The 143,552-nt window shown below is 42.2% G+C and overlaps 4 protein-coding genes across 12 annotated transcripts; 2 read left to right on the top strand and 2 right to left on the bottom strand.

The window, feature by feature from the left end:
• Positions 1–24,887: 24,887 nt before the first annotated feature.
• Rap1al (RAS-related protein 1a like) lies at positions 24,888–58,639 on the bottom strand. Its single transcript, XM_039103941.1, has 3 exons — positions 58,609–58,639; positions 38,587–41,941; positions 24,888–26,590 (listed from the first exon to the last, which is right to left on the bottom strand). The coding sequence occupies exons 1-2, from the start codon at positions 58,637–58,639 to the stop codon at positions 41,166–41,168; spliced, it is 807 nt and encodes a 268-aa protein (XP_038959869.1). The 3' UTR covers positions 24,888–26,590; positions 38,587–41,165.
• Positions 41,299–119,183, top strand: Rap1a (RAP1A, member of RAS oncogene family). Of its 8 annotated transcripts, XM_063281648.1 has the most exons (9): positions 41,309–41,431; positions 48,619–48,701; positions 97,946–98,028; positions 102,255–102,323; positions 105,033–105,089; positions 106,835–106,975; positions 109,208–109,351; positions 114,333–114,448; positions 117,450–118,133. In XM_063281648.1, the coding sequence occupies exons 3-8, from the start codon at positions 97,972–97,974 to the stop codon at positions 114,417–114,419; spliced, it is 555 nt and encodes a 184-aa protein (XP_063137718.1). In that variant the 5' UTR covers positions 41,309–41,431; positions 48,619–48,701; positions 97,946–97,971; the 3' UTR covers positions 114,420–114,448; positions 117,450–118,133. The 8 variants fall into 8 exon arrangements, with proteins under 8 accessions (XP_038958003.1, XP_063137718.1, NP_001005765.1 ...); NM_001005765.1 differs by lacking the exon at positions 48,619–48,701 and having other exon boundaries at positions 41,342–41,431; positions 117,450–119,183; XM_063281651.1 differs by lacking the exons at positions 41,309–41,431; positions 48,619–48,701 and adding an exon at positions 41,736–41,870.
• On the top strand, positions 85,333–90,729 carry LOC108350082 (60S ribosomal protein L21 pseudogene). The gene has a single exon (XM_039103818.2). The coding sequence runs from the start codon at positions 87,265–87,267 to the stop codon at positions 87,745–87,747; it is 483 nt and encodes a 160-aa protein (XP_038959746.1). The 5' UTR covers positions 85,333–87,264; the 3' UTR covers positions 87,748–90,729.
• A 7,983-nt stretch (positions 119,184–127,166) lies between the features above and the next one.
• Positions 127,167–142,533, bottom strand: Inka2 (inka box actin regulator 2). Of its 2 annotated transcripts, XM_006233088.5 has the most exons (3): positions 142,305–142,491; positions 141,407–141,439; positions 127,167–130,318 (listed from the first exon to the last, which is right to left on the bottom strand). In XM_006233088.5, the coding sequence occupies exons 1-3, from the start codon at positions 142,359–142,361 to the stop codon at positions 129,476–129,478; spliced, it is 933 nt and encodes a 310-aa protein (XP_006233150.1). In that variant the 5' UTR covers positions 142,362–142,491; the 3' UTR covers positions 127,167–129,475. The 2 variants fall into 2 exon arrangements, with proteins under 2 accessions (XP_006233150.1, NP_001101183.1); NM_001107713.2 differs by lacking the exon at positions 141,407–141,439 and having other exon boundaries at positions 127,168–130,318; positions 142,305–142,533.
• Positions 142,534–143,552: the final 1,019 nt, after the last annotated feature.

The following is a 143,552-nucleotide window of genomic DNA, read 5'->3' as shown; positions in this document are numbered from 1 at the left end:
GCCCACCAAAACTAGACTGTAAGACCCTGCTACTGAAGACAACACTCCCTTTGGATACAGGACACAGAAAACTCAAGAACTGAGTGGGAGGCTTCCTCCTGGCTATTAGTGTTCATAGTGCTGGAAGGTGCTAAGCAGCTGGGGGAGAAAAGTCATCAGTAATGTAAGCCACCGTGGACCTTCCTGGAGCTATCCTGATTCACCCTCAGATCATGTCTGTCTCCTTTCTTCAATGACTCCACACCTCTTTGGGACCTGAACCCTGCTGTAGCTGGACTCCAGGATTCCTCGTACTATAAACCTGCTCAACTGCCTATGGATAGGGAAGAATCTATTACTGATGTTTTGCTAAGTGGACATGTACTTAAAAGTGCCTCTAAATACTTATGTTTATTCCTGCTGACTGGTACAGCCTCTTTTAGCACTGGGTGACAGGCAAAGCAGAGACGCCTACATCATCAAAATGCTGAGCATAAGGGACTGCTGGGTGCTCAGCACTAAAAGAGACATCTACATCATCCACTTTAAAGTCAGGGACACTATGGAAGGGAGGGTGGAAAGACTATAAGAACCAGAGAATGGGAGGAGTACTATAGCATGTTGTCTTCTAGATGCAGTTAGAATTGTGAACACATAGCATCTGTGACCACCTGCACACACACACACACACACACACACACAACACACTCACACACACACATACACTTACACAGACTGACTCACATACACACACATATACACACTCACACTCTTATTCACAAACACAGATTCTAACTCATACACTTACACATACACACTTACACATACTCTTACACATGCACACACATACATTCACATACACACAGACACACAGACACATACACACACTCATACACATATTCGCACACACCTATTCTCACATATATACTTATACACATTCTCTTACACAAACACATACATAAACACACATACATACACACATTCACACACACATACATATACATATTCACACACATTCCCACATATACATAATAACACACTCATACATACATATATACACTTACGCATTTACACATGCACACTCTCATACACACATGACATGAAAGTAGGAGAGAGACTAGTTAGAAACAAGGGGTCAGTGGGAGTGGGAGGGACACAAGAATATACAATCAGAATACATCTCATACAAGTAAGAAATGGTTGAAACTTTTAAACATTTCACAACTAGACTAAAGCCCAATCTTGAAGGATGTTGTAAGCCACGTTTAGAGGCTTAAACTTGACCAGGAAAGTTAACAGCCAGCCAGCAGAAGGGGAGTGGTGTTGTCAGGTGTATGTGTAAGACTATCTTAATAAAATGTTTTTCTGTAGTTGCATAGTTTCTTTCCCATGGAAAAAATGCAGAGAACACACACAAAATTGCTTATAATCTCACTACCAAAGCACAACTCTTAATGTTCTGGAGTATGTCTTTCAGAAAGTCTAACAGGGAGTGAAATAAAAAGGAAATCTTTATTTCCAGCTCTCAATGTGGCTGCAGTCTGTCCCATTGCTAACTGTTCCCAAGCAGATACCTGCTGGATACCCAGGAACTCAATTCTGACATTCTGCCATAGGTCAAGAGCTCAGTCCCACAAACTCCCTCCCTTAAGTTGCTGGTCCTAAGTCCAGGCCTTCCATATATCTGAAAATTGACCAAAAGCCAGGGGTCTCTTAATGCTCTTCTTAATTTAGTTAACTTGCAAGGTTGGCTCGTGGCTCGGGGGAACACCTCCTTGTCAGTTTATTATAAAGAGTATCAAGAAGTAAGACGATGAGCATCCAGGATGAGGTGTTGTTGGGGTGCACAGCTTCTCCTGGCACCTCAGAGCACTGGTTACTGTCAGCTGCTGGGAAGCTTCAGGCCCTACCCCATCACTTCATGGAGGGTGAACAGAGCTGAAAGTTCCAAGCCTCTAATCATCTACTCGCTCTGTCTTTCTAATGAGCAGCCCCCTCCTGAGCTATCTAGAGACCCACTTTAAACCATCCATTCACATATCATCAGGTGCTATTAAAGGGGCTGATTAGGAGTGTCAATGTGTCTATGTAAGTGTATTATATAGGTCTGTGACCTTTGTCACTTAGCAAATTCCAGAAGCTGTAGGAGCCCTGTGACAGGGACAGAGACAAAATCTACTTTACGTTATACTACACAGGGAAGGGAGCTTATGTGTGTTACTGAGTACCTACAGTGTGCAAGGTTTATTACGGATGTTTCTGTATACCCTACAACACCAAGTTATCTGGTTCATGTCTACCTACAGCTACAGGGTTTCACTTCTAAGTAACCTAAGGGGGACGTCTTTAGAGAAGTATCACGTATTTGAAACACCAGAGCTTTGACAGTCTTCTGTGAGACCACTGTGTAGCTGAGATGGGGCAGATGAGGCCTAGAAAGGTGGGCCTTCACAAAAGGAGCGGGTAGTAAGTTCTCTTTGAGAGTGTGCGAGACACACATGGAGAAGCTTAGGTTTAATACTCACGAAATAGATCTGGGCTTGAACAAGAAATTTGGGGATTGATATTTCCACTGGAACAAAAATACTGTGAATAGTGGTCATGTCCCAGGAAGAGAGAGATGATCCCCTTGGGAGATGGGTCATGTCAGAATGTAAGAAGCAGGACACAACATTACTAGAGACTCGCTCTGTGGGAGAGAGTCAAAGAACCACGAAGCCAAGACATCCTGGTGCAACACCAAGTGTTAGAAAGGCAAGTAAGCTCAGGTGAACATGCCGAGCATGGCAGAAAGGACAAAGACACAGCTTTTCTCTGGGTGAGGAACCCCGTCTGAAAAGGTGGACAGAAAGTGACAATCAATTCTGCCTGCAGTTATTTAGAAAACTTGACCAAGAAGAAAAGGGTTTTGTGGTTAATTGATTTGTTTTCTTTTTAAAAGACTGGAGAAAAGAGTCTATTTTTATGCAGGAAGGGACATGAATATGGAATGGCTGAATGTGGAGGTTGCAGAGGGAACAAGCAGAGGCAGGTCTCAGGATAGTTCTCGAGCAGGAGCAGTGTCAAGAAGCCCTCTGGTTGTCACAGTGAGGCAGGGGAGTAGCTATCGTTCGTCTAGTGAATAGTGAGCAGAGATTCTGATGAATGTCTCATGAACCACAGAGCAACCCGCCATATCCCTCCTCACATAAAAGTTAATGTGTGCCAGATGTTAAACGTTGTGTTCAAGACATCTTACTCTACAGGAAGAAAACATGTGAATGCTGACATAATCGGTGGAGAGTACAGAGTTGGAAGACATGTTGGCAGCCTGGGTGGTGTCTTCACCAGGTGAGCGTTGCTGGAAACTTCTCTGAGGGGTTCCTGGCTTGTACAGCCCAGTCGTCAGGGAGTCTATTGTAAGGATTTGGCTCACACCTCAGAGGGATGGAACAGCAATTACTCAGCATATCCAGTACTTGCGCCTGGTTCAGACCTCCTCTGGCCTCCTTGAGGGCCCCATGAGATTTCAAGAGGGCGGCTCTGAAAGTATGAGTTGTAGCTTGGGATGGACCAACGTTTGAGTCTGGGCTCTGCAACTTGGTTTCTCAGGCAAGATTCCCCCATCTATTAGAAATTCACCAGCATGATTCATACTACATAAAATGGCCAGAGTGCCTGTGTTAATGAGACTACAGCTGTCTCCTACCAGAACCTCTTTCCATAGGCTAATACATGATTAATTATCTTCGTACTTTTAATAATCATAGGTTAAAAAAATAACACTAGTAGATACAATTAATTTTCATAATGCATTAAACCTTATAGAATAAAAATGCTAATTTCAGATTGTAATCAGTATGAAAAAACTAATGAAATACCTTGCATCCCACTCAATAGGAAAGCTTTAAAAAGGGGGAAAGGTGAAGAGGCGACATTAGTTTGATAACATACTTAATCTAACCAAAATGCTAATTTCTCAACATTAAAAACCAATGGAGCCTAGCGTGGTGCAGACCTTCAATCCCAGTACTTGGGAAGTAGAGGCAAGATGATCAGCGGTTTAAGGTCATCTCGTGCTATTTGAGGTAAGCCACATGAGAGCCTGTCTCAAGAAGCCAATGAGGTAGTTAACTTACAGCCTTACTGGTGAGCACTGCCAATGAGGTAGCTAGCTTACAGCCTTACTGGTGAGCACTTTGGAGCTCTAGTGTGTGCTGTACATTTCTAGTATTTCCATCACTAGGCAGTTTATCCAATCTTTTAAGTCTTATAAAATTTACAGTTTAAAGTGTAAATTTGAGCTAGAAAGATGGCTCAGTGGGTAAAGTGTGGCACAATCGTGAAAAGGTGAGTTTGGCTCCTCAGGACCTATGTGAAAGTTAAGTGAGGCAGCAGATAAACGTAAACCCTAGACTGGGACTGAGGAGGATTCCAAAACAGCCATGCGCTTATTTAAGGCCAACCAATCTACCTAAAGCATAAGTTCCCAGTTCAGTGAGAGGAGAAGCCCTGTCTACAAAAAGTAAGGTGGAGAAGAGGTGAGGAGGACATCCTAATGTCAGCCAAAGATACACCCCATTGTGGGAAAAAAAACTGCTTCATACACATATTAGTACACAAACACACACACACACACATACACACATAAACACACACACACACACACACACACACACACGCACAAATGCAGGTTCATTCATATACCCCAGTTGTCCCGCACATACTAATAGGTCTTCCATAAAGTTAAATAAATAAAAACACTAAAGTCTTCAACGTGGCAAATTAGAACTAAGTATAATAAAACATTCTACTTCACCATCGCTCTTGATTAGAATCAAGTAAAACCAGAATTTCCATTATACAGTTGCCCTGGCCCCCAGCCAAATGCTTATGAGTGAGACTCTGTGACAAGTGGCTGCTGTACTGGACAAGTGAAGTTTTAAAACTGATCCCGTGACATAAAAAAATAAACAATTTTTTTCAAGGGTTCTGGCTGGCCTGGTATTTGATTTGTAGATCATGCTGGCCTTGAACTCAAAGAGATCCACCTGCCTCTGCCTCCTAAGTGCTGGGATTACAGGCACAGACCCCCATGCCTGGCACAGACATGTATGTATTTATTTATTCAGTGTTTACATGTGTGAGCAGGTCATAGGACAACCTTTGAAAGTCACTTCCCCCTTTCTACCATGTGGATCCAGGAGAGCGAATTCAGTACACTAGGCTAAGCATCAGGTAGCTTTACCCGCTGAGCTATCTCATCAGCCCTAATCGGGTTACTTCTAGACAAGGACATTAGCTTCACAGCACAGCCAACTTTGACTATTAACTACCTATCCCCAACTTCACCCAGTCATGATCAGGAATTGGCCAAACCAAGAGCAAGAAAAGGAGGAACTGGGCCATACCAGATGCCTGTAGAACTCTAGCAAAGACCTTGAGATGACAATCTGAGGAGACTGCAGGACTGACAAACGGTACATGCCCGTCGATGGCCCTCAAGTGAGGAGAAGTACTATGACCACATACAGTTAAATCTCCAACCCTGGCTGATGCTGTTCTACTGGTGGGAGCCTCCTCTGTTCTGTTTTACACGATATTCTTGTTTCCCAGTGTTTTGAGCACAGATGTTGTAATGGCCCCAGACTTTAGCACAACTGAGTCCATGACAGAAGTACCATTCGGCCATAAAACTCAGCATGTAGACTGAGACCACTTACCAAAACGAAAACAAAGACCGAGTCCATCAAAATCCATAGATCTGGGATAGTCCCTACCTGGGTCAAACGGCAGTCAAAGGGGCTCTGGAAGGGCCCTAGCTTTACTGTTTAGCTTCTGTAGTCTGCTTCTGGCTAACTGTTCTTGTTGAATGGTGTCAACTCAGAACAAGAATCTGTGCTTTAAGGGTTCACCCTGAGAAAGGTTCAGTACTATACTGGATCTCTAACACCCAAAGCAGTCACCGGCTGTCAAGTGACTTTCTATTGCTTAAGCACATGTCTGAGCAGCCTTCTCTGTGGAATACCGCACAACATGGTGTATAAATAATGCTTTGAGCCTTAGTAAATCTTTTCTTATTCAGTGGCACCAAAAAAAAAAAAAAAAAAAAAAAAAAAAAGAGCCCCGTGACTTACCAACTCCCTTGTCTGAGACACTCATATTTCAAGGTAAGATGAGTTATAGATTAATTCGGAGATATTTAAGCTCCTATTGAGCAGCAGTGGGCACACAATGGCCCAAAACATAAAAGCAGGGCCACTAGGGAAGAGCTCCAGCTTGTTAATGGTAACACCAGATAAATGTCACCCTGTGCTCAGACTTTTTAATAGATCTTTAAAAATAAAACTAACAAGTATTCGACTGTATTTCCTAAGACATTTCCTGTTTACGGGGTGCACATTCTAACTGCTGTATTAAAAGTTGTGACCTAAGAGCTTCAGGATCGATTTCTCTTTTGAAGTTTCTAGGTGCCACTCCCACAGAGGTTAAGGCCTGGTCACCCAGCTGTCCTGTGTTACACCCACAGCATCCTGAGATAACGCCAAGGAAAGCAGGCACACGAAGGCCCAGAGGCCAGTCTACCTCTATGGAGTATGTCATTGAATCAGCAAGGCTGGAAACAATGGCTTTCATGCAGTATTTTTTTAAAGGAAGTCCAGCATTCCACGGTACCTGAGCAGAGGTTACCAGGCACAGACCAGTGCTCAAACCTCTCAACAGTCCTGCTTTCTCCCACCCCCCAAAGTCTCCCTGCCCTGGAAAAGTACAAAATGGCAGGGTACTTCCCTGGCTGCTAGAGCTATGCCCAGTTACTCTCTGGGACAAGGAGTCCACCGTTGGTAGTAATGGGTAAATGGTTGTGCTTATTTTAAGACTTCTTCTTTATAAACCAGGCTTGGTGGTGCACACCTATGACTGCAGCACTCAGGAGGCTGAGGAAGACAGTGGCAATTCTGATGCCAGCCTGAGCTACATAGCAAGACTATCTCCTAAACCCAAATAGTTCATCAGTACGTTAAACTGAATTAGTGCCTCCCACGTGCTAGGCAAGTGCTTTATCAATGAGCTACACGCCCAGTCTTTTCAAATACAGCTACTCTAAGCAGTTTTACCATTTCCGAGCCACTAACCCCCATAGGCATACATATGAACATATCCCATACTAGTTTCACAATGGAACTATGAGTCTCATTTAGAGAAGAAAGATGCTCGTTGCAGTATTATTTATAGTATCAAAACATGCACAGCAAAATTTCCAAAACCAAATATTTGAATTTTAAAAGGAAGCAAAAATAAAAATGTATAATCACAGGTGAATGGGTTAAAAGAAAAGCTATGTTAAGAGTGAAATCTTTTGTGGGTTCTAATAAGTTATACTTAGGAGAGTGTTAGTGCAAAAGAAAACAGGGTCAGAGAGGGAGATGGCTCAGTGTGTAAAGATGCTTGTCACAGAAACCCAGTGACAGGAATTTGATTCCTGGAATCTATGAAGGTGGAGGGAAACAGCCAACTATACAGCTGTCATCTGATGTCTTCATGCAAGCTGTGACAAATATACCCACGCATATCAATCATACACATACATACACAGTAATAATTTAAAGAAACATTTACATAATAACATTGAGTAAGTAAAACAAAATACACACCTGAAACCATGTATAGAGGCTGAAGACACTAACTGTAACAGTGTACTTGCCAAGCATGCTCAGGGTACTGAATTTGAACAACAGAATTTAAAAAAATAGTAATCACACAGAAAAATACTAGATTTTTTTCCAGTATTTAGAATTGAATTAGTGCCTCACACATGCTACACAAGCACTGTATCAATGAGTTACACTCCATTCTAGTCTTTTACTAAAAAGATAGCAGTAGGCTGGTGATATCTTAGTTTGTAGGCGCTTGCCTAGAAGGCACAAAGGCCTTTGTTCTGTCTCCAGAGCCACATAAAACAGGCCTGGTGGACCTCAGGAGGTAGAGTCAGGGAGATGAGAGGCTCAAGATCATTCTCTGCTGTGTGAGTTTAAGGCCAGCCTAGGCTACAAAAGACATAGTCTTGAATTAGCAGTATCAACAAATAATTTACTTGATGTTCAACTGATACATTTTAGAAGGATAAAATATGGTCTCCTGTGGTGCTTTTCATATTCTTTAATGCCTTTAGGATAATACATATATAAATAGAGAAGCATTTACAACCCATTGCCGTGTGTGTGTGTGTGTGTGTGTGTGTGTGTGTGTGTGTGTGTGTGCATCACCAGAATGCCATCCTATCATAAAACTAGGAAAAGTAATATCTCATAACCGAAGGGGTTAATACCAAATTTGAGTCTCATTCAGTTCAAATACTGAAACTGAAAGGACGAGTTATATAATTGTTGACCATAAAAGTCTCCTTATAAAGGTCTCGAAAGATGGTTCAGCAGAGTGCTTGCTGGGTCAGAGGACTTGCACTCTGTTCTCAACATCCAATGGCCCCCGAAACCATCGGTAACTCTAGTTCCAGGGACTCTGACACTTCTCCCTGCAACACTCTCCAACCTCCCACTGGGAAAAAAAAAACCTAGAAAACCGGGCAACTAGTAGCCCTTCCACATCGTCACTAGATTTTCCTCCTAATATTGGAAGCAGTGGGTGGGAATTGAGATTGCTTCTGCGCTAGTGTGGACCAGAAGGAATGGGTAGGAAGAGATAAGCCTGTTCCTTGTTGCTCCATGCTGGCCTCATCAGTTGTGGGAGATGGATGTCATTTCTGGTCTCGGTTTAATCCTCCCCTTTCAAGTTTGGACACCTGCTTTCTTTACCTATCTGAGCTCTACGGGAGGACTGACAGTGGGACAGACAGTGAGGACATTTTTAGATATTGGGAAAAAATATCACATCAAATAAAGAAATTGCTATCTGTAGATATTTTAAAACTACATCATGTGATTTTTAAATGTCATGAGGAAAGTAGAAAGGGACACTGAGAGGGTATGCTCTATGAAATATTTAAACTATAAAGCCAGCAGGGCTGGTGATTACAGAGACTAACTAGATATAGATGACAGGCTTAAATCAGGAGCATGCTGTTAGGGCTCAGAAGTTGCAGATGCTCATGGAAGCTGTTTATCGTCTCCGTGATGGGGGCGAAGCAATCACGGAATTTTAAATGGAAGTATAGGCCACCAGGACGTTATATAATTTTTATCTATTTTTACCACAGGCAAGACAATTTTCTCTGTAGTAAATAAATCTCCTCTGGCTTTGAAAGGCTGTGGGCGTCATCAGGTGCCAGCCACCCACCTCTTGGCATTCGGTTTCCTCACTGTCTAAAGGGAGAACCTGGTTTTTGGAGCTCTGATCCTCTCTGTCTCTCCAGAAAGAAGATGTTTAGATAGTTGTAGGACATGTCACATTTGTTCTAAAGTTATTTTTAACTCTGGCGCACTCATGACTTTATGCCACCCCAACGGAGAAAAATCCCCACCAGCTAAAGTCTGACCCGATGCTTTACCTGTAATCTGAAGAGCCAGGAGTCTGTCACACCCACCGCCTCTGTGCTTTGGAATAGGAGATGACTCTTCCCCCTCACTTCCTTCTGAATTGCTTTGTGTATTTTAGGAGATTATTGTATCTGTGTACCTCAGGAATAAAGCACAGCACGATTTTACTTGTAGGTGTCTTTCTTTTTCAGTTCCCTCAAGACATTTAGCTCTTGTTAAAAAAAAAAAAACTAACAGCAATTTTAATCAGTCCTTTGGGGACTACTTGTTTATTAACATAAAATGTGTATGTCTTTATTCCCATGTCTTCTGCAAATACAGTGCCTTTATTTCCATGTCTTCTGCAAATACAGTGGCTTTGCCTCTTAATGCCAGCTCATAGTGCAATTTTTCGTAATTTATAATAGCAACTTAGCCCGACATAGTATTACCAACAGTGTACTTAACGCAACTGAAGTCATGCTAGCATGAAGAGCTATGATAAAGTTTAGGCCTGGGCAGACCATGACAATGATGTCATGACTGCAGTCTGACTGACATTGGTATAAGCAGTCTGACTTCAGAGATGCTACACCAATGGAAGAGAAAGTGTGGGAGGAGGCTTGGGAGTGTATTTTAAAACTGCTGAAAGAGAAGTCTTATTCACTACTAGTTGTGGTGTTTTGGCAAATAATAAGTCTTCAGCAAACTTTTTTTTTTTTTTACATCGTTGAAGGGCTGAATGAAAGGTTGGATAAACACACAAATGAGTAGTTGATTGGGAATTCTGAAAGGCACCTCTCTACTATGTTATTTAAGATTTTATTTGTGTTTTAAAATTATGTGTCTGTCTGTTTCTGTGGTGGTTGGAATGAAAACGGCCCCAATAGAATCTCAGGGAGTGACATTATTAGGAGGTGTGGCCTTGTTGGAGAGGTATGATGTTAGAGGAAATGGGTCACTGGGGATGGGCTCTGAGGTCTAAGATGCTCTTGTCTAAGATCCTTTCTTGCTGTCTACAGATACAGATGTTGAGCTCTCAGCTCCTTCTCCAGCACCACGTCTGCCAGCAGGCCACCATGCTTCCCATCATGATGATAATGGACTAAACCTCTGAACTGTAAGCCAGCCCCAATTAAATGTTTTTCTTAATAGGAATTGCCATGGTCATTGGTGTTGCTTCTCAACAATAAAACCCTGATTAAGATGTGTATGTTTATATGTGCCTGTGAGGGCAGTGCCCACGATCAGAAGAATGTTATAGATTCCCTGAGCTGGGTTTATAGGTAGTTGGAAACTACTGGAACATGAGAACCAAATTCGTTTCTTCTGGAAAAGCAGCAATCTTTATTGCCGAGCCATTTCTCCAGCTGACCTCCACCCCACTTTCAAGCAGAGTCTTAAGGCTGGTCTGGAACTTGCTATGTAGACAAGGTGGGCCTGGAACTCACAGAGATCCACTTCCCTCCGTCTTCCGAGTGCTGGAATCAAAGGCATGTGCCTCCAAGTCTCAATCTGTACCCAGCATTGGCCTGGATTCATGTTGGTCCTCCTTCATCAGTCTCCTGAGTTCTGGGGGTGTAGATACCTGAATAAAGAACTTTTTCAACGGGAAAAATGCCGTCCAGACTGTGAAACTCCAAGGTCACGTAGATTATCCAATGCTATCTTACATTACACGCTTACACAAGTAGCCTTGATTTATTCTGCTCTCAGACCGCTTCTTCCTTGATCTTTTCAACTTTTTACAGTGTTCCACCCTGGCTTACTGGGCTGCATGTGTCTGCATAGCCACCAGACATGCAGATTCACAAGCTCAGTCTTGAGGGGACCATTGAGCTGCTGCTAATCTGCGTTTCCTGCCTCTCTTCCCAGGTGCTCACGTATCCATCTCTGCTCTTGCCTCAAGCCCTCAACACAGCCACCTTCAGGTTCAGCAAATCGACTTACTTCCTGTTTCATAAGAAAATTACTGCTACTCAGTTAGCTCCCTGAACTACCTTGCCAGCTCCTACACATGCTGCAGAATTCTTTCCTTCCCTCTTTGTCTCTTGGACTATGCCTATGTCTAAGAAGGTCTCGTTCTATGAACTGATCCCTGGACTCTTTTCCTCCAACTTCTCCCATTGCTTGGTGTTTCCTGGCAATAAATATTCCAATCTCTACTCTCATTAAAATCCAGTTAGGCAAAATGGTGCATGCCTTTGAGCCTAGCACTCAGGAGACAGAGGCAGGTGGATCTCTGTGAGTTCTAACTCAGTCTGGTCTACAGAGAGAGCTCCAGAACAGTTGGAACTATGTAGAGAAACCCTGTCTCTTAAAAATAAAAGTAAATTGCTGGCCTCCACTCTCCTAGCTCTAGTTGCTTCTCCTTCAATGTCTCTGCCCCTTATAGCTGTCTGCATGCTCACCCCCAACCCACTCAAAAGGCTGCAACAATCTGTGAAATGTGCCCTTTTGCTGATAAAGTTGTTCTCCAAGTTCACTAATTACCTCTGCCTGACCTCATTCTCCCTGAATGACCTTTCATTTTCATTTTAGTTAGAACTTTAGAAACTTCCTCCTTGACATTTCTTTCCTTTTGGCTCTTTCTCCACTTTTCATGTATTTCTCTGTGTACATGTGAATGTGTGTATGTGTGTATGCATGCATTATGATGTGTGTACATATGGTATCTATGCTTCTTATGTGTGACTGTGTGCCCACCCTCAGGCGCAAATGCATGTGGAGGTCAGAGGTTAACCCTGGGTGTCTTTCCTTTATTTTTTGAGAAAAGACCTTTCACTTAGCCTGAAGCTCATTTATTAAGCTATGCTTGCTCACAAATGAACTTTGGGGTGTTGCCTGTCCATACCAGACCATGCTGGGCTGACAGGCTCCACACCCGAACACCAGCTTTTTGCATGTATTCTGAAGTTCCAAACTCAGGTCCTTGTGCTTGAGAGGTAGACGCATTACCAACTGAGCTGACTTGCTGGCCTCGCTTTATTCTTTGGCGAGATCCTTTGCTTTCAGCTTTTGGTGCTGCCTGGCCTGTTTACGGGCTTTCTTTTTTATTTATGGGCTTCCTTTGGTGACATCCTATCAAACAAACTAATTCTGCATATCACCTATACCTTCAGGTCATTGTGTCCAACCAAAAACTCTTTCTACATCAACGATAACAAGTATCAGGTTAAACAGATCATCTTTGCCCGTCACCCTGCTACTCTTTGTGCAAGGTTCTCAGCATCACTGTCCACACAAGCAGTAAGTTGGAAATGCATCCATTCCCTTGGATTCACCGCCCTCTCCCTGACAAATCTGATCGAATGAACACTCAGGTGTCAGACTCTGTGACCTATGATCTCTGGATCCATTCTCATTGCTCTAGAAATCACCTGGCCACTGGCAGAGTGTGTCAGGTGGGGTAGGGAAGAAGCAATTAGAAGAGCGCTTTGAGGCAAGTGACAGTGGATAAAGTCCTCAGTTAAGGAGCAGCAATGAGAAAAGCTAAGGATGTTTCTTCTATAAGTACAATGATAATATCCAATGTGAATTTAATTTCAGAAAATGTTTCTCTCCATACATTGAAATGACCAATATTTTTCCTTCTTCAAGGAAATTGTGAATTTGAGATAATTGTGTTGTGAGATAAGTTTGAAACAAATGTTAATTCTGATTCATTGCTAGATTTTATTTTCCCTAGTTTTATTTAGGACTTTAGCATCTGCATTAAATGAGAGATGGGTCTATAACTTTTCTTCTTTTTCCTTTGGTACCAAGAGTCTACCAGTATCATACGAAAAATTGTGGTCATTCTCTCTGCTTCTTTATGTGATGGAGTAAATTTATAAAACTGTGGGGAACTTTTTCCTAGGCATTCGGCTGCATTTAATTACAGATTTCTTAGGCCCTTGAATGCTTTGTTTTTATTTATTTTGTTTTGTAGTTAGATCTTAAGTTACCAGTACAACTGCTTAAAAATAGCCGTAGTTCTTAAATTAGATTTTCTATTTCTTCTTGAGTCCATTTTGGTAAGTTTCATTTTTCTAAGGAACTGGGTATTTCATGTAATTTACCTGTGTGAAGTTTATAACCTTCTTATTTTATAAATTCTATTATATATACGTGTGTGTATAATGCTTTTCCTTTTTAATTCATCTCAATTTTATTAGTCTTTTATGTGCCAACCTTTGTTTGCTTGACAGCTTCTATTATAACGTATTTTGATTTTATTTGAATTTGGACTTCTCTTGTTACTGCCTCCCTCTGCCTTCCTCTGTGCTCGCTGTTATCCCTTTATCTTGGGCTCAATACTTACCTCTTCAATCTCTGATTTTCTTTTATTTTCTAAAGAATCTTCTTCAGTAGAACCTGGAAACATATTTTTATTTGTTATTTGCCACTGTACACATTTTCTAATTTTAGTTATGATTTGTTTCTTCATTTGTCAATTATGATGATACCTGAAGCTACTTAGCATTGTGCTTTGTTGACAGAGACAGGTAGATCTCTGTGAGTTCAAGGCCAGTCTGGCTTATCCCTGGAAGGGATTCCAGGCCAGCCAAGGCTACAAAATGAGGCCCAGTGTAAAAATAAAATAAAACAAAATAAATCCAGGTATTTTGGTTTTGTGCTGAAGTTCTTTTGTTCCCCCTGAGTTTTGAACCTAGAGCTTTGTGATCTAAACACGCCCTCTACCACTGCGCTCTATTTCTAGCCCATGATTTACTCCTAAGGTTATTTGAAAGTGATCTTTTTTAATTTTTAAAGGCATGGTGTTATTATTTTTATCAATTAAAAGGATATGATCTGCCTGGTACTAATGTCTTGTTGCCTGGACTGTAAAGGCATGAGCCATCAAAAGCCTAGATCTTCCTTCTGGTCCACCAAATTCTTGGCTTCATTTGCACCCTGCTTTGTGTTTCACTTTCCAGTAAAGCGGTTCCTTTTAGCAGCTTTATGTACTCTCTACATCGTGAACATCCCAGCCTCATAAGAAGGAAGCAAGAGCCCCAAGTCAATAACCTCAAAATTCAGCATAAGCTGCCTCCAATAGCTCCTTCCTCTCGGAATTCAAGAGTTCAGCTGAATTCTGGAATCACTTCTCAGAAGCAGCCTCTAGCCCCATGCCCCAGCTTTGGACCTGACCAGAGCTCTAGCATTAGTATTTGGGAGAATATTTGTCTGATAGAAGAATGCATAATTAGAAAGGAATTGATATCCCCAGTGGGTTCGCATTCATTTTGCAAGCCTTAAACTGCCATCAGATGACAAATATCACAAATAATAATTCAATATTTGTTCCAAAGAGACTGGAGCTAGAACAAGGCAGGTTTGCAGCAGAAGCACCATGAATGGTCCATTCCTAAGGAGAGTGATTTTTACTATATATTCTGAAGCCTTTCAAATGTATACTCCAAATCCTTCTGGAGGACCTGACCTGTCGTTTCTAGGTTTTGTTTGCTTTGTGGTTGCTAGGAATTGGACCTAAGGCAAACTAGACAAGCACTCTACTATTGAGCTGTAAACTCCGGTCCCTACTGTTCAGGATGGAATCAGTATCTGCCTGTTCCAAACAGCAGCCACTCCATACCAGCGCCAGTCTACAGAACGCGTCTAGATGGATGAGCTAAAGGAACATACACATTTTGGAAGCAGGGGTCAGAGAGTAGGGCGAATGGTCAGATTGTGTGCTGTTAGGCAGTGCTTAACTGTCCTGTAATTGTGCCTTCCACCCTGTTCTTGGCCAAGTCAACACAGCTTGGGTGTGGTTACTTAAAAATATTCCCAAGGAGCAATGACGCTTCCCCTGGATTCCTGAACACATCATTTCTGTTGTTGAGAACTTGGGGCTGCGTGTCCAGGCCTCTCAATGAAGTTTTAATCAAAGCCCTGCTTCCTTTCCATTGTTGCTTTTGGAGTGGCCTTGCTCGGAGTGCTGGCATTGACAACAGCACCTCCGTTGACCTTTTCCACAGCAGTCCTTGAATTTCTGCCCCACCCCCTCCCATCTGCTGGCCCTACTTCCTCTCCTCTCTATTTTGGCACCATTGGGAGTGGCTCTTCTCAGTAAAGTGGCTGAAGAGTAATGAACCCAAAATACCTAAGTGGCAAATGAGTCACCGTGCTTCCACAGCTGGCTGTGTGGTGGGTAAATAGCAGAGAGGAGGTGACTGCAGGCAGGGGTGGGGGCGGTAGGGGTGACTGACAGCAGGCTGAGGGGGTGGAGGGGGCAAAGAACTGGGTTGGCCTGCATAGGTGAGATCAGCGCTGTGGCCTATCACACCCTGACTGACTCAAGCTAAGCCCAGGCCCCTTGGGAACTGCTAATACTGGGCTGTCTAGTAAATCTCAGCTGGACAAGGCATTCACTGATAACCTTCTTCTGCGTCCAACTTCTGAGTCTTGGAGTTTGGAATTCTCTAAGTTGCTACAAGGCTGCTAAGCCAAAATGGTATTTCTCCAGGCCAGCCCATTCTTAGATTTATGGTATCTTAGTATCAAGAATTGGGACCAAATTTAATTTCTTTTGCATTGTTTTGTTTGCTGAGCTTTTAAAAATGACTATCTTCCCCTCTCTCCCTCTCTCTCTCCCTCCTCTCCCTCCACGCCTGTGTGTGTGTGTGTGTGTGTGTGTGTGTGTGTGTGTGTGTCACATATGTGAAGGTCAGAGGAGAACTTCTGTAAGGTGAGCCTCTCCTTCTACCCTGTGGGTTCTGGGGACTAAAGTCAGGTAGAGAAGATAAGCAGGAAATGCCTTTACCTGCTGAGCCATCCCACAAGCCCTCGAGCCCTCGCTGAGCTTTCTAGAATGTAGCTTTTGCCTAAACCTTTAACTTGAAGTTAACGGTGCAGTTGAGATGCTACTGAGACATCTGCTGAGTGCTGCCTCATCAGGATCAGCTTCGCCTCTGAGAACCGCGTGCCTGTCCTGGTGACTCAGGAGATGATTCCTGTTTCTTGTGTTTCTAAACAGAAAAAGAGTGGAGTGGGGTAAGCCCTGAGTTCTTGTCTAATGGTCTGGTTTCGTGGAGACCAGCATACAGGGTCACTCTGCTTCTATAAGAGCTAAGACATCACAACAAGAGAAAAGGAAGGAGGGAGGGAGGGAGGGAGGGAGCAAAAAAGTACCTGTGCACGGAACTAGGGCTAAGAAGCATACGGGACTCTTATTGTGATATGACTACAAGAAGAATTTTGAAAACAAAAAGAAACTTTAGAATGTCCTCTGAGAAAGGTGATATTAGATCATGGGGAAGACAGGATCTGATCACCAGCTGTCTGCCTTCTCCTTTAGCGCAAAACCAGGAACTTCAGGGGCTAACTTTAAAACAGAGACAAAGTTAGGTGATTCAGTGCTGTTCTGCTTGACTTGCCCCTGCAGTGGGGGCTGGTGTCAGTCTAATGCTTATCTCCTGTCCCTCTCCCACCCCTATCCCGCATAAGTGGAAAACCAGATGCCACGACTTGGAAGGAGAAACCTTAATCTCACCTGAGAGTGGGAAGACATAAGGCCACATGATTTAACAACTAAAATGAAAGCAACTCCTCGAGATACACAAACAAACAAACAAACAAACAAACAAACAAACAAACAAACATAAAAGCAGACCCCAGATTTGATTGAGGCATAATTTCTGGTTCCTGTTTAGTTTCTGAAAACTGCTTCCTTTTGCACACCAACTAGAGACCAGTTGAAAATTCTCCTGGGAAATGAATGGTTCATTTGAATCATCTTGGGAAAGTCTATTTTTCCCATTGGAGATCTTCATTTAAAAATGCTTTTCCAAACTAAACAATTCACACTTGCAATGAAACTACAACAGGACCCTGCAATAGGACCCTTCCCAAAATTAACTATACTTTCAAGCCTCATGCATGACTTTTTTTTTCTTTTTTGAGACCAGGTTTTGCTACATATCCCGGGGTGTCTTGAAACTTGCTACCTCTGGTCTTGACCTCAATAATCCACCTGCCTCTGCTGAGACTAAAGACACTTGCCATCACACCTGGCCACACACTAACATTTTATGGATATTTCCTTCTGGTCTTTCCATGGGCACAGACTTAGTCATTTGACACAGTTAAACTCATTTCTAAATGCATGAAATTATATACCATTTTTCACTGTTATATTGAAAACATATTCAATCATGATTGTTTTATTATTTTTATTTACTATTGTTGTGTGTGGAGGTTATAGAACAACTTTGTGGAATCGGTTCTCTCCTGCTACCTTTAGCAGGTACTGGATTTGTGTGTCAACTTGACACCAGCTGGAGTTTTCACAGAGAAAGGAGCCTCAGTTGAGGAAATGCCTCCATGAGACCCAGTTGTAAGGCGTTTTCTCAATTAGTGATCAAGAGGGGAGGGCCCATTGTGGGTGGTACCATCCCTGGACTGGTGGTCTTGGGTTCTATAAGAAAGCAGGCTGAGCAAGCCAGGGGAAGCAAAGCAGTAAGAAACATCCCTCTGTGACCTCTGCATCAGCTCCTGCTTCCTGACCTGCTTGGGTTCCAGTCCTGACTTCCTTTGATGATGAACAATGTGGATGTGTAAGCTGAATAAACCCTTTCCTCTCCGATTTGCTTCTTGGTCATGATGTTTGTGCAGGAACAGAAACCCTGACTAAGACACATGGGTTCTGAGAATCAAACCTCACAGCACCAGGCTTATGTGACACCATCTTTACTGAGCCTCTTTGCTGACCTCACAACTGTGATTACCAATGGTTATCTAATAATCAACATTTAACTTAATCAGCTTTTGTGTTTTAGACACTAAATTTGTTTCCAGATTTTTTTTTAGGTATGTTATTTCATTGATGTTCAAACTTTGGAGACCTAAAAAAAAAAAATTCTCACATCAGCTTCACATTTCAACTGTTTGGTAAATCCCATTAACATTTGTTTCAATAACCCCAAAGTTGCAGATGACTCTTCAGGATAGACTCATGGGGGGAATCTAGCGACTCATGAGAACATAGCAGTTGCCTACCACAACAGCCCCAGTCATCCAGCTTGTGTTTGTGACCACAAATCTTATCTCTAGTGCAACATTCGCACTCTGTGAAAAGCACAGTACGGCAGAGGTAAAAGGCCACAGAAGACAGAGCTGAGGATGGCATCTTCTAAGTTTAAAGGGCCAGATCATCACTTGTTCTGATTTGGGTTTCCTGGTTGAGACACTGGCAGGTGAGTTCAGGATTTTGAATTCTAGGTAAAGTAGACTGAAGTATGTGGGATTTGGCACCGTAAGGATTGAGCAGAGTCAATGGATATAGCTTTTCATTGCCGTTTAACTCCTGGTTACATGGCTGTCATAAATCATTCCGTGCAAATGTTTTCTTTCAAAGATGGAGCCCTGAGCCATACAGAGCACAAGTCCGGAGTGTGTGCTTGTTAATTTTCTCATTCTCAAGGGCCTGATCAAAGAAAGGAAGGGTATATTTGGCGACAGGAGCCTGAGACAGAGGGCATTTTTTTTCTTTTATTGGATATTTTCTTTATTAACATTTCAAATGTTATCCCCTTTTCAGATTTTCCCTCCAGAAATCCCCATTCCCCCATCCCTGCCTCCATGAGGGTGCTCCCCATCCACCCACCCACTTCTTTCCGCCTCCCTGCCCTGGCATTCCCCACACTGGGGCATTGAACCTTCACAGGACCAAGGGCCTCTCCCATTGATGCCCAACAAGGCCCATTCTCTGCTACATATGCAGCTGGAGCCATGGACCGATCCATGTGTACTCTTTGGTTGGTAGTTTAGTCCCTGGAAGCTCTGGTGGCGGCGGGGGGTGGGGGAGGGTATCTGATTGGTTAATATTGTTGTTCTTCCTATGGGGTTGCAAACCCCCTCAGCTACCTCAGTCTTTTCTCTAACTCCTCCATTGGGGACCCCATTCTCAGTCCAATTGTTGGCTGTGAGCAGCCGCCTTTGTATTTGTCAGGCTCTAATAGAGCCTCTCAGGAGACATCTATATCAGGTTCCTGTCAGCATGCACATCTTAGCATCCCCAACAGTGACTGGGTTTGGTGACTATAGAGTTGTTTTAACTCCGTAGTCAGAAAGCAGAGAAAGACTGTCCTTGGTCCTAAGATCACTTCTTCCTTTTTTATTCAGCCAAGGATTCCAGCCCATAGAACAGTGCCACCAATGGCAGGGACTCAGCTTCCTGCCTCAATTGACCCTATCCAGAGGCTTCCTCACAGATGCGCCCAAAGGTTTGTCTCCTAGGTGATTCTAGATCTAATCAAGCTCACAATCAATGTTAGCTCTCAGGTTATTTCACATAAGAATTACTGAAACCCAGAGGTATTTTTCTCCCTGCTTTCCATGTGATCTGATTAAAGAGCAGAAAAGTAAAGTACAACTGGAAAGCACCTGGCTAAGAAACATTAGAGTTAGGATTAGGATCCAGGGCTGGCCTCAAAGCTTATGGTTTTCTATGACATAGTGCTACCTCACTCATGAAACCTTATAGATAAGTATCATCATAACTTTAAAAAACTGCATTAATACTTGTCCACCAAGGTAGGCATTTCCACAACGAATACAAATTGTAGGCTCTTGAGAGGACTTAAAAGATGCCTCATGAGGAAGTTAGTAACCAAGTCAACTATGACTGACGGACAAACTTTGTCCCGTGGAGGCTTTGACAACAAGGATGCCACAAGGTGGGGTTGGGGCTTTTGCTAGAGCACTTGCTTGCCAGGGTACATGCATTAAGCCCTGGGTTTCTTCCCAGCACCACAAAATTAAAAAATGGTCTGTCACTCATTTACTCCAAAGCCCATCCTTGGAACATACTATGGATGATGATGGTAATGGAAACTTTGCTTCTGATGCAGTTTTTAAATGAATCATTAGATCATAACATGACTGGCTATTTTCCCACTAGACCAGTTTTGTAACATTAGGGACTTCTCCATTGTTATGTTTTGACTCTTAGGACACTGTATGATCCCTAGGAGATTGTGTTAGTCCATTTGGATCGTTATAATATAGACTGGCTATCTCTAACAGACATTAATTTCTCAAAATTCTGGAAGTCAGGAAGTCCAAGATTAAGGTACCAAGAGACTCTGTCTCCTGCCAGCCTGTGTCTGGTTTATGGATAGCAGAATTCTCACTGTTCTCTTATGGTAGGTAGAACAGAGATGTTCTCTGGGTGTATCACTATTGATATATCTAGTTGATTTTGTCTGCATGGAGGCATGATGCATGCATGTGCCACAGTACGCACTTGTAGGTCTGGACAGCTTGCATGAGCTGCTTCTTTCCTTCAACCATGTTGGTCCCAGGATGAAATTCAGGTCATCAGATTTGGCAGCTGCAAGCCATCCTGCTGGCCATGCATTCTCTTTTATAAAGACATTAAACCCATTCGTTAGGATTCTAGCTCATGGTCTAATTACCTCAGTCCTCCCTCCAAACACCATCAACCATGGGGACTAGGTATCAACATATGAGTTAGGGGAGTGGATGGTATTACTAGTTAGTTTATAGCTTGCTTAGATGCTCCAGAATATTTATTGAACATATGACTGAAAATATTATCTGGCCCAAAGGCATAGGTTGGTGTTAAGAATGGCTTCATGGATAGAGGCATCTTCTAGGGTGTGTGGTTTAAACCAAAATGGCTCAAATCAAAAGAAGTGAGGGAGTATGTGTAATCAGGTTCCATGTTTAATATCCATTATAAACTCTAGATCATAAGCATGAAGCCATCTGAAACAGGAAACGGAGGCTTCTTTTTCACTTGCCCTTGCATGGAGTTACCATAAACTCTTCTTTCTTCTCCATGATTCCGGAGTCGAACTGAGTTTATGCTAGACTTAAGCAGGCAGCTCCCTCCTAGAGAGGGAGCTTCCGGCATCCTGCTGGTTTCTCCACGGGAAAAGCTAGGCTGAAAGTGTGGAGTAAGCCAGGTCTTTAAGCAATTAATATTGTGGCTGAGAAATCAAAAGCAAGAATATTATAAGTAGATTTTGTCATAATCCTACAGCTCCCAAATGTGGAAAGCCCAGGCAAGCCCAGGTCCCGGCAGAAGCCCATCTGCTATCTTTCTAGTGCAATACTTGTCTGTTTATATTTGCTCATTTCCCTCACAGAGTGCCAGGAAAGAAAAAGTGATATTTAAAAAATTCATCTGCTAGTATTTATGCAAACACTTTTCTCTCCAAACGTGGGTTGAGCAATGTGACTGAAGCAGACACAAATGCCTCCAACAGACCCCAGGGGAATTTTAATGAAGAAACAAGGTTGTAGGGGAGATGTGTCTAACATGACTGAAGTTGCTGGTGGAGGGGCATGAAATATCTGTCCTCAAACCAGCAGTGTTTAAAGGAGAAAAAGTTATAGCTTTGAGCCCTAGCATTGGAAGTTCATTTGGATCAGTTACACAAGCTTTACTGAGTTTCTGCCACACTATATTGTGCAGGTCATAAAAACTTAAGCTCTTGGGCTGATAACCCAGCAGTTATTAGTTCTGAGGCAGCATCCTGCTGACATAAGGAAACAGGAGAAGAGCCCAGAGCCTCAGTTAGGTGTCACTCTTTGCTACGTGGTTTATATGTAGTGCATAATTTAATTCTTACAACATACAAGTTACTTTTGCTGTGACAAATATCTATTGGAAGCAACTTGAGGAAGGGAGGAATGTTGGCTCACAGTTTGAAGGGAATAGTCCGTCCATCGTGGCGGGAAGGCCTGGTGACGGGAGTGAGTTACTTTGCATCCAGAGTTAAGGATCAGAGAGAGATGCAAGCGGAAGCTCAGCTCGTTCTCCTCTTACTTCCCTTCTTAGTCAGCCCAGGACTCTAGTCTGTGGGATGGCACAGTTAGGCCTCTCCTGAACTGCCCCTACAGGAAGTCCTACATGTGTCTCCTGGGTGATTCTGAATCCACTTAAGTGAACAAGGAGGAGTTACCATCACACCCACACGCCTAGCTTAGGATGAGGTTCTCTGTCTTTCTCAGAAAGGCTCACAGTGGACATGCAACTTGTTTGGGGTTTATGCAACTTTGGCTGATCTGAAAACCCACACTCTTCTGCATCGTACACAACACATTTCTGAGATTTGAAATATGTGGCATTCATTTTTAGGATCTAAATAGCTAATGTGTTGAATGCTTCCTTCAATAAAGGTAAAAGTCTTCGATTCTGGATATATGTTAACAGACTTAAACTTTGTTAACTGCACAGTGAAGTACACACCACTGTTATATCATTTTAAGGATAAGAAATTGTGTAAAACACAAAGAAATAGCAGAGGCCATCTCTTTATACCCTACACTTTGCTTTGAAGAGACTTTGGGAGCATTTTCTACTATAATACACACCACAAACACACACACAACACACACACCACACACACATACACCACACACACACCACACACACACACACACACCACACACACATACACCACACACACACCACACACACACACCACACACACACACACACACCACACACACACATACACCACACACACACCACACATACACACACCACACACACACACACCACACACACATACACCACACACACACCACACATACACACACACCACACACACACACACCACACACACACACACCACACACACACCACACACACACACACCACACACACACACACCACACACACACCACACACACACACACCACACACACCACACACACACACACACACACACACACACACACCACAGTCATGAGCGTGCACATGTAAGGGAGCCATTTAACCATCCCAAGTCTACCATGACATAATGGGGGACAATATTTAGTAAAAACAGTATTTTCATTCCTCTTTGAGTCCTTTTAGTAACCAACCCCCTTTCCCATGAAAGCCTCATCTGGAAGCTTAGCAACCTAGTGGGTTGGTCAACTACTGACGGAAAAAAAAAAAGGATCCTCCACACTCAAGTTCAAAAATGAGTCTCTTTTTGTTTCTCTGGTATCAAAAGAACATCCTCTGCCTGGGCTAGAAGCCAGTAGACCTCTTCTCCTGTTGCTGCTGGGAAAGGATGTAGGAGACAGCCAAATGCCAGGCAGGAAGTCTCTGTGTCCTCTGATGCTATCTATCCCCTTCAGGTTTCTACCCATAGGATGAAGTAAATCCACCCAGCTCATGAGGTCTTGTCCCACTGCCTTGATTCCTTTGCTGGGAGTCCACTGTGTCTCTGGCCTCACACTGCCATGTCTCTGAGGGCAGACTTGTGGAGGAGGTGTCCTGGTAGACAGAACCTCAGAACTGTGGGACCATTTAGGAAGAAGCGAGCAGGATGGCAGAATCAGAAGGACTTCACCTTATCTCCAAGACACACAGGTCAAAAGACATTGTTCAAATAGCTGAATCAGACTAGGATGGAGCTAAAATTAGCCTTTTCCTCTTGCTATTCATCAGGTGAGGGCTTATGAAGGACACCATAGTGGTTTAGAAGAAAAGGAAACCGTTTCTTTACACATCTGGGCGGAATGAGTAATTTTGCAAGTCTCCTCTGCAAACAAAAGTGGAGCAGATGCAAGTTTCAGCTGCTAAGATATAAAGGCCACTGCCCTTGTCCTTATCCAGCTTCATGATGGGGAGCAGGTGACAGCTCAGTCTCTTTCCAGTGAGGTCCACACACTTACTTTTAGACAACATAAGAACCCACTTGAGCCAGACAGTGGTGGCACCTGACTTTAATCCCAGCACTCAGGAGGCAAAGGTAGGCAGATTTTTGAGTTCAAGTTCTGTTTGTTCTACAGAACAAATCCAGGACAGCCAAGGCTACACACAGAAATCTTGTCTGGGGAGGGGGTGTAGAGGAGGAGTAGAGGAGGAGGAGGTTGTGTGTGTGGGGGGGGGACTCACTTATTACCCGTACAGTGTTCAGCAGTGTGGATAAGTTACTTCTCTCTCCCCAGTGAGGCCTATGGTGATAGTGGGGTCTTCTGTGTCTAGTGCCTGTGCTTGTGGGCATTCAGGCACTGACAACTGTACCTCTTGGGAAAGAGATCTTAGCCCACAGTCACGCCTCACTCCCAAGGGTAGAGGATGCTAGAGACATGCTGAGAAGGAACTCGAGAGAATGATATGTGGTGAAAGACTCAAGAGTGATAGTCGGTAGACCTGTCTTCCCGTTAATGAGGCTCAGCATTGCAAAAGGTTTCTGTCACTCAAGGAATAAAAAATAAAAAAGAATAACTTTTTCCAAATATAGACACAGGCCTTACTATCTCTGTCTGATGTTCCCTGTCTATTAGACAGGAGCAGAAGGAACAGTGTATGGCTGTCCAGATTTGGAAGATCAGGCTTCCCCTTTACCATTTCCATCCTTCGTATCCTTGGTTAAGTTTCTTAACCTTTCTGTGCTTTCCCCCTGAACTTTCAACTGTAATAAATAACTATATCTTCCAGATAGGATCATTGCAGAGTTAAACGACCCATATAAATATAAAAAATAATGCCTGGCAGACAATAAACCCTTTATAAATTCATCTGTTTTATTCCTTGTATGAAAAGAGTAAGAGTGGAATGATTTAAGGCATTCTTAAATTTACTGACAAGTCATTAATAATTCCATTTTCAACAAACAAGTCTTAGCACATTCCCTTCACAGAATCATCCATCTTTTTAATACCAGGGGCAGTCCTTCACATTTTGCAATTAGATGCATTCATTCAAACCACCAGCTCTTTAGCCAGCCGGAATTTTTAAATGACCATTCATTTCCCCCTGACATCAGGGATGGCATGAGGCACAGTGAACATGGAGGCTGCACTCACACACAGTCTTCTTCCTGTGGACATACTGCAGGACCCAGTTCTTCTTCATTCAGAGCAGGCACTTCAGCAAGGCAACTGGAAAGAAAGTGGACTTTGCAGCCAGGAAGCCTTGGGTTTTAGAGTTTGACCTCATCATTTCCTAACTACAAGAGCCCAATGGCGTTCTCTTTTAAAATGGGGATAACAACACAGACACAGTATGCCTCTGTATCCCAGTGTTCAGTGCAGTTATCTAGATAACATATAACGGTTTAAACAAGTAGAGTTAGCACTAGGTAAATGTCAGTTGCCGATTCCTCCTCCCCGATACCATGCTGATACGCCAAGTTAGAATGTGCTGGGGGAGAGGCACTCATTCTTAGTTTGTTTTCCTCCTTTTCTGGGGCAAGAGATCATAATAAAAATGGTGGAGAAACAAGGAACCTACAGGCCTCACCTTTATATCTAGCAAATATTCACTCTTCTATTTCAGGAAATCCTAGAACAGCTGCCTTGGAATTATTTTGCTACCTTGTCAACCTGTAATGTTCTCTCATTCTCTCTCTGCCTCTGTGTCTCTGTGTCTCTGTGTCTCTGTGTCTCTGTCTGTGTCTGTCTGTCTGTCTGTCTGTCTGTCTGTCTCTGTCTTTCTTCCTCTCCCTCTTCCTCTCTCACCCTGGAAGATGAGAACAAAGTTTCAAGAAGATCTACTCCAACACACCCTCTTCCAAAGTTGAAAGGGAGATTTCAATATGTATGGGGCAGGACACGTGAGTTGGGTCATGGCATGGTAATGCCCTTTATTAAGGGAGATTGTAGTGCAAGGTGCTGCCAGGTCTCTATCAAAGTTACGAGAATAAAGATAAGGTTCCAATCCAATTACCATTCATTCCTCAATTCTCAGAGTCTTCTCCTTCCTGTACTAGATTGCTGTTCAAGTACCCAACCATCTGCTTCGCTGAGGCTGCATCCTACCTCCCCACTGAGGCCCTGCTCGTTACACCAGAGAGTTTTCCCAAGATGGAGGATGGCTGAGGACAGGGGCCCCCTAGCGCAGAGTCTGAGCTGCTGACACAACACGCGTGCTGACACTGGGAAGTGCCACTGGTCAACCGAAAGCCACTTCCCACAGATGACAGCTAGGCTAGTGTTGGTTCAGACCCTGAAGCCTGCCCGTCTCACATGTCCTCCTCAGCCTTGCCTTCCCAGCATGTGGGAAGTGGAATGCAACAAAGGGAAATGGTGACCTACTGGCCAGCCAGCTGTCATCACGCTTGAGTGATGTCACCAACTTCACAATGTCGTCCACCTTCTAAACTTCCATCTTCGTCCAGGTAGAAGCATTAGAGTGATTAATTATATTACCTTCTCCTTTATAAAATAGATTCACTTGTCCTCCCCCAAATTTGAGACATGGGCACCTGCATTGGAACACAAACAATTGAAATGTTCAGGTTGGCGATTTAACAATCACAGTGTACAATGCCAAATACGGAGGCACTATCTAGTTGTTTCCTTGTTTGTTTTAAACAAAAGAAGCAGAACAACATGATCGTGTATAGAATCCTATGAACTTGAACCCTGGAACTTGCCTTTGCCTCCAGCTCATGTTCATGTGAGCTTCACTTCAGACTGGGTTACAGTGAACATAACACAGGCACCTGTTTGCTCTGGGCCCCATTCCTTATCTCTCTGATGAGACTTGAAAGCACAAAAGGAATACTTAGCAAGAATCACTCACACTGTACTATCCCTAAAGCCCCTGGAATGGGCTCAGGCCTCTCGGAAGTGAAGAGGTTTGAAAACGAGGAAGTGGGTATAGCAGGAGGGGCCTGGGGCCACTTGGTGACTACCCACCCACATCTATGCAGCCATGAAGGCAGCCCAGGATGTGTGCAGCACTCTGCAAGAAAGCTGCCCTACCTGTGACTATCAGGAGGGCTGACAGCCAAGCCTCAGGGCAGATCCTTAGTGCTGTCAGTCTCCTCACTGGCTTTGAAGTCTGGCAACTGTTCCTGGTCAGCCCAAAGCCTCTGCCTTGTTCACACCTTGTCACTGCTCAACCCTCCCCCATCCCCCACTTGCTGCCATCCTTCTGTCTAAATTCTTATGGGGTGGCCGTCATTAAGCTCTGCTTACATTGGAAGTTAATTTTCTTAGAATGTCCTGAGTCCAGATTACAGCCTTAGAAACAAACCCCAAACACTATCATCATCCAAACAAACCATGCAACACAAATGAGTTTGAATCTCTTGACATGTGGGGCTTGGAATTTTTGACAATGCTTGACCCATTTCACAACAACTGCAGCCTTCCTTGGTAGCCATTCTCCTTATTCTTCTAACTATGGACAGCTATGCCACCAAGTATTTAGAGGCAACTTCTCCACTTTATTAATTTATTTTCATGACTTAAGGCAGTTTCAGCCTAGGTGAGGTGGTGCACCCCCTAACCCCCACCAGAGTTAGAGAATCAGAAGCAGGAAGATTAGGAGTTTATCCCACATTTAAGACCAAAGCTGGGCTTCAGAAGACCCTATCTCAAAAAAACCAAACAGGGGCAAGAAGCCGTCTTAGGCTGTCATTTAAAGCGACATTCAAGGTATTTCAAAGGCATCTGGGCCTGTTGACTCTTTGGGGACCCTCAGGATGGCCTTCATCTCCATTTTGGTGGCTCCACTCTACCCCTCTGGCTTCTCTACTGCCTGACTGCTCTCAGGTCAGGTGGGTGGTGCGGATCTGCCGCCCAAAGTTCCCGTCAGCCCCATAACTCCTCTCTGACTCACATGAAAGAGCACGGAAATGGGCCACACAGTGATTACCTATCACAGAGGTGATGAAGTTAGCAGGGTACAGGGTTTGTCCAAATGGTCCTAATTGCTAGAAGCCAAGAAAGTGAGGTCCAAGCCCAGCTCATTCCGAGAGAACACAGTCTCCCAAGGACGGTGGCTTTTCTCAGTTTCATGTTTTGCCAATCGTATGAATGAGTTAAAAATCCCCAAAGCCAATTTACCTCACAGACTGCTACATGGAAATGCAAAACAAACCTCATGTCTGTCTCAGACAGGAAGCTCTATGATTCTGGTGATTAAACTCCAAGCCCTAGTTTGTGCCAGACGTGCAGTCTACCACTGACCTACATCCCCAGCCCTCTTACGTAGGTTTATTGTGTGAAGAAAGAAGGATCCAGAGTAGTTCTTAAAATGGCCAGAGATATAAACACATTGAAGGCCAACATCTTGGCCTATAAATGAGTTAGATTGTACTTTTTAAGGTGAAGTCGATGTATCTTGGCCCAGCTTCTGCATGTTCTGAATCTGTTTGTTTAGGCAGCCCAGCTGGGGCAGCAGAATCCAGATACAAGAGCTTTGGTTAGTGAGAGAGGGAATCAAAAATAATCGACATCACCTTCCCATTATCTTAAAAATTAGAAACTCAAATGAAAGGCTTCTAAAGTGAGCTGAGCAGCGGGAGGGCACATCTGATGGATGCTACCCTCTGTGAAGATGTCACTGTCACCACTGAAGAGGTCACCACGGGCAAGCTGAGTGCTTAGTGCCCACGCATTTGCCCTGGAAGCAGCCATGACTGATGCTACACTGCAGAGCTTGGTGAAAAGGCAGGGGAGCCACTCAGGTAGCAGGCTGCCATGAAAGGAGACCCTGTATCTTTGTTTTTAGCCAAGATTCTTTGCTAATTATTCTTCAATTTTTTTTTACTAGATTTAATTTCTATGGCTTTAGGTTATTTTTTGTTTCATGTTTTAAAAAAGATTTATTTATTTTTATTTATAGGAGTGTTTAACTGTCTTCAGACACACCAGAAGAGGGCATCAGATCCCATTACAGATGGTTATGAGCCACCATGTGTTTGCTGGGACTTGAACTCAAGACCTCTGGAAAAGCAGTCAGTGGTCCTAACTGCTGAGCCATCTCTCCAGCCCTCGTTTGTCTGTTTGTTTGTTTTTTAAAGATTTGTTTTATGTGTAGCCCAGGCTGGCCTGGAATTCACTTTGTAGGCAAGGATGACCTTGAATTTCTGGTTCCCCGGAATTACCGGTGCATGCCACCATATTGGTTTATGCACTGTTGGGAATTTAAACCAAGGGCTTTCTGCATCCTAGGCAAGCACTCTAGCAGCTAAACTACATTCCCAGGCCCAGACTCAGACTCTTTTAAGTGTGGTGCTGTCTGAAGACAGGACCAGGACTTCCCCAGTCAGGCATCGTTGGCCTATGCCTGGAATGCCAGCACTGAGCCAGCTTGGCTGTAGTGAAAACTGTCTCAAAACCAAAACACAGCACAACAACCAACCAAGAATAAACCTCCCTCTGCCTCTCTGACAAGGCTGAACTCTTGTCACATTCCAAGCTGAGGAACCTTTTAAAATGCTTATTTTCCCCTGGCAATAAGCAGCAATGAAACACTTTACTCACAGACCTGGGCAATGGCTTCTATCAGAGAATTACATCTTCCCAACTGCTTTGCAGTGCATCTTGCCCCTGCACAGCCTGGTTGCACCACCCCAACTCCAGGTCCATGCAAAGAATGTGCCTCCCAGCATGCATACAGTCTTCAGGGCCAGCCATGCTTTGTCCTTGACACTCTTCCAGGGCACAGGGGAGATTATCAGGTGACAACATTGTGTTGTTATTATTACCCTGATGTGTTAAAACTCTATGTGGTGTGATGAATAAAGACCAGGCCCCGTTTTCGGGTTCCCGACTGCCAATAGTTTTATTGTAACAGCTCAGAGCTGTGAGTTTCCTTCTCAGGCAGATTGGAGGAAGCTGTGAAACTCTGGGAAAGGACGACTACTCCTGGTGTCACTTACAATAACTGATATTTGCCTGAGCCAGCTCTTCAGTACACCTTAAACGCAAGAGGATTACAGAACTGAAGCTTTACAAGAACAGGGAGAATCCCTTTGAATTCATTTGCCTATCAATGCCTCACTGAGGCGCTGACCTCCCACACCATGCTGGCTTACAAACTTTCTGAACCTGAGCTGACAGTAAGATCAGTAAGGGGTTCTGGAAATCATTAAAGTCAGCAAATGAGCATTAGTGAGATAGTCACACAGGCTGAAATTGTGCTAATCTGTCTGTTTTGGCAATTACAGCTCTCGGGGTGAAAGGAGGAATCTGAGAAGCCCTGCAACCCGAGGGAGGACATGATCTGTTTCAGATGTCTGTGAGAGACATGCACACCCTTGCTTTTCCCCTGCACACCACACCCCAAGGATGCAGGAAGCAAGGGAAGGATTTGGGACACGCCCCATCTCTGCTTCTGACTATATTCAAACAACCAGAGTTTTAATTGCATCCTAGGTGTACCTGGACCATTATTATTATCATTAACACACCACCACCACCACCACCACCACCACCACCACCACCACCACCACCACCACCACCACCACCACCACCACCACGAAAACATCTTTCTCTTTGATAGTAAATTCAAATTCTAGTCTCTACTTGAGAATACATCTTTTATTCTTTTTTATTTTACTCAATTACTAATCACAGGCTGAGGAGATAGCACAGTGGGTAAAATGTCTGGGGCACAAAAGCAAGAACCTGTGTGATTCCCCAGAAGCTATGTAAAGCTGAGCTTTCATTCAAACCCGTGTGGCAGCACACGTCTGTAATCTCAGCGCTGAGAGATGGAGATAGGAAAATCCCCAGAAGCTTGTGCACCGCTAGTCTGGCATAGGCGATACAAACAACAAAGAGACTCTGTCTCAAACAGTTCAGACATTGAGGACTGACACCTGAGGTTAACCTCTGCATGCTCTAGCATGCGTGCACACATGGGCACACAAACGCACATGCACACACACATACGATTTCTTTTGGAAGATAGTTACTCAATATTTCCTAACCTTCTAGTCATCGAGCCTTTTTTTATTTCCTTTTCTTCCGTCTTTCTCCTGATCCCCAGGTCCCTTTCCTTCTTGGGGGCTGGCATGATGCTCTATGCAACATAGCATTCCCACGTCATACATGCACAGCTGATACACAATAAACAGACTTCAACTTTCAAAATTGCCTTCCAGTTCATTCCGCAGCCACCGTCTCTGTTCCCCTGGCTCTCCATCATCCTTGCACAGCCCAGAAATTCCAAGCAATGACTTCCCAGCTTAACATGACCAGCCACCTTGGCAAACCCCTCATGCTCTCCCTTCCTAGAAAATAACATACTCTGTTGTGTGAGCCTCATTTGCTAGCAGCAAACACAAACACAGGGCTCTTCGTTTCTTGGGTTTAAGTATTCTCATAAATTCTGTATTTTCCCTATTTCTTTTCCTAGTATATCTTACAAGTAATCAATAGGAACTATGAAAAATTCCTGAGGTCACAATTTCTGAATCTGGTTTGAATTTGTTTTTTTTTCCCCTCAAAATTAACACTATGAGTTTACTGGCAGTGTGTTTTCCACTTTTCAGATCCTATTTTGCAAGTCTGGTGTCTTGTTTAAAAAGTGATAAAAAAGAAATGGACAATTTTTCACTTTTTCTGATCTTAACTCTAGTCTACTACCTCCCCCAACTACTGCCCCAACACACATAAGTGTTTATATACCAGAGAGAATGAGAGAGAGAGAGAGAGAGAGAGAGAGAGAGAGAGCACTGATGATGAAGAATATGAAGTCCTTCCCTGCATTCCCCTTAGGTTGTATCATTGTTTAGAAGTTACTGGTTCTCATCCAGAATCAGACATGAACAGAGTAGAAAGTTTCAACTTAGCCATATAAAGTAGTAAGCCTCAGGCTTGACTTGTGCGTATGTGTGCGTGCGAGTGTGCATGTGTGTGCGCTTGCATGTGAGTGTGCATGTGTGTGTATGTGTGTGTGTATCTATTCCCGTATGTACACAATTACATGTGTACACTGGAGTTCATGTAGATGTCAGAAGTCAACCTTGGGTGTTACTCCTTAAGAACCATCTACCTTGTTTTCTTGAAATAGGGCTTCATACTGGGACCTGGAGCTCCTTGATTAGACCAGGCTGACTAGCTCCAGGAAGATACCTGTCTCCATATCCCCAGCCCTTAGGTTACCAGTATAGGCCACTGAGACAAGCTTTCTACATACATGCTGTGGATCAAACTGAGTCTCATGTTTGCACAGTAAGCATGTCACTCACTGAGCCATCTCCTAAACTCCTCAAATGTTCCTTTAAAGCTGGTCTGACATATGATCATCTTTTCAATGAATCAATGGGTTGATTAAGCATTTATTGAGTGTTTATTCTAAAGCCAATACTATAGTGTCTGACTCTCCACCTCATTTGAGGCAAGCTATTATTCTTACATACCTGGGGACAGATACGCAGAAGCATACAAGTGACTTACCCTGAGTGAGAAAAATAGACTTTTAGAGCCTAAACCTATTGCTATTTCTATTGAACTAGTGTGTGTGTGTGTGTGTGTGTGTGTGTGTGTGTGTGTGTTAATAGAATTCTATATGCAAGAATTGGAAGGTTCTATTCAAGTTGGTACTTCTTAATGATTTGAAGAGCACAAATCCCACTGCAATAAATCTCACCCAAGAGCTGTCTCTGGTATCTCCCTGTATTTTAACCAACCTTCCTTCCTTCCTTCCTTCCTTCCTTCCTTCCTTCCTTCCTTCCTTCCTCCCTCCCTCCTTCCCTCCCTCCCTCACTTACTTACTTTCTCTCTTTCTTTCTGTTCTAGGGATGAAATCTAAGGTCTTCATGAGCAAGCACTATCCTCCTGAGCTATGTTCCGAGCCCTCTGGCTTCAGACTTTCATCTAGTAAACACTTAGGGAATATTTTGCAAATATTTAACCCAATCTCTCACTGAAAACTTGAAGCTTAGAACACCTTTAAGACTGAGTTCAGTCACTAACTATCCTGGTGCTATCAGATAGTGGTTGTCTGCTCCTTCTGGATATTGAGAGTGAACTTAAAAAAATCATCTTGTTCAGTTGAAAATGTCATGTAAAAATTACAAGGGGGAAAAAGCCCCCTCATTCAGATCTCTTAAAAGGTATGCTGAGTACTAAGTTTTAAAAGGTAGTTCAATTACCAAAAATTTACATTTTCTATAAAAGAAGCTGCTCTCATTGGCATTTATATGTATCTGTTCCCGTTCTAATGTGGTTACTATTTAATCTTATTAACAATCTTGTAAGATAATTTTATCCACAATTTATACATCCTGAAGCTCAGAAAGCTTAAGTAACTTGTTCAAGGTCACACAGCTAATCCTAGAATTTGAACTCATAGTCCAGATGCTACATGGTTAACCACTCTTCAGATTGCCAGACAAAATACCCAGTTACAACTGAATTTCAGATTCTAAGAAAATCTTAAATAGTGCATGGAACATATTTGTATTAAAATGTATTCATTTCCTAGAAAGGCAAATTGAACCAGGCATCTTATACTTTTCATTATTAATCTAGCAAGCTTACTCACAGGCTTCTGCCTACAGCAAGTCCCTCCCATTGGACTATTTGTAGTTTAAATGTGCTTGAATTTTGCTACGGAATAAATAATGCTAGGTACCTCTCTGATGCTGGGCAAACGCTTTTGGATTCCCTTTCCCTCCACTTATGTGGGGATGGGTTGGCCTGGTAACTGTCTGTTCCCTGATAGTGCAAGCTTGTCTCTCCCGATAAGAAAGGCTTTGCTTCCTCCTGACACAGTCTGCTCCCCTCCCTACACTGGACTATCTCTGCAGAGGCCAGCTGTATCCTGCCTGCTGGGGCTCATCGATATCTAACCTGCTTGTGGCAGGAGTCCTTTTAGGGGCTCAGGTAGCTGCTCCTGCCAGGTAACCAGGCTCACTGGATGAGAGACAAAGGACAGGATAGACTGGAGCTCAGCAGGAAAGGGGTCATGTATATAAAAATCTGTTGTACAAAACATATCAATAGGCAAAACATATGCCACCGAATAAGCAACATGTATGTTTCAGGGCTGGGGATTGAACACAACAAGTTTTGTACAACCACTGAGCTATATTATACCGCAGTTCAACAAACATCTCTGGCTTGTCTATGCATACCTGTCATTCAACACACGTTGTGTACCTGCCTGCCTGCCTTCTGACATCACCCAGATAATGCAGCTGGAGAAACAGAGACCGTGATTATTTATTTGGAACTATGTCACGTAAGCGTGTACTTGACAAAGCTTCTGACTGTTGGGATAATGGCTTTATTTTATGTTGCATTATTCTGAGACAGAGTTTCATGCGGCGTGGACTGAGTGCAGACTCGCATGTAGCAATGCATGATCTAGAACTGCTTCTTCTCTTGTCTAATCTCAGTACTGAGATTAAAGGTGTGCGTCACCACACGCAGCTTCAGAACCTGCTCTTGACAGCCACCTAGAAGCCAAAGGCGTCGCCCTCTGACATCACACACGCAATATATTGAAAACAAACAAGCACAGAGGGCTGCAGAAGCAACTGACCTTTATTATCTTTGAATAACGTAGATACGAAGTCTGTACATCTCAACTCACACTTTGGTCTGGTTAGTTTTAGTGTGTGGGGTTTTTTTTTTCTTACAAGTTTTTATTTTTTAACATTAAAGCTTATGGGAAATGTAGTGTGGATAACTGAGAAGACTCTGTCTATACACAAGCATGGGTAGTTATAGAATTACCTCAATTGTAAGGATTTTAAAATCTTTTTTTTTCAAATGAATTTTTACAACATCCAAGTCACATAGCAATGGTAATGTATATTAGGACATAAGAACAGCATTTTGCCATTGTTTGTAATTTTCTGTGATCAGCCCTTCATATATTTCTTTCAGTTTTTTAAGTTGAACGTGATGACACGCACCTTTAGTCCCAGCACTCAGGTGTCTGAGGCCAGCCTGGCCTGTAGCAAGTTCTAGGACAGCCAGGATTGCATGTTAGAGAGACACTGTCTCAAAAAAATTGTAGTTTTTTGGGTTTTTTTTTTTTTAATCAGAAGAGTGCTTTGCATATCTCAGTTTTTACGGAAGCCCTGATGTTTTGTACTTTCCTTGTACGTGTTATAGGTAAGAAACTGAGGTTTTGTGAGGTTAAGCAGTGTGCCCAAGGCCACGCAGCTGCTAACTGACAGACACCGCACTGCCCTGGAACCTGCGTCAATTCACTCCAGGAACCACACACTTAATTACTGCTCAACGGTATAACTGCTCAGCATAAGGTCGGTAGCTGCAGCGTCTGCGGTGAAGAAGCAGGTTTTAAACTCCAGTCTGCTGCTGACTTTTACTTCAAAGGCGTGAACCAATCTCCAGGGGGAGGAGCAGGTGGGTGGCAAATGGCCTGGGTGGCATTAAATTCGATGCTTCGACGAGTACACAGCACACGCCACGTGTGACTCGCCACATGAGCTGGACAACACCTGCACTGCCTTGTGCCTAGGTTCAACCACAGAAGCCCACAGATGACTCGTCTGACTCTCACAGCAGTGCCACAGCTGGGAAAGAGTCTTACTCGTTCTTTCACACAACAGTGAATCAAGGTTCACTAGTAATAAATAGCTTGTGGATGAGCAACGATCAATAGAGCACACTTTAGGTACACTAGTAAGGGTAGGATTATTATTGTATACACTGTCGAAATGGACTCATGACCAGTGAACTGGCTGCCTTAGAGTCTCCTCCTTTTTTTTCCACATGTATTTACGATCTTCCATATGTATATATGATCTTGAATTTTTTAAATTAGATTATTTTATTCTATATGTATGAGGGTTTTGCCTGCATACCACTTGATCCCTAGTGGCCATGGAGAACAGAGGACAATGTCAGATCCCTTGGAGCTGGAGTTACAGATGGTCAGGAACTGCCATTTGGGGGCTGAGAATCAAACCCAGATTCTCTCCACAGCAGCGAGTGCTATAAAACTGGAGGAGGTAACCCTCACACTCCTTGAATGAAAATACAGATGAAGAAAATAGATCAAGCTGCCGCCATTGAGAAACTTAGATTTTTAGTCAACCAAGGTTTTGATGGCTTTGCTAAGAACTAATTCTGCATATTTTGGCAATTTATTCCATCCCTCTAAACAAATTTTCCCCTCTGCAAAATGAACCTACTACTATCTATTTAATATTGTTATTGATAGGATTAAATTAGTTATAAACTACTGATGCCAGGTCATAATTTTTTAGCGCAGGGACCATATCTTTGTATTCCTGGCAATGAGCATCAGTCCCCAGCAAGCAGCATGCCCCAGTTTAGGTGTGGTGAATGAATGTGTATAAGGTCCTATATGTGTAAACAACATTCTGCATATAAAATATTAACCTGGGGATGGGGGTAGATCAGGGGTATAGTAACTTCCCCACTATATGCCTAGCCATTAGTTTGATTAAGCCCAGAACTTAGTAAAGTAATATTACTACTTTTCAGTAGTTTAAACTCCAACACAGTACCAGAAAGAGTTGATGAGATACTGTTGAACATATGCAATAATACTCTTGGGTTATGTGTTTCTGAGAGTTCAAGCTACAAAAATACATCCTGTAAACACTCAAAAGATGAAAGTTTCTTTCTATTGATCTGTAGCACAGTCTCGATGTTTCTAAAAGGCCCTTTCCATAAATTGGCCCTGGACATAGCTTTGCTTGTCCTGCCAAGTCTCAGCATAATCACGCTCTCTGGGATTCCAAACTCTAAGTGCGCTGTGAACGTATGCTAGGTTTCTGAGGCGTTTGCAAGACCTTCTCGGCCAGCGATAATATGAAGAGAAATAATTTCACAGTGCCAAATTCTACAAGGCGCAAGGCTCGCACTGCCGTGAGCACTACTTCACTGAGAGGTGTGGTACTTAGTAGTAAGGAAAAAAAAAAAAGAAAAGAAAAGGAAAGGAAAATGTAAAATACATCCCAAGACATCTACATAGGCCATAGGTGACATACAAACAGACAATGTGGGGCGTCTAAGGAAAGAGAAGTTCTCTGGGTAGGAGCTGCAGTAGGAGACAGACGTGGAGCTGGGATGAGGGATGAAGGCACCTGTAGCCAGCAGAGAAGAAGAGTTAGGAGGAAGTGTAGCAAACAGTTCACAGCGCATGAGTAGTAAGGTGTTGGGGGTCAGGTGGGACTGGAGATACGTCACCAGCCAGGTATTAGGCTGAGCAGTTCATGCTTAACTCGCTCTTGAGCCAATGAAGGTCTAAAAGGGGATGGAGTTCACTATTGCTTAGAGGGTATTTCTGCAAGAACACAAGGCAGACTGACAGGAAAACAACTGAGCAGGAGACCAAGAGGAAAATTGGTATAGCAAGAGTCTAGACTAGAGGTGGTCAATAACCAATCAAGGGTGAGGGTGACAGAGCTAGAGAGAGCTGGCAGACAGGAGAGCTACAGGATAGGAAGTATCTATTCCTGGGCTGAGCTGTATAGAAGCCTCTAGCCATATGCAGCTATCTAAATATAAACCTAATTAAATTTAAATCAGATTTAAAATACAGCCCCTCAGTACATGGTCACATTTTACGTATTTAAGAGCCACCTGTGGATTGTGCAGATAGAGAACCTTGAAGTTCTTGGGGAGTGAAGACCCAAGCTTTAGGAGTAATCCTGGACAGTGAGGCAGGTGGTCTGCCTTAAGTTTGGGGCTAGCCTGGACTTCACAATGACCACCAAGCCTGCCAGAGCTATAAAACAAGACCTTGTCTCAGAACAAAACAAAACAGCCAATAATAAGTCAAAATAGACAGAAGAGTTATTTCATCTCAGCAGACTAGTCTATTGGACGGTACAGATTGCTTCGAGGGCAGCTGGCATAGAGATAGGGACAGGGGACTAAACGACACCAAGGCTTGGCAGGTTGGTGACTGAGAAAGGTGATGGTGTGCGTTGCAGATGGGAAGACAGAACGACCTAACAGATACTTCGCATCTATCAAACTCTAGGGACACAAGCACCTCCATGAATGATTACAAGCACATAGTGTAAGGACGGCAAAATGTCCAAGGGGTCTTCCAAAGCCTGGTAAGGAACGCAGTGTCCAGGGGGTGTCCCAAAGCTTTGCCCAGGGGCCCCAGTGTTACATAACTGACTTATTCCTTCCTGTGCTCACTTTCTTCCCAGACTGTGGCGCTCCAGATGGTCTGAGTGCGAGGTCTACTCCTCGGCCCTATGGCATCACTGGCTTACACACACTGTGACAAGGCTGGAGCCCCTAGTAGGGCTGTGTGCTCTTTCTGTAGCTCTTCTGGGCCAGTCTGAACCCTCGTATCTTCACAGATGCTGCACATTTCCTCTCCCCTGATAGCCTCACTTGCGTCTGCTTGATCCTTGGAAAGTCCCCTCGCCCTCACTCATTTGATTGCTTCCTCTGAAAATATTCCTTCCCACGGTGCCACTGCTTTTTAGTTGGACTCTTTTGTTTCACAAGTCAAGTTCCGGAGTCTATCAGCCACTCCCTTACCTACCTCTCTCACCCTTCTCGCATTGACTCTCATCAGCAACGGACCGTACCTTGCGGAGTGATCTCAGTGTAGATATATGACCACCATGTTAAGAGAGGCTAAAAGAAAGCACACAGGTCAGATCTGATCTCATCCATCCATCCGCAGGCAACACTTACAGCACTTAGTATAAACTGGAAAAAAAATATACACAAGGAATGGGAAGGGCATGGATGCAAGGGCGCGTGGGTGCGTGCATGTGTGTGTGGTGCGGGTGTGAGTGTGTGTGAAGATGGGGGCATGGAAAACTGACAAAAGGTGCCACTCCAAGGGAGAACAGTAGAAAAGTGCCCTTTCCACAAGGTCAAACTCAGCCCACTAGACTTGAGCTCTCACTCGTCTCCTCTGCTCCGCACCTCAAACACACGCCTATGCGCTCTTGTGTCTGTGCCTTTGCTACAAACCAGTCTGTGATTACTGTCCTTGTTCCTATTCAAGACCAACTGCTTCAGCACCAGGCTAGGACTCACTGCTTCTTACTTCCTATAGTTTCTCTAGGTGTCTCCTCTGGTCTCTGCTTGGTAACTTTATTTTTCACTCTAATGCCACAAGGAAGTAACTTGGCTTTAAACACTGTTCCTGGATCCCCACAGCCTTCCCACTACTACTACTACTAGGCTCAGGCAACTCCTTACCTCTCCTCCTCACTCTCTCTCATTCTTACCCTCTAACCAGACCTTTCCCCATATGGTAACACGGAAAGGGTTTTCATTAAGCTCCTCAGCAGTCTTCATCAGGCCAAAATTAGTGGTTAAATTCCCAACTCTGGACTGGGGGTGCAGCTCAGTGGCAGAGTTTGTCTAGCATGAACCAACCAGTGTGACGGGGATGGGGACTGTGAGGCGGGGGTGAGGCAGAGATTGAAACTCAACTGTCTTAGCTATTTCAGCAGTAGGCAAGGGGACTGTCACTGACTTTCCTAAAACAACTCCCTAACTACTTCCTTCCTTCCTGGACGTTCCTCTAACCTGACTGCCAACTCTGCTTATCTTTAACCTCTACTTCTCTTGGTCCTCTCTTCCAGCTACTCCCCATCCCGAGGGTCAAATCATCTAATCCTGATGGATCTCAAATTTATATCTCCAGATTCATACCTCGCATTGTTTATTCAATATCTCTATTTGGATGATAAACAGGAAAAATAGAAGTTTTGTTTTGAAAAAAACTTATTTTTTTTTCTTTTTTTTTTTCAGAGCTGGGGACCGAACCCAGGGCCTTGCACTTGCTAGGCAAGCGCTCTACCACTGAGCTAAATCCCCAACGTATTTTTATTCTACGTATATGAGTGTTTTGCACACACACACACACACACACACACACACACACACGTCTGTGTAACATGAGCATGTGGTACTCATGGAGGCCAGAAGAGAGCCTCAGCTCCCCTGGAATTAGAGCTGCAGCCTGTTGTTAGCTGCTGTGTAGGTGCAGGGAACCCAGCCAGGGTATTCTGCAAGAGAAGCAAATACTCATCGCTGCTGAGCTTTCTCCAGCCCCGCCAAAATTGAACTCTCCATTTCTTCGCTCCCAGCTTTGCTCTTACCCCATCTTCTCTCTCATTACGTGATATCAGCCAGCAGGTCCCCAATCTAAGAATCATTCCTAATTGTTTTGCTCTACCCTCTGCCTTCTCAAGTTCGAACCTATTAAAAGAGATGTAATAAAACTGAAAAAAACAAAATCGAAAATAAAATAACCACTTCTTACCTGGCATGCCGCTGTCACTCTTGGCCAATTGGACATGAGCAGCCACCTACTAGACTTCCTCTGTGGACATTCATGCTTCTGTTGGGTATTTTACACACACAGCAAGACTCACTCCAGCTCCGGATGAGCCTGAAACCCATTGTGCAGTCCTGGCTAACCTCAAACTTGTGGAAACTCATTGTGTAGTCCGGGCTAGCCTCAAACTTGTGACGATTCTCCTGTTCTTATTTTCAAAATGCTGGGATTACAGGAGTAAGAGAGCACACCCTAAGTAATATTAACCTTTAAAAAAAATGGACTAGATATAGTTATTTGTGGGCCCACCCTCTCCTCAGGGCTTCCTGTTGCCATTACAATGGCCTACAGGCTCCACAGGGTCGGGCCATTTGTCCAGATCTCGGCGCCTCACTACTCTGCTCTTTGGCCATAGACTCTGCTCATCCATCCTTTCTCTTGCCTTTTGCCATTCGTGAAATATGGCAGACACATCCCACCTCTGTGTTTGAGGCTGATATTCTCTCAGCCCAGGAGTATTCCTCTCATCCAGCCTCTGTTGTCTAGGCTTGTTTCTTCAGAGCATGAACAAAGGCGTGCAAAGACCTCCCTGGTGACCTGTGAATTTTTTTTTTTTTACTTGTTAATGTTCATGTTCCCTCTCTTAGGTCACGAGGACGAAAACTCTAGAAAGTGACTTTTCCTATATATGCCTAGAACAGCATGGAGCACCTATTAGGCACTCAACTAGTAACTGTCCCAGGATTGCATCCCTTCAAAATTCTTTCTTAATTTTTTTTTTTTTGTCCTTTTTCATCTCAATGTTGGCCTTAATCACTTTTTCAAAGGCAAGGCCCCAGTTCCTGTCTGCACACACTATTCCTCCTGACTCTTTGAAGTGCGGCTCCCTTAAATAGATTCCGGACACGACCGGGAAGGCGGAGCCCGGGGCGGGGGGCGGGACCTGCGTGCTGCGTGCGTGCGCGTTCCGGAGGCGCCGCCGCCGCTCCCGAGGCCGCTGCTACTGCCGCCGCCGTGCAGAGCCCGAGCCCGAGCCGCGGCCGAGAGGAGGGAGGAGGAGGAGGTGGAGGAGGCGCCGGGCCGCGGGGTGAGTACGGGGTGCGAGTGAGGGGCGCGGGCTGTCCGCACCTCGGTGCCCGCTTCTTAGCGGTTCGCGAGTCCCGGGCGGCGGCCGGGGGCCTGGCGGGCGGGAGGGGCCGCGGCTGGAGGCCGGAGCCAGCCACGCCCGCGGACCCAGGCCGCCCGGCGGGGCCTGCGGGACCGGCCGTGAGGGGCGGGCCGCGAGATGGGACGCGTGTCCGCGCCCGCTCCGCTGTCGTCCCCGCAGCCAGGGAGGTGCGGTGCCCTCGGCGCGGCCTTTGCCCCGGCCGCCGAGCGCTGACACCTCTGCGTCCCACTCCGCCGCCAGCCGGGTTCCCGCCCTCCCTGCCCTCTGTCTTCTGCGGCTTGCCATGTGTTCGCCTTTGCAGCGTTGCTCTCGACTCTGATCTCTGCTGCTTCTGAATTTTGTCAGGAAAGAGGCCACGGTGTGATTCTTGTCTTCCTTCCACCGAGGGCGTGTGAGGAGTGTCGAGGTGGTGGGTTTGTGGCTTGTCTCCTTACCCAGAAAGTTAAGAACAGTGTCTTCTGCTGAGTTGTGTAATTTGCTGTTGTAAGGAGAAGAGCAAGGAAGGACAGTTGTGTCCCCCGCGTCCTCCCCCCCTCCCATCTGAGATTTCCTCACAGGATAGAAAACTATCCTGCGTTTAGGGGACCTTTCATCCCTTGGGAAAAGAGCTAACCGGTCAGAAACAGTGAGTGTGTTGCTGTTGGGAAGGGAAAATCATTTTGTCACTGCTTTGAAGGAAGTACTGTGTAAGAAATGGTATAAAAGGGCAAGAGGTTAATGGGCCAAGCGTTACAGGCACCTGCCACTGTTTTCTGCTTCTTGGGTGGCTGAAAATACTGTTTTTATTAGAGTCAAAGTGTCGACTCTCAGAATTAACCAGGGTAGTTAGCCTTCAAAAGCAGGCAGTTATAAGAGATGATGCTGGAAACAGGATTTGGAAACTTTCTTTGAGTTTCCTGTCAGAATGTGTGGGGGTAGACACACCAATGAGTACTTTTTTTTCTTTTGATGTAATTGATTTCTGTAACACTTTGATATAATGAGTACTAGATTAGGTCCCAGACTCCTTCCTGTCTTTACGCTTTTCTGTAACACTTTGTTTCAAAATTAAACTTACATTTTCGGATATTCTTTCTTAGTATGGTGTTTCAGTGAATCTTGTTTAGTTTCTTGCTACTTCAGGTTCTGTTATGATTGTGTTCATTAGCAAGGATTTTATCTGTCCCAATATTTGTCGAATGAGTTGAGTGGTCCGTTTACACATCTCCTATCTTTTTGAGAGGAACCTTTATGTTAAATGTTGCAGTCCACTTGCATTATAAAAATGTCATTCTTGGGGTTGGGGATTTAGCTCAGTGGTAGAGAGCTTGCCAAGCAAGCACAAGGCCCTGGGTTCAGTCCCCAGCTCCGAAAAAAAGAAAAAAAAAATGTCATTCTTAACCATTTCTAGAATATGGTGAAATATATGGACTCACTCCTCCTATGTCCAGGAAAAACAAAACAGGCATTTATGCACAGAATTTTGTATTCAACTTCTGGACTCCTCTAAAGCCACCCATAGATAGTCAACTTAAAGTGAATTGAGATATCGATGTTACTCAGTTTTATATTAAAAGTTTTCAGAAGTGCACACTTTTTGTGGCCTCGGGTGTGATTGTGTCTTCACCTTAAACTCTGGGGATTTTGGAACAAAATTTAAATGGATTACAGTTTTATAAGGAAAAGTTCTCAGTATCCCACATCCTCCTCCACCCCCACCCCCAGTCTCATGTAGCTCAGTGGTGTAACTGAGGAGGACGTTGAACTACTAGTTCTCTTGCCTTTACCTCCAGGGTGCTTGGATAGGTGTGTGCTCCACTGCCTGGCTTATGTGGCGCTGGGGATGAATCGCAGCTTCATGCATGGTGGGTAACTTTTAGCAGTCATTTTGTTTGTAGTCTTTGGGATCTAACCCAGAGCCTCAAGCATGGTTGGCAAGCACTTTGCCACTTAGCTGTATTCCCAGTTCTAACCAGTAGCCATTTTAAAACCAAGACTCCCTAGTATCTTTTGGTCCCCTAAACCCATAATCAGACTAGGCAGGCTTTTATTTAGGTATTCTTTGTTTTAGTAATATGAGCATTTGAAAATCAAATAATTCTTCTTTTTCTCTTTCAAGCTTGTTCCTATGTGTGGTCTTTATGTAGTTAATTGTGAAAATATGCGATATTCAGTAAGTACTTAATTGAATGTTACTGTAAAAAAAGAGTTCTTGCTGTCCTCCTTTCAGTCAGGAAGGACAGACCATAACCAACTAAATGTGGAGTGTCGGGTGTAGAGCTGTGTGGAAGAGTGAAGAGTGGTGAGGGGTTAGAGAACAACACTGGCAGAGGATACTTGAGACTGGAGCAGAGACCTGAAGGAAGTCAGGAGGGATGTGTGCTTCCTCGTACGCAAGAAGATCACAGGGATGGCCTTCTAGGGCAGAGACCCTAGAGTACATGTGACCCTTTTGAGAGCAGCTAAGAGGACAGTGTGGTAAGAACAGTAAGTAGGGAGAGAGGAGGGCTTGAGATTAGAGAAGTAACTGGGGTCCTTATGCTCAACAGTAGTAGGACTTTTGGATTTTACTTTGAATGAGATGGGGGAACCCTTACTGTAGAAAAGAGACCTTATCTGACCTAAGCTTATGGACATCATTCTGACTACTGCTGTGGAAGTCAACTCAGGTGGGGAAGGAAGACTGGAGTAGGATTTAGACATTTTTTTTTGTTTTCCTCTTCAGTTTCTGGGGGTTGTACTCAGGTCCTTGCACTTGCTAGGCAAATGCCCAATAACCAAGTTACCTCCTGCCCAGTGTCTTCGTTTCTCTCCTTTCAGCCATGTTGAAGTCGTCCGTCTTCTTTCTGTTGGGCACGTAGGTGTCTTCCCTTCCCCAGTAAAATAACAATGGCATTTCACATAGTGTAGCCAACATTTTTTTCTTTTGGAGTATTTCCTTGTGATTTATTTCTAAAAGAATCACCATATGAATAGACTTAAATAGTTGGTCATCTTGTTTTAACATTAAGTGTCATGGCAATTTAGTTTTCATTGGGGGTTATCAACACAAAAGATTGTTATGGTCACAAATGAGATTCTTTTACACAGGTTATATTTAGCTCACCTCTGCTTTTCAGCATTAACCACAGAGTGCTACTTGTTGGGGAAAAGAGGGATGAATTCGAGGACCCTTGCTCTCAGGGGACTTTTACATTCGTCTGTGTTTTATAATCTAATAGTGAAATAACTGAGCCTTGGCAGTGTTTTTTACTACTGTGAACTTTGTGGGTGGTTGATGGTCTTATATAAAATAAATTTCTAGTTGTTCCTTCTGGCGGTTACTTTTTCTATAAGGAATTTTCTATAAGGAGTTTTTTATTGGCCTCTATAATTTGCTTATGTTCTGTATGATGTTTTTAGAATCTTATTTGTGACAGTAATTTATATCAAGTAGACCTTAGTTAAGAGCAGTTGAATTTGAAATTGTAGTGCCTGTTATTCAGAAAATAGACTGCTGTTGTGTTCTGCAAGGCCAGCTTTGAATCTTTGACATTTAGTTTTAAGAGGAGAATGATACCAGTTTGTTTTCATAGAAAATTATACCACCAAGGCTTTGTTCAGCATTCCTGGTTCTGGAATCTAGATGACTTGACTTGGTCTGAGCCAAAACTGTGCCATGTGTAGAGGGAGGGAGGACAGCTGAGTTCCCAGAAAGCACCTAACACTGTGAAGCATGTGCTAGAGGTCCAGGGAGTATTCACAGAGCTCAGTGCTCAAGGGTCTTGGCTCCAAACAGCTCTCATTTCAGACAGTCAATAGAAATGACTTGTACAGAGCATTTATATCTTCTTATTCTGGTACATTTAAAATAGCAAACTTAAACTTATTTCCCCTTAATGTTCTTTTACAAATCAAGCTAATCATTGGTGAGAGCATAGTTCAAGTATTTTATGCTTATTTCAATATTGTAGTGGAAATTACTGCATTATTTAATGTAGATTTTTATCATGTAGAAAATACTAGCATTAAATAGACATATGTAAGCTTTTATATGTTAATGAGAGGAAGTTGAAGAATCCTTTGTGTATGCCTGTGTGTGTACATATCACAAGTAATAATTTTTATGTGCCTTTTAGTATTTCGTATACTTAATTTACATTTTGAGTTTTTTGTAGTAGTGGTTATGGTTATGCAGTGAGCGATCTTGGCCTCCCTTCCTTGGGCATACAGTTTTGAGATGACTGGTGAATTTGTTTAAAAGTTAAATGATCCTGACGATCATTTAAAGTTAAACATATAAAGTTAGCTTTATTCATTATTATGTTCTGATTGGCAAAGCAGCTCAGCAAAGAACTGTGCCATGCTCTCATTTCTTCTTGAAAATAGGCCTTTCAGAGTGAGGGATACGACTGCACTCACACATGCACCAATATAAAAAGGGAAGTTGTGTGATTATTAAGGTAAAACTGAAATAAGAAATGGTGTACTTTCATAAGAGGAATAAAAATAGTCCTTTTAGTAGTATTTTCAGAAGCACCTGATGTACACCTGGGACATTAACTGCTTTGTGAAATAAACTTTAGTTATTATACAAGTGAATGACTTTTTTAAAAGAACACTTAGCTTACCTAGGGCATATCAATTTTCTGTAGATAAATCTGAAAGAATCTTTTTGTAAGTCACTCTAATTTTTGCCAGTTTTTTAAGCTTATTTAGCTCATAATTATAGGTTAAACAAAGCTTAAAATAAAGCATGTAAATCATGTTTGGTTTCAGAATATAATACAATTCAGTTATATTTCCTAAGAATATTAAAGTACCAGTAACAGATAAAACCACGTTTGAGTTAATTAACAATTTAAAGGGCCTCACTTTGAACTGAAAAGTCAGAACTGGAGTTATACCTGGCTGTGAGCCACCATGTAGTGCTAGGCATTGAAACTGGGGCCTCTGGGAGAGTAACCAGTGTTCTTAACCGCTGAGCCATTCTCCTGCCCCGTATTCATGTTTGTTTGTTTGTTTGTTTGTTTGTTTTTCCAGTGCTGCTTTATACTGACTTATTGTGTGTGTGAAAAATTTATTTTGCTCTGGATAAGATGGTGGTTTAGTTTTGTACAGAGGTAGAAAGAACCAGGTGCAGTGTTGGACAGAATCCTGATGGTGTTGATGGATCTCTTATTGCAGACTGCCAGACATGTTGACTAGAAAGCCCATTCATTCACTTTATTTTCAGTGACATTTTTAAATTCACTTATAAATAAAATCATTCTGTTCCAGATAGGTCGGTGATATAATACAACATTAAGACAACAGATTCTGTGTTGTCTTGTAGTAGTTGGCATTTAGCACTGATTTTAGAATTTTATGTAGTTTATAGTCTAGCACAAATCTATTGGATGTGTTTGAAACTGTCCTTTCGGTTCAAATGTAAAGTATTGTATACTTTCATTAACAGACCTAGTCAGCCATTGAACCAATATCTTAAGTATAAATTTATTTTATTTTACTTTACTTTATTTTCTGTGTATGGGTGTTTTGTCTGCATGTATGTCTGTGTACCAAATGAGTGCCAGGTTAAATAAGCCAGAAGAGGGTGACCCATACCCTGGAACTAGAGTTAAGATGGTTTTTAGCTAGTGCATGGGTGCTGGGAGCTGGGAACATGGGTGCTGGGTGCTCTAGTTCTCTGGAAGGGCACTAAGGGTTCTTAAACTCTGAGCCATCTCTCTAGCCCCTAAAAGATTTTTATTACCATACTTATGATCTGTTTTTATTATGCGTATGCCATGATGCATATGTGGATGTCAGAGGACAGCTAGTTCTCAGGGATCAATTCAGGGCAACTCAGGCCCCCTTATCTGCTGCACTGTCTCACCAGCTGAGGTGTTCGAATGACTCAAAATTAAACTCTCGTTGGACACATTTAAATGTGTAGTATTTCATGCTTGCTTGCTTGCTTGCTTTCTTTCTTTCTTTCTTTCTTTCTTTTTTTTTTTTTTTTTTGCCAGTAGTACTTTTTAGTACTTGGCTGTCTTTTAAATGGTAGACTTTCTGAAGCTTCATAAATACTAGTTGTCAAAAATATTGTAAAATAAAAATCGCAGATTGTTGTGGTGTAACTCAACGCACACGCACACGCGCGCGCGCACACACACACACACACACACACACACACCTGGAGTTGTTTCATTGTTAAGCTATCAGTTTTAATCTATGTTTAATGTCAAGGTTTGAGACTTCCTTTCTTTCTTTCTTTCTTTCTTTCTTTCTTTCTTTTGTAGAATAGATTTTTAATATTTTCTCCACATCAATTAAAATCATCTTCTGTCACTAAAATAATTTATTTAGGATGGATGTGCGGATACCAAATATATCAGTGTGCATTCTCAGTGAGCTTTTATTTTCAAATTTCTTCCTTCTGAGCCCTAACCGACATGCTTATAAGTAACAGTAGTATATTTAGTTTGCATGTGTGTTTGGATTAATTTGGCGTTCACTTTCAACAGTCATACATAGAAAATCTGCTTAACTGTGGTGCTTTCTTTTGGGATTTTGTCTGTCTGTTAAATGATAGGCCTTGTGTAGCATCATAGATACTACTGAGTTTCACATAACATCCTTTATACAATCTAAAAGTAACCATGGGCGTAATAGAACCAGGCAACAAAACGAGACTGAGAAATGTAGCTCCTATTCCAACTAATCTGACACCTCCTTCACTTCCCTCTGAGAGAGAGAGAGAGAGAGAGATAGAGAGAGAGAGAGAGAGAGAGAGAGAGAGAGAGAGAGAGACAGAGGTGTCAATATTACATACAGCAAGTTTTGAAAAGAAAATAAGGGTGAAAAAAGAAATTTAACATTTTTAATGGTCCCATTACACAGAGCAAACCGCAACCATCTTTCAGTGTGGATTTTCCCAGTTTTCCCTCTGTGTGTACAGACTTTTCTTTTTATAAAAGTTAGATTTGTGCCTTATACTATTTAGTTACTACTTTTTCTGTCTGTATGGGATGTTGGTCCTTTGGTTTAGAGCTCTAAGGTTGACTATTTATCAGACTAACTATTTTAAACAATGGAGAGACTTTTTTATACGTTTATCGTTGATTGCATTTGTTTTTGTTTTTTCCTTCCTTCCTTTGCTTTAGGCAAATTCCCAGAAGTGGGATCTCAGGCTCAGGGTAGTTGCCCTGTATGAGTGTCTTGCTGCACCTTCGGTGGCATTGAGCAGGTTAGTTTTTGCCAGTGGGGTAGATCCATGTTAGAGTCTTCATGGTTATATCTTCGACTTCATATTATTAAGAATGTGGAACACTGGGCTGGAGAGATGGCTCAGCGGTTAAGAGCCCTGACTACTCTTCCAGAGGTCATGAGTTCAATTCCCAGCAACCACATGGTGGCTCACAACCATCTGTAAAGAGATCTGATGCCCTCTTCTGGTGTATCTGAAGACAGCTACAGTGTACTTATATATAATAAATAAATAAATTTAAAAAAAAGAATGTGGAACACTATCATTTGTAAGAGTGGAAAGTTACAGTTCTTTTGAAAAAGTTGAAGTTTAATTTCTTTCTTTCTTTTTTTTTCAGGATTTATTTATTTTATTTATATGAGTACACTGTCGCTGTCTTCAGACACACCAGAAGAGGGCATCAGATCCCATTACAGATGGTTGTGAGCCACCATGTGGGTGCTGGGAATTGAACTCAGGACCTCTGGAAGAGCAGTCAGTGCTCTTAACCACTGAGCCATCTCTCCAGCCCTGAAGTTTAATTTCTTTAAAAATATTTTAGATGAAAGTGATCTGTGGCAAAATAGACAATGGAGTTGCAATCTGAGCATTGTACATGCTATTTGTTTTGTTTTTGAGAGTTTTTTTCCTAAAATGGTGAACAAACTCATTATTATTTTACAAAAATAATATTCATCGTTATTTTGCAAAAATAAGCTGGACTGGGGATGGAGAGGGACAGTGGGAGGGTGTGAGGGAGGGAAAGACAGACAGGCATACAGACAGACATATTGTTCTGACTTAGTAAACAGTATTTACTAGTGGCTCTGGAGTTAGGCAAGTCTGGTCCAGAACCTTGCTTCACCACTTATGAAATCCATGTTACTAACTTGATTTGGTATTTCTAAACCTTGGTTTCTTATTTTTAAAGGATCATGATAATAGTACTACCTATATCATAAGTTTGTTGAAAAGGTTTGAAATAATATGTAAGACTGCTTGGCTTATAATAGACATTTAATAAAAATTTAATAAAACTTAATAGGCAGCTAATTTATTAATTATTTTTGGCCAGTTTCAGAAGGGGAGGTACCTCACTTTTGTGATCTTGTTTATATGAACTAATAGAGGTATAAATGAACTATAGTATACAGTACTTAAGGAGAGAGAGAGAGAGAGAGAGAGAGAGAGAGAGAGAGAGAGAGAGAATGGTAGATACTCTTTGTGTCAGGAATGGCTTGTGAAAAGTCAGAAAGTTCAGAAGATGAAGGATGGGATATTAATTTAACAGAGGTAATGTAGGTTAGGGTTTTTTTTTTTAAAGGCACCAAGTATGGAGTTGAGAAGGGAAGACTTGATTCTGTATAGAAGTTTTAATGTGAAGACTATTACTGGATAAACACACTTATTGAAATGGAGGCCACAGAGATGCTTGGTGGCTAGGAACACTGGCTGCTTTTGTAGAGGACTTGGGTTTGGTCCCCAACACCCACATTGCTTGTAACTCTAGTTCGAAGGGACCCAGTACCCTATTCTGATCTCTGTGGGTACTGCAGGCATGTAGTACACTTACATATATGTGGGCAAACACTCATACACATAAAAAAATCTTCCCTGGGTGTAGTGACTCACACCTTTAAGCCAATCACATGAGAGGCAGAGGCAGGCACATCTCTATAAGACCAGCTTGGTCTAAATAGCTAGTTCTAGGCCAGCCAAATAATAATATTTTTGTTTTTCTAAAATGTGCAATTTAGTGTTGTGAAGTGTTTAGTTTAATTAGTTAAGAGGGAAGTCTCAGTTTATATTCGTATTCTGGAGATACCATAACTGTTGAGAACTGTTCACTGTATGGTGAAATGCTTTCTCATGGGTTAAATTTTTTCATTATTTTATTTTATATGTGTGGGTGTTTTGTCTTCATGTCTGTTGTGTCAGAAGAGGGCATTAGATCCTTTAGAAATGGAATTATGTATAGCTTTAAGCTGCTATGTGGGTGCTGGAACTTGAACTCACATCCTGTGGAAGAGCAGTCTGGGCTTTTAACTGCTGAGACAACTCTCAACTCACCCCACTCCACTTTTTAAAATTCCTTGTAAACGCTACAAGACTTGGAAAGCACCAGTTAAATGAGCAGAGGAAGTATAGCGCGCCAGCTTGGAAGTGGCAGGCAGTGAAGTAGAGAGCAGCTCCAACATGGGGAGCTGACCTGTAGAAGAAGTATTTAAGATTCCCAGTCTTCCTTTCTCAGGTTTTCTGTTTGTTTGTTTGTTTGTTTGTTTGTTTGTTTCTAAAATAAGCTTTCAGATCCAGTTTTTGTCATTCTAGTACTTGACTTTTCAGTATGCAAGATTGATCTGACTTGATATCAATCTCTCTGAAAATAAATTCATATAAACTGTGACTCAGATGTTCAGTATTATACAGTTGAAACTCAAGTAACTCTTGGGCAGTTTTAAGATGTTTATATTTTTAAACCAGTTCTCATTTCTTTCTTAGTGTTTTTTCCTCCAAATAATGTCTAAATTCAGAAATGAAATCTTTAAGATGCTGGGAATTAAAACCCTGGCGCACCTATAGCCAAGCAAATACTCCATCACCGAACTGTACTTAGTTCATTGTTAAGTTTTGTTCAGTTCTCTTCCTTTTAAAGGTATCTTTGAAAATACTTTAAATCCGTAAGTATAACAGTAGTGTTAGAAATTATGGCTGTTGCTTTTGACAAATACTTTTTGTCTGTGAAACTGCAAAACTTCAGATTTACTAAACTAGATGGTATTTCATTTACCAAAAGACCTCAGGTATTCATAGTTCTGTGTTACTGTCACAGCACTGACGATTGCAGTTGAGTCTGTTTTGAGTTGGTTTGGATTCTTTTTGCCTCTATGGATAAGTGTATGTAACACTTGGGCCTGAAGGCAGCTTACTAGGAATACTAGCTAAAAACAAATCTGCAGGGTAAACAGCAGTTTCTTGTCTGTTAATCTTCCCTCCTCCCCCTCTGCGTGCGTGCATGTGTGTGTGTTTGTGTGTGTGTGTGTGTGTGTGTGTGTGTGTGTGTTCCTATTACAAGCACTGGCACAAACCATGGCTGGTGTGTGGAGGTGGGAATGGTGTTGGGCCTCCCACTCCACCTTGTTTTGGGATGGTGTCTCTTGTTTGCAGTGTATGTTAAGATAGCTGGCCTGTGGTTTGAGTTTGAGTGTTCTCCTGTCTCCTCCATAGGTGGCCTGGGATTGATTACAGAGACACTTCGCCCAGTCCAGCTTTATGTGGGTTTTTGAGGTTCAACTTAGGTCCTTTCACCTGCCCAATTGAGCCCTCCCCCCAGGCCCTGTAAAATATATCACTTTTTAAAAATTTTTTAAAATACATCATTGTTTTCCTCAGAAATCTACAGAGATCAGAATAAATTACTTTTAGTATTGCAAAAACCGTAATAAAATTGTATATCAGTCATTAGTGAAGAAAATACATTATAGACTTACCTACAGGCAGTCCAAATGGAAGTATTATTCTCAATTAATGCTCCTCTTCCTAGATAACTGTAGCTTGTATCAGGTTGACAAAATAACAACAAACTACCCTCACTCAACAAGGGCACTTAATGTTATCACAGTATAAAACATTCCAATTTTTGAAAGCCTACAATCGTAAAGAATTCACACTAAAATTTCAGTCTCTTTAATATATTGTCTTTTAAAGTTCTAAACCTCTCTAAAATATCCAGAACTTCTCTAAAATATCCACTTTTTTTCTCACATTCCTAAGTCTGTCAGATTTCTGTCTCTAAAATTCTAAAGTCTTGTTATCTGTGGGCTCTCATAAAATCAAAAATGGGTTGCATATTTCTCTGTGGGGGAAGAACCAGGGCACTGTCACAATCAAATCAAGCAGTCCCAAAGTTCCACAGTAGAAGGAGTTCAGTAGTTGGACATCTGGGACCTACTTGTGTGCCTCTGGGCTTCAGAGGACTGGACCACTTCTCCGGTTCCACCTTCTGCAGCACACAAAGCTTGCTTCCTAGGATCACCGCCATCCACTCCGAGACTGCTGCTGTCCGTAGTAGTGCTGACAGGGTACTGGGCTCTCCCCTGTAACTGGGCTGCACCTTCATTAATATCCTCTCCTGGGATCTCTTCAGTACTCTAAGCCTGCTTCGTGGTACCAGACCTCAACTTCTCTCTATGGGGCTGTCTTCGTTTTGAGGCTTCTACTGCAGCTGAGGGTTCACCTTCACAAGTGACCTTTTTCATAGTGCCATGCTTTAGCTGCTCTCCAGAACCCTTGATGGTGCCTTCAAAACTCCTATATTAGCAATTTTGGTGGCCATCAGAACTAAAGCCTTACCCTACTCTATAGACTGTAGCTTCTGTGTGCTGAACGTGAGGAAACACTTTCCAGAAGATTTTGCCTCAGCTATTCTGTTATTTTATTAATTAAAGCTGATTTCCCAGCTTCAGCTAAATGACAACAATTGACCCAGAAAGCAAAAGTTTCACTTGTGGTGCTGGTCTCCAGTTAATCACAGCTCCAGCTGACCAGAGACTACAGATTTTTTTTTTTTGGTTTTTTTGTTTGTTTGTTTGTTTGTTTTGTTTGTTTGTTTTTCTTCTTCAAGACAGGATTTCTTTGTATAGCCCTGGCTGTCTTGGAACTAGCTCTGTAGACCAGGCTGGCCTCAAACTCACAGAGATCCACCTGCGTCTGCCTGGCATTAAAGGTGAATACCGCCACTATAGGAGACTACAGATTCTTTTTCTTAATTCTTTTATTTATTTACATTCCAAATTTTGTACCCCACCCAGTCCCCTTTGCAGAGTTCTTCCCCCATCCCCTTCACCTCTGAGATGGTTACCCCCCAAGCCTCCCCCCTCCCTGAGGCATTAAGTCTCTATGGGATTAGGCACATCCTCTCCCACTGAGGCCAGAAAAGGCAGTCCCCTGCAATATATGGGGTGTCGGGGGTGGTGGGGGTGGGGACGTGGGGGGATGGAGTTTGTTCAGACCAGCCCATGTATACTCTTTGGTTGGTGGTTTAGTCTCTGGGAGTTTCCAGGGCTCCAGGTTAGTTGATACTGTTGGTCTGCCTATGGGGTTGCAATTCCCTTCAGCTCCTTCAGTCCTAACTCTTCCATAGGGATCCCCAACCTCAGTCCAATGCTTGGCTATAAGTATCTGCATCTGTCCCAGTCAGCTGCTGGTAGAGCCTCTCAGAGGACAGCCATGCTAGGCTCCTGTCTGCAAGCACAATATATAGCATCAGTAATAGTGCCAGGGTTTGGTGCTCACCCATGGGATGGATCCCAGGTTGGGCTGGTCACTGGTCAGCCATTTGTTAAGTTTCTGCTCCATTGTTGTCCCTGCATTTCTTATAGATACAATTTTGAGTCAGAAAATTTGAAGGTGGATTGGTATCCCCATCCCTCCACTGGGGGCCCTGTCTAACTACTGGAAGTGGTCCCTTCAGGTTCCATATCCCCACTGTTGGGTATTTCAACTAAGTATTCAAAATATATAAAGAACTCAAGAAGTTAGACTCAATATATATCTCCCAATTAAAAAATGGGATACAGAGCTAAACAGAAGATTCTCAACAGAGAAATCTTGAATAGCTGAGAGGTACTTAAAAAATGTTCAGCATCCTCAGTCTTCAGGGAAATGCAAATCAAAATGACCCTGAGATTCCACCTTATACCAATCAGAATGGTTAAGACCACTGACTGCTTTCCCAGAGGTCCTGAATTCACTTCTCAGCCACCACATGGTGGCTCACAACCATCTGTAATGGGACCTGATGCCCTCTTTTGGTGTGTCTGAAGACAGTGACAATGTATTCACAAATATTAAATAAATAAATAAATGTAAAAACAAAAAGCTTAAGTGACAGCACATACTGGCAAGGATGTGGAGAAAGGAGAACAAACACTCTCCCATAGCTGGTCAGACTGCAAACTGGTACAGCCACTGTTGGATCAGTGCTTCCTGACAGTCCCTCAGAAAATAGTTTCTACCTGTACACCCAGCTATACTGCTCCTGGGCTCATACCCAAAAGATGCTCCACCATCCACAAGGACATGTGCTACACTATGCTCATAGCAGCCTTATTTGTAATAGCCAAAAACTGGAAGCAACCCATATGTCCTTCAAGTGAAGAATGGATACAGAAAATGTGATTCGTTTACACAGTGGAATACTATTCAGCTTTTAAAAACAAGGACATCATGAATTTTGCAGGATGAACGGTACTAGAAAATATTCTGAGTGAGTTAACCCAGACCCAAAATGACATGCAGGGTATATACTCACTGATAAGTAGATATTAGCCAATAAGTACAGAATTCCCAGGATACACCTCACAGACCCTAAGAAGCTAAAGAAGAAGGAAGGCCCAAGTGAGGATGCTTCAGTCCCACTTAGATTCTTAGCATAAAATACCATACAAATGGCCTCAGTAGCATCTTTCTTCCCTCTGAAATGTCAAGTCAGGCCTCCTTCATCTGCTTTGCTCTAGCATTATTCTCCAGATGAACAGTTCACCAAGTTTCAAACACTGAGTGGTTTTTCTAACCCAAACTTCTAAATTCTTTCTGCAATCCTCCCAAAAATACATGGTTATATCCACAGCAGTACCCAGTGATCTAATAGCAATTTCTGTCTTAGTTTTGTATTACTGTAAGAAAGCCCATGACCAAAAGTGATTTGGAGAGGAAAGGGTTCATTTCAGCTTACACTCTGAGCTCACACTCCATCACTGAGGGAAGTCGGGGCAGGAACCTGGAGCCAGACTTGAAGCCACTAAGAAATACTGCTTACTGGCTTGCTCCTCTTGGATGGCATAGCCCCCCTGTAGGCTGGAACCATTCACATTTATCATTAATCAAGAAAATGTCCTGTAGAATTGCCTATAGGCAGTCTGGATGGAGGTGTGTTCTCAGTTGAAGTTTCTCTTCATAGATAACTCTAGCTTGTGTCAAGTTGGAAAAAACAAAAACAACAATCAGCCAGAACACTGTTATTGTTCAGTTCTTTTTTCTTTCTTTCTTTCTTTTTTTAGATTTATTTATTTATTTATTTATTTATTATGAGTACACTATAGCTGTCTTCAGACATACCAGAAGAGGGCATCGGATCCCCATTACAGATGGCTGTGAGACACCATGAGATTGCTAGGAATTGAACTCAGGACCTCTGGAAGAACAGTCAGTTGCTCTTAACTCTGAGCCATCTCTCCAACCCTATTGTCCAGTTCTTGTAAGTGACTAAAATAAAGGTAATTGTGTGCTTTGTGAAAATTCACACAGCTCTAAGTATTATTATGCTAATACCAAGCTTCCCAAAAGATGAGTAGCATAAGGCAAAAAAAAAAAAAAAAATAGATGCTCAGTAATTATATATGTTCTGCTTAAAAACATGGAAGAAGGACTAAGTTACAAGGAACTATCTCTGTACCAATTATCTGTTCTTTAGTAAACAACACCATTTTCCTCTTAGGTAAGTCTAGAACATTTCTTCAGAAATGACTAAGTCAGGCCAGAGAGGTAGCTCAGCTCTTAAAAGCTTTGCTGCTCTTCCATAAGTCCTTCCTGGGTTCCATTCCCAGCATGTACATGCTGCCTGTCAACCAGCTGTTATTCCAGTTTCAGGGGCTCTGATGCCCTCTCCTGACCTTTGTAGGAACTGCATGCATGTGGTACTTGTACCTACATGCAGACAAAACACTTTAATACATAATATATGAAAAAAGAAAAAGGTTGCTTCAGCTTTTTTTTCTGTTACCCCTCTCCCTAGTGAGACTTACATTACTTATAATAAAATGTTCTTTAAAACTCCTGAGGGCAGTGAATCAGATACTTTCTTTTTATTTTTTATTTATTCTTCTCTCATACAATATATCTCTACTGAAGTTTCCCCCTCTTCTCCCAATCCACACCTCCCACCTATCTTCAGATACACTGCTCGTTCAGAAAAGAACAGGCCTCCCAGGAAAATCAACCCAATACCACATAACAAATTTATCATTATTTTCAATCTTAAGGAATGGATGTCCACCTAGAACTAAAGCAAGTTGATAGGGAAAGTTGGAGAAGTGAAGGGATATTAATAGAGGGTTTACTGTAGGAGAACACTTGGCATGGGAGAGAGTGGCTTTTCTAGATGTAGGTAAATCATTTATTTTCACAAAGCAGAAATGAGAGTGACGAAAGCCGGCCATGAGGAGGTAGGAGGATGTTGAAGGAGGTGCATGTGTTGTATGAGCTGCAGTAGCTCTCTGAGACCTGCAGGGAGATGAGGATCATCTGCCCTCGTTTGTAGCAATGCTAATGTTCACAGCTTCTTGGGGTGCACCATCTCTCTGGGAGCGCAGTAAGCCTAGACAGGGTGAGAAAGTTTGTTTGTGGAAAGAAAGAAAATATTTAAAGTTATTTATTTATTTGTTTGTTTGTTTGTTTGTTTATTTTGCCACGGACTAACATAGTGAGTGCCAGACAGGTTCTGTTTCAGAAAACAAACAAAACAAAAAATCCTTTGATTTTGTTTGTAATTTAAAAAAAAGCCAACTTTGTTATTTAGGCTATTGTATTCTAAAGCTTTTCACTCTACTCCTGTGGTTTAATAGTGGTATGTAGCTTTCTGATAGGAAGTTTTCATTCTTCAGAAAGTATTTCACATGTAAATTCAAGTATCATTTTCTATATAGCTATGTATCTGAATTTTAATGATACAACTTTCATAGTTTAAATGTAAGAATGTCATTAATTTATGGAAAATTGTGGGCAAGTAATGTGAGAAGAGGAATCTTAAAGTAATTAGATCTGCTTTTATCTGCGTGTTAGATGTATGCTTCTTCTTTGCATTCCTCTGATGAGAAGTCTGGGACTTAGAAGCTCAGAATTAATTGGTCAGTGCTGAGGAACAGATCCTCTTGTTCTTTCTGTTGCCAGGCAAGCACGATGATAGTGTGTGCTAAGTCCTCCTCTCAGATTAATCTTTTCAAACATTCCTATGACTTTTGATAGTTCCAAAACTTAGGACAGACTCCATTAGTAAAACATACCTTGACTTTTAGGTAAATGTTTAATAACCTCTGATTAGCCTTTTAGTCAATGTTACACTTTTTACACAGAATATCAGCATTATAATTCAGTAGCATTCTAACTCCAGCCCGCATTTGGGGCAGCAAATAAGCACAGTTTTAGCAGATGTGCTGTCCCATTGTTCCCATTGTGCTTTAGACTTGAATTGCTGTCACCAGTAGAACAAGCTTGAGCTCCTGTCACCACTCAGTACCATCTGCTTACGTGTGTATGTAAGGAATAGTAGGCCTTAGATATTGGCTACAAAGAGTCATTGCTTTATTGTCTTCTTAGCTGGCTCTGTTTAGGTTCATGTATGCTGGGCTGAGTTCTCACTCCTTGACCTTTAGTCATAATGCTGTCGTGACTATTGTTTAGTATCCCCTGTGTGCTGACATGCAGAAGATGGGAATGTGAATACTTTTTTAAAAGTGCCTAAGCTAGAAAAAGTTATTTAGAAATAAAAGCAAATAATTGTAAAAGAGTTGTCCTTACATGACGAACCATCATTCCCTCCTTCCTTGCATCCTGTGGTTAGTTTTCACAGTATATTAAGTCAGGTTTTTGGTCCTATAAGTTACAGTGTTTTGTACAGCACGCCATAAAGAGTCTCTGTTGTTAAGGGAGAGAGCAGATGATCAGCACTTGTGGGGTTTTCAGAGCCTTATGTGTGAAGTGTGTATTAGTGTAGCGCACAGCAGACAAATAAGAAAAGGTCTTAAATTACTACCTCCAAATCATGGGGTTATGGACAGTTATTTTAATACAAGGTCTCATCATGAAGCCCACAGTGGCCTGAATTGGAAGTCCTTATCCTTTATCCTCCTACCTGCTGACAGTCCAGTCATGCACTCCCCCATGCCTGGCTTATTACATTCCTTATCCTTTTATTTTAGGAGCTTTACACATTACACTGTTTATATATTTTATATTCAGAAAATAAAAGCTCTAATATAAATTTTATTAATGAAATTAGTTTTAAAGGTGAAAATTCTCAGATAGAATTAAACACTGTATAATATAATAAATATATCAGTTGAAGTAGAATTATGACAATTTTTATTTGGTTAGACTTTGTGGTAAAACTAAACAGAAGCAAAATTGACTTTCTAGTTTCTGATGTAGGGAATGAGAGATCCAGAAAAGTGAAGTGCTTAAGATAGCATGCCTTGGAAACTTTTATCATTGTGATTGATCAGTTACATTGATTTTTCACCACTTTATAGATAACTGTTAATAGCAGAACTTAATTTTATTCTTCTAAGTGGTATGCCAAGTCTCTGACCAACAGAAAGAACATTGGGCAAAAATTTGCATGTAATACATGGTAGGTGTTTTTACTCTCCTTTATTTTCAGTTTTCACTTCTGCAAAATAGAAAAATGCATGGTATCTAAACTTTAGGCATGTCTCAAAGTTAAATAAGTATACTGACCTACGAAAAGCACTTATAACTCTACACTGCTGTTCTTATTACCAAAAGTTGGCATTAATGCCTCTCAAACACTAGAATAGAAGTTCTCTAGAGACTGGAGTTGTATGTGTGTGTGAACATACAATGAAGCCAGAGGTCAGTATCAGGTGCCTCCCTCCCCCATTTATTTTCAGCAGTGTCTCTTTACTGAACCTAGAGTCACTGATAGAGCTAGCCTTTCAAGCCAGCTCATTTCCCGGATCTACCCTTCTCTCCTGCTCTCACAGCCGACTGCTGCTCACGTGTGGATCTGAGCTTCTGTCTCCATGCTGAGCACTTTACCAGCTTAGCTGTGTCCTCAGACATTCCCCATCGGCTGAGTAGGGCAGTTGGCGGTTACATTTAGGCAGGTTAAGTTTTTAAAGTTAATGTATAAAATATGTCTTTGACATTCGTATCTTAACATTTTAGGAGTAAAGTATTTAACATGGAAAATCTGTAACAGTGTAGGCAGAGCGCTGGATTTCTGTGCTTAAGTACTCATTCTCTGAATCTGATCTGGGGTAGAGCCAGGGAGCCAGCTGTACTTTATATTTCTGGTCTTCCTCGGGTGGTAGTGATGTGACACTCTTCCACTTTCTTTCTTTCCATGGTTTCCATTTTAGAATTAAATGTATGCATTGATGCTGGGGAGAGAGAGGTATTCATTGTTTCTTTGACTGGTCTGTAACTTGGGATTTTTCTGCCTCAGCCTCCAAGTCATCATGATTGTAGACACAAGCCACTATATTCCAGCAGGTTGTTTTATTTTTGAAGCTGTAGAAATAAAAGTGGACATTTTATATTCACAATAAGAATTAATGATGTCAACTTCTCATCGTATATTCATTTTGACCTTATAAATTCATTAAATGTGCATAGATTATGTGGCTCACACTCAGGTGTGACCAGAGTGATTTTGAGAAGTGAAGTGTTGTTGGAGATGGATCTCAGTGTAGGATACTTGTGGAGCGTGCACTATGTCCTGGGGGATCCATCCCTGTGTCATTAGGAAAAAAAAACAAAAGAACATACCAGTGAGACATATATATAGTGTATATTTGCTTTCTGTGTGTCTGTGGTTTATATAGGAAAAGTAGGACTTACTCTTTGCCCCAGAGAGCTAAATTATCTGCCATCAAGAATGGATTCAAAGAGCTAAAAGAAAACAAAGAAAATAAAAACCTTTAACTTTACCTTCTTGCCTATTAATATTTTGGTGAACAACATTATCCAAATTATTTAATGTAGTTCTTTTGTCTACAGAAGCCAAATCAGATACATAATTTTTCATGTTCCCCTTTTCATGGCAAATGAATATACTTTAACTTCCTATTTAACAGATAACATAAATGCATGACTGTTATTTAAATGATTCCCTATGGCATCACACTTTTTTAAAAATAAAAGTTGTTCAATGAATAATCTGGTTGATTTTTTTCCCTTTATGTATCTTTACTTACATCCTCAGGATAGTTTCAAAAATAAGAACTATTTATTGTATATATTTTAATATTTTTAGTACATATGACTTAGAAAGTCAAAGTTCCTGTCTCCAAAGACAAGCACCATTAGAGTGTTTGGTCAGACCTTCCTTGTGTGTTAAATACAGCTTTACACACTGTGTTCCTGAGACCAGAAAGTAGAGTGTAGCTTTGCTATAGGCGAGTGCTTGCTTGTTGAAGGTATGTTGGTCATGTTTTCATTCCATGTGCATAATATTTACTCTTTAAAGCAGTGTCTCTTCTTCTGCTAAAGGATCTTTTGTTTCCTGTCTCTTTGTTTCTGTCTGTGTCATAAATTCCTGATTGTAACAGAGTCTCTAGATCACTTAAGAAGTGAAAGTGCTTTATTTTTTTAAAAGATTTATTTATTTATTATATATAAGTACACTGTAGCTGCTTCAGACACACCAGAAGAGGCCATCAGATGGTTGTGAGCCACCATGTGGGTGTTGGTAATTGAACTCAGGACCTCTGGAAGAACAGTCGGGGCTCTTAACCGCTGAGCCATCTCTCCAGCCCTGAAAGTGCTTTATATACTCATTTTCCATTGTTTCATTCTTTTGGTATTGGCACCAGATTTTTATTGCAATATTTTTGTAGTCCTTAAGTAAAGAAATAGAAAATATTTTGTAAATGTGCAGATGTGTCTGTATAATTTTCATATACAGTTTAATTTTGGCTCTAATTTTAAAAATTACTTTTAAGCAGTATGTGTGCATGTGTATTATATACTAGACTAGAATAGTACATGTACTTAATAACTTTTCAGTGCCTGATCATAATTCAGAACTCTAGAGCTACCATTGAGTTTGTTATCTGTATTATAGTACTTATAAGCACAGTAAATAAAAGGGCTATGCGCTCTTGAGGATATCTGGAAGCAAAACATACTGTCTTCGTATATCTTTTAATCTTTAGTTTATTGATTGAAGAATTACGAACTTATATTGTCTTTGTTTTGGAATTTGTTTAGATTAAAAATAGATGTATCCTCCCCTCCCTTTTCTAGTGATGTGTTTATTTTAGGCATCTTGTATTGTATTGGTTTATTTATAGAGCTATAGATGTGTTGCCTATACTTTCTTAAGGTTTACACTCTCATAAATGAACCTATACCAGAATAGAATTATCTTAGGCGATACTTGTGACTCAGTATTTTTTAATACAATCTTAATGTAATTAATCCTTTGCTAGATTCAAGCAGGTTTCTTTATGGAAAATCAGTAAACATTTCAAAAAACTATATTTTAGTGTTTTAAACAAAAATGTTTTTAGCTTTTAAAAATATACTCATTTATGGGCTGGAGAGATGGCTCAACGGTTAAGAGCACCCGACTGCTCTTCCAGAGGTCATGAGTTCAATTCCCAGCAACCACATGGTGGCTCACAACCATCTGTAAAGAGATCCGATGTCCTCTTCTGGTGTATCTGAAGACAGCTACAGTGTACTTATATATAATAAATAAATAAATCTTTAAAAAAAATATATACTCATTTGTTTCAGATTAATTTCTCCTATATAAACAGCTACTTGTATCATTTTTAAATACTTTGAATGTTAGTTCGGATTCTTTTAGTAATTACATTAGCTATAATTTCCCTCCCTCCCTCCCTCCCTCCCTCCCTCCCTCCTTCCCTCCCTTCTTTCCTTCTTTCTTTTTTTGAGACAGTGTCTCTTTATGTAGATAAGGGTGGCCCTGAACTCACAAGAGATTTAGCTGACTCTGCTTCATGAGTGTTGGGACTAAAGATATGTGTCACTATGCCCCAGCCTGTGGAAGTCTTTTTTTAAAGAACACCTTCAAGCACATTTTCTTAGCTGATGTCAATGGCTGGCACACACACACACACACACACACACACACACACACACACACACACACCACACCCATAGCCAGATGTTACAGGGTGAGAGACCTTGAAACACTCAGCCCTAGATGAGATAACCCCATCAAATCCCTCTCCTTGGAGTTCAGGGGACCCTGCAGAAGAGAAGGAAGAGGGTAAGACCCAAAGGAATGAAGGACACCAGGCAAACAAGGTCCTCTCAATGGACATGAGCAAAAAGCTCATATGAACTCAAGAGACAGGTCCTCTGTATTATGGCTTCCAGTTTAGTGTTTTAATGAGATTACTGGGCTCTTTTTTCCTTTGCTGGTTTGTCTTGTCCAATTTCTTTTTTTTTTTTTTTGGTTCTTTTTTTCGGAGCTGGGGACCGAACCCAGGGCCTCGCGCTTCCTAGGTAAGCGCTCTACCACTGAGCTAAATCCCCAGCCCTGTCTTGTCCAATTTCAATGTGGTAGTTTTTGTTTTATCTTACTATAATTTATTTTGTTATATGTTTCTTAAAAGTAAATGAATAAAAGAAAGGGGAGAGAGAGGGGGGAGGGGGGAGGGAGGGGCAGGCAGCAGGCAGGCAGGAAACAGGCAGGCGGCAGGCAGGCAGGCAGGCAGGCAGGCAGGCAGGCAGGCAGGCAGGCAGGCAGGCAGGCATCCTGCTGAGAGAGGGAAAAATCAGTTTTCTCCAATGGAGTGATACTGGGTATATCAACCACTACAGGGCAGGCCTCATGTTCAGCATAGTTGAATACTTGATCAAAATATTACGGACTCTACAGTTGGGGTGTGTGTGTGTGTGTGTGTGTGTGTGTGTGTGTGTGTGTGTGTGTGTGTGTGTGTTTGTTTTGGGGTGGTGTTTTGTTTTCTTGGTTGTGTTGTTGTATTGGGTTAAAGTTGGGTGGATAGGAAAGGGGTGAGGATGTGGGGGGATTTGGGAGAGGGGAAGAATATGATCAAAATATATTTAAAGTTAACAATTGTTTTAAATAATAAAAAGTATAATAAAAAAATCTTTCAAATAAATTCACACACCATAGTGGAGGAGGGGCAAGAGGAATAAAAGTTTGAGGCTAGCCATTATATAATGACCTTGCTATATTTTATTTTAAAAGCGAGATTTTAATTACTCTTAGTGTTTTGGCATGTTCGCACCTTGAATAAAGGCTGGCTGTAGTAAATCTGCAATGCATAATGTACACCCTCTCCTCCACCGGTCAGACAGGATTGTTCCCAGCACTACCAGACTTTCTTGGAATTGAGTGGTTACTAGGTTAACTAGGTTCATTATAGAAAAACTGATCCTGGAGCTAGAGAGATGGCTCGTTGGTTAAAAGCAAGCAGTGCTCTTCCAGTGGACGTGGGTCTGGTTCCCAGCATTCACATTGGGCACCTGATACCTCTGGCCTCAGCAGGTACCTGTGTCAGGTGCACATAACCACACACATACATGTAGTTAAAACTAGTAAAAGAAAATCCCTCTTTTTTAAAAGAGCCCATCTTGATTTGTGTTAATGCTGATTAGCAAGTGAAACAGCCGCTTCCCTGATAGTAATTTGTTTTGTTTTGTCTGGTCTTGTTTTGCTTTTTAAGACCAGAGTCTCACTGTGTTGCCTTCAGCTCTCATCTTCTGCCATGCCCTACCAAGTCACTGGGGGCTTGCTGCTCTGTCCAGCTAGTAGTAGTAGTTTTTTAATAGAATGGTTATAGAAAATTGACGTCTTAATTGTGAATTTATGGGCTGCGGTTTACCATTTGACCAAGTTGAGGATTGCATGCTTTGGTACAAGATACGGCTTTCATGAGTTGTAAGTATTCCCACAAAGCTGCTTTTTATATTGGCATCACAGTCACAGATGACAGCTCTGCCTGAGAATTCTCTCATTATGACTTCAGACTCCCACCAAACCATGGGGAGCTCTTACCCCACCAACTGCCTACTTTGTTTCTTAAACACTGAGGGATAGTAAGATGGCAAACTAATTTAAATAGATAGTGCTTACAAAGAAGATATACAATTTTTAACTTAATTTTAAGCTAAAATATGTGAAATTATTTTAAAAATAATTACAAACATTAGAATGTATAATGGAAATTTGTATTTTATAAAACTTAAAATACTTCCATTTTCTTTTTTTCTTTTTCCTTTTTTCGGAGCTGGGGACCGAACCCAGGGCCTTGCGCTTGTTAGGCAAGCGCTCTACCACTGAGCTAAGTCCCCAACCCCTTACTTCCATTTTCTTATCCCTCTTCCATTTATTCTTGCCTTACTATTGTGTAATTATTGCCTTAGTGTTGTGGTAAGTCAATACCAATAGGACTTTAGTTAGTAATGGCCACATGATAGTAAGAATTATTTAATGAGTCCTTCAGAGAATACATTTCCACTGCTTGTAGAAATCGGGAGATCTCATTTTTTTATGTTTTGTACTCTAAGTAAAAGTGGGTTGTCTTTCAGAAAAGTATCAAGCACTAATAATATGCAGAAGCCCAATTTTACTCTCATTTTTGCTTGCCCTTTTAATAATAATTTCTCAGTTTAGCACTAAAGCAATATGAAAAATTTTAAATCCATTTAGAAAGGTTAATTTTTATGAAGTAATAAATTGCAAAAACAGTAAGTACAGATAATCAGAAAGTGTAGAAGATTACAAGTAAAATAAAATGGTTATCAATTTGTCATATGTCCTTAGAGAAACTTCTGTTAAAATATACATTTTAAAAAATGTTTAATTATTATTATTTATTATTATTACTATTACTATCTTGCCTACATGTATGTCCATGAACTACATGTGCTGTGCCCAGAAGAGGGCATCAGATCTCCTGGCACTGGAGCTACCAATGGTTGTGAACCACCATATGGGTTCTGAGAATCAAACCTGGTTACTCAGGAAGAACAGACAATGCTCTTAACCACTGAAACATCTCTCCCAAAATATGCATTTAAATTCTTTATAATTTTACTTTATTTTTTGAAAGTGTAGGACAGCAGATCAGGGTCTTGTGCATCCTAGGCAAGACCATGGCCTTTTGAGAGAGGGGTCCCCTGTGTAGCCCAAACTGATCTCAAACCCAAGATCCTTTCTTAGCCTCCACAATGCTGAGGATACGAGCATGTGCCATCCTCAGCTGTCAGCCTCTATTTTAGCTTTGCGTATTCATGAGCTCGTACAATCAAGTATGAGCTGGAAATCTAGTGTAATAGTACATGGCACGTGCCCATGGTCCCAGGATTTAGGAGGCAGGAAAAACACCTCAAATTATGGGATACATAGTGAGATCCTGTGTTTAAAAACAAAACAAAAATACAGATATAGTGAAACACCAAAAAGTATAAAACCTAAGGTAAGACAGTGATTAAGTCCATGGTGCCATGGTTTTCTTCAGCAAGTTGTATGTAGATATATAGATAGGCAGATGTTTTTATAATGTTTTTCATTCTCTTAAAAATGTACCATTGCAAACTTGATTATTTATTCCAGTATTGGCTCATCTACAGTTTGTGATTTAGTCAGGCACTATACTATGACTTTGTATTTAACAGTGGTCTCCTTGGATTATTATATAGAGTAATAAGTAACATAACCATGACATTGTAACTCTACTGTTTGCTCATATGTTTGTGGCACACACACAGAGGTGGGGTGCGTGGAAGAAGAGGAAAAAGAGAAATTTTGGGTTAACGTTTTATTTTTCTGAACTTCAAGGCTGGAAAGAGAGAAAGAGAGAGTGGGTGTGTGGACCACAGTTCAGCAGGAGATAGGAGGACTGGTGTCCCTGAACTCCTAGTAGATAAGACTTGTTAATGACAATAAGTGATTGTTACTGGTGTATGTTTCTTACTCTATACTCAGAGATTACATGAAAGGAGTAGAATGTTCTGCAATCAGCATTCTAGTTATACTTCCATTCAAAGACAAGTCGTCAAGTTTCCAGACACGATCTGTGCTCTTCCTACTTAAATTATGTGTGTTTACTATAAAAGAAGATGCTATCTTATGCTGGCTGCTGCCCCATGTATCTCATGCTCACCTTAATTCTTGATTAATCATTTATTTTTTGTTTGGTTTAATCTTTTATTTCATCCATCATAGTCCCAGAAACAATAAATAATCACACACACACACACACACACACACACACACACACACACACACACACACACAATTACTACCACCACCACCACTACCATCATTTAGCTAAAATGTGCAGTAGGTTATGCTATCTAGGGCATGTGCAAGCGCACTGTGATGTTTCACAGTGAAGTCTCTTAGTGACTTAATTTCTCATATCTCTGCCCTTAAATGATATATGACTATATATCATTTGATATATACTATATATCAATGATATATACTTTATTTCCAAAGAAAATCAACATTATTTGTGTAATGCAAATTATATAGACAAGTTGATCATTACTGATAAAACAGTATGATATTGAGATTAACCACACAGATGCCAGAACCGAACTGCGTGGATTATAATCGTGATCCTATGATTTATGTTTGTTCACCTTGGATATCAGTTTATTTCATTACCTGATATGAGGATAATAATCTCTGCTTCATAGGAATATTACAAGGATTGAAAACATAATACACAAACATTGTTCTAAACACAGTTTTGCACATAGTAAATTGGCAATAAATAATGGTTACAGTTAATTTCTTCCTTGGCAAGGGCTTACTGTATAACTCAGCTGGCCTTCAGTTTGTAATTCTCTGCCTCAGCCTTCCTCATACTGAAACTCTGTATCACAGCAATCACCCTTTGTTCATAACCTCTTTTCTTTCTATTCTAAATCATATTTTCTACTGTTTCTACCAGTTTCTTATCCATTTCCCCTGACAACATATTAATGCTTGCTTCAATAAATAAGACCAGGAAGTAGCAATTTTCCCCCCTAAAAGGTAGCAGATACTATATATTTTAGACTTTTAGGGCCATGGGGTCTCTTTAGTATAGTTGACTTTCCATATCTGTAGTTTCACCAACTGTGGATCCAACCAACAGTAGGTCAGAAACTTTAAGTAAGTTGTATCTTCTGAGAAACCTCAGGTTTGCTTCTTCAGGCTTTTATGCAGTTTAGATGTTGCCTACCCACATTATTGAGGATAGCATCTTAAAGTGAACTGCCTGTAACCACATTTACATAATTACTTGATAGCAATACCAAGATGAGATTCCTGTTTGAAAGACTGAGTATCGTGACCTAGCCAGTTTGGCACAACTGTCAAACAGTTCAGTAAATATTTATTGTTCACAAAGGTGAACAGCTATTGGAAATTATGAATAATGTAAGCAGAAAAATATGTTGGATATAAGGATAACAGAATAACAGATCTTAAGTGGAAATAAACAGGTAGCATCCCCAAGAGGAACTAGAACAGGAAGGTGTGGGTCCTTGACATCACTGTGCAAGTGGTTTTCTTCTCATTTTTTAAGGTGTTCCATAGTCAAAACTAATGGGCTTTAGCCATTTTTTAAAAAGATTTATTCATTTTATGTATACGAGTACACTGTAGCTGTCTTCAGACACACCAGAAGAGGGCACCAGATCCCATTACAGATGGTTGTGAGCCATCAGGTGGTTATTGGGATTTGAACTCAGGACCTCTGGAAGAGCAGTCAGTGCTCTTAACCGCTGAGCCATCTCTCCAGCCCTGGCTTTAGCCATTTTTAAGCTCTAATTTTTCTTAAGATTAAGCTTCCTGGGAAACTCATTGTAAGGGCCTTACTTTGAATTTAGGTCCTATTCCTTTGTTCAGTCCAGAGAAGGACACCTTGATTGACATTCACATCAAAATTGTATTTATGGAGATAAGGGTTGCTTTCCAATAGAACATGAGAATATTGTTATCAAGAAAGGGACAAGAGGGACAATAGACGTGCAAAAATAATGTAACTAAATTCTCCAGCTCTTGTCAACTGATAGAGACCCAAGCCAGGTCCCGAACATGTAAAATTATGAGCTGACATCTTCACAGATATCATTGAAACTTGAAACTTTTGGACCCTCTAATCTTTCCAGAAATTATTCCTGTGCTTTAAAAACAAAGGTTGTAAGCGGTTCTTGTATTTCCTAAAGTGCATACTTGACTACAAACAGAGAAAGAGAACGAGAGAGCAAGAGAGAGAGGGGGAGGGGGAGATAAAATATAGTGTGTGAGGAAGGCAGCTGAGGATTCACAGTGGCCAGCTACATTCTGAACACATGACTTTATATTAGAAGATAGTTTGAGAGATGTAAGTCTGTACACTGAAGAAGATCAAACATCTTATCACTTCTGTTAGTTTTCCAGCTTCCCTGTGCACTCTTAGTTCTCCCCCTCTGGGTTTTCTTTGGGGAATTTTGTTAAGAAATGGTGAGGTCCTTATGAACACTGTGGGAATAGAGACAACAAAGAGTAAACAATCGAAAGCAGTGTTTTAGAGTGAACTCTGTAGAAGTAGCTTAGCACCAGTCTCACATTGTTCTTCATTGAAAATAGCTGCTCTTCTTAGTGTCCAGTACTAAGTTCACATATCAATTCCTTTGTAATCCTTATTCTTTAAAATGTATATAATAACAATGTCACTACTCATTGGAGATTGTTTCCATTTAGTAGAGCTTATGCGTATATGCTTAAACTTTGTCATTTAATATGAAAATAATCTTGGCAATTTAGAGTGTATTCTCATATGCTACATTTTATTTTTATATGTTTTAAATATATCTTGAGTACTGTTTTTTTGTTGTTGTGCTTTTTTTGGAGCTGGGGACCGAACCTAGGGCCTTGCGCTTGCTAGGCAAGCGCTCTACCACTGAGCTAAATCCCCAACCCCTTGAGTACTTTTAAGCACAAATATTTGCTTTTCTCATAATTATGACTATAATTTTAATTACTTTTTTTTTTCTTGGAGCTGGGGACCGAACCCAGGGCCTTGCGCTTGCTAGGCAAGCTCTCTACCACTGAGCTAAATCCCCAACCCCGTTAATTACTTTTTATGAGATATTTTTTCACTTTCAGTGTCCTTCATTGATTAAATATTTTTTAAGAAAACATTAAGTTTATTTATTGTATATATGTATGTACATGCTGCGTGAATATCAGGACAACTCTGGAGTCAGTTCTCTTCTACTCTGTGGTCTCAGGATGGAATTCAGGTTGTTAGGCTCTGTGACAAGTGTCTTCTTCACCTGCGGAGCCGTCTCACTGCCCCGGTGTTTGCATGTCTATGACCCTCTGTCCTTGCTTTCCAGCACACTGCTATCAGATACAAGGTCTTGTGTTCATCAATCTAATTTTCTCCATCATTCTGGGAATTGGCTGTAGGGCCTCACACATGCTAGGTAAGCAAGCATTCTGTAACCAAGCTAAATTCCCAGACTGCTGTCTAGTATTCTTTTTAGTTGAAAGAAAGGTACAGTTCATTAAAATGGAACTTTTTAGAATTAGGATCTGGAGAGATGGTTAAGAGTATTGACTGCTCTTCCAGAGGACCCAGGTTCAGGTCACACACCCACATGACAGCTCACAATCACCCTTATCTCCATTCCTAGGGGATCTGATGCCCTCTTGTGGCCTCTGCATTCACTGCACAGAGTGCAGTCTAACAGGCCAACTCAATGTACTTAATATAAAAAAATAAACAACTTTTTAAGAACTAGAATTAGATACTGTGATTAAAGAGATATTTTCATCAAGCAGGTGTTTTCCAGGGTTCACATTTTATTTCTAATCATAAACACTTCCAACCAAAGTGTTCTACTCAGTAATTTTCATGGTTAAATGTCTTTTAAAAATGTGCTCAGAATCACATTTTCTAAGAGGCTGTTATTGATGCTTGCAAACAGTCTCTCATTTTCTAGACTCGATGTAACATAAACAGTCACGGTAATGAAAGTGGAGGTAGGGGAGTTGGTTATGTTGATGAAAATAGGTAGAGCTGAATACATACAAATTATCTCCTGGTGCTATTTCTACCAATAGACAATATTTCAAATATTTAATGTATTCTGTTTAGCAAGAATGGTAGCACATTTTCAACCACACTGAAAACAGATCTGAAGTCATTGGTTTGGGCTTTATTTAAAGAATTCAGTCATTGTGAACAAAGAAACCTACTGAAACAAGATCCAATTTTGAGCTTTAAGAGACCATAGAAGTGACAATGAGAGTGAATATGTGTAGGAAGAATTACCTCATAGATCAGCCTGTTCTGTTATGTGGGGTTCTGCTTATTAAGTACTGTTTTTATTAGCTTCTGGCCATTGGCTAAAGAATGAAAGCACACATACCTTGTTCTTGCATTATGTTTTGTCTTGCTCCTACTGTAGAAAATGATATGGTAGTGTTACACTATTTAACTTAAGTAGTCCATAGGAAAGATAGCATGTTAGATGCAGTTTAAGGCAAGCCTGCGCGTACCAGTTTTGTTGCTGGCTTCTGATCCCAGTTCCATAGATTATTGTGTGGGTGGTCTTTAGTAAGATACTTTTCTTTCCTGGCAGCCAGCCCAGCTTTCTTCTTTCCCTCCCTCCCTCGTTCCCTCCCTCCCTCCCTCGTTCCCTCGTTCCCTCCTTCCCTCCTTCCCTCCTTCCCTCCTTCCCTCCTTCCCTCCTTCCCTCCTTCCTTCCTTCCTTCCTTCCTTCCTTCCTTCCTTCCTTCCTTCCTTCCTTCCTTCCTTCCTTCCTTCCTTTCTTACTGGCTTTTGAGACAAGGTTTTACTCTGTAGCTAAAGCTGTAACCCAGGCTGGTCTCAAACTGTGACAATTCTCCTGCCTCGGTGTTTCAGTTGCTGGAATTATGAGAAGCTCCTCTGGGACTCTAAGCACTTCACACTGCTTCCTAGCGTCACGCTTTTTAGCTGTGAAATATGAGAACTGTCATTAAAAAGTGCAGTCTTGTTACTTGTGGATTGGGTATAAGTGGAGATTCTTTGGAGTGTGCCTGTCCGTGGAGACCAGAGGACTGACTACCTCTAGTGGTTTTCTTGGGCCGTGGTCCACTTTTTCCCTCCAGTCAGAGTTGTTTGCTGCCTGGAACTTATTTGCCTTAGCCCCAGGAATCTGTCTCCACTAACCTGCTGCAGGATCCATACATGTAGCCACCACGCATGCGCTCGTCCTCCCTCTCCCCTCTCCCTCTCCCTCTCCCTCTCCCTCTCCCTCTCCCCTCTCCCCTCTCCCCTCTCCCCTCTCCCCTCTCCCCTCTCCCACTCCCTCTCCCTCTCCCTCTCCCCCAACTCTCTCAGACACACACTGGTGGTTGGTTTTGTTGTTGTGGCAGATTTTGTTTTTCTGAAGCTTAAACTCAGGTCGTCATACTTGCAGATAAACTGTTTTATTAATTGGTCTCTGGACCAGCAATTCTTATGTAAAGAGAAATAAGTCATTCTTGGGGAGACAAGTACTGCATTTTCTTACCCACACATGAATATAGCCGTTAGTTTATTAGAGGCTGAGAGTATAATGGTGGTTTCCCAGAGACTGGAGGAGTCCAGCATGGAGAAGGACAGAGTGTGGTAAATTAATGGCACAACGTTATAGTTAAACAGGAAGCCCTAGTATACCAGACCGTAGATAATGATGATGTGTTTTAAAAAGCTAAAGAAAGAGATTTAAATGTTCTCACCACAGAGATAACAAACATTTGAAGGGATAGTACACATTGAAACATCACATGGCATCTCTCAAATCGGAACAGTTTTTATGAGTCAGTTAAAAACTTGATATAAATTAGGGTCATGTAGATAAATTATCATGGTCTATGTAAAGTTCCTTTATTTTGCTACTGGTGATCAATACTTTACCTCTGATTCTGATTTTGTATATGAAGTAATTGATTGCTTCTCATAAAAGTTTTAGTAGGCAGTTAACATTTAAAAAATATAGGAAATAATATTCCTTTTTTCCTAGAGTGAACTAAATATTTAAAAGAGTGATTATTGTCTTAGATTCCTATGAGCTGGAGCATTGGCTTGGATGCTTTTATGCACTTGATTAATCCTATGCCATTCAGAATATGAAACCAGTTTGCTGATTTTTAGAAGGTTTTTTTTTTTAATTGCTGTAATGTTCTTTGATTTCATTAGGACTCGGGAAAAATAATTGTTATGACTATGAAGACCCAGAGGACTCTTGTTTATACTAATTTTGTACTTACTTGAATTATACTTGCTTTATTTATACTTACTTTAATTATTAAAATGGTTTAATACTTACTTTATAATTTAATTATAAAAGTTTGTACTTTATACTTATTTTATATTTACTTTAATTATAAAAATTTGGTCTTGGTTTACAATTCTTCCTGCATTGTGTATGACAGTGCGTCTCACTTCGTCTTGAGTTCTGTGAAAGGCAAACCAGATAGCATCGCTGACAGGGAGCTTCTCTAGAGTAGGAAGCTAACTGCCGTTTCTTAGTTTTCACTCTGTTGTAGCACAGCTTCTGCGCATAGTTACTTCCTACAAAGATTTAATCTGAGGTTCACTGCAACACCGAGCATACAGTACAAAGCTTCTCCGTGCTGGCTGCACCTCTTCCTCCATTCTCAACAGTGCCCAGCCGAGCCCCTGGTCTGGTGGGTGAGCACATGGCACATCATTGTCACTGAGTGACACCGCACAAAGATCATCTTCTGTCCATGGGTTAACAAGTGTGTAAGCGACAATGCTGTGTACATGGTAGTATTGTATTGAGTAACGTCACTGCCCTAAAGTGTGCCAGAATCCCCTTTTTGTTTGTTTTGACTGTATATCAAGTAAGAAAGACAGTAAGTTCTGTCACATTATATTACTATAATTTTTACTTTATGGCTTTAAGATTCAGAAATACTTGATTTCAGCAGGTTTTCAAATTTTATGATGTTTAACAATCAATTGATTCTAAGTAAAATTATGAATCACAAAAGATGCTATATATATATATATGTATGTACATGTATGTGTGTGTGTGCGAGCGCACACCGCGCACACGTGTTTTGTGTCTGTGTATGTGCACACAGATGTGAAGGACAGAGACATCCTTGGACATCTTCCTCCTTTTCTTTTCTTTTCTTTTCTTTTCTTTTCTTTTCTTTTCTTTTCTTTTTTTGACATAGGGTCTCACTGGCCTGCAGCTTCTCCAAGTATACTAGACTAGGCTCAGCTCTCTCCACCTCCCGACTTGCTGTCACAAGAGTTAAGGTGTTCTCCACCATGTCATACTTTTGACTTACATGGTTCTAGGGATCCAAACTCAGGTCCTTGTACTTTTAAGGCAAGAGTTTTACTGATTCAGCAATCTCCTCAGCTATCTTAGAACACTCTTAGATAAGTAACTCAAGTTAGTTGCTTTCTGACTTCCCCCATCTCTTTTCTGTTATTTTGGGACAGGATCTTATTAGTATTATAGGTATATTCCACTGCCTGCTGAACTGTCCAGTTTGAAAAACAGAAATGACAGTTTTCAAAACTGTCATACACTATGTCATATAATTCCTGTAGTGAGCTGCATATGTATTTTTAAACACTTCTTAAAATATAGTTATATTACTTTCTTCCTGTTCCTCCCTCCAGCCTATCCCAAGTCTTCCCTTCCATGCCCTGACTCTCAAATTGATAGCCTCTTTTTTTTTTTTTGGTTCTTTTTTTCAGAGCTGGGGACCGAACCGAGGGCCTTGCGCTTCCTAGGCAAGCGCTCTACCACTGAGCTAAATCCCCAACCCCGCCTCTTTTTCTTTTATGTAGGAACAAATACATGTATTATATAAGTACAAATATATAAATACAACCTGCTGAGTCTGTTTTTGGTGTTTGTGTGTATATGGTTTCAGGGCCGACTACGTTGTATTTGGATAACCAATTAGGAAGCTCTCTTAGTTGCTATTCTACTGCTATGAACAGACACCATGACCAAGACAACTCTTAGAAAAGAAAATGTTTAACTGGGGGCTTGCTTACAGTTTTAGAGGGTTGGTGTTTTGCCTGTATGTCTGTCTGTGTAAGGATGGCAGATCCCCAGGGACTGGAGTTACAAACAGTTGTGAGGTGCCATGTGGGTGCTAGGATTGAACCTGAGTCCTCTGCAAGAACAGATGACTTGACTCGCTCTAGGAAGTTGCTAGGTTACTGGTGCAAGACATGGTTTTCCTCCTGTTGAATTGACCTTAAGTCCACTTAGCAGTTGGTTACTACCAAGATGTCAGTCCCTTTTATTGCACCTTTAGTGGATATCTTGCCATCTCAGTTGTTGTGGTGGTTCATAGGTACCTCAGCTTAGCAGGACTATTATTAATTGCTTTTCTTCCTTGACAGCTTGCATAGTATTTTCAGGTCTGGAAGCTAGACTGTAGGAAGGAGGCTTTCAGGTTCAATCCAGCTCAAATAATCCAAGTCCTGTGTCCAAAATATGCAGTGTGATATCAAGAATATGCAAAAAACTCAAAAAACAAAGAAGAAATAAAGATAGTTAAGAAGTTCCACAAAAATAAATGCTTCATTATCCTTAGCAGTTAGGGTAATGCAAATCAAAACAGATTTAAGATTTCATCTTACCCCACTCAGAGTGACTAGTTAGGTCAACAAAACAACTGACAGCAAATGCTGGTGAGGTTGTGGAGAAAAAGAAATCCTCATTCACAGTTGATGGGTATGCAAATTGGTATAGCCACTCTGGAAATCAGCGTGGAGAATCCTTAAAAAGCTAGAAATAAATCTACCCTGTGGCCCAGGTGTACCACTCTTTGGCCTGTGCTCAAGACCTGGACCTCGGGCTCCACAGCCTCGTGCTCAGCAGTGCTCATTCCTGCCCTGCTCAGAATGATTAGGAAGTGGAAGCAGTGTGAATGTCCCTCAGTAGATGAGCTTATAATGAAAATTCGGTATGTCCACACAATAGAATACTTACTATTCACTGTAAAGAAAAATGGAATCATGACATTTGCAGGTAAGTGGATGGACCTAGGAAAATTACATTGAGTAAAGTAACCCAGACCTGGAAAGAAATACTACATGTTTTCTCTCACCTGTAGTTCTTAGCTCCGAATCCAAATGTAAAACATGGAGTAATCACAGAAACCAGGAAAGTGGGGAGACCATGGCTGGAGTGTCTGGCAGGAAAATAGCAGGATTCAAGTGATACGGAACAGGAAACAACAATGGGAAGGGGGTCTAAGGACTGAACTCTGTCTTGGCGCCAAGAGAAACTTTACCCTCTGAGCCATCCAGAGACCCTGTTGGTGTGTGTTTGATACATAAAAGTTTTGAATTTTGATGTCCAGTTTTTTTCCTTTTAGTGGTTGTGTTCAAGTGTCATGCCTCCAGAGTTATTGCTAACCCATGTCATATTGTTTCTGTTCATGTTTTCTTCCATGGAACTTTAGTTAAGCTGTTTTGTTTGGATTGTGATCCCCATTTGGTCAACTTTAATATACAGAATAGGATCATTCTTTTTATGTGGACATCCAGTTTCCTAGAACTTTTTTTTTCTTCAAAGTGTGTTCTTTCCTGACTGTCTCCTGTAAAACATAATTTGGCTGTGTTTGTGAAGATTTATTTCTGAGGTCCCTATTCTGTAAGGTGTATTTGTATATTTATTTGTACACTGTTAAGAGCATAAAGTTCTGTGACAGATGTGGTGGTGCCTGCCTCCAGTCTCAGCACTTGGGAGGTACTGAGGCAGAAGGATGACTTCTAGTTTACACAGTGAGTTCTGTTCTAGCCAGAACTACATAAAACGACCTTGCCTCATATATTCATACAACAACAACAACAACTCCTAGCTTCTCTTTTGATTTATTTTTTAAAACTTATGATATTAGAAATATAGTTTCCAAATAATTGGAGATTCTTATGATATCTTTGCTACTGATTCTAAATTTGATTCTATCAGAATATATTTTGCTCCATGCTGTTACCTTTTTATTATATACATACTAGGTACACAGTTTCTTAAAAGAATAAAGATCATACCACTTAGTACTGAGAAAATAATAAATAAAGTTATATAAAATAACAAACATAAAGACTTGTTATTACAGTCAGTAAACTAAAATTTTTACAGTTCACTTATTTGAAAGTATAGAATTGATACAGGACGTAAGCCATTAACTATTGTTTCAGTGCCTTAAAAAACAATTTTACTAGTGCTGCTTATGTGATGAGAGAAGACTACTCTTTTATATTATGGAAAAGAAAACAAGTTTAAGTATTGATCATTGTAGAAATGCTGCCTAAATATTTAAATAGATACTCCTTCCCCCAGTCTATTCTAATACAGTTTATGAACCATCAAGTCAAGCTTCAGAAGTTAAACTTTTTAGCATTGACATAGTCAGGCTGTAAAGGGAACTGGGACTGGATTGTGACAGATTTCTTTCTTACATAGAGCACCATCTATTAGAAATGAGGATGTTAGATGTCTCACACTGAGATCAGTTACAAAGACGAGGCCAGAAAACCTGGAAATGAATCGAAAAGGGATGAAAAGGGATGGGGAAGAGGAGCAGGCTCACCACAGCAGAACACAGCAGTTTGGTGGAGAACAAAAGGCATTTTGTATGGTTTAAATTCCCTTACATTTATTGAGACTTGTGTTTATATATAGAGTATTTACTATGTTGGCAAATGTTCTATATCCCCTGAAAACTAATGTATATTCTATTGTTGGTGGAATAGTCGTTAAGTGTGAGTAAACTCTCTCCTTACTGGCTTTGCCTACTAGATCTGTCAGTTACTGACAGGTGCTGTTATCTGTCAGTACAGTACTATTATTATAAGCAAATGTGAGAGATTTGTTCCTGGTCTCCTTGTTCTATACATTTTGGTATGTTGTGTATTCATTTCCAGAAAATGCTATTTGTTAGATCAACAAAAGTAAAAATGAAGTTTATGATTTAAACCATTGTCATTTCTAAAGAATTCACAGTTCTTAGAAGGTAGACCTGTTGATGACAAATCCCTTCAATTTTTGTTTGTAGAAGTCTTTTCTCTCTCAATTTGAAGGATAATTGACCTAGATGCAGAATTGTGGCTTGGCAGATTTTTCCGAATGATTTAAACATTTCATTTTATATTCTTTTTTTGTGGTTGGAAGAGAATCCTGACGTAATTCTTACCCTAGCTCCTCCTCCCTCTGGCTTACTTGGCCATTTTTTCCTCTTTGTTTCATTTGCTTGCAGTTTGAGTATCTGCCCAAGTAGATGTTTTTATGTTCACCCTACTTGGTATCCTCTCCGTTTTCTGAATTTGTGGTTTAGTGTTTATCCTGTCTGTTTATTTTTTTAGTAGTCTCCCCCTCTTCCCAGATCCTATGCCTGGCTTCATTTTCAACTATATTTGGAAACTAACTAATTCTCGCCACCTCCACTGCAGCTGCTTTGGTCCATGTTGTCTTGGGTGCTTGCGGTTACCTTCATCCTTCTTCCTGCCTTGCCTTTTATCTGTGTCACAGCTAGAGGAGCTTGTCATCCTCTTTGCTCAGTCATCCAGTGGCTTCCTGTCTCAAACAGCCAAGTCCTTGCCATGGCCTGAAAGGCTGGATTTAGCTCTGTTTAGAGTCTCCTGATAATTAATCCCCAATTGCTCTTCAGTTTTAGGGCCCTCTCTCTCTTTCTTCCTTTCTCTCTCTCTCTCTCTCTCTCTCTCTCTCTCTCTCTCTTTCTTTCTTTTAATGAAAGTTGCCAGTCTTCTGGAGGCTTTGCTACCCTGCTCTTTTGCACAGCTCTGTTCTTTAATTTCCCCTAGCCCTTACACAATCAAATACTGCTTTTGAAAACTTAAACCACGTACTCCACAAACTCCTTTTCCCATTTTGCTGCTTCATTATTCTCCAGAGTGTTTGTATTACTGGGGATTCAAATCCAGGCCCTGAGCATGCATACCCCCATGTCCTCACTAAAGCACTTTACCTGCAGAGGAGTCTATGGCAGAGGAGAATATGGTACATTGAAGAAAATGAAAGAAAGCCAATTATGCTGCTGGACTGTTGAGAACAGAGGGGGCACATTGTAAGGTAAATCAGGGTAGGATTTAGAGTCAAATTATAATACTCCCTTTTTGGCCTTATTAGCATTTCCATCCTTACATTTAAAGGTAACGGTGCTCACTAATAAATCATATTACTTGCTTGGAGGGTTATAAGGAGATAGTTGCTAAAGTGGCTGATTTGTTATCTTATGAAAATCATCCTAGCTACTTTATGGGGAATAGACTGAAGGGGGTGTATTCATTACTTTTTTTCTTTCTTTTTTTTTTTTTTTTTTTTTTTTGCTATGATAAAGTACTGTGACCAACGCAACTTAAAAGAGAAAGTATTTAATTGGGCTTATAGTTTCGGAGGGCTAAAGTCCACCATGACAGAACTGTGTGGTAGCAAGCACCAGGCGTGTTGGCTAGAGCAGCACTGAGAGCTCACATCTCAAGCATAAAGAGTGCACTATGGATAATGAGAGGTTTTTGAAGCCTCAAATTTTGACCCTGTAACATACTGGCCTCCAACAGGGGCACACCTAATCCTTCCCAAACTGGGTCTACCACCTGGGGACACTTTATTCAAACATATGAGCCTACAGTGGCCATTCTAAATACAACTGTCTCAGGGAAAGGTGGAGTTTGCTGCAATCAGATGACAGTTGGTTCCAGATTTAGGTGTCAGTTTTTGGCAGGTTGTTAATGACCATGTAAAAAGAATGTTGGAGCAGTAAACCTTCAATGAAATGTTTATAAACATCCTTAATTAGCAATTTTTATCTTCTAATCATCAGACTGAGCTTTCTGATTGTATACAATCTTTTGATTCTACTTTGAGAATATAGAATGTCTGATGTAATGTAGATCTTTAATATACATCCTAGAAAGCTCTGTGTCCTTTTATGTTTCTGAGCATGTAGCGTAAAATCAAGCATCTCTAATTATTCTTATTTAACTTTCATTTATATTAGAGCTAGACTTTGGTTTTGTTTTCACCCTTTATTTTGGAGTCCAAGGCAACATTACAGTTTCAGATTGTTAAATAAACCATATGTAATAAAGTGCTGACAGGAAGTATGACCTGAGTTCTGGAAGAGTGGCTGTTCTCCAGTTGAGTGTGTAGGAGAGAGAACAGGTGTGAGGTCATTTCCAAAGGAGAAGAGAACACATACTCGGTGGCTGCGATTCAGTGGGGGCCAGGAGAGCAGTCCTGCCCAACCACCATGATCTTCAGCACAGCAAACCAGAATCTTGAGTTATTCCAAGTACTTGTAGGTACAAGGGAGAAAGCAGCTTCCAGCTGACTTATTAATTAGTCTGGATGGCTACTGAAGTGCTCCATCTGTGATCTTCAGAGTGACTGTTGGTGTGGAGAACATTTCTTGTGTTCCTTATTGTTACACAGTACACTGAGGCTGGTGAGTGTTGTTCTTACCCACGACCTTGTGCTACCCCTAGAAGCCTATCTGTACTTTTATACAAGTCTGTTCTGTTTCTAATTGCTACCAGGTTGAGGTCAACTTCTGTACCACATGTTTTCTCAACACCACCACCAAATAGTTGAGGATAATCAGAGAACCTAGAATATACCCTAAAGTGCCACTTGCCTAGTTGTCTTAACATGTTGTATAACCAGGACTGTTTGGGGGTTTCTTTCCACCCAAAATGAAGACCATTCATTTTCTCCAGTGTAGCCCTTGCAATCTGCCCTGGGTTTTATTAGCTCCAGTTGGCAAAATAAACTTTCCCATATCCTGAAGATGTTTTAGATCCACATACACATGCAGAGACAGGGGATTATGTCAGTCAGCTGAGTGCCAGCCAAATCAGCCTGCAAGCAATCTGTTTTTTGTTTGTTTGTTTTGCTTTTCTAGTTTCAAAAAAGCCAACTAGCCATGTCCCCTGGTTTTGTTGCCACTTCCTTTGCCACCCTCTATGCTGTGGCAGCAAAGTGCCTTCCACTTCCCAACATCACCTCAGGCCAGGGCCACTTCAATTCAGACCAGTTCAGTACCTTTCAGTTTAAAGAGTCAGTGTGTATCCTAGAGCTGCCTTGTAATTTAGGGTTCCCGCATTGATAGTGTTGCCGAATGTTATGTGTATATTATCTTATTTGTTGTTCACACCAGTGTTGCTGAACTGGTGAAGATTAACCATTATCTCATTTTCCAGCCTCGGTTTCATTCAATTCTAAAGGTTTCCTAGGTTATTGAGCTAGGAACTCATTAGGAAGGTCATAGGCATTAATGTTTGATAAAATCTAGCTTTGAATTCAGCCTTCATTATTTCATGCAGTAAAGTTTTATTGAACATCTACCATTCCCAAGTATTGTTTGGGGTGCTAGGATGGTGTCTTTCTTTACATTTTAGGGAGTAGATATTAACCTTGAAGCTGTTAAAAACAAATATATTATTAGTGGGCAGCTTGAAAAATAGTTTCCTTAATTTCCTGTGGTCTCCCTCCTCCAGTTTATTTCCTGATTGCATTCTACATGGTGCTTATACGGCTCTTCCTCGGGTTCCTGCTATAAAGCTGTGCCCTGGTGATGAGATGTTCTGGGCTCTTAGGATATTGTAGGCGACCACAGTACCCTGATAGCCTGCCGTTAAAGCCATCCTTCCGGGGCAGGAGGGTTGGCCTAGTTGCCAGTCATGCTTGCTATCTCTGCAGAGAACCAGAGTTCGTTCCCAGCACCCACATCAGGTAGCTTATAAGTACCTGTAGCTCTGGCTCCAGAGGCTTTAGCACTCCCTCTTGGCTTCTGTGTATCAGTGCACACATGCCGTATATTCATACACACGCACAAATACCATGTGCTTGTTCCTCCCCTCACGTGACTTGTCATAGTAAAAGTTCACTAGCTTACTCCAGGTCTCTTGAATCTGCTTTTTATCCCCCTTGGAATTCTACATCTGCTATACTCTACTCCTACTTTCTTCCTCTCCTGGCCTTCAAATAATACATATAAAACACAGTGATATATATTCTTTTCTCTCCCCCATCTCCTTCCAAAGGTGAACCTATGCATAAATACAAATTTATGTGTGTGCATATATATGGGTAGAGACAAGTTGGCATGTTAGCCAGTGAACTCTGAAATCAAATTGCTTGAGTTTGAATCATGCCTTTTCTTTCTAGATATGGACTCTTTAACATTTTATATGTTAATTAGTTCCTGCCTCCTAAGCTTAGTATGACTTCCTCCTTCCTAGCTGATACTGGGGGTTGAGCCAGTGGCTTTGTCTACACCAAGCAGATCTATTGCTACTAAGCTATGCCTTCAGCCCTCTTACTATGAGCTATCTACTAAGCATTCAGGAAATGTAGGCTGGCATTATTTGTTGTTGTTATGTAACAAAACCAAATATATCGGAAAGCTAATGTCATTTAAACACTAGAGGCAGGTTGGGTTATGGCTTCTAGTTACTTTATGCTTAAATCATATAACCCAAGTAAAACCCTTTTGTGGTCCCCCTTTATAATGGGGACAATAATATGTTTTAAAATTTTTGATTACTTAAAAGCTTTGTAAATGACAGAATGCTTTATAAAATTTAGTCTGCTGGGCACATGGTTTCACTTTTTAAGGGCACAACATTTTAGCTGAATAGAAGAACTGAGGTCTATTAAAAATATATTTCTGGGTGTAGTAGTTCATGCCTGCATCTCTAGCACTCAGGACGCCAGAGCTCAGTTTAGGATCAAGCTGTACCTGCACCAAAAAACAGTAAATAGACAAATCTCTCAGAAACTTTGCAATAGCGATCTTTCTGTTTTCCCCCAAATGACTCTAAACTCAAGCTTCCTTATTTAAGATTATACATATGTAGTTTATTTCGCAGTACTGCCAAGGGACAAAATTAGAGCAAATAAACTCCCATTTATAGAAGTATATCTGCTAGTGGATTCCAGAATTGGACACATTTAGCTGTGCTTTGCAGAATTTAGTTAACCTGGTCAAGTGTGTCTTTTAAAATGTAAAAGAAAAAAATGTTTTGGTCAACCTAGAAAGTATTAATCTTAAATTTTTTGGACTAAGGACTTGAGAGGTGACTCAGTAAAGTACCTACCCTGTAGCCATGAGGGCCTGAATTGGATCCCCAGTGCCCAGGACACCTTTAGTCCAATTGGGGAATCCTAAATAGGATCCCAAGAGTTCATTAGCCAGCTGGTCCTGCCTCACCAGTAAGCCCCAAGTTCAGGGAGAGCCTGTCTCAGAACATGTGGTAGCAGTGATAGAAGACACCCAGCACTAACCTGTTGTTTACATGTGCATGTGCTCTCACACACTAAGCACACAAGGGTTTTTTAGCCTGGTTAATAATGTCATATTTGACAGTACCCCATCTCCATGTCCATCACTCAGCCGTACACTTTGTGATGATTTCCTGTGTTGCTAAACAGGATACAGGCATTTACTAGGCTTTGATAGCTCATGGATCCAAGAGCACATGTTGTCCCCAAAGGCAGAGTACAGGATATTTTTGGATATGGTACTGTTCTCCCTTCTGTTAGAGGCATTGCTAGTACTAGACATTTAGAAGGAAAAGTTAAAGTCATAGAAACTTTAACAAAGATCATCCCTTCAGGATGAATGTTAAATCATTTAAATATGAGAAGTTAAGTTTTACTTCAGAATAGTAATTTGATTTAATGTAAAAAGTACATTTGAGATTTTCATTTTGAAAGTATTTTGTTTTTAGAAGACAGCGCAGTCTAGTGATTTAATTATGCAATATGAAACCTTGATCACCTACTGTATTGTGAACAACTGCATTAATAGGTGATACTTTTTAACATACGAAAATAAAGCATAAGAGAAATAATATAGTTTCTTTCCATTCTCCTGCTGGAGTTCAAATCTAAACTTTGGCATGAAGCTGTGTCCCCAGCCCTTCTTTTTTTCTTCTTTTTCTATTTTTCAAGTTATTAAATCCATCTCAGTGTTATTTGATGTTGCCAGCTTGTCTGCAGGTTTAGTGATGCACACTGTTGAGCCCCATCATCTGGAGGCTGAAGAAGGACCTGGAGTTTGAAGCCAGCCAAGGATATGTTGCAAGTCATTTCAGACAAGCAGACAAACCAACACTGGCAAGACCAGTCTTGCCAACTTACTTGCTTCATAGCATGAAAATTCATAGTAGGGAAAACATGCTTGTTTAAAGTTGTTTCATAAAAATGTTTTCTTAGTTGTCTTTCAGGGATAAAAAAAATCCAGAATGATGAATTTCTCACTAAATTAAAATTTATATTACTTGATTAAAAAAAGCTATTGTTTTAGGTCTGGATATGATATGGTACAACATTCAGCCATGCAGCACGTCTTTGCATTCAAATCTAGAATTAGTTATTAAAAACAACGCCATAGGATTGCTTTATTTAAGAATGAGATTAAAAGTTTTGCTTTCCTCTCTGAGACAGGGTCTCACTGTGTGACACAGGTGGAGGTATTAGCTCTCACTTTGTTCCCTGCTTGAAGCAAGATCTCATCGTTGTCTCTGAGCAGGCTACACCAGGTCAGATGGCTCACTGTCTTCAGGATTCTCCTCGTTCTGTCCTCTGTCCTACTATAGAAGTACTGGGATTATAGATGGATGCAGTATGTGGATCCTGGGAATTGAGATGCACAGCAAGCTCTTTGCCCTCAGCCCTAGAATGTGTATCTTATAGAAGAGGTATGCTGGGATCTAAGGATAACAGTTAGTGTTAACTGAGAGGGAAGATCAAAGGCATTTCAGGGAGAACAAATAGTTGTGCTTTTGTAAAATCCCTTGGTAAAGGCAAGCATGTCAGATTATTGGAACTGAAGAGAGACCCAGGGCGCCTGGCAACAAGTAAGAGTGCAGAGCAAGATAGGGTACAAAGGGCTCAGTTATTAAGAGCTTCAAAAGAAGCCATTTGACTCCCTGAGAAGGGTGGTAACTGTCATAGTTTCTTCTCTTGCTGTGTGATAAAACAGTGACCAAAAGCAGCATGGAGGAAAGGGTTCGTTTTGTTTTTTACTTTCAGGTCACGGTCTAGCATTGAGGGAAACCATGGCAGGAGTCAGGGTGGGAACCTGGAGGCAGGACACCTTACTACTTATGGCATCATTGCCTTCAACCAGAAAACTCACAGCCGAGTGACTTACTGCAGAGAAATGCTGCTGGATTGCTCACGGGGGCATGCTTAGCTACTTGTCCAGGAATAGTGCTACTCACAATGGGCTGGGCATTGATTAATAAAACACTACAGCACAGGCATGGCCACAGGCCAGACAATATAGGTCATTCCTCAATAGAGGCTTTCCGCTGAAATGCTCTAAGCTATGTCAAGTTGACAATCTTAAAACAATGACCATGGTAAGATGCATGCACACACACATATATCCTGAAAAGATCATTCTGGTTTCAGTGTAGAGCCAATATGCTGTGGAGACTAAGCAACAATGACCTAGTTATGAGGCAGTTTCAGAAGTCCTAAAAGAACAATAATGGTTGTTTAAGACTATGTCTTAGAAGAAAAATTAAGTAGATAGGTTCTATAACTGGAGGGTAACCAATTCTTGACCCAGGTAATTCTAACATTGCTGTCTTTTTCCCTTATTCTACCTTATAAAGGGAGTGGCACAGCAGAAGAGGGAGGGAGCAGGAAGAATGTAAGAGTCAGTTCTTCTGGACATGACTTGGTCACTGTATCCATTACCTCATTGCAGTGTCATCACCTGGACTCTGGATGGTCGGCTGCCAGAGTCGGCTCATCACTACTTCTCATGTATGCAGGAAGGGCTCTTTGGACCACCTCTCACTGAGGGCCTATGGATGGTTGACAGGTACTGAAGGAAGGGCTGTCTTTTTCCTCAGTAGGAGTGGGTAGTTGCTCCTGTCTCAGTAAATAACTGCTTTTTGTGTAAGCAATCCTAATTAAATTCTGGCTTACCCCCCACCCCCAATAAAGGCATTAACATAGGAAGAAGAGTTATTGGGAAGAAGGGCATCAGCAGGAGAGAGGGTGACAGGGGATGAAAATGCCCCAAACTCCACGGTGTTAGGTGTGAATTGACAAAAGTTTTTTTGTTTTTGGTTTTTTTTTTTTAAAGTGACACAAAATGCAAAAGCACTGCTTCGTGATGAAATTATCACTTTAGGATGGTATTTCATAGTATCAACTATGCATAGTTTCATCTTCAGAATATTACAAAGGAATTTTCATTAGATATAGATTCTTGTATGTTGACCACATAGAATTTGTAAGCAAAGATAGATTTTTATAACTGTAATCCTAAACAAACTACTTAGAACTGAAATTAGACATCTACGACATATTCTTTGCAAAGGGATGCAATTCTTCTAGTTGTATATTCCTCACCAAGAAAACTTACCATTCTCATTTTAGGTTTGAGAAGTCCCAGAGGGTCTCGTTGCAGCGTTTGCCAACAGGAAGCAAGTGTGCATGCTTTTAGTTGTCTACCACCTAGAGATACTTAAAGAGGTTCTGAGGGGAAAGTTTAGGGACTCATGTTTAAATGATAAGCTACGTTCCCTTATTCCCCCAGATGAAAATAACTTTAAAAGGCAGAAAATACTGTAGTTTTCATGAATCTAAGGGCTGGAACTGTTTTAAATTTTATTATTACCTTTTGTTTGTTTGTTTTTGTGGTGGTATGGATTGATCTAGGCACATGCTACATAAGCATTCTACCTTTGAGCTAAAGCCCCAGCCCCAGCCTCATCCTCAGCCCCAGAGTGGGTGTTTTAGCGGACATGGCTCTGTACAGGCTTAGGAAGTGAAAGCTAGAACAACTACCACAACCTATTTCTGTCATGAGGTCCATTACTAAACTCTTGGGGTTGGCTACATTGTCTTGGAGACATACAGGTAGAACACTAACTCAGCCTGTTAGGAAAAATAGCTCATCATGTGTGTCTATGTGGCCCCCCCAACCCTAGACAACTACAAGGAAAATGAAATGAGTTGAAGTGGTGGGGGAGGTTGGGAGGGGAGCAGTTACTCCCTGATATTTTATAGTTATAACCTTATCTCTGTGAGATTTACATCTCTAAGTCAGTTTGTGAATAGTTGTAAGATAAAAATGAAATATGGTTTACAGTAACTCCAGCCAGAGATAGCCCTTGACAGAAGCAAATGCATGTCATAGTTTTAAAAAAAAAATTCCTCAGTTCAAAAAGAAAAAAGATACTGAAAACAAGGACCAACCACAACAACAGATGGCTCAATTGGATCCTCCCACTGACTTTATACCTTATCATTTTTATATGTAGACCAGCATGTTTAGGAAATTTTAAATTAAAATATCAGAATGGCAGCATTATGATACTTAGTATTGTAGAACTTTCTATGAATCTCTCAATATTCTAATCCTTAATACATATTAATTCAGTCAGTTCTCACAACTGTGAAACAGTGGCCACTTATTATAGGTGAATAACTGAAGCACAAAATGAGGAAGTAACATGGGCAAGGTTAGTAGATGAGACAGTGTTTCTAGCTGTTTTTAACTGTTTCACTGTGCTATGTAAGAACAAGAAAATGAGATGATGAAGTATTGCTATTAGCGTTGAAGGGAAAACAATTTAGAAACTAAATATGTGTTTATAAATATATACATTTGTTATATAAAAATATATTTGTATAAATAAAATTAAGTTTAAACGGACAATTTACACTCAAACTAGTGAGCAAGAAACTGATCTGAAAAATAGGTTAACTGCTTTCCACCGGGGAAGCCATCTTCCAGTAACTCACCAAAATGATGAATACTAAAGGAAAGAGGAAAGGTACTCAGTATATGTTCTGTAGACCTTTTAGGAAACATGGAGTTGTTCCTTTGGTCACATACATGCGAATCTACAAGAAGGGTGATATTGTAGACATCAAGGGAATGAGCACTGTTCAAAAAGGAATGCCCCCTAAGTGTTACCAAGACAAAACCGGCAGAGTCTACAATGTCACCCAGCATGCCGTGGGCATCATTGTAAACAAGCAAGTTAAAGGCAAGATTCTGGCCAAGAGGATCAATGTGTGGATTGAGCACATCAAGCACTCAAAGAGCAGAGACAGCTTCCTGAAGCGGGTGAAGGAGAACGATCAGAAGAAAAAGGAAGCCAAAGAGAAGGGCACCTGGGTTCAGCTGAAGCACCAGCCTGCGCCACCCAGAGAAGCCCCCTTTGTGAGGAGTAACGGGAAGGAGCCTGAGCTGCTGGAGCCCATTCCATACGGACTCATGGCCTAATGTATACAAAGGAAATGAAGGACCTGGACTGCAAAAAAAAAAAAAAAAAAAAAGTAAAGAAAAGAAAGAAAGAAAAAAAATAGGTTAACTGAAAAAGACAAGGATAGAAAAATGTAAGAAAATATTTGAAATTATGGCAGAAAAAAATGCTTTTCCTGATGCTTGTCCCTCTAGTAGTGAGTGGTGGGTGTGCTGACTGAACGCTTTGCTGTCTAGCCAGCACTTCCATGCCATTGCCTTCTAACAAGTGAATTCTGTCCGTATGATAAGCTCTGAGCAATTGGGGATACTAGTGCAAAACTGCAACTTCTAGGTCATGAATAAGGAGAAAACGTATTACTTTTTTTTCTTGTCTTCCATCCCGTGGACGAAAAGAATGTAATGTGGTTGGTGAGCTATTGTGGGGGGTTAAGGGTTGTATGAAAGTAGTGCTTTAAGGATGACACAGTAAGATATAAAAGTTCGGCTCGCATATTTCTAACCTGCTAAAGAAGCCCTAGACTATATGAGTGGGGGTGGGAGGCTTGAGTCGTCCCTTAGATGATAGATGCTCTCATTAGAGCAGCTTAGTCTCCATCCTAATACAGGAAGAGGTTTAGCAGTTGTCTGATCAGAATTCCAGGTAAGAGGAAAATCAAATAGAGATAATATTTAAGGAGATTAAGATTTCATATTTCCAAAGTACTAAATAGACACCAGTTGAAGACATTAGATCCTAAGCAAGCTAAATAGAGATCTAAGCCTAAGCACTCAGTTAAAACCACAGTCAGAATAGCCAGAGGGGGAAACTTTCCAAAGAGCTGCCATTACAGCAGCTGACTTAGTGAAAGGAAAATAGAAACCCAGGCAATAGGCAGTGTACTGAGGGCTCATCTACTAAAGCTGAAGTGTCTTCCAACAGTAGTGGTAATGAAGAGCAGCAAAGCCTTTAAAACAAAAACTGAATATCCTAAGAAAAGATCACAGAAGGTAAGATGCAGAGATAAATACTCCTCGATGCTTGATGAGGAGTGCATTATTAGAGAAGGGGCCAAACATGGTGGCATATCCTATAACCTCAGCATTTGGGTACTGGAGGAGAAGAATTGCTATGAATAGGTCAGCCTACACTACAGAGCAAAACAATCATGAACACTCTAGCAGTTCATGTTTGCTGAGGAAGGGGAGACTTTCTTCAGTGGTGTAGCCTTCTCCTGTACCCCTATAACCAGTCCTAACTACAGTCAGTGGGTTGAAAAGAATAAATACATCAATAAAAAAAATGTGGTGGACAAAAATATGAGAGAAAGAGATTGAAATTGTATTAGGAGTCTTTAGAGGAATAAAACTAATAGAAGAATATATACTATAAAAGAGACTGACTAGATTGGTTTGTATGATACATGGTATGCAGTCCAGCTATGTCTGTTTAGGTATTGGAGAGGGCGAGAGCCTTATAGCTGATCAATCTAGAAGGGTTGACCCAACTTGTCACTGAAGGCCTAGAAGATTCCTGAAGAGCCCCTGGTCTTCAGTCCATGTAGAAGTCCAAGAGGCTGAGTTCCAATGCCATGTCCAAGGATGACAGTGGCAGTCTGTGTATCGGCTAGCGAGGGGCAAAGGCGAGCAGGTAAGAAGCAACCGTTTTGAACCTCTGTACATCTGAGCCCCTGCTGGCAGGTACTGTCCACTTCAAGGGAAGGAGGATTCCTCCCTTGCTTAATCCTTCTAGGAAATTACCCTTAACCTACCCAGTGGTATGTCTCTTAGTTGATTACGAACCCAATCAAATTGACAACCAAGATTAACTATCACAATTCCATTTTGTTGGTTAGTGAATAAATTCAATGATAAATTATTTTATTGTCACAATAATATATTAAAGCTTTCAAGACCACTTGTCAAACTCAACGGAAATTTTACTGTTACCTTTGGAAATCTGTAACTTGAATATTTAGAAAATTCTAAGGATTTAAACAATGAATTAACCACCATCAAATGGTGTTTGTCTGTTTGGCAGGATCTCACCTTGGCTGACCTGCAACTGGCTATGTAGACCAAGTGGCTTCTAATCCAAATTACTCTGCCTCTAATTGTTGGGACTAAAGATATATGCCGCCACACCCAGTCTCTTATTAAAGTTTTTGACAAAGATTTATTTAGATTATATAGATGGATAAATTTCTTTAAAACAGTGTAATTTGTGTTTCTAGCTAATATGTATGTAAGGAAAATGCAGAGAAAAGCTTTGAATCCAAGAATTGTTGGAAACTGCTAAGAGTTCTATACCTGGACCAAAGTGATGACAGTAGGAATGAGTCGTAATGTAGTGCTTTTTCCCTTAAAAACCACAACAAAAATCTAATAGCAACAGTAAAACAAAAACCTAGGCACAGTCACTGTCCTTATAGTACAGACTCTACTCTCAACCTAACAGCTTGCAGAAGACAGGCACTGATGTCCTCCTGGGCCAGTTTTGTTAGGAGGACTGAGTAGCAGAGCTCCAGAGTCCACAGATGCAGACCCACAGTCCAGAGTCTGAAGCACCACTGTGCCCAGATACTTTGGAGGAGGGACTCTTAACCTGTAGCACTTTTATCATACGGGTATCATATGGGTACTTTTAACATAATATCTAAAACCAAAAATGAAGACACAGTCTCCAATATAGAGGAAAATACTAAAGTGACTTAATTATGCATTGAGGTAATAGTGATCTCCTTTTTTGGTAAAGCTGGTAACTTCCAATAGTATCAAGCAACCATGGAATAGTTTTGTGGTGGCTTGGTTTTTGTTTGTATAGTGCCTCCAGGTATTGAACCCAGTATTTTGTGAATAGTATGCAAATTACCCTGCCATCAAGCCATATCCTAGGCACAAAGTGTGTAAAAGGAGTGAGAGAGACAGAAGCCTTTACAGAAGAAACCAGAGCAGCAACAGAAACGTGTTTTAAAAGAAAACTGCTGAGTGCAGATGATTACATATAGAGGTTGAGAGAGAAAAGAAAGAAAGAAAAAAGATCCCTGTTCAAATGCTTGAAGTCTAGAAATGGAGGAGGAATTCTCTTTGTTGTATTTATAGCAGTGAACAGAACTGAAGCCAGCTAGTGGCCACCACAAGACCCAGAGCAATGGAGAAAGAACTTGTAACAGCTCAGTTGCCCAGAAGTAGAGTGGAAATTTGCGTGCAGTAGTGTTTGAAGGAGGCTTGTGATTAAAGAAGTTCTATGTTTTAATATTTAAGCAGGAAAATACAAAAAACAAAAAACCCAACCCAAACCAGTTCTTTATTCACCACATCTAAGTTAAGTGTATTATTTCCTAGGTTTTGTATTTGTCAGCGTTGGCTGGGGTCATGGTTTCTTTTCATTGTGTTGTGTGTGATAACTGACATTTTTTTCACTGTTCTTAATATTTTTGCTTACCACTCTCTTATTGTTTGTGAGGGTGCAGTAAAATCACCGAACTGGACTACTAGGTAGGTAGAAAGAAAGGTTTAATTGGGGAGCAAACTGCCAGTCTGCCTCTGAGAATAATGGTTTGCTGGAAAGCAAGTGGGTTTTTATGGTAGTTAGCAGGGTGTGGGGGGGATCTTTGAGCTGATGAATAATATTGTCTGAAGTAGTTGACCATTGTGGGCAGATAAAGGAGGTCATGGTTTTCCTAGCAAATAGAAAGCTGCCTTACAGAGATTTCTGAGGAAAGCTTCTGTTTACCCAGTATAACAATCCTGCTTACCTGTCAGAGAATCCTTTCATTCAGGACACTGTCACTAGCGTTGTCATTTTGGGGGCCTGATTTGGACCTAACACTGTTGAATTTTCAGTTACTGAGTCTTGTTTAATGATGTGTGTGTGTGCATGCGTCTCTCCCTCCCTCCCTCCCCCCTCCCTCCCCCCTCCCTCCCTCCCTCCCTCCCTCTTTCTCCCTCTCCTTCTCCCTCTCCTTCTCCCTCTCCCTCACCACCGTGTGTGTGTGTGTGTGTGTGTGTGTGTGTGTGTGTGTGTGTGTGTGTGTGTGTGTGTTAATTTATGGGGTAGATGTGGGTGTGTGTAGGGTGCAAGTGTGCCTATATATGTTAAAGTTAAAAGTTGATGTCAGATGTCTGTTTATTGTTCTTCACCTTATATAGAGGGGACTCGGAATTCACTGTTTTTGTAGAACTGGTTGGCCAAGTAGCCCTTAGAATTTGCCACTTATCCCCCACCACAACTCCCCTTCCACCTGTCCCTGCCTCACCAGTCCTGGAGTTACAGGTATGCACCACCAGACCCTCACCATTGTATTTGGCTTTTTACTTGTGTGCTCTGGGAATCTAAGCTCAGGTCCTTTTGCTTGTGCAGCACCTACTTTCTATTAAGCCTTGGTACCTTTCCTAGTGATTTCAAAAGTATATCCATCTAGTTGGTTGACATTTTATTTTCCATAGTTATTTAAACTTGAAATTTTTCCATGTATATAGAGAAATACTCATTATTACTTTTTTTCCCAAGCAAAAGGAAAACCTTTATATAACAAAGCCAGTCCTCAGACAATCAGTGATTCTTTGTTAATGATCAAAGCCTTCATGATTCAGTCCCACTTCTCAAATATTATACTCTTAAGATACAACTTTGGGGATTACGTTTCCAACAATGAGATCGGCAGACACTCAAATCACAGAACTCCCTCAATGTATGTTCCCTGTCTCTGCTTTTCTTCTTCACTCTGGTCTCGGTTATAGACTGAGCAGCTTGCTTTTATTTTAAACCATGCCTTTGTCTTCATCCTATCTACCACCTTTTTATAGAGATAATCATGTGTTTGTAAATCTCTAATAGATCTTTTTATAAACAGTATAACCCCAAAACGTCTTTAAATATCCTCACAGGGTCTATCAAGTGTTTCTTTAGGTTTTGTTATTCTCTTAAACGTTTTTGTCTCTGAAATAGTTCTCTCAGATCTGTGGTTATCTTTTCTCACCTAAATGAAATCACCCTCCACCTGTTGTGACCTTGCTTAACGTTAGCGTCTCTGACTCATCTCTAAAACTAAAGATAATACACTTGCTTATAACCCCTGCTCCAGGGATCTACTCCCCTCTTCTGGTTTCCTTGGATACTGCATGCATATAGTGCTCAGACACACAGGAAGGCAAAACATCCTTACACAGAAAATAAAATTAAATCTGTTTTAAAAAACGAGGATAATTGGGATAAAATTGGAGATACTAAGAATGTTGTGTGGATTAAAAGTATTAACAGATATAAGTGTTTAACAGTAGTCAGTTGCAGTTAATTTTTCTCTTATGTTCTACTCTAACATTTCTACCCTTTTTGTTTAGTCCTCCAGATATATTAGTATTTCTTCTGATAAACTGGAGCAGGGTTGTTTGTTTGTTTGTTTGTTTAGGATATATAGTTTGATGAAATACATTTGACATGGTATACTCTTAGGTTTTGTACTCAGGGCTTCAATCAGCTTTGAATAAAAAAGAAATCTAGAAATGATTTAAAGTATATAGGAGGGTATATGTAGTTTACGTGCAGATATTGTATTATGTAAGGGACTTGAGGATCTGGATTTTGGTACATGGTGAGCATGAGAACAGTTCTGAGACCCACTCCTCCTCTTCCACCACATGGCTCTGTATGTGCACTCCCTTCCCCTGGTGTACTAGTCTGGAGAGTATTAGAAATTACAGTGTAGAGAGGAGGGCTTCAAGATGAATGCTTTCAATGAGGTAATAGTTACCACACAGTTTCATATCAGAAACCTGCAGTGTTAAGATGGTTGTTTGTTTTAGAAAGTTAAATCTTGTCATGATTTTTGTTTCCATTTCCTCCTCCCTAAAACATGTTGTGGCCACTTGCCAGAGTTTCGTTCTGTCTGTTTTACAGTGCTGAAAAGCCAACAAAGAGCTGCGTGTCACATGTTCAACCAGTAAGCTCCAGTCTTTGCTTTAAAATAATGGCTTGGACATGGTAGCGCACACCTTTAATCACAGCAGCTGGAAGACTGAAGCAGATGGATCTCTGAGTTTGAGAACAATTGATCTACATAATGAGTTTCAGGGCAGCCAGGGCTACATAATGGAGAAACCATGTCTCAAAAATGAATAAATAAATGATATTGTTGCTATCAGGAAATATTTAAGCATGTGGTGGAATATGGTGGCACACATTTTTAATCTCAGGAATCCAGAGGCAGAAGCAGGCAGATCTCTGTGTTGAAGGCTAACCTTGTCTACATAACTTGGACCATGTCTGCCAAGACTGCATAGTTGAGACTGTCCATGAATGAGTGAGTGAATTAGGTTACAGATAAAGGCCGTTGCTAGGACAGCACCTTTGGGGTTCCTACTGTTACAGTTTAGTTCAAATGTCTAATTTCTCATCCTAATCAAATACTTAGTTTCCTTTATATATTTTTAAATATATATGTATTTATTTATTTATTATATATAAGTTCACGTAGCTGTCTCCAGACACACCAGAAACGGATATCAGATCTCATTAAAGATGGTTGTGAGCCACCATGTAGTTGCTGGGATTTGAACTCAGAACATCTGGAAGAGCAGTCAGTGGTCTTAACCACTGAGCCATCTCTCCAACCCATGAATTTTAGGTTCAATTTGCAGGGAAAACTTTTGTCTATAGTTCTTTAGTTTATGCATTTTTAAAACACAGGAAACTAATTTAGGATTTATTTGCTTTGTAGAGACAAGCAAATTATGCTACTTTTAAAACTAATTTTGTGGAACTTGAATCATAACATTAAGAAGTCAAAGTTGGGGCTGGAGAGATGGCTTAGCAGTTAAGAGCATTGACTGGGGGCTGGAGAGATGGCTCAGAGGTTAAGAGCACTGTCTGCTCTTCCAGAGGTCCTGAGTTCAATTCCCAGCAACCACATGGTGGATCATAACCATCTGTAATCAGATCTGGTGCCCTCTTTTGGCCTGCAGGAATACATGCAAGCAGAAAGCTGTATGATGTATACATAATAAATAAATAAATGTTTAGAAAAAAAAAAAGAGCACTGACTGCTCTTCCAGAGGTCCAGCAAACACATGGTGGCTCACAACCATCTGTAATGGGATCTGATGCCTAATTCTGGTATGTCTGAAGATAGCTACAGTGTGTGTGTGTGTGTGTGTGTGTGTGTGTGTGTGTGTGTGTGTGTGTGTGTGTATTCTTTAAAAAAAAAAAAGTCAAGGTTGACTTAAAACTTTTATTAGAGTGCTGTGTCTGTCACTTGTCAGCCAGCAGTCTCAGCCAAAGTCAGGTGCTTTCTGCTGTTTGTTGGGAGCTCAGGACACAGGAGGTCTCCACAAAGACAGTTGCTTGGAAGATAGATTATTTCCTTACTTGGCAATGATGTGTTAGCAGTAACTCCCTTAAGGAGGGAAAGATGAACTCCAGTTACTCCTACTGATATTTCTATGTATGTGCTTGCTGTACAAGCTATTTATTTTTATAGATGTGCTTCTATGTGTGTATATTCACAATCCATGTTATGTACATACAGTATGTGAAAAGGGACTTTGAAAGTTGGATATAGTAACCATTTTGTTAAGGAACAGAGACTAAATATTCTGTTATTGGAAAATTGACCCAGGTAAATTGATCATCTCTGAATTCTTTCCCTAATTCCTGTTCCCCTAGAAAATTTGGAAGCATTTGGGGAATATAAACAAGCTACTGTTTGCTGTATTGTGACTACTTCATGAGAGATGCATACTTGAACTAGAGTACTGATTAGAGTTCACATAATGGTTGCAGTCCCTGAGAGGCCTGGGTAAGGACGGAACAGTCTGTGCAGGAAGCAGTATGATGCTCTTGTATGCCAGCATCAGCATTATTCTCATGTAAGTGAGAGAACCACCTAATACATAGGTAGGACACCTACACAAGTTTGTCAAGCAAAAGCTTACCAGACCCCACCTGATTCTCATGTCTCTGATAACATGTAGTTACTTTCAAGTCCTCCTCCTAGCTTTCCTCTCTTTCACTGAATGTTCCTCAGTCGATTTCGAATACTGCTGTGCTTTGAATTGCTACCATTTTCTGAGCCCTTTCAAACTTGAGTTTTAAAAATAGCTATCAAATTCTGTTATGTGCTTTTCCCACAGAAATTTCAAATTTCCTCAAGCAACGAACCTGCTTCATTTGCAGGTGCCCTAACAGCCACTTTTTTGCTCAAACTAGATACCTAGGAATTACGTTTGTCTTTCTTCTTTCTCCTTATCAATCACCTCTCATCAGTTAGAGTCCTGAACCTTCAAAAGAGCACAGTCCCCTTCTCAGTCTAAGGCCACCGTAGAGGTCTTCATCAGGTCTCACTGAACTACTCATGTTCGTCAGCCCATGTTATGTAAATATAAATGTAACCATAATAACATGAAGAAAAATCACTGTGTCAGGGCTGGAGAGATGCTCAGAGGTTAAAAGCACTGGCTGCTCTTGAAGATGACGCAGATTTGATTCAAATATCTATAACTCCAGTTTCAGGGGATCTGGTGCTTCTAGCCTCTGTGAGCACAAGACACACATTTGGTGCACAGGCATGCAAGCTAGCAGAACACCCATGAGTTTAAAACAAACAAACAAACAAACAACTCTTTTCTATTTGGGTATCTAGGTAAAAGGTAAACTCTAATAGGACAGGTGCCTTTGCAAGCACAAGTCTATGCCCAGCTTCACATTCCATAACTTTTTTCTTTGTGTGGCAGGCTTTTACTATGTAACCCTGGCTGATATCAAGTTCACTTTGTAGATCAGGCTGGCCTCAAACTCACAAAGATCTGCACTTGACACTTGAGTGCTGGGATTAAAGGTGTAAACTATCTCACCAGCCATAGTGTGGTGGTGGTGGTGGTGGTGGTGGTGGTGGTGGTGGTGGTGGTGGTGGTGGTGGTGGTGGTGGTGGTTATGTTTTTGGTTTGGTTTCTTTTGATTTTGGTTTTCAGCCCTATATTGAAAAACATGTAGACTATCACTAAGGAGGTTGTTAGGTTTTTCTGCCAATGTATAAAATTTTTGAGGTGTCTAGTGGATGCCTGCTGTTTCACTAAGAAGCAATGCTATTTCTTATCACCATGTAAACCCTGAGACTGCAGCAACATATTTTCTTTTCTCTCATACTATGTTCTTTGTCTTATCTCATATAGTTCAGTCTCCATGCGTGGTAGTCCTTTTGGTACATTTCTAAGAAGTATATTTTCAAGTGAATTGCTCTTGATAGTACATGGAATTTAGTCGTGCTGAAAAAACAGTGTCTGTATAGAACATGCATCTAGACCAGAGGACTGGGTATATTGACAAGTACATATCCACTCCCTGGTTAGTCACTGAGTGAGAGCTTGACTTTCTATTGGTCCCAAACTCAAGTGATTCCTCTGGAGATTCCTGGATAGTCAGAGCCTAGCTCCCTTTCCTTTGGTGTATTTTCAAAGCTGCCTGAACTCTTTCTCCCTGTAGCACAGCCTGAAAAGAAACTTCGGATAGAAAGCCAAGGAGTTGTGAGCATGTTACGTCTTTCTTATCTACACATTTCCATCCTCGCTGTTTATTTTCTACTGTCTAAAATAATTATCTCGTTTTCCCCAGTGTTCTAGCAGTTTTCTATAGAGTAGAAAGTCTTAACCTTTTTTGCTCCATTGTTACCATTGGAAATTATTTTCTGGCTTTTACTTTGTAAGATAAGCTTATAATCTGTTTATTCTTTGCAGCTCTTTGGACCGTGGGTAGTGCTTACTAATCCCTGCTGATACATGTTAACAACGTCTTTTCACCTACTATTTATATCCTAAGAATTTTCAAGCTGACATTTTATACCATTCAGCTATAATAAAACATTACAGAAGTACTATATGCTTTGGACAAGTAAAGTAACATGTTGACTATGTTAAAGCTCATGTGCTTCTCCAGATTATAGCTTTGCAAATAAGTAGGGTCATGGTTATAGTTGATTTTAATTCCCTGTTTTCTGAACACTTTTCAAAGTAATATGAACAGGCTTAATGACTGATACCTAGTCAGAGATCATCTTCAGTAAATAAGAGTCTGGGACTGGTCCTATAAAGTCGTTATTGAAAACTGTGTCATTTTTGCACAGTTGCCTCTGTTTTAACTAGATAATGTTAATGGAAAAAATTAAAAAGCAAAACCCTGTGTTTGATGCTACATTTTTAAGTTGTTTTGTAAGTTTGTGAGTTTTTATTTTTATTTTTTGTTTTTCAGTTGTCAATATTTAAACAGACCACATCATGCGTGAGTACAAGCTAGTGGTCCTTGGTTCAGGAGGCGTGGGAAAGTCTGCTCTGGTAAGTTAACCACCCAGCTATAGCTCATCAATATTAACTAATATATAGAATGTGGACTTTGGCTTGCTTTCATGCTTCTAGTGAGTAAGGAAAAAAGAGACTTTGTTCTTTATAAACCTGCTATTTGTAGCCAAAGATGTATATAGCTTTTGACTGGCAGGTCACTTACACTTTTCTATGCCAGCTACTTATTGGCCACCAGTATCTGTGACTCAAAGTGGAACATAATTTTTATTGTCAGGAAAATTTATATTCCATTGGGGAAAAGTGTTATAGATTGTCTCAGAGTAGATTCTCCTTTGCCTGACTCCAAGCTTGCATGGTCTGAGAGTTACTTTTTGCATATATGAGGTAATATGCCAGCCTCTGGGGTCACAACAGCAGATAAAAGTCCTTCATGGAGCTCACAATATAGCAGAAAAGCAGATGTAATCACACACAATTAAAGAATTACTTGATGCTCTGAAAGAAAAATTCGGACTTTTAAGGGAGAGACTGGCAAATGGCCCTTAGCTTTGAGAGCTGCAGGAAAGGCCAGATTAGCTAGGCATTAGTAAGTGGGAGAAAATGAGGTAACAGGAAGGTGGGAGCTCACAGGACTGAAACAGGGTAGGGTTTCTTGAGGGCGCTAGGAAGCAGATGAGTTGGCCGAGTGTTTTACTTAACAAGTGGACTTTACACTCTGTCCTTTAGAAGAGTGGAGAAAGGTGGGGACTAGTTAAGTACACTAGGTTGGGGACTAGTTAAATTGGGGACTAGTTAAGTACACTAGGTTGCTTAGGCTCTTGATTAAGGCCATGGCAGTGAAGAAGAGACATGTGGATGCTTGAAAATTAAATAGGAGGAGGTAGACCTGAGACTCACGGCTGGAATAGAAGTGCAAAGTCTGATACTTACAAGATCCTTGATTGCTCAAGTACACAAATGTATCCTTAGGAGTTTAAAGGGGGATTGCGATACAACATTAATTACCATGAATGTATCAGTCATATTCAGTTTCATGAGAATTCCATTACTGTTAGCCTTTTAGGAATATAAATTAACACCTCTATGGAAATGAGTTTTCAAATGCATGTAATTTGGGGCAGGGGAGAAAAGGATCTCAGTGCTAGCCCAGGCTGGCTTTGAACTTAGTAATCCTCCTGCCTCAGTTCCCCAAATGCTAGAATTAATGTGTACCATCACACTTGGCTTTACATGTAACTTTCAGTCTAGCAATTTCTTTCTGGACTTTTTTAAAAAGATAGATGTATGTATGTATGTATATGTATGTATGTATGTACGTATGTATGTATGTGGTGTTTTGTATGTACTAACTGTGATATCTAAGATGGAGCATGTATAGGGAAGAAAGGTGCTAGTTGGACTACCATTTATGATTGATTTTTCTAAAAGCTATAGGTATCAAGGCTTGAGAGATGACTGGACACTTAAGAGAAAATCCTGTTCTTGAAGAGAACTTAAGTTCAGTTATCAGTCCCCGACTGACTGGCTCTCAACACTTTTAAGTCCAGCCCTGCAGGAACCTGTGCCCTCTTCTGGCTTCTGTGGGCTCACACACATTAACATAAACACATGTAAATAAGATTGAAATGACTTTTAAAAAGTTAGAAATGCTGAGAGGAGGGACTTATGAAATACATGGACTGTTGCTGTAAACAGATTGGGTGGGTGGAAACAAGGGTGGTAATCGGATAAAGAAGTAAATTGAATTCCATAGGTGCAAACAAAATTGTCCAGGGAGAGAATAGGCGAGAGCAGCTCAGGACTGAGTTCTGAATTGGTATCACCTGTTTGAGGATGGCTAGGATTGAAATATCTAGCATAGAAGATAGTCTCTGTACTGTGTTTGAATACATAGATGTGTCTGCTTGACTGCTCAGAAGTCAAGGGAGGAAGAAGAATGGTGTGTGGAGATGGTTGCACATCATAAAAGGAGCAGCTTTGGTCTGGAGATGTTGCCACAACCATGCTGGGTAGAGCTGAAGAGGAAATGAGAGCACCATGTGGACAGTTACAGTCTGAGTATGAGAGCGAACAGAGAAAGGAGGAGAAGCTTCAGTGGATACAGGGTTAGAAGGAGTTCTCTGTTTGGTTTGGGGATTGGAAGTAGTAGAGAACGTTCGTATCTTGGAGACGGTGATCAGTAGAAAAGAAGATAGGGCATGAGGGAGAAGGAGGAGCAGAACCAATATGGGCGTCATAGGAATAAAATGAAAACAGACAAAGGAGTGAGATATCCTTGAGGAATGAGAAGCCAGATTGAGAGAAACAATGAAAGCTTGCACATCATAAAACAGAGGTGCCGAGTGTCATCTACACTTCAGTTATTTAAACCAGTAAATTTGGTTGTTAGTGTTCACAGGTGCCAGTAATGTCCAGCTTGGGGGCTGTGCTTAGGCCTCCATGCCACCTGCCCCTGAGCATTCCTAACAGTGCAGGACAAGTAAAGAGCAAGGTACTGCATCTTAGCGTTGGGACCTCATGCACCTCAAGAATGTCGTACCCTGGACCATATTTTGAGAATCTCTCCTCTAGGCTAAGCTTGTTTGAAAGCCATATTAGACCTTTTCCTATCTAAGTTATGTCATAATAAAAAGTGATTAAACCCTTGATAAAAATGAGGATTAAAAGACTGCACCTGAGGAGATGGCTTAGTGGGGAAGAGCTCTTGCTGTGTACATATGAAGACCTATGTTTAAATAAATTCCCCAGCACTCATACCTGGGTGTGGGCATCTGTAACCCCAATGGTGAGCATGTACGTGTGTGTGTGTGTGTCTGTGTGTGTGTGTGTGTGTGTGTGTGCGTGCGCACGCGCACGCCTTAGCTGTATGTTGAAATAAGGCTAGGAGTGATAGAGTAGGATATCCAGTGCCCTCTTGTCTCTACACACACAGTAAAGACGCAGTACCATGGTAGAATGTTTGCCTAGCATGTCTGGGGTCCTGGGTTATATCCTCAAAACAGAGGAATCAAAAGAGGGAGAGAATGATTAAATATTTTACTGTGATTATATACTGACGCCCCTTTAATAATTTATGTTGTAGATGACCTTAATCTGCATATTTGCCTTTGTTTATAGGCCTTTAAAACAGCCTAGGCTATCTCAGGATTACCATCTGTACTTGCCATTTAGTGGGTGACAAATGTTCTTTCTAATATACATTCAGATACGTTCATTCAGTATACTGCAGACGAACCTATATCATTCTTCCTAATCTGGATGTTCCAAGGGGCAGTTGATTCCTTGAAGCCATGAGTTGTTCTGAATTCAAATTCTAAATATTGTGTACACTCAAATATATACACCACCTAGTCACTTTTTTCTCTGGTGTTACTTAGATAGCCCTTGTTTTCTGTGACTAGGTAATACTTTCCACTGGAAAAAGTAAGACTTAAGAATAAAAAGGTAGGGCAGGAGAGATGGCTCAGCGGTTAAGAGCACTGGCTGCGTTCCAGAGGTCCTGAGTTCAGTTCCTGGCATGCAGGTGTACATGCAGATAAAACACTTATATACATACAATAAATAAATAAACCTTTAAGAATCAGAAAGATGATGTAAGTTCAGCTGGCAAATCAGAAGTATTTCTAGGTACAAGTGAAACCTAAATATAATCTAGATTAGATTGTAATCTAAAATTGAGGCAAACAGATAATTCAGTAACATTAAATTTCCTTAATTCTTCCTTACAGTTTAAAAGATATAAACAGTTAGAACCTTTGTTTCTTTCCTTTTGGACAGGAAGTTACATTTTTTTTTTCGGAGCTGGGGACCGAACCCAGGGCCTTGTGCTTGCTAGGCAAGTGCTCTACCACTGAGCTAAATCCCCAACCCCAGTTACATATTTTTTTTTTTTTTTTTGGTTCTTTTTTTTCGGAGCTGGGGACCGAACCCAGGGCCTTGTGTCAGTTACATATTTTTTAATGAGTTATGTAATATTGTCTGTATCCCTGTCTTTTAAGATGTAATGTGATCACGGCTATGCAGTGTAGTAGCACTATTGACAAGTTTTTACCATGACCATTTCTTTCTGTAACAGATGTGTTCTTAGTTTATATGTGCGTTCTTACTAGATATAATCCTGATGATTTGCGTTTGTGTTTATCCAGAATTTCAACACAATTCCATTTATTCTTTACAATTTTTAGTGTTAAATAATTCTTAGGAACATTTGGGTTTTCTTTCAAGTCTTTGACTCTGGTTTGTTTGTTTTCTCCTCTCAGACAGTTCAGTTTGTTCAGGGAATTTTTGTTGAAAAATATGACCCAACGATAGAAGATTCCTACAGAAAGGTAAAATGCAAAACTGTGTGCGCATGTGGGAGTAATGCTTACAACTTTCAAACTTGGTCATGGAATTGCTTTTTTAAATAGTTCTGAGAAATAATAGAAATATGCCTGTGCTGTTTTTAGAAGTTTAGCCAGGCTGAAACAAGCCTCACTGGATCCTGCTTAGGAGAGCACTCGCGTGTGCTGCCGCTGCCCGGCTGCGCTGTCACTCTCTGCTGTGTACATTTTCCCAGTGGGACGTTTAAGTAGAAAAATATTACAAATGAGTAATAGGCATATTTTTCACTACTGCTTATTAACAAAACCTACTATTGGATTGGAGTCATTGATTAACTTTTCTTACTTGGCTTATAGAAAATTTAGATACTTACTTTTAGTCTATCAAAAGTATTAAAAAACTGTATGGAAGCACCTGTCATGTTTCTCAGAGTCTGTGGAGCATACAATATTAAAAGCAACTGTAATACAAACTGTGTGTCATTGTAGCTTCATTGATTGTGACAAATTTCCACTCTGCTGCAGGGAATTGATAAGAGAGACGAGGAAGCTGTATATAGTATAGGCGTGGATAATGTGGGAAATCTCTATTTTCCCCTAATTTTGTGGTGAACCCAAAATTCTCTAAAAAAAGTGAAGTTGGAGCAGGCATGGTGGTACATACATTTAATCCCAACATCTAGGAAGCAGACAGAGAGAGCTCTATAAGTTCAAGGGCAACCTAGTGTACAGAGACACTATCTTTGTTAGGGGGACAGGTAGGTGGGGGTAGAGAGGGAAGGAGGAATTAATTAATGAGTTAATTTAGGGAAAGACTAAAATTATTTTGAAAAGAAGCAAAATAGTTGGTCTTGACAAAAATACGTTCTAAGACTAGGTAGAGCTATGAAAAGCTTAGGTGTCCAGTGTTAGGGTCATGTAACAAAGTACTGTAAAAGAGCCAGTTACCCCTCCTTCCAGAGATTAAACCTACATCTCACCAGAGAGGTGTAGCTGGTCTTTGCTACTTTGTGGGTGGTTTTGTCTGCCACCCTTTATTTTATCCCCCCAGTTTTACCCCTTAACACTGAATAGGAGAGAAACAAAGAGGAAAACGAAAAGGGGAGGGGGTGTTCCCTGATTTTAATTTTTTTTTCTTTTGTTTCTTCTTTGACCACAGTTACTAACAAACTGCAACCAGCCTCCCTAAACAACCGCCAACCAACACCACTTCTTGGGGACCTAGCATTTATGTATCCTCTGAAAAGTTCCCAGAATTCCAAACATCACACACTTGAAGAAACTCTGTGCACTGACAAAACCATGCCTCTGCTAGAGCATGAGGCAGATCCTGGTCAGCTGCTGTGGACAATCCAAAGCAGCCCCACATTCCTGCACCTGGGATTAAAATTGAACACCCATTCTTATAATATTGTTGTGTTTTTTTGAAGAAACACAGTTCTAGAATTGTCACTACAGAGGAAAGGATTGCTTTGTTGGTTATCTGTTTTGAGAATCGTTTCTTTGATAGCACTGTAATTTTCACTGAATTAAGCTTTTTAGGATGTACTGGCAGAATGATCTCATTCTCTTCCAAATTAACACAATTGAGCTCTAAATACCTATGAAACTGCAGGCCTGTTAACTGTTTGCCCCACTGTGGGTGGGATGATGAGTTTGTGCAGCCCACCCCTGGCACTCCCTCTTGATACTGACAGGGAGGCAAGGGTCAAAAGAACCTGGAGGGTGCTATATTTATTCTTAGGAGACAGTGTTGCTCTACTGAAGTTTCTTCCAAATAAATTGCTGGTTAAGTCTCTAACTGTAAAGCAAGAGCTGTCCCTAAGCTGGAAGACTAATTTCCTCAATCCCGTCTATAAAAAGTTTCTACAGAGTTGATAATTGATACTTTCTTTAGGCCAGTCTTCTTTTAGAGACTGGGAATATTCTATTCACCTTCTTCCCAGTTTTTTTCCCCAAAGAACCCCTTAAAGTTTTAAGAAATGTGTATATTCTTAAGGAATAAATAGCTCATTGCTATTTAACATTTCTGAGTCCTTTTTTGCAAATTTCGTGAATATTTTAGCAAAATTTTAACAACTTATATATGGTAAATTGCAAACGTTTCCATTCCTCAAAATCTTTTTGCATACAGTTTGATCCATTTAAGGTGGTAGAGTGAAGCCCAACCTTTTGTTGGAAATAGTGTCTTTCAATGTCACCCCATAGATCCATAAAAATCTCTTCTGCCTCAGCCTCCCCAGTGCTGAGAGTATAGGTAAATCTACACGGAGCTTGGGCTCTTTAATTCTTTGTTTTCCATGATGATTGTGTGTGTGTGTGTGTGTGTGTGTGTGTGTGTGTGTGTGTGTGAGAGAGAGAGAGAGAGAGAGAGAGAGAGAGAGAGAGAGAGAGAGAGAGATCTTCCTCAAAAATACGATCTTCATGTTTTTCTGTCAGTTTTTTTTCCTGTTAGAACTGTATGTACCATTTTTCTTAACTTACAAAGCCTGTTCTTTTGCCTTCCAATAAGGACATCATTACGGCAGGGAATAGCCACACTCAGGTTTAACCACCTTAGCCTTTGGATTACTGCTAGTGTGATTGAAGACCCCTGTTCTTTATTGTGGTACCAAGTAGAAAAACACTCAGTAGTTGTCAGTAAGTGCTTTGAAGGGGTAAAGGGAAAACATGTTGATTTTGCTCTTTCACTTTGTCTTCTTTGCTCTGTCACAGCAAGTCGAAGTAGATTGCCAACAGTGTATGCTGGAAATCCTGGACACCGCAGGGACAGTAAGCATTCCTTTTTTCTTTCAACAGGTTTTAGTCTGTGAGAATGATTTCTTACCTAAATAATTCTCTATGTAAAGTGATTACTCTGAATCTTTTTAATTCTCTAAGTGTAATCTTTTATTCATTTTCCTTATGCAATTGTTTTGTGGTATGCTTTGATGCCCACATATTATAGCTAAATTGTGTATTTTATTCACCTGAAGAATCTAAAGGGTTTTTGGAGGGAGCGGGTGACAGTCTTATATTGAAGTTAGATATATGCTATAAGTACTCTTTTTTTTTTTTTTTAAGGTATTTAAGTTCAGAATTTTAGTTAAGATAGGAATCCCCTGCCTAGTCCCCTCTGCTTAGCCCTCTAGTTAACTGGTTGCTGCAGCTTCTCCAACACTGGTTCTCCTTGGGCCCTGTGTATTTGTTGGTTTCTGCCTGGGACATATTATAAGAGCACATACTAACCTCCTCCTCCTTGCTCTCCTGTTCCCTCTAAGTGCCTTCCCCTTTAACATGTAGACTTCTATTCCACACTCCAGCCCATAACCCTGAAAAACGGACAAAGAAAAATTCTTTTTCTCTGTAGCGTTAGACTTTACTTTTGTTTATCTCTGTGTACATTCCTTGAGAGACTTGTGCCTCTTGTGTTGATCAGTATATTGGCCCTGCTGAACAGCGTTGATGAGTCTTGTGGAATACCCTTAGGCAGGAGGCTGGGATCCTCAGTAAGAGCCAGCACTGTCTGTAGCAATACAGTATTTACAGTATTTACAGTATTAATAAATAACTAGCAGAGACCAAATCCCCAAAGAACAGGGAAGGTACACTAGTGCTAGAATTTCTAATAAAGTCTGTAATTGAAAAATCCAGAAAAATGTATGAAAGACAGAACTTGAAGTTTGGGAGGTAGAGAAGGTTAGCTCAGCTGACATCTGTAGTAGCAGATGGAGAGGGGCAGCCAGGTGGGAACATGGAGAACTATTGGGTATAGTAAACAGAATGGAGGTGGCAACAGTGGGAAAGGACAAGTCAAAGAAACAAAGTTTATAAAGCTTTGTGGGTTTGTATGATTAATAATAAAGAGGTCACCAAAAGAATGCATTTTTAACATTCTGCTATATGTGCCTTCTTAATATATATACCAAGTTCAAGAACTCTTTAGACATTCTGTATTGTTATCTATGGGTATAACATGCAATAATGATTTCTCCAAAGAAGAGAAAGTGAGTTTCAAGCAAACAGAAAACATTTAATCTGGTACTACTATGACCAAGTTAATGGTTAGTGACTCTTAAAATAATAGTCAGTGTATCTAGTGCGACTGTGGCTGGTGTTGATGGTCAGTGACTCTGAAGTAAACAGTCACTGTGCTGTTCTCAGGTCCTTTCTAAGAATTTGAAATCCAGGGAGCAGGAAAAAGTATGCACAAGCTCCTTTCAAACGAGTATAGTCTAGGGTTGGTAATGTACCAGTCTGGCCGTGCTGGATGACCAACTCACCTAGGTTTGCATCTTGGGTTGTTTCTACTTGGGTGCTGATTATATATAAACCTTCCAAACAAAATAAACTCAGGTTTGTATATTAAAGGAATTGTGTCAGTAAACATAGACATTCACCTCAGTTTCCAGAAACTAGCAAGAAGTCTTATGACAATATGTAATTTAAATGTAGGTTCTTATTTAAGATTTTTTTTAAATTATTGCAGCATACATTCAAAATGAATTAATATTTATAATTGGATTTTTTTATTATAGGAGCAATTTACAGCAATGAGGGATTTGTATATGAAGAATGGCCAAGGGTTTGCACTAGTTTATTCAATTACAGCTCAGTCTACGTTTAATGACTTACAAGACTTGAGAGAACAGATTTTACGGGTTAAAGACACAGAAGATGTGAGTATTTTCCTCTCTATAAAACATATCGCTATTTCTCCATAGCCGAATAAGAGTGTCTGCTTTCTCATCGTTAGAAGGGTTAGAAGGAAAGAGCCCCTGAAAGTACAGTTCAGCTTTCGAGAGGGAAGGTGTGGGACTCACACTGTGAGCGTGAGACATTCAAAGAGCCATGAGTGTTAACTCTTTCTAAAATTCTTTCCGTACATGTTCTTTGTGTTGCTTTGCTGTTTTACCACAGTATCTTGCTATATAGCCTAGGGCTAGCCTTGGGTACTTAACTTTTCTGTCTCTACCTTCTGAGTACTGGGATTATAGGCATATACTACCTTTGTTAGTAACATATACTTTTTTCTTATCTTTTGTAAAAAAATAAAATATATTTTACATGATTACATGAACTTGAGGTTGTGGGAAAATTCCTTTTCGATGATATAAATTAAGGTAGAAATTTTCAGTTACACCTTCCTGGTTTTGGTGTGTTTTTCTAATGGGAGCATATTCAACTGCTCAGGCCCTTAACCTTGTCAACACTGTTGGTAAGAGGTGTTTGTGCCATATGACTCCATGACTGCCTTTAATGGATAATTGTCTTCCTTTCTATGGCTGATTTCTTCAAAGAGTTCTGTTTTCACAGTTAGAGATCGGGGAGTTAGATAGAGATCGATGAGTTCTGATCCTGCTGTGTCCTTATTCCATCAGTAAGAGGAGAAAGATGGAGTTGAAGATGGTTTAATGTAACCTGTTTGGGTAAAAGATGTCACCACATCCCTACATTCTTTCTTTTGTGTAGTACCATTGCCTTACAACCTCCTGGCTTTGTTCTCTGAACTTTTAGCTGAGGAACACAGCTAAAAGTTGCGTGTTTTATTGGAAGTAGGATGTTGTGTTTAAGATAGTCAAACATCTCTGGTGTGGAGTAAAAGGAAAGACACAGCTGCTTGATGGCATTTTTTTTAAAGTGTGTGTGTGTGTGTGTGTGTGTGTGTGTCTGTGTCTGTGTGTGTGTATGTGTGTGTGTGTGTCTGTGTCTGTGTGTGTGTGTCTGTGTGTGTGTGTGTCTGTGTCTGTGTGTGTGTGTCTGTGTGTGTGTCTGTGTCTGTGTGTGTGTGTGTCTGTGTCTGTGTGTCTGTGTGTGTGTCTGTGTGTGTGTGTGTGTCTGTGTGTGTGTGTCTGTGTCTGTGTGTGTCTGTGTCTGTGTGTGTGTCTGTGTCTGTGTGTGTGTGTCTGTGTCTGTGTCTGTGTCTGTGTCTGTGTCTGTGTCTGTGTGTCTGTGTGTATTCCATGTGTTGAGGGGCTCCCAGGAAGACTACAAGAGGACATAGGTTAGGTTCCCTGGAGCCGGAGTTACAGGTGATTGTGAGCCATCTGATGGGAGCGTTGGGAACTAAACTCAGGTCCTCTGAAAGAGCAGCAAGTGCTCTTGACCACTGAGCTATCTTTCCAATTCCTACTTTTATTCTTACTTCTCCTTAACATCTCACCTACACAGCCTTCAAGTCTAATGCTAAACATAGTAGAAGCTGCTGATTATCTTTTGTCTTATCACCATTTTTGGTATTTATAGTCCTATGAGATGAAGCATTTAAACCACTTAGGACAGAGGAGTGTACTGCTTGCTGTATAGCAGGGAGTACCATTTCCTTCAGTTTCCTACTTAAATTAAGCTATTTGTAGTGATCACATGAGAATTTTAGGATCATTAAGGGATGGAGAGATGGCTCAGTAGTCAGCACTTGCTGCTTTCCCAAAGGACCAGGGTTCAATCCTCAGCACCCACATGGCACCTCACAATGCACTGCAGCTCCTTTGGCCTCCCCAGGCACGACACATGAACATAGTGCCTAACATTCATATACTGCGTTAAGAAAAAATGGAATTCTATTCTTTAAAATAATTTGTTGGGCTGGGGATTTAGCTCAGTGGTAGAGCGCTTACCTAGGAAGCGCAAGGCCCTGGGTTCGGTCCCCAGCTCCGAAAAAAAAGAACCAAAAAAAATAATAATAATAATTTGTTGTATGAATCTAGTGGGAGTTCTTCGCTATTTTTGGCTCTCTCATCCCCTTCTATTCCCCCTCAGTCCTAGGCAGCCATACACACAGCATGCTTTAATCACTTCGTGATGCATGCTGTTGCAAACTGCTGTGTTCCCCTTAGTAGCAGGTAATTGCTCATTTGTCATGAGAGGGAAGTCATGCATGTCTTTCATTTGGTGGTTTTTCCTTCCTGCAGGTTCCAATGATTTTGGTTGGCAATAAATGTGATCTGGAAGATGAGCGGGTAGTTGGCAAAGAACAAGGCCAGAATTTAGCAAGACAGTGGTGTAACTGTGCCTTTTTAGAATCTTCTGCAAAGTCAAAGATCAACGTTAATGAGGTAACCTGCAACTGTTGGACAGTACAAACAAGTGCCTTTTTATTTTCATAGCCAGAATTTTTCAGAAAAAAAATGATAGCAATCTCAATTTTATCATCTTGTAAAAAATAGTAATTGCTAGACTCTGTGTTCCTTGGCTTCCATGATGTCATTCTCTTATAGTTGCAATGCAAACACCTAATGTCACCTTATGGCCACAGGCTGTATATAAAATCCTGCTAAGACTTTTCAGTGATATGCCAGAACTAGCATGTGAAACTTGACACAACACCTTTTATTATAAGTTACCTATCCAGACAAATATAAATAAGTAGTAAAGTCCAATAGAAAAGTACAAAAATTTAACTTTGCTGTTATAATCCATCCTTTAGGCTGGTAGTCTGGATGCACATGGCCAATGAAGCTCTTCACTATCTTAAGGTCTTAACTGTGGTCCAGAAGACCTTTGCAAATAGGCTATGTGCCTCATTTTAAAGAGACAGTAGTTGACCGAGCCCCTAAAAAATTAGTTCATTTCTCAATTTGCTACCACCCATCAGGCAAACCCATGCGAGTCCTTTTGCTTTTGGAACTTTACCAAAAGCATTTGAAATAAATGGGGCAGAAAGGCAAAGTAAGCCTCCGGTCCCCTTCTCTGGCCAATGCACTTGCCATTGTAGCATCGCAGATGCTTGAACACAGGCGAGAATAAGAGAAGGTTGCACTTCCGTTCCTCTCTGGCCTCTGGTTCTGTAAGTGCTTTTCAGGACTGTGCTTGCAGAATATTATTCTCAACACCTGGTAAGGGAAAAAAAATCAGCTTACTACACATTCTGTTTCTTATACATAATTAAGAATGCTAAAGCTTGCTCTTTTAGGTGAAGCCACTTTTAACAATACAAAAATCTTTTAACTCCATTTATCTGGGAAACACATTGAGTGCCTGTCATGTGCCTGCACTTTACTCTGCACCCAAGTGGCAGTCACTCAGACAGAACTAATTCAGCCCTTAAGAGGTTTACATCCTATATGGGCAACCAGCCCTACTGAACGCTGCCATATAGCTATTTGTTACTTATGCTAGGTCAGTGAAAAGAAATTGACAGCTGTCACTCATCCTCCTTTGTTATAGAATTAGAATTTCCTAAAGGTTGTTTTTTTTTAAAATATGGCTATAATAAAATTTTAATGTTTAGAGTAGTATTTTTTGAAAGGAATGAAAGGACCCAGATATGGTGGCACACACTTGTAGTCCCAGCAGCCTGGAGGCCAAGGCAGGACAGTGAGTTCTAAGCCAGCCTGGGCTATATATTACAAGACCCTAACTAAAGTGAACTAACAATATTTTAATGAAGAATACATTACAGTTGGTGAATGCCCCTGAGTCTCAGAATTGTAGTGCAGTGTCACCTTATGAAAGATGGTTGACCTTTGGAATCTGGTTCCTTACGGTGTCTGTCAGCCTCACTGCTGTCCATCTTCCAAGTTCATCAAGGGTGCAGGGCTGAGTTGGACCAAAGTCCATCACACAAGACCCCTCCTATAGGAGCCAGAGTTTAGTAGGGAGAAAGTAAGTATTTCTCTTCTTCTGTCTTTACATGAATGTGGAACCTATACAGGCTATTAAACTTCCTGGGTTGTAGTTTCTAATGCAGCAGAATTGACTTTCCTAGCGGTCTTGTTCAAGCTTTACATAGGGGTGTAAAAAACAATAAAATGCCATAGTCACCATAATAGTCTCTACTTGTTTGAGAAACCACACAGACTACATGCTAGAAATGAGAATATAATTTGAGGTGTTTTTTTTAAGATCTCGCTTTTTATAGCCTAAGAATTAAGCTGCAGAATTCCTTGGATTGTCTGTGGTTTTTCAGACCGCTTAAGCCGCTGTATAAATGCTTGTATAGTTTCTGGATGCATGAAGATAGCGGAATAATAATTTCACAAGATTCAGCTCTTGACTTTAAATTTGAAAACAGACAAGGGCACAGTGCTTGACCAGAGCCCTCTAGTTCTCTTTGTCCTACAAGTAGTAATCAGTGCACTGGAGGTACCGCAATCTTAGCCCCAGATTCTTGTTCTTTGCTGAGGCTGGAGTAATGATTGGAATAAAGACATCCCAATTAGGAATGGGAGAGGGGTTGAGAAACTCTATTCTGTGTTCCCTCTAGATTTTTCTATAGTTCAGAGAGATGAGGACGAACCTAGGCTGGGAACTTTCAGCATTTCTAAGCAAATATTATAGTTCGAACTTGCCCTCATCACTGAACCACCCGCTGCTGTGAGGTAGGCCATGTTTTCCAAAGACGTAAAAACATCAGTTGATCTGTCTCTGTGTGTACCAAAGACGTAATACTGCAAAACATCGTTAATCTGTCTCTGTGTACCAGAAACTGCAAGTTGGCTGGTAGGAAGAAACTGAAATAGGAACTGGGTGTGTGTTTCATTAATTTACTGTTCTGATTTATCTTTTTGTTACTTTGCATTATAGCTTGCATGTTAAGCCTTGCACAACAATAAAAACTTTTTCATGACTCATATACTTAAGTTCTCAAAGGTTTTAGAGTTGTGAAAACAACTATCAATTTGCTTATAAATGTTGTAGTTTTTTAACATTTAGAAATAAAATTGTAGAAAGTGGAATGATTTTAGAAAATGGGAATTGGATGGATGGAAGGAAGAAAAGAATATATTTATAACTTTGTAATGGGTCTGTTCTTTTTTATTTTCAGCAGTTTAGCCTTATAATCCCTGAGCCATTTGAAAAAGTAACAGTTTAAAGAAATGTATAGTCCGTTTCTCAGCTTTAAAACAATGTGCAAACTAGAATATAGTTCAGTAGTGGGGGATGCTCCCAGCATGCACAGGCTGTGGGTTTAATTCCCCTCTACTATAAACTAATAAAAGAAATGAATGTAAATCAATGATGCTAAAGTGTCTTTCTTCTGAAATTTATTTAAAAGAACAAGAGAAATATTGTTTAGTCTTTATTTAGATTCATTAGTTGTTAATATTTTGCCATGCACTTATGGAAACCATATTTCTTTGCTCTGCTCTATTTTAGTATGTCTATCCTTGGATCAAAGGCATGCTTGGGCTGGAGAGATGGCTCTGGTTAAGAGCTCATAAGCTTTGTGAAAGGCCATGAGCTCAGGTCCAACACTCTGGACTCCAGGCACCCACACAGACAGATACATGGAAAATAACTGTTAGGGTCATTCTCTAATAAAACCACAATTATTAAAATCATTCAGCTAAAGATATAACTCAGCGGCTGAGTATTTGCCTACATGAGCAAGGCCTGAGTTTGGTCCCCAACACTGCAAAATAAAAGCAAACTAAGGAAAGTAGCCCTCAGCACAGTTTGTTTGGCATGCATTGAAAATGTTGCCAGTTCATCCCTACTGCATTCCTTAAAGCCAGTTCTGCAGAACAGGTAGGCGTTCAGGTGAGGATGCTGAGGCCTTTGCTTTCATCCCAAGCCATTAGTGCCGCACTCTTAGCTAAGGACCAGACTTGTTTTAGCACACGGGGATACTTAACACGGCAGAACTACATATAAACACGACAGGTAACGGATCCGCTCTCATGAAACAGGAAGTACTGTATTTTTGTCTTTGATGTTTTTACTCTTCCAAAGGTGAATCTTCACAGTTATTACTGTATTCTCTGTCACTTCAAGTCAAGGATTAGTGGATTATTCCTGTCTGTTGTTGTGTTGTTTGCTTTGACTATGCACTAGGGAAGTAGACAAGTGGACCTCTTAAAATCAAACCAGCCTTGTCTACAAAGTGAGTTTTAGGTCAGCCAGCGCTGCATAGTGAGACCCTGCCTTAAACAAAAAACAAGAACAAAAAATTCCATAGGTGGACATCATGGACTTGATGTTGGGTTCCAGAAGAGAGACACTTTTACCTGTCCCAGCCTAAAATCTGCATCAATGTCAAATAAAGATTAAGGTAAATTCCATATACATTTATTAGACTTATTTTTAGAAATAAGAAAACAAAAACCCCGAAAGACAAAGACCAAAGAACTATTCCCAGTTTACAAGGCTGAAAGCAGTTTATGAGGGAGTATATGCATCTATAATCCCAACACTTGGGAGATGGAGGCAAGACAGTCAGGGGTCAAGGCCAGCCTTGACTAACAGTAAGTCTGAAGTGGCTTGAGCTGGAAATGAGGCCCCACCTCAAACAGATAAGCAAATACTAGGAGACAGATGAATAGGTGCTGCAGCATCAAGAAACGGAATCCAGCGTGGGTCCTCATAGATTCTGCCCATGTTAGGGTTTATGCTCAAAACAATACAAAGAAAGGTATCGATGCTCAAATATCTTACTGTGATCAGCTTTTTATTTATCATTTTATGGATGTGAGTACACTGTCACTGTCTTCACACACCAGAAGAGGGCATCGGACCCCATTACAGATGGTCGTGAGCCACCATGTGGTTGCTAAGAATTGAACTCAGGACCTCTTGAAGGGCAGTCAGTGCTCTTAACCACTGAGCCATCTCTCCAACCCTATGGACTAGCACTGTATTTAGGTTACCACAAGAGTATATTCTTGTTCTGGGAGAAACACATTTAGCCCTTTAAGGATCCATGTCACTATCTCATGGTTCAAAAGTAAATGTATTTGGAGAGAAAGAGAAGAACCAGTAAAGTAGAAGCAGCAAAATGCCATTACTTGGATCCAGGAAAAATGAGGTGAAGAGGGCGCTTTGCTGTTAGTGCTGTAATTTTGGTGCTATAATTTTAATTATAACTTTAAGTGCTCACTATTGTTTTTTTAACTGACTGCTGACTGTAAGAGTAGGTACATGTCCTTAATCATGAATAAGTAAGTCCTTCTTTCCTCTGAGTTAGCTTGGGGAGCCAAGAAACTTGACTTGAGAAGAGAATGGTAAAGCAGATCTAATGGCAGAATAATGCTTAGTACTTTCAAAGTCATTCTGTGCACCAATCAATCAGTATTTTGTATTGCTGTTTTTACCTAGATATTTTATGACCTGGTCAGACAGATAAATAGAAAAACACCAGTGGAAAAGAAGAAGCCTAAAAAGAAATCATGTCTGCTGCTCTAGACCTGAAGTCAGCAGCAGCTCTGAGCCAGGTAAGGTGCTTAAACAGAGCAGACACTTCCTCCTCTCTCCTGTACTCACTCTCTGTATTTCTGAGCTGCTGTAGCTGTGCATGAGGACTTGGAGAGGTCCCTGGGTCTGTTGAGTAATTTATTTCCTCCCAGGAGACTCTAAGATCAGAGTGAGGACCATGTGTGATTCGCTCACCACCATGTTGCCAACACCTGCCAAAGAGTGGATATTTGAGAAATAGTGCTAAAAGCTGGGAAGAGCATTTAACCAGTATTACCCTGTCTGCTTGTTTCTCTGTGAACTTAGCATAAGCAAAAAACATATACTGCCATCCCTCAACCCAGAGCTGTGGTTTTTGTTTTTTTAGAAGTGTCCATGTTTGTGTGTGTGTATACACACACACACACACACACACACACACACACACACACACACATATATCAGTAGTATGGTTTTAGTTTATTTATTTTTATTTTATGAGCATTGATTGTTTTTTGGGTTTTTTTTTTCCCGCTTATTTGTCTGTGTGAGGGCGTCAGGACCCCTGGAATTGGAGCTACAGATAGCTGTGAGCCGCCATGTGGGTACTGGGAATTGAGCCCAGGTCCTCTGGCAGAGTAGCCAGTGTTCTTAACAGCTGAGCTATCTCTCCAGCCCCAGCTTATTTTATGACAATAGTTTATTATTTGACTAGGGTATTTTGCTGTTGAGGTACTTTTGAGGAATTAGCATGGACAATACAGCTCACACCTGTTATCCCAGACAGAATGAAGTGGGAAGATTAGAAGTTCAAAGCCAGCCTCCCTTACATAGCAGAGTCAGACCAATCAGGGCTATATAAGACCCTGACTTAAAACTAAAGCCAGCAAAATATATGGATAGTTTGCAGCTGTGTGCATAATTTATGCACATGTATGTGTCTAGAAACATAATGGCCAGCTCATATGCTATACATATGGGTTCCAAATATTTGTACCAGGGTATATGCACCAGCAATTCATGAGTTCCACATCCTCCCCAAGATTGGTATTTTCAGGGTTTTTAAACCTGAGCCATTCTGTATGGTGTGTGGTGGCATATCTTTGTAGTTCTGAATGTCAGTTCTTCTCAAGAGTAACTTCTTCAACAAACACTTTGCCAGTCTGCATCAAGTAGTAGTTGACGTGAGGTAGCATTCACTTCAGCTTTCATTAAGAAATTCATGTCAGCATTTGTACTGCCAGTTAGGTAAGAAGCCAGGCCCTGTGAACCAGTTACTTGTTTTCCTTTAATTACGTATTTAAATCCACTGATGTTCCTTCTTTGTCAGCTATTAAACCCAAACAAAATGCTTTCATCGGTCAATTGTATGGTTGGTTTGAGGCTTGGTGGAGTCAGAAGAACAAACTCTCCTAACTTAAGTTGTTGACTCTTAATGACTGTTGACCTCTGGGGCCTGATTAGTAGATTGCTGCTTTCCCACTCCTGATGGGCTAATTTGTACTCCTTAGAGATAGGGATGAATAGCTGTCTCTCTTAGAAAACAGTTGAGTAACTGCAACCCTTTTTTAAAGGAAAACTAGAAAGGAGGAAAAGATAGAGATTGTCTAAGGTGATCAAATTCGGAAGGTCAGCTCCTGCCTAAATGGCTGCTGCTGCTGAAGAGCTGAGCGGCCTTTGGCTAAAACGGATCGATTAAAATATTTTGTCATTAGTTTCCTGGAAATAATTCTTGTTAAGATGTCTGTGTGTGTGTCTGTCTGTCTGTCTGTGTCTGTGTGTGTCTGTGTATCTGTGTGTTTAAGGAATGGTACAAAGACAAAACTGAGGGCTCCAGTTGGTAGTGTATTGTTACACTCTTTTAGAGTTGAATGGCTTATTGACATTACTTTGGCAAACATGAGTTTTAACTTTGTATTCTCAAAAAACGTTCTCTCAGTTTATATTAAAGGAAAAGATACCACTTTGCCTATTGTGATTTTAAAATTTATTCATGCATAAAGTTTACCTTAGATAAAAGAAATCTTGCCTAGGAAGAAATAAGCCATTCATATTTGTTGCATCAGTCTTTAGACGTGTACACAGTTCAGTTGACAGTGTAGTTTCCCGAGATCCTTATAGGTGTGTGGTAACGCCCAGTAATAGAAGCCTGAGCAACCAAAATACTTTGCAGTTGGAGCTGAAGCTTGGCGTGGGGCACCACCTGTAGTCCCCGCCTGTGAGGCTAAGGCAGAGCATTACTTGAGCCCAGGAATTTGAGAACATCCTGGCCAACACAGCAAGACTAGGACCGAAAAGTTCTAAGATAACGGGTTAGATTTAAATAACAACTACAATATTTTAATAAGAGTATGTGAATGTCAAAGGCAGCTTATATATCTGTAGCCTTTAAGTAGAATTGTATTAAAACATGTAAATTTTTTAAATATCCCAATTTTAAGGACCTCAGAGAAATTTATCACCAGGAGTTTGCCCTCTAAACTAATTGGCTTCTGCTGAGCAGTAGGTCTGCTGACTCTTCTGCCTTTGCATATGGGTTCTCTCTGCGCTGTCTCTGGCCGGCTGCGTTAGAGGTGATAGTTCCTAATGTGGTATCGGAAAGTGGCTGAACTTCCCACAGAGAGTGTATGTAGATAAATGTGGAACCTTTAAAAGTAAGGTAATGGGATACAAGCAAAGTACTACTGTCTGCCTCTTTATATAGAGTGGTAGATAAGACATGAAAATACTAAGTGTAATAAAAGCAGGGACAGACAAAAATTGATCACTAATTGTTGTTGGTGAACTCAGTCTTTTATATTTGACCTTGAACTTTTGAGACAGTGTGGACCTCAAACTGTAATCAAGGTCAGCCTTAAATTTCTGGCGATCATGCCACCATGCCCAGCTTGTTTTTGAGCATGTTTAATGGGAAGGTAAAATAGCTCTTCTACTGAAGTACTTGGTGTCATCACTCATGTGTTACTAGATATCTGTTTATTGACTGCCACCTTCTGATACTGAGAAAACTCTATATGTATGTCTGTGTCTTCAATGTTCCAGATTACAGAAATGAAGAACTGTTGCCTATTTGGAAAGTGCCAGCATTCCAGACTTCAAAAACTAAATCTGAAGAGGCTTCTCCTGTTTTATATATTATGTGAAGAGTTTAGATCTTATATTGGTTTGCACAAATTCCCTGGAGAAAAAGTTGCTCTGTGTATATCTCCTGGAAATAAGACATAGTATTTCTCCTTTGCAATAGCAGTTATAACAGATGTGAAATAAGATACTTGACTCTAATACAATTATACAGAAGAGCATGGATGCATTTCAAATGTTAGATGTTACTACTATAATCAAATGATTTCATATTGACGTTTTTATCATGACTCCTCCCTGCCAAGCACTAAAAAGCTGAACCGTCATACTTTTTATCTGTAATGATATAGATTATGAAATCTCCCCTCAAACTCATTGCAGCAGATAACTTTTTTGAGTCATTGACTTCATTTTATATTTAAAAATTATGAAAATATCATCTGTCATTATATTCTAATTAAAATTGTTTGTGCATAATGCTTTGGAAAAATGGGTCTTTTATAGGGAAACACTGGGATAACTGATTTCTATGGCTTTCAAAGCTAAAATATATACTATACTAAACCAACTCTAATATTGCTTCTTGTGTTTACTGTCAGATTAAATTACAGCTTTTATGGATGATTAAATTTTAGTACATTTTCATTTGGTTTGTGTCTTTTTGTTATTGTTTGTAGACTTGAGTCCTTTACTTTATAAGACCACTCTGTGTAAAGCTCTTGCTGCCTGCCTGGATTCAGCAGAGCACTGGGCTTTAAACTGCACTAACTGGTGATCTCTCCAGGAACAGGCCTCGCACTTCCTGCTCTAGATAGATTTATTCCTACTATACAGTAAAATGCACCACGTGACATAGACTAGTTTTATATATTTTCTCGTGACCTTAAAGATTGTATCTTACTGAATAAATGTCCCACTCTGTATTATTTTTATATGTGAAAAGATAAGTTTAACACTGTATCAGGGTTTGACCTTGACTATTGCAAATCCTGCACAGTTTGTAACTTCATCCAGGGAATCCTTGCCATTGTTAATTTGCTGGTGTGAGTCCACCAATGAAGTGTTCAATGAAAATTTCAAACTGGCTCTCTAATAGATGGAAGAACCTGAGGGCAGTGGTTGCAAGTTAGAACACAAAAGTGATGCGTGACTTGACTATGAGCAGTATATATAACAGGAATGGTATGAAGATGGTTACACCTTAGTTTGCTGGCCGTACAGAGGTGCTTTTCCTTTCCTTCCCAGTTGCATTTTACAAAGGTGGGGCTTCTGTAGGTCGTGAGCCCAGGGCGAGACTGCTGTATGTTCTCCATGGAGAAAGGGAGTGGACCCAGGGTGAGACTGCTGTATGTTCTCCATGGAGAAAGGGAAAGCAACTGGCCTGTTGGCCAGGTGCACACAAGAGAAAAAAGCAGACGGCAAGATTAGGAAACCCTGTGCCTTGTCCCCGAAAATCCAGGAGACCAATCCTAGAAAGTAAATCTTTGCTCAGGGATCTAGATGTGGTCTCGTTGCAGCTAGGTGTGAAGGTGTTCACACCTTGCTGAGATTTGCCAGGTGTGTGGACAGCCCTTCAGTTACTAAGTCAGCTTTCAAATGTAAGATCCGACCAATCTGAAGAAATGTCAAAATATACTGTTTGAAAATTTGGAAATTGTATTTTTTTGATACTTTAATAAACTTAGCTACTTAACATTTCCCTTCTCTTATCCAGTTATGCATGTCTGTGACTGAGGGGTCAAGCCTTAAACTAAAATGCAAGTGGAAGGAGAGGGTCCATTTGTCCCAATGAGAGACGCTGGGCTCTTTGTTTGATTGCCTTTTAAGTGAGGTCTTGCTATACTACCCAGGCTGGCTTCAAACGTCTGGGTTCAGGAGATCCTCCTGCCTCAGATCTCAAGAAGCTAGGACTACAGGAGCGTATTATCACTGTGTGACCAATTAGACAGAGGCATACCACATTTATTTTAAGGGCCTCTAACATCATTATGCTTTGAAATACATCTTACATGTTTCTTTGGACTTAAACTCATGGACAGTCAGACCTCTCACAAACCAGTTAAAATGTCTCAACACTATGTCACGTGGGTTGTGTAGGTTTTTGTTAAAACAGTCTCACCAGTAGCACAGACTGATTTTATCAGGTTCTTTTGACACATCTTAAACTCTCCCCTTGGTAAAGGTAAAACTCAAGAAAAACACCTTTTTGGCATCCAGGGATATTCAAGCCAGAGGGATGCAGCGTTACTCAATGGAAATCTGCATGTACTTGCCAAGCAACATGGAAAGGTGTCATGTTAAGAGAGAGGGTTATCTTTTTATAGTGTCTTCATGTGAACTCCTTTGTCTTGGGAAGGGTGACTGAAGGAAAGCTGCATTTTTATAGCCAAGACATCCGAGAGTCTCTAGGGTATTAGTTTGAATCTCATACTGCATATTCATGAACAAATTACATAGTAGTGTTTGTGACTGCTTCAAGTATAATAGATTTAGTTTGTGAATAACAATTTAATTTAAAGGAAGCTTGATGCCACAATTGATAGGCTTTTTTCTTTTCCCAAGTAGACCACAAGCAACTTTAATGACTTGATGCTTCCGAAAGTCTAGTGTTAGAATGAACAGTAAATACAAGTGCGTCATTTTACCCTCCACCAGGGGGCGCTCCAGCATTACAGTGCTTTCCTACCAGCATTGTATCCAAAGTACTCTGCATGTGCTTCTCCATACAGTCATGGAGTTGGAGTTACAACTTAATCAGGCACAAAATATACACAGACATTTGGGAAGGTATGATGCCAATAATTTAATGAACTGTAGCCACTTCGGTATTTATTCTTCTTAATGTTTGGAGAGGCAGTAGCTGCTGGCATGTAACTGCCATCACCCTGCAGCTCATCTTGGTTTGTCATCTTCATCTGCCATCGTCAGAGGCTCCCTTCACTCCTCAGTGAGACAGTCTCCTTTTCTGAAGTTGTAATGTACTTTTTCGTTTACTTCATTAAAACGAGTAATTTGGAGTAATTTTTCTCACCTTGGAATAGTAATAAAATATTCTGCATGCTTTGAGTCCAGCCACCGTGTGTACCCACATAGAACAACAAATATTGTCAGTCCTATGTCTGAGTTTGGGTTTAGGAACCAAGGGTCAGAAGGAGAAACAATGGGTAAGTACTGTTTCCTTTCCTGATCTATACTCAGGATGTTAGAAAACAAAATGGGCTCGTATAAACTATGTGTTGAAATCTGCATGTGAAGAAACACTCATAACTCAGAGGAGGAGAATTGGGCTTTGGTTTGGGTCTTGCGCTTGTTTCCGGTGCTTCGTCTGTAGTGAAGTAGCCCCACAGCCATCTACACCACTCCTCAAAGGACACCTTGGTTTGCTCATTCAGGACAGGATCTGGAAAGCCTGTCTGTGAGAAGCAAATGAATGTGAGCATTGAGCCTGTCTGACTACCCAGCTATTAGCATTAATGACTCAGAATATGAACATGGATATTCTTCCAATACAGTGCAGCTCTTAGGTTCATCTTGGGTTGCTTTTCTGAAGTTTCATCTTGGATCTATTGACTGTGCAGTCCTCTTCACTTTATCATATTTAAATGTCCTGTAAGGACAGCTAGAGGCTTTGAACTGGCTGCCTAGTTCTTTTTCGGGAAGGCAACATGGATCCTGTTTTCCAGATATTAACAGCCTTCAGAGGAAACTTGGGAGTTGCAAGTGCTTTGGGCTTGTTAAGAAGCAGACAACTATAGCTCTAGGCCCAGCTGCTAATTGCTTGTGCAAGAGACTGGTTGTTTCCATAAAGGAAATTTTTTAATAAATCCTCCCATTTTAAACAGTTGTGTGGTTCTTACTTCAAACTGATGTTTTCAGTAATTTTCTTTAATCTTACCCATGTTCAAATTCTTACACTACAGTTGAGGGCATTCAAAGCAGAGAAGAACATGATTTTTTATGTGCCTATCAACAGTTACTGTATTTATACTCTCTGAATTCACGGTGTACATCACCATGTGCAAAGTCCTTTCCTTGTAGACTTTTAATCTTTAGAAAATGGCAAAAGATCGTGCTGGGGAATTGAGTGAGAGGACACCCCAAGTGCTTTCTGTGCAAACATAGGGACTTGAGTTCAGATTTCTACACTCTCACGCCCGTATGAAAGGTGAGGCCTAGTGTAACTGGAATCCCAACTCAGGGAAGTGAAGACAGATGCTCCCAGGAACTCACTGTCCATCAAATCTAGCCAGATGGGGAGCTCCAGGTTCAGTGAGAGACTCCATCTTAATGCAAAGTGGAGAGCAAGAGACGAAGACACTCAACATTGACCTCGGGTCTTCACAAGCATGTGCAGGGGTACATACACTTACACATGTGCACATGGCACACATACCACACATACAGATAGATAACACTGCTGAAACCCCCACGTGTTTATTACAACGAATACTGTAAAAGTTGTATGGTACAGAGGGCAATAGGAATGAGTGCGTGGCATTCAGACCCTGCCCCACATGTGGCCCATACATATACAGCCACCAAACTAGATAAGATGGATGAAGCAAAGAAGTGCAGGCCAACAGGAACCGGATGTAGATCTCTCCTGAGAGACACAATCAGAATACAGCAAATACATAGGCCAATGCCAGCAGCAAACCACTGAACAGAGAACGGGACCCCCATTGAAGGAATCAGAGAAAGGACTGGAAGAGCTTGAAGGGGCTCGAGACCCCATATGAACAACAATGCCAAGCAACCAGAGCTTCCAGGGACTAAGTCACTACCCAAAGACTATACATGGACTGACCCTGGGCTCCAACCTCATAGGTAGCAATGAATAACTTAGTAAGGGCACCAGTGGAAGGGGAAGCCCTTGGTCCTGCTAAGACTGAACCCCCAGTGAACGTGATTGTTTCGGGGAGGGCGGTAATGGAGGGAGGATGGGGAGGGGAACATCTATATAGAAGGCGAGGGGGAGGGATGGGGGGATGTTGGCCCGGAAACTGGGAAGGGGAATAACAATCAAAATGTAAATAAGAAATAGTCAATAAAGATGGGGGGGGGAGGAATGAGTGGGTGGAAGGTTTATATGTTCTTGTGTTGGCTATGTGAGGAAGAACTGAAAATGTGAGCTCATGGGACTGCATTGGAGAAAGAAAGGCTGTCACACGGGGAAAGGATGAGAACAAGTGCTTTACTGGAGCATGTGCTGGGCATGTTGGAAGACTAATGACGAGGTCAACGTGGCTGGAGGACAATGAAAAAGAGGAAGAATACTGTAGATAATAGAATTCACTGGATTGAATATAGACAAGGAAAATCACAAAAAACACAACATAGAATCAATACTATGTCATCAGGAACACTGTTGTGGGCTGGGGTGTGGGGTGTGGGGCTCAGTACATTAGAGCACTTGTTGCTCTTGAAGAAGGCCCAGAACCCAAATGGCAGCTCTTGTTCTGGGGATACTGACCCTTTTCTGGTTTCATGGGCACTGCCCTGCACACAGGTGAATATATATACATGAAGACAAAACACTCATATATTCAGCATTCCTTATGAGGCACCAGCTCCCGACAATTTGGCTCACAAAGTTGTCAGAGAGGATTGGGAAAAAAAGCTCTGACCCTTAGTTCTGTGTCAACTGACATGGTTAGTTTCCCCTCAGGTTAGCATAGGCAGGACACTCTGGGTGTTCTGTAGGTGCTAGCTCTCCCTCTCTGTCCTTACATCACAGGCAGCAACCCCTCTGTCTAAGGTTATGCTTTGTCATAGCTTTTAGTCACGTCTGGTAGGTACCAGCTTCTTCATTGACATCCCATTATCAGGCCCTTCTTGTGGGTGAGAAATCCACAGGCCACAGCTACTAATGCAATTCCTGGTCAGCTTGCCCAAGGAACATCTGGGATGAGGGAGTGCTAGACAGTCAGCCTTCCTAATTTGAAAAGTAGGACTTGGAGCTGTGGGGGTGAAGCCTGCCTGTCCTCGTGAGTGGTGTAGAGCTAACAGAAGGGGGAAGACACTATTTGATCCTATATTTCCATCAGAGTTGGAAGGCCTACACCAAAAAGCTTTGAAGTTCTTTGGACCCCTGACGCCACTGCTGGAAAACCGTTTTCTGGAATCTGAGCTTACTTGATACTTGGAATCTCAACAGAAGTTCTGAACAGTTGCTTCACTCAGATTGGCCTAAGGCTCTGTGATGATAACCAAAGTCCTTGGGCCAGTGGTGGGTGTGACTTGAACATGGACATGGTCTGAGGTGGCCAGGGAGCTGGTACACGGGTTCATTTCATTTGGAAGAATTTTTCTTGCTTTTTTTATCCCCAAAGTACTTGATGCAGGCCTAGGGAGGAGGTGGTGGATCAGTGGCAGTGTGGGTCTAGTGTAAGTCCAGGGAGTTAATTCCAGCGCTTTCTCTCTCTCTCTCTCTCTCTCTCTCTCTCTCTCTCTCTCTCTCTCTCTCACACACACACACACACACACACACACACACACACACACACACACACACCCTACCCTATGTAGGGTTCTGATGACCACCCCTCTTGCACAACTTCCACACAAGTGCCTGTGGACCTTCTGCCTTTCTGGCAAGCAAGGCCTGGTGGGGAGACAATGCCTGGAGTGTAGCCAGAGGTGGGCCTGGAGGTAGAGAAGGCGCTCACCACCCAACTCTCAGTTTCCTTCCCTGCTACACTGCTCACCCCACCCCTCCCTTAACAGTCACAATAAGGGGAGGAGGATCTAGCAAGCTTGGTGTTCCCATTAGAGCATGGCAATTTAGGAAAACATCCTGGGGTAGGAAGGTCTGGGACCAGATGCTGATGCTAAATAAAAACGAAAAAGGACCTCCATGGAGGTGATCCAGGTCAGGAAGGCTGGAGGAAAGAGGCTAGGCAAGAAAGGGAGGAAATCGGGGGGGCTAGGGCAAAAGAGGACTTCTCCAGAAACTATTGAGAGAAAAGTAGATCATCACCTGAAAGGCCTGAGCAGTCCAGTGACAACAGAAGGTGAGGTAGATTCCACAGCCAGCCAGAATTAAAATAGAGTTGGCTTGAGAAGCCAAGCAGGGAGAGTTTTGTACAACAGCTTGAGGAGGGGGCTGTCTACTGTTTCCTGCTCTGACAATAACTGGTCATGGCTCCCCTCTTTTCTGGGAAATGAACTTCCGGTGCTGTGAAAAGCAAAGTAGGAGGGGGTCAGCTAAGAAAGGCTTGGCCACTGGCGGTTCCTAAACAGGATAAACTAAAGGTTGGCTCAGCTCAGAGCTCCCTGAGAAGTGGAGATCACGCAGGCAGCAGCCCTGTGCTCAGTATCGGAAGCAAAGGTGCTGAGTAGTCACTAGCTCGGAGGTGGCCACAGGTCTGCAGGAGAAGGAGAGTACTGCAGAAGCAGAAGCCACTGACCAATCCAAGTAAGCACTGAGGGTTAGGCCAAGGCACAGACAAGACCTACACAGGGCTGGAAGAGAGGGGCTCTCAAACTTGGAAAAGGCAGTCTGAGCAGGAACTGAACTTGTTGGGACAGTTCAGGCAGACCCAAAACTTGAAGCACTTAAGGTAACCCATCTCCTTGGTGGGTAAAGTGGGTGAGAAATGCCAGAAACGAGGCCAATCAAGCTAGCTGAAGGTCTACTTGAGTAAGATTAGGTCTCTGACACTTGGGACAGATAGGAAGACAGAATCAAGTCACAGATCCCACATCCAACTGGTATCCTTACAAAGCCCTGACCCAAAACCACTCTGCCTGACCAGAAGAAGGGAGATGCAGTGTTGGGAAGAGTTACAGATAGCAAAGGTACAGAACACTGGCTCCTCTTGTCTCTACACAGGGTAGAATCCAGTCAGGGATCCTGCTTGAGATGCAGAGAAAAGGAAAATTTAAAGTGATTAAGATCCCCTGTGAGAGGTTGGCCCCGAGCTATGGAAGACAGATTCAAGGCCTCTGACCAGCACAGAGATGCTTTCAGGGGACCGTGGGGGTGGTGAGGGAGCGAGGACTCCAGTGGGAGACTGGAATGTAAGAATAAGAACTTTGTTGCAGAGACAAAGATGACTCTTTGGTGTTGGCTGCATGGGTGTACAGTGGGCTAGGAGGAACTGAATGGAAAGGATGGGTCGCTCAAAGGGCAGGGAATCTTGTCAAATTCAGGCTTCGTAGGGACACCCCTCTCCCCGAAAGTGGCTAGAGAAAAGGAGTGATGTGACCAAGAAGGTAAACATCTGGTCAACAGAATTTGGCTCATGCAACTCCATCCCTGGCCTGCAATTGAGGCTCCAGGTTGTCAGGGAGGGAGACTTGGGTACCTAAGACATTGGGTGCATCCTTAGGGAAGGGGAAGGCCCTGAGGCAGTACAAGCCCCAAGTACCTTCCTAGCCTGGCCCAGACTATCCTTCCCCATTTGACAAAAAGTATGTGTACCATTTGACAAAACAGACCAGGTAAGCCACATCTGTGAAGTGGACAAAACCACATTTATGCCCCTCTAATCCTTGCCACAATCCTGTGATAAAGTGAGAGTCAATGTGTACTTTTTAGCAGAACACCAGGGCTTAAAGTAAGCACTGTTTATTTTCAGCTTTATCTATGGTTAGGCAGGAGATGGGTTTATAGTGCCATTTCTGTGGAACCTGTGTGCTGGTGTGCTGTGCCGTGTGCCTGACAGCATTCCTGCTACATACAAGAGCAGAGGAGCCTCCAGCAGGTCAGGCCATACGCTCAGGCTCTCACAGTAAGAAGCCTGGGTCTTGATTCCTATCTATTTGACTCCAGATCAGGAATTCATAGAAATACTGGTACTGGCCAAAACACCTAAGTGTCCTGGTTGGAGAGATCACCTGGGGTGAATTTACACTTCTCCGGGGAACTGCAGACAGGCCCCATTTCCCCCCGGACAGGCTGGACTCATGATTTTATCCTGCAGAGAATGTTGGGGTGATGAGAAAGAAAGGGCCTCTCCTATGGCGCCTCTGGGAACAGGTGAGGATAGTCGGTGGAGCTGAGCCAAGTGTCTGTTCCTCAAGATTAGTTTGGGTTAGAGATCACCCTGAGGGTAGGCTACAGAAGAGCATGGGGGAGAAGTGGTAAAGAGGAAACAGAGATCTGGCAGGCTCTACCAACTGTGCCCAGCAGGGAAGGGATCTTCCAGTAGATGCTGTGGTTGGAGATTATCTACAGACTGACCACAGACAGGGTTACAGAGAGGCAGGTAGATCCCTGAGAAGATACCTAGGCCAACTAGAGGCCTGCCAAGGAGTTAGGCCAGGTGTGGGGCAGGCCTGTATGCCAGGAAGGGTATTAAAGGCACTCCCAGCTTATTCACATGTCCCAATTAACCATAAAAGGAGCCCGAGAGGCAGAACTAAGCTGTCAGTTTCTTTCTGCCTATTCTCACGATCTCCTTCCCTGACATGTGGCCCCGCATGCCGCATCACTAAGGCCAGAGCATGTCTTGTCACCTCTTCACTTCAGCAGAGTGAGCACTCTCCATCACTGTCTCCTCGAGAGCCAAGGAGGTGGACAAAGTAAAAGCTCTATGAGGTTGGGTCTCCATAAGCTCTCGTCAGCCAAACGTGACCTAGTAGTTGGGACATTCTATCAGTCCCTTTGAGACCCCGCAAAATTCCTCCAGTGGGTAATGAGCACGCCGCTTGTCAATCATGAGGAGACAAGAATAATCTCAGGAGACAAATGTTATTCTGGATCTGGCTGTGGAGCAAATATGGACAGTTTGCCAGGTAGCATGAACACAAGATTGGAAGTCAGTTACAAACTGTTTCAATCCCAGCTTTGTACTGTGTGACCTTGAAAGCATTAACTTCTCCGAGTCTACTGGGTAAAATGAGCAACCATTTCCTGGGTGTAGCAGAAAAATAAAGATCAAGGTGACAGACACCTGTGGGTTCTCTTAGAAGCCAAAATTACTTGCTAATCATTTTGTTTTGGTCCCTTGACCCTTTTCTGGCCAGGTGGTGGTTAACTGGATTTCTTTGTGTGCCTTGGTAGCTGTGGAGGCCAGCTTTCCCATTGCTGAGTTCTCTCCTTCTGTCACAGTGCCCAGTCAAAGAAGGAGTCTGTCACGTCAGTCGATTTAAATAATGTGAACAGTGACTAGTCCACAAAACAAATGAGTTGGCTTCCTACACCGTCCCAGTCCTGTGTCCTCTTGAGTAAATGTGTCATATGTGCCACCCTTCAGGGTGTGGGGTTTTCACATGTTCATTCTCCACACACATTGCAGCAGCCATCAGAGGCAGCTACAGTTACCTTCCTTCACCAGAGACAGAAGTTCAGTGGGGACAGAATGGATGAGGACCCATTTGACCAGAAAGAGCGAGCCTAGCTGATAAACACCAGGCCAGAGCAGATAGGCCTGATGCCCACAGGCTGGAGCTTGGAACTGCTTTCCTTTTTGAGTAGCCTGATGGGGGCAGCCAGCATGGCAGGGCCCTTTGACCCCACTGATTAATTGTTCTGAAAGAGATAGGCACATTGCCTGACAAAAAGCTACAGATTAAAAAAAAAAAAAAAAAGGCCACCTATCATTTAACTGCGTGGGAACTTGCAGGTGACCCTTCCTGCTGTTACTTTTACCTCCTCATCCCTATGCCCTAAGCTCTTCCTTCCTCCACCCAGTCCCCTGGGAGTCTAGACTGCAGGCAGAAGAGCTTCTCTTGTGATTTTTCTTCTCTAATTTGCTCTTAATGCTCTGGGGGCAGCAGGCGGCTTGCCTCTAATTGCAGTTGTCACACCTCATCAAGCTGAGCTGGGTCTGCAGGAGGGGGCGAAGGAGGAGCTAAGGCAGCCTCCGAGCTGGGCTTGAACAGGGGCCTACTTTGTTCTCTCCTGGCTAAGGGGTGGGGGCTGAGATGGATTCCCTGGGTCCCAGACTTGCACGCCTGCTCACTATATAAAGTGCCTGGCATCAGCCCCACCCTCAGGGTCCCCTGTTGACCTCCAGGGTGATGCGGGTAGATGTGTCCAGTTCGCTGAATGACTATGAGATGTAGACTAAGAAATGTTCTCAATGTATGGGTATTATCTCTGGGTTCACCCCAACCATCTGCTGCCCTGCAGGAGCATTAAGATAGGCAACAGGGAGTCAGGATGGGCTCTCACTGCTGGACCAGGCAGCGTATGACTCTAGGGTCCATTGATAACCATGAGATTGGCCTGACCTGTTTTTCCTCCTGGCAGCCGAGTGTGCTCTCAGAGATGGCTGCTTATGGAATCACCGGGGTGAACGCACATTGCTTCTCCTCTGCACTTTAGAGATCTGGGAGCATCTCAGGCTTCCTCAACACCACATGCACGCACGCACGCACGCACGCACACCCCTCTGCTTGTTCTGCGTCCCCAGCACCCAGCCATGGGTGAAATCTTGGTCCTAGGAAGGGCTATAAATAGGGATTTTCCTATTTCCGGTGCTCCATTCTGGGATACCAACCCTTAAAACAAAAACAAACCCCTTGCCTGCATCAGTGCCTTGTCAGGGAAGCAGACCATTAAAAAATGGTTGGGGGTCCCTGAGACAGGTCTTTATTGGGAGTTCCTCTGGGAAACCTGAGGGCTAAATGCCCCTTTGCATATAGAATGTTCAAATGAGGTCTTGGGTAAGGTAATGGAGGAATATCATAGGCTTGTCCTGGACTCCTTTCCTGCCTCTCCCAATTATTGTCACATCCAGCCTCTAACAACAACAGTGCATGCACACGCATACACACACACATACACACACACACACACACACACACACACACACACACACACACACACACACACAAATACACACATTCTCTCCAGGGACTCAGCTCAGCCTGGCCTGTGACAGCCTCTCTCCACTGTTCTACTGAGGCCTGACTAAGAACTCTGCTTTCTTTCTGAGGATGGGAACTTGCATCTGGCCTGAAGACCATGCCATCTGCCCACCCTCCCCCAGGGCCCTCACAAGTCTGCATTTTAGGTCAGTGAGCATCTCTCGAATTCAGACCCAAACAGCTGTGTTAATGTCAAAGCCCCTACAGGAGGGTTCTAAAGCCTTGGGACTGCTTGTGGCCGGGGTTTCAATATGTCTGGGCTCTCCTGTGCTGGAAAAAGGGAACCGTCCCGAGCCCTTAGAAAGGCTCCTCTTCTTGACTTTCTTCGAGCGTCCTGCTCGTGACTCAGAAACCATAGGAGTCATCCAACCAGGCTTCTCCTTGAGCAGCCGGTCTCGGTCAGGCCGCACACTACGCAAGAACTTCCTAAAAATGTTTGCAGTTAGGGCAAACTTACGACCCAGCTCTCTGGACTGACCTTTTTCTCCTTTGGGTTCACCGGATCCCCCAGTCTCACCCCTCTCCCCGCCCTTTTCCAGTTCTGGTAAGTCTAGCCAGTTGCCCACCAGGTCTGCGAAAACATTGTCTCCCAACACCAGAGGCTGCCGATTTCTGCCCCGTGACATCAACGTGGAGGTCCAGTCATCTGGCTCCACCCACTCTATCCCTTGTTGGGTACAGCTCTGGTCCTCTGGCATCTGGGTCTTGGGAAGGACAGCCAGCTCCTTCCCACAGATACTCCTACGGCATGGAAACTTGGGGCTGCCGTCAAAAGATGGTTGACTGGAGGAGGGACAGGCAGCAAGCCCAGCAGGCCCTCCACTACCCTGCCAGCGAGGGCACTCGGTCTGTTCCTGTGAGCTCTTAGGGCAGCTGAAGGTGGGCGCGCCTCCAGAGATCTCCAGCTGTTCCAATGCTGTCTGCACCTGTAAGAGCTTCAGTTCTTGAAGTGCACCCATCATGCAGTTCATCTGATCCTGTAAGCCATCCCCCACCTCCTTCATGGACATCTGTACGGAGAGAAAACACAGGGTCACTGAGTGCTGGGGCTGCAAGGGAGGGTTACCCTTCACAGCCTGGAACCTCAACCTGTAACCTCTGAACATACACTTTTAGGGGCTTCCAAGTCAGCCATTGGAACTTCACCTATTCAGTCTGCTGCAGGGCAGGCCTGTGTCAGGAGAGGACAGATCTGAACACTGCTAGATAAGAGAATTAACATTAACAGTCATGAACTAACCAAGACAGGCACTGTTCTAAACGCTGCTCAGCGTTTCTACCACTTGCTAAATCCACAGTACGCTGAAAGGATAATTTTATGTTGAAAATGCATTCTGTATATCTAAGCCATCAAACATCACAGCTTGATCTAAACTATGTCAAAGTGCTCAGAATTTATATCATCCTACAGATGGAAAGCTTATCCAATACAATCCCATTGCCTAATAATGAAGTATTGACTTCATTACTGCACTGCATAGGCAGAGAGAGAGAGAGAGAGAGAGAGAGAGAGAGAGAGAGAGAGAGAGAGAGAGGAAGAAGAAGAAGGAGGAGAAGGAGGAGGAGGAGGAGGAGGAGAAGGAGAAGAAGAAGGAGGAGGAAGAGGAGGAGGAAGAGGAGGAGGAGGAGGAAGAAGAGGAGGAGGAAGAAGAGAAGGAGCAGGAGGAGAAGGAGAAGAAGGAGGAGGAGGAAGAGGAGGAGGAGGAAGAGGAGGAGGAGGAGGAGAGGAGGAGGAAGAGGAGGAGGAGGAGAAGGAGAAGGAGGAGAAGGAGAAGAAGAAGGAGGAGGAGGAGGAGGGGGAGGAGGGGGAGGGGGAGGGGGAGAGAAGAGACAGACAGCCATGGTGGCTTGCACTTGTATTCCCAACACTAGATTTGAAGTACAAATAGAAGTTGAGGCAGGAGGATTACTTTGAGATTAAGGACAGCCTTGGATATGTAGTAAGTTCCAGACGAGCCTGAGCCATAGAGTGGTACTCCATTTCAAGCAAGCAAACAAACAAACAAGCAAACAGAAAAATCTAAAATGGCTTTATGGGAATGCCTTGTCCAAAACTCATCAAGCTGGGGACTAGTGTTTTATGTGTTTGTTGGGTTAGTTGGCTGCTATGTGTGTATGTGTGTGTGTGAGTGGGTAGAAATGTATATAAGTACATATGTGTATGTATATGTCAACTTACATTAATAGATAACCCTATTTTAATCCCCAACTGCTCTTTGAGATTGTACTGTTATTGCTTCCATATGACAGGTAAGGAAACTGAGGCCCATAAGCGATTAGACAGTAAAAGGTGGAGCCGAGTTCAGTCTAAGGCTGTAGTGACAGAAGCATACCCAGAGAGAGGGCTTGGAGGTTAAGGACACTGGCTGCTCTTCACTGAGGACCCAGATTCAATTTCCAGCACCCACATGGTGGCTCACAACTATATGCAACTCCAGTTCCTGGGGATCTGACACCTTTTTCTGGCTTCCTCAGTCCATAGCCCTATATGCAGACCAAATACCCATGCATGTGAAATTTTTTAAAAAAAATTTTTTTCAAGAATGATAGTAGCCACTCTTGTCCTTTCTGTGACATTGCTCCCTAATGGATAATGGTGGCAATAAACACTTGAGAGTATTTACTACGTGACAGGAATCACGCTGCAGAAGCTAGGTATCTTGTCTCTTCAGTCTCTATAAACCCCAGATGGTTGCTTTTCTCTCTACACTGAGTGAGTAAGCTGTAGCAGGAGGGAAGTAAGGGACGCGACGCCACACAGCTCATAGAGCCAGGCCTTCAGCCCAGGTCTGTCTCAACAGCAACCAGTGCTCGCAGATGGCTGGGCAAGAGGGCCAGACTTGAAGGCTATTGTATCCTCTATGGAACAGTAGAGGGGGGAGAGGAAAGGGGCACTCCAGAGAAAGCATAGGCCTGGGGCTCCTTTTAACCGTTCTTCACATTTGACTGGTCAGGAGAGAGACCAGGGGACTCCTCTGTGCCAGAAACCCCTGCCTAACCCTGCCAGAGCCCTCTACCCCACCAAGCACCTGTTCCCTCATGCCTGGCTCCAGCATTCTCCTTGCCTTCTGAGCCTCGCTGACTCTGTCATACCAGAAGCAGGGATTCTGGGGTCGGTTCCCCTAGCCCCATGTCTTCCGTGCCATCTGGAAGGGGCTGAGGGACTCACTTGACTTGGGTGAGGGCCCCACTTGTTGGCTGTAGAGGGGAGGCTGCTTCTGATAACATTCACAAAGTTTCTACCCCCTGTGCCCAAGCTGCCTTGGGCCTGCCAGCTCCCTCCCTCCATCCTGATCAAATTACTCACAGTGAGGCTCTGTGCGAGAACCATCTGTTTTTTTAAGCCCCCCAGAGACTCACGGGATCATTTTACCTCCCAGTCTTGCCTTAGTGCCCAGAGCTAAGTCCAAGGCGTGGGGGAGTGGGGGACTAAAATAGGGGAGACACAGAAGCACCACAGTGTGGGCTGTCAGTTGGCCCTCTCTGGCTTCCAGGTTGAATCTCCTGCCAACCCTGGCCTGGTAGGGAGAGATCTGCCCAAGCTCCTTTGAGCCAGCAGCACTAAAGGTCAGCGGAGGACTGTCAGCCCGAGGGTGAGGGCCTGGAGGCCTTTTCTAGGCTGCAGAGTTTGCCTTGCTTTGTGCATTCTCCCGAGACAGGGAGAGAACTGACACAGGCTAAGAGCCCTGAGATTTGCTGGGGGCACATATGTGCCACTCGAGTGGCAGGAGACACAGAACCCATGGAGTAGTTGTGCCCGTCGTTGGTAGTCCTTGTCCTGACCCCTTCTTTCACACATCTATTTACTACATATTTACATCAGCTGCTGCTGGTATAGACCAGACTCTGGGATGCAAGCCTGGCTCAGCTCCTTCCTGAGAAATTGCATTTCCCTCCAGTTGCCCTGTTGATCCCCACACTCCAATCTACTCCCCTGTCACCCGGAATCTCTATTCAGTCACTGTGTTCCCGTGTAACTTGTTCCTGCGCTCGGTTGGAGATATCCTGCTTCTTTCCTTCCGCGCTGGGAAATGCTACAGAAGCTTCCTCCACACTTCCATTCCGGCCCCAGACCCATGAGTGTCTGCCATTCTTCCGCATGCCCATCTCCATCCTGTCACCTCACTTGGTACCTCTCTATTGTCGAAACTCAGTTATTATTGGTCTCCAAACTGTTGTGACCTCCAGACAAGACCCATGATAAAAATTATAATTCCTGAAATTTGAATCCATGTCCCGTATGTCTCCAGTGTGCTCCTGCCAGGGCATCCTCTTAGATCTTTGAGGTACGTGTCTCCAGAGTCCTACTTCTGTACTGGATCCATCTACGTCTTAACCATCCACAGTTTAAATGTTCAGTTGCTCATGAAATATTTATTGAGTAGCGGCTGTTTAGAGGTAGAGACTGAGATCTGCATGTCACTGTATCATCCCAGAGCCCACCTGACACTTTACATGACACTCATAAACCATAGATGGGACTACTGACTCCCCTCCCCACAACATCCCTATACGCTGTTTGCTACCTGAAGTCTCTTATTAGACAGGGAGAGAGAGAGAGAGAGAGAGAGAGAGAGAGAGAGAGAGAGAGAGAGAGAACAAACCAGGGCCATTTCCCAAGGTTTCAATTCACCAAGCAACAAGGAATCTAAACTGGCAGGCTTTTATCCAGAAGGAGGGACACAGTCAGACCAGAGGTGGTGGGAGGAATGAAATGACCCCATTCAGTCTCCTCCACTGTGGAAAAATCCATAAGAAATAAGGCTGACATTTTGTACAGTTTTCCAGCGGGAATGAATGTGTGTGGGAATGTATAAATTCAGGGTTGTCCATAAGACAGGGCCTCCTTTGTAAGAAAACAAGGACTGAAGTTGTATCCATATTGAAAATATTCTGTACTGGTTCAGAACTTGGGGTCTAGAAATAAAAGGAACGGGGTTCAAATCCCAGGTCTGTCATGTAGTAGCTGTATTTTAATTTTTCTATAGGGTAATGTCATTTATTAATTTGTTCTACTTTCTTCAAAATCTTGTTTGTTATGCAGTCCATCTCAGATTCAAATTCATAATTCTCCTGCCTCAGCCTTCTGAGCGTTAACATTATAGGATGAGCTAGCACACCCAGCTCAGTTTCTCCAGTGGCCTGAAAATCTTATCCTCCTGCTTTCCCCCTCCCAAGTGCTGAGGTTATAGGCATGCTCTCCATGCCCAGTTTTATGCAGAGCTGGGAATCAAACCCAAGGCTTTGTAGTAGCCCGGCACTGGAACAATTGAAGTTCATTGCGGGCTCTATTTCTCCATTCTTCTTTTTTAAATTTTTTTAAATTTTAAACAAATTTTATTAGATATATTTCTTTATTTACATTTCAAATGTTATTCCCTTTCCTTGTTTCCTGTCCATAAGCTCCCCTCCCCCCCTCCCCCATACGGGTATTCCCCCCATACATTCCCTTTACTGCCCCTGCATATTCCCCTGCACTGGGGGCCCACCCTTGGCAGGACCAAGGGCTTCCCCTTCCACTGGTGCCTCAACAAGGCTATTCTCTACTACTTATGCAGTTGGAGCCCAGGGTCAGTCCGTGTATAGTCTTTGGGTAGTGGTTTAGTCCCTGGGAGCTCTGGTTGGTTGGCACTGTTGTCTCCATTCTCTAGAGTAGGAATAGTAGTCTCTGCTCCGATAGCTACTGTGCAGACTAGATGAGGCAATAGTTTCCTCCATGGACCAAAGAAAGCATCGATGCAGGCTTCCAGTGTGCCTTCAAAATATTTCTTCCTTTGCGAATCTTCACACATAATGATGACAGGATTCCATGTCTGACCAAAAGATGGTCTGACCAAAGAGAACACTTCTTTTGTTCAGCTCCTCATTCCTCAACCTGCCTTACTCAGGCAGAGGAAGGGAGGAAAGGGAAGCACAAGCTTCCTCCTGACCACTCACACTGACTTCCGGGAGCCCAGCTTCAGGCAGAGGACAAACTGTCTCTAAAGGGAAGGCAGCTATGAGAGGGATGAAAAGAAGGAAGCTGTGGAAAGCTGGGAGGGCCAGGGGCGGTGCAAACAGTAGCATCCTCTGGGCCCTGTGTGAGGGGAGCCAAGAGGACAGCCTTTCCCACCAACCCCAAGGGGATGATGTCATCCATGGACAAAGAGCCAGAGGCTGTGCTGCTCTCTTCACTCAGGGCGTGGGACCATCTGGGATCCCAGGGCTTCTCTTGTCTTAGGACCAAAGTGGGAGGATGTGAGCAGTGTGGGGCGGGAGCTAAGAGACAGGGTTAGCTTAGACAACCAGAAATAAATAGTTCTGAGTACTCATCTCCATGCTGCAGCCTCTCAGTATCTCAGAGCTGCAAGGGTCCAGTCATCCCCTACTTGCTTTTGGGAGTCAACTGGTAACATCCTGAGATCTGATTGGTTCTCATCTGAGTAGACATGGATCCAACAGCCCTGCCTCCTCGGCAGCTCTACACCATCAAATACAAAGTCCTTAAACATTTCCTAATGGAATCTCTTCGAGAAAGGCTTCAAAGGTCTCCTCACCCACACCTTTGCCCTCATATCATCCCCAATTCATTGCTTATCTCCTGCCTTGCTTAGGATTTGTATTTTTATCAATACATTTTCTGCATATCAAATTTTAGTCTCTCTAGATGTAATCTACTCTCGTCTTCCTGGTGTGGTCAAGAGTCCTGTGCTGTAGTCTGCCCTGACACACTTGGTACTTGTCATTGGGAAGGTTCACCTGTGGTCTTTAGGTCACTGGGAAGATTTTACCTATGTTCTTTAGGTTGTGAACTTGTGCAATGTCAACCCTCCTGTGTCAGGTATGTACCCTTTTCGTTGCATTGCCGAACACCGCCATTGCTCTGGGTAGCTGGCGAGGGCAGGAGAAAGAAATCCCATTTGATGGATTTAGGAAGTTAGGGGTTCCCTCAGATCATCTTTTCTAGAGCTACTGTTACCCAAACACTCTTTTCCAAGCCTTGGCTACGTTCACTGTATCTTCAAATTATTTAAATTTCTATTTAATGTTTTACGTAAATCTACTAATGTTGTTATAATCAATGAGTTTATAAAGGAATTTTCATGAGAAGTATAACATAGGCCATCAAAAGGTGGGAGCTGTAAGAATACATGTACTATGACTCCCGTCCTAAGGCTTTCTGGTAGGAGAACTGGGATCCAAAGGTTGCCCCCCTTCCTGTAGGCCAGTTGGAGTGCTGTGGAAAGCCAGGCCAGTCAATAAGAAGTGGAAGAAGGAGTTACCATCAGATGAGGAAGAAGCATGGAGAAACCATGGTCTGAGGGTTTCCAAACCCCAGTTCTGTTTCTTCCTACTCAGGGCTTCTAAGAGGAGAAAGCAACTGCCTGCCATTGGACAGTAGATCCCTCCATCTTGAGTCATGGAGCAGGAAGGGGTTGTGGGGTCAGCTGTTTGTGGACAGACCCTCTCATCAGCACTGGCTTGGCCCTTTGTGGTGTGGGAGGAGGAGAGGAGTTAGATGGAGATGCCAACATCCTCGGCTCCCTTCCCAAGTCCTGCCTTGGGCCCCTGACTGATCCTGCAGCTGTGCCCTCCTTCCATCCATCTCACGCCCTCTCGGAGCTCAGCCGAAATCCTTTGACACAGGCTCAGCTTTGCCCATGGACTTGGCAGTGTGCCCTGCCTCCCTTCCCCACCCCATTACTCACAAAATCCCCACACAGTTCCTTTCAACCCATGGGGAAGCTAGGAGGAGGCTCTGGGCCGGAAATGGGAAAAGCCCCACTTTTGCCAAGTGACCCATTCTCCAGCTCAGTGAATAGGGACCTTCTTGACTCTTGGCTAGAACTTTCAACAGGAAGGTAACACGGAAACTCTGCCAAGAGCTGCAGCGGGGAGGAGGGTAAAGACGGGAGGAAGTGAAGGGTGAGAAATGATGAGCCTACTTTCCCAAGAGAACCATCTTTTGGGGATCACATGGTCAGGCAAGAAGCAGATGGGGAGAGAGGCCCAATATTGCCTGCTCTGGGAAGCTGGCCTCTCAGCCTTAGCCAGGCCTCTTTCCTCTGATAGTATTAGCCCATCTCTCCTGCAGTCAGCTCAGGAACCTGGAGAACTTCCCTGCGTCTCTCCTTCTTAGTTCAGATCATCACACCCTCTTTCTTGACCTCTTCTAAATCATGTTTCTTCTTCAGTCGCTTCCTTCCCTCATATGATATCCTGAGTCAGGATACATATCTCTGACTAGGCTGTTCTCTGGTGCACGGGGGGAAAGTCAGTCTTTAGAACAACACTCAAGGCTATTCCACCCACGATTTCCCTACATATAGTGTTCAGTCCAGCAAACTCAAGTTGGTCTTCAGACACCCACACGACTTCTGCCTCTGTGCCATCTGCCTATGTTTCATTGTGGGCCCACCTTTGTGTGAGTCTTCATCGATCTCCAAGGTCTCGTGCATGTGCTGTCTCTCTGCAACAGAGCACGTGCATCACAAAACTTGCTGCCCCTTTGTCAGAGAGCTGAACCATGACCCTTAGAGCATAAACTCCCCGTCTTTGAACATCCTTGCACATCTCACTGAGCAGGTAGGAACAGCGGCTCTGTCATCATCTGTCTAGGTCTGAATCCAACCCTCACTATTTATCACCTCTATGACCTTGGCCAAGTCGCCTAAACTTTTCCAGTCTCTATTTTCTTGTTTTAGAAATGAGAATTACACTGGGCATAGTGATTCACTGTAATCGCAGCCAGTCTAGGTAAGCTTAGGCAGTGAGACTCTGTCTCAAACCAGCAAGCAAACACACACACACACACACACACACACACACACACACACACACACGAGAGAGAGAGAGAGAGAGACAGAGAGACAGAGAGACAGAGAGACACAGACAGACACAGACAGAGAGACACAGACAGACAGATAATAATAAAAGACAAAGAGAAGACAATAGTAAAAATGCAACTTCTTAGGTTGTTTTAATAGTTAGTTAATTATTTGGTATATTTTTTTTTCAGAACTGAAGCTTGAACACAGGATCTCACACTCGCTAGGCAAGTGCTCTATACTCAGTCACTATACAGCCCTAATATTTCAACATTGATACTTTAACATCGATATCCATATACACTTTCTTTTCTACTAAATAACTATTCCCTCCCTGAAGACCAAGTCTGCATATGTTTTTACTTGTATGTACACACAATGCTCATGTCTGGTCAGTGCCTTAAGCCAGTATGAACTCAGTAAAGCTGTCTGACGCTTATGCAGACCAGTCTGAGAAGCACGACATCAAGTTTATCCAAGACTGGGTCTGGTAACACACCTTAGTCCTGATCTTGGGAGGCTAGGAGAAGTAGACTTTCGAGTTCAAGACCAGATTTTACTTATATTGTCATTTACTCTTCACAGTAGCCATATGAAATAGGTATCTTTAATAATCCATTCTAAAGATGAGAAAAGCCACTAATATGCCAGGGTCAGACAGGGTCAAGGTTGACCTGACCCCAAATTCTATGTCCCTACTTACCCCAGACTAACTGACCCAGAAGCTCTCTTTCTTCCCCTGGGGAGAAAAAGGGGTGGAGTTTGCACACAGAGAATGAGATGTTTTTGCAGAAGCTTTTCTTTGTTAAAAAGAAGCGGGGGGGGGGGGGCAGCTGCTTTGCTCAAGACTTGAAAGCTCCAATTATAACTTTTCCACACCCTTCTTTTCTCCTTATTTTGCCTTTAGGTCTCATTCCTTAGTCATATGCTAGGACATCCTAAACTTGTAGCCACGAGTGACTAAAGAATTGCCTTCTGGGAGTTCTGTGTAAGTACTTCACCCAGCCTGTGAGAAAGAAGTCCACTGGGTGCTTCCCCAGGGGTCAACTAGGATGGACGTTTCATAATGTCCTCCTACAACATTCCCCTCCTCCAGGAAGTCTTCCCAGCCTAACTGAACTTCATGAGCTCTGATCATTCAAACTTTGTGTATTCAGTTTGTTCAGAATTGATCAGGACTCACTGGAAGTGCCAGTGAGCATCCTATGTCTGCGTCTCCTGTGTCCTGTGTCTATACATTTGTTGGAACTGTGAATGAATGCCGTGTTTAGGGAACAGCTGGTCCCAAGGCCTGTGTCCAGGCAGGCCTCTCTTTGGCAGCTGGAGAGAAAGGGAAGCACCAAACCTCGCAGCCCCTACCCCCACTTTAGAAGAGTGTCAGCTGCTGCCACTTTCTCAGCCACATTTCATTCCTGAAACTCTACCCTCCTCCCCTTCCAGGCAAGGAGAAAGGACCAGTGCTCTAGCTACCAAGTTAATTGAGCCAGGGTCTCTGAACTCTCAACCTCCTTCCTGCATTATTACAGTTCAGGCTTTTTGCTTCAGGAAATTTGACCATTTAGCTATGTTGGGTTTTTTTTTTTTTTTTAAGGAACAACTCTTCTTGGTTGAATTGCAGTGCCTCGGAAGGAACTGGATAAAAGAGGAAACACGGAATGCCCTGGACAAAGACATTTTCACAACCTGTTTAGACTGCCTTTTGCAACAGGCTCATCCCATAGTGTCTACAGGACATTCTTGAAGGGAATTTAATAAGCAAATGTAGATCTTAATCAGAATTCCATGAGCATCCCTAGGCAAGAACCAGGAAATCAACGGTCCTTTTGCATGGCACAGAAGATCCCGTCTGGAGTGAACCAACTGCAGACAGCCTGTATGTAATGTGTGTGGTACCCTACTACAGCCTGAGAGTATAAAGAACCCAAAGTTCCCTGTCCCCACCAAAGCCAAGACCCACGAATTCAGTCCCTACAGTCCACGGAAGAAGGCAGCTCAGGGGTAGCCTAGGCTAACAGCGCTTTGCTTTCCTCTCGGGGATACTGAGACCCAGAGATTCAGCTTTTCCACTTAGACACTGAGGTGAGGTATCACAGGGTGGACGAGCTGATAGCCCTGCCGGCTACTCTGCCAGGACTCTTATTCAGTTGGCACTGGGGAGGGAGCGGAGTACCACAGGGTCGAAGAACTCTGCCATCCCAGTGTCATTCTGGGACCCAGGCCAGGCAGTTGGCTTCCTCTCCAAGACAAAGGCTGGAGATGCTCAGACAAAAGGCCAAATGAAAGCTGAAGGGGAGTGGGTGACTCTAGTCTCCCCTTCTCCCAGGCATAGGGGCTCAAGGCCTTGGTGGGGGTTTGCAGATTAAAATCTGGGAGCTCAGCTCAGTGCAGATTTCTCTTCTTTTTTAAAAAATTCTCTTGACATCCACAGACTGTCTTCCTCCCCTCACCACCTCCCACCTAGAGTGATGTAAAATGCAAATCACTAAGAGTTAGAAAAATCCATCCCCATGCCAGGAACACCCACAAACCCTCTATAGATGCTGCTCCTGATGTAGGTGGCATGGTCCCAGGTTCCGGGCACAAAGAGGATTCTATGAGATTCTTTTCTCGGCTTTGATCCTCAGCCGTTGTCCATGATGATCTTGGTCTTTCCAGTACTGGCCACACGAAGTGGGACCATGAGGGATATTTATGGGCCATCATCCCAAACTAGCACGCCGTGCACATGAACTCTGATAATGTGCAGGGCATGGCACAGTTCAGAAGCTCAGCAGTGGACATCACCAAAGAAGAGGTTTGGGGGTCTCCTAACTTTCATATCTGCGAGTCATCACAGAAAGGGCTCAGGAGGAAGGACTAGAGAAGTGAACCATAACCTGAAAGGGCTGTCTCTTGAAACGGACCAGACAAGGCTAGGGCCAGGTCATCTTGGTCAGGGAGCATCAGTGAGGGCACCTGCTACTTCTGTTTCCCTTCTCTGCCCTAGGACCACCAACGCCTGCCTGTTAGACACTGCCAAGCAGGCAGAGTGGACTCTTTGAAGATAGGACTGGAAAGGCTATCTTGGGATCTTAAGAACCCTAAGCTGGGCACTCTCTGGATCCGGATCTGCTGTCTAGTGCCTGGATGGCCTGACTCTGAATAGAAAAAGAACATGGGAGCAAAGTGAGAAAGGAGGACCTACTGCCATGGGAGATAAAATGAAAGACAGTAAGAGGTTGAGTGGGAGGAGGAAGCTAAGGCAGTCTAGTTGAAGAAGGGATGGGCGGAGCAAAGATGCATATTACCTACCCCTCTGCCTGAATCCTGGTGGTAAAAGGAACACTAAAGGGGAGGGAGAGAGGGAGGGAGAGGGGAAGAGGAGGGGAGGGGAGGGAGAGAGCAGAGAGAGAAGAGAGAGGAGCGAGAGAAGAGAGAGAAAGAAATCAGAATCCACCTGGCTTCCCTAACACAGCCTTAACAGTCACTTATCCCTCTTTAGTGATTCATTCCCCCTCCTCAGGGTAGCACACTCACCCTCAGCACCCCGGGGCCCCGCACACTCCCAGCGCACTCCCCAAGCCCAGACCTGACATCTGGCCGAGCCTCCACAACTCCCGCTCTGCGATCTGCCAGGCGGCACCCCTCCTCCCCCGTCATTACAGCTGCCACCCCCCTCCCTGCTGGCAGACAAGCCTGGGCAGACAGCCGGCCAAGCCTGCCCCCGCAGCCGCGCCAGCTCTGCCAAGCCCAGCAGAGCTGGGGGCCCCGGGCGGTGCCAGCTCCCCACCAGCGAGCAGTCCAGACTGACCTCCTGCCCAAGACAGGGATCCGTCTGCGCGCTGCCGGAGCCCAGCACCCGACCACTGTCGCCCGCTGCCTGTGCCTGTCATTCCTGCGACTCTAGGCACTCGAGCCTTACTCCGTCTGTGTGCCTTGTCCCCTCTGGGTGTGCCCTCCTTTCTCTTCAGTTCTGTCACATTCAACTTGGCTGGGTGCTCTGACTCCCTGCTACTTGCCCATATCTCATCAGAAATCTTTGCCAAAGTTTGTTGCCTCTGAGCGACCGCCCTAGCCTCTACCTACCAGTTGGCATCCTCTCTCCTTTCCTCTCCGCGTCCGCCTGGTGCAAGGAGCGCGGGGCCCAAGCCAGGTACCTAGGTCTGGGTGGAGCAGTCCTCCCTGTCCCCCGCTCCTGCTCCGCTCTTACCAGCTCCTGTTTGAGGCGACGCAGATAGCAGTCCATGTCCCTGCTCTCCTTCTTCATTCGCCCATTTGCCGGGCTCGGGCTCACGGGAAAGTAGGGTTCTCAGTGCGCTCCGCGCCCCTATCCGTGCTGTGCTGAGCCTCGGCTCCAGCGTGGGGACTTAAAGCAACGTCCCCCGCCGCCGCGGCTCTCTGCCCCGGGGTAGGGGCGGAGGAAAAGTGCAGCAGCCAATGAGAACTCAGAAGGGGTATCTTCGGCCAATGGGAAGAGTGGTCGGGGTAGGGGGTGCGCGGGCCGGGCAACCCGAGTAAGTCTGTCAAGGGCTGTGGCAGCCACCAGCAGCAACTACTGGGGGACCCGCAGGTCTTAGTTAGGTTCTGTGGGTTCTGTGGGGCAGTGGAACTGCCAATGCCCCTAGTCAAGTGCATTAGCTCTTACAAAAAAAGAACGCAGTTTTAGGGCTAGGCATAGGGTCTAGGACTAGGCAGAAGGGTCATAGTGTTTCTTCTTAACTCCGTTCAGAGGGAAAAAAAGCTCTCCTCTGCCTTCCCCCTGAAGTCCCTCAGAAGCCCCTTCTTTCTAAAGAGGATCCTGGAAGCGCGCAGCCCCACTTCATCTACCCCGGGACCACTCCTCGCCTGCGGAAGGAAGCAGCTTCCGCTAGGTCTCAGCCCATGTGGCAGTCTGTTGTGTCCAAGGTACACATGGTGATATAGAGTGAGAGAGTCAAGTTCTCAGCTTTCCAAAACTTTTATCGTGGGGGAGAAGGAACTATGAGACAAACAAGTAAATATGTGGATAGTCACTTCAGGGAGCAAGTTTTAATGGAAGATTTAAAGATGGGATGATGGGAGCTGTTTCAATAGAGTTGGCATGGCAGGGATTCTAGAATCAGGCCTTTTCCCCTCCCTAGATCTCCCTAGGGCTGGCCTTCTTGAATCTGGAAGAATAGGACTTGAAAATGCTCTGACTGTAGTCGACAGGCATCTCCCTGGTACCCAAGGTGCACCAACTCCCACGGGACCTAAGGGACAGAGTTGGGGCACAGCGAATGGGGTGCTTCTGCAGGCCAGCCCAACTAGATACTTCTAAAGCGGTCCTCCTGGCCGCTTGCCCGACTCGAGTTACCCTTGGTGAGCAAAAGCCTTGCCATTCGGCCGCCAGAGTAATTAGGGCAATTTGCTTTGCGTTGTTTCAAGAAAATTAATAGGGGAAAGTCTGCCCCTGGCAAGATTTTGGTGGTCTGCGTGG

This window comes from Rattus norvegicus, chromosome 2 (assembly GCF_036323735.1).
Source record: "Rattus norvegicus strain BN/NHsdMcwi chromosome 2, GRCr8, whole genome shotgun sequence".
Classification (NCBI taxonomy): Eukaryota; Metazoa; Chordata; class Mammalia; order Rodentia; family Muridae; genus Rattus; species Rattus norvegicus.
The sequence above is the reverse complement of the archived record's forward strand: the minus strand, read 5'-3'. Positions and strand labels throughout refer to the sequence as shown.

Excerpts from the sequence above, each read along its gene's own strand:
- Inka2 (XM_006233088.5), bottom strand. The coding sequence starts at position 142,361 with ATGAAGAAGGAGAGCAGGGACATGGACTGCTATCTGCGTCGCCTCAAA. Across the intron at positions 141,440-142,304 it reads GTCGCCTCAAACAGGAGCTG|TGTTCCTTTTACCACCAGGA; the intron begins GTAAGAGCGGAG and ends CCTCCCCTTTAG. Across the intron at positions 130,319-141,406 it reads ACCAGGATTCAGGCAGAGGG|ATGTCCATGAAGGAGGTGGG; the intron begins GTAGGTAATATG and ends CTCTCCGTACAG.
- Rap1al (XM_039103941.1), bottom strand. The coding sequence starts at position 58,639 with ATGGGGGAGTGCATGACTGGACTGTCAGCAG. Across the intron at positions 41,942-58,608 it reads CATGACTGGACTGTCAGCAG|GAGACAAGCCACAAACCCAC; the intron begins GTAGGAGGATAA and ends TTTCTGGGTAAG.
- LOC108350082 (XM_039103818.2), top strand. The coding sequence starts at position 87,265 with ATGATGAATACTAAAGGAAAGAGGAAAGGTACTCAGTATATGTTCTGT.
- Rap1a (NM_001005765.1), top strand. The coding sequence starts at position 97,972 with ATGCGTGAGTACAAGCTAGTGGTCCTTGGTTCAGGAGGCGTGGGAAAG. Across the intron at positions 98,029-102,254 it reads GCGTGGGAAAGTCTGCTCTG|ACAGTTCAGTTTGTTCAGGG; the intron begins GTAAGTTAACCA and ends TTCTCCTCTCAG. Across the intron at positions 109,352-114,332 it reads CAAAGATCAACGTTAATGAG|ATATTTTATGACCTGGTCAG; the intron begins GTAACCTGCAAC and ends GTTTTTACCTAG.